This window comes from Pan paniscus, chromosome 7 (genome assembly GCF_029289425.2).
Source record: "Pan paniscus chromosome 7, NHGRI_mPanPan1-v2.0_pri, whole genome shotgun sequence".
NCBI classification, from domain to species: Eukaryota; Metazoa; Chordata; class Mammalia; order Primates; family Hominidae; genus Pan; species Pan paniscus.
The window spans coordinates 68,669,006-68,813,184 of NC_073256.2; positions in this window are offsets into that span (position 1 = coordinate 68,669,006).

Below are 144,179 nucleotides of genomic sequence, written 5' to 3' on the forward strand. Positions count from 1 at the left end.
TTCACACAACTACAAAATTGGCTAACAATGCTTTTTAAGAACATATCTTTGTGGTTAAGCAACATGTGACTATACATTTAAATAGTCCTTGAGGTTTGTCTGTTCTAATTCTCATTTTATTATTTGTTTTTCTTTTTAATTTGTGCTAAAAGTCACATTTAAATGTTGCAATCTCCTCTCTGTAATTTTAAGGCAAATTTGTCCTATACTTTGATGTAGCCTTATAAAAATTCATTTTGTGAGCTATTACAGTGGTTAAAAGGATCTTTTCCTGAGAATTCCTGGGAATAGCAGAAATATTAGAAATATGCAGGGTAATTGCTTTGTCACTTAATTAATACATTAAATTACTCTGAAATGACAGTTTGTAAAACTGATATTTATGTAAGCATTAGAACACAAGTGAGTTTGAAAGATTTATGTTTCTGGAGTTGGCTGTCCACCCAACCAAGGATGCTGTGAGGCTTTCTTCCAGATATGTTATTAAATTCATGTGGAGGGCAGAAGCTCCACAGTGTAATTTCAGTGTCAGGACATGCTGGTTGACATAGACTGAAACACTAAAATAAATGTGAAAGTAATAATAATGATCAAGATGTCAGTATTTTAGTCAATTAATATTTTCAGAATAGCACGAAAAATGACTGTCTTTCAAAACACACAAAATCTGCTTGATAAATATAATCAATGGTTTGATTTAAACATTAAAAAGAAAAATAATACTTAAAAAAAAGATTAAGCCAAATGGTGATTTTGCAAACTTGCAACTCAGAGGAAAAATTAATTCTTCAATGATTAGAATACATTTGAATTAAGTTGAAGCCTAATATTGACTCTAACTCTTACCCTTAGCCCAACATTAATCCTTACCCTATAAAATAATATTTACATATTATTATACTTCCTCTTGGTGCTTGCTTTTCTTTCTATTTCTCCTCAGAAGCGAAGAAACACTTCCATGTAGGGAGCCGCTTGAAATATTTACTATGTATATTTGCTCAATAAAATAACTTAAAAATAGCACTCCTTTACTATAATGTGTAGCTTATAAAATCTTTAGCATTACTCCCAAATGTTGCAACCACTCTTGTGATCAAGTACGCAGTTATTGGAAAGAGTTTTGATATTCTGGTCTGAAGAGCGGACATTTGGGGGAAGCTGCGAAATTCAGCAATGCTCCAAGGTTTCCTTTTATTTTGTCCCCCACTACCGCTGTCCCTAGGCACCATTCGTCTGTTTTTGAAATGCTACTGTAGCCAGTGCCTGTAATTTTAGTGGAACTTCAGAATGTAGGAAGGGTCCTCCAAAGCAAGAGGAATCCTGTTAGGCAGTTAGCGTCCTGCAGGGCTGCTGAAATTATGCCGCAGTAGCCAGCTTCCCATGGTCCCTATGAATAGAGTTTGCAAAATGAACACATTGCCTTTTGGAACCCACCATTTACCTCTCAAGAAGTGATTTGACAAGACAGTAACGATAGTTTTCTCTCTTGGCTGTTCATTGGAGGACTGCCATCTCAAAGTCCTGACCCACAGTTGCTAGAGTATTTTAAAGTAATGCTTTTACGTGCAATCAATAGAACTGCCTTTCCTTGGAGCCTAATCTTCAATGCCGCTTGACGGTCTGTGATTACGAGTCGCCTGGTGATGGCTGTTGGCCCCTGATCAGACACTCTGTCCGATGAGCAAGTGCACTTCACTCGTGCTGGAAGCCCCCAGCTAAGTGAAGTCAATTAGTTTCCCAACTAATTGGCCTGAAAAATGCTGCATTTTCATTCAGCATTGCATGTAATGGGAATAAATTACCCCTTTCTGTGCACCACAAAAATAACTTTTTAATCTCGATTTAGCACTTATGTTATCCTGTCTTGAATCATATCTAGTTATTTGTACACGTACCTTACGTTTTACCCCTCAATTTCTCGAAAATATTGATGTTCATTATTATGTCTCCGACACCTAGCTCATGGTGCCTGATATTTAGCAAACGTTGCTTAATTATTGCATACTATAGAAGAAATAACTTTTACTTTATAAAAAGGCAGACTAATTTAAGAGGCTTATGTGCATCTGGTGCTATATGGAGATATATTTAAAATTTCATGTGTTTTAAGAATTAAATTAAAAGATGTTCTTAATGCATATAGGTGAGGAGAAGGGTTGGAGTGAGATGAGCTACCAGGAGAAAGACTTGCCTGGTTATTCCATACACTGGAAATGAAGATGAGCTGGAAGCAATCCAGCACGACTAACTTGGTGGGCATCCCAAACAGAGGTACATTAGAAGTAAACAAAAAGTTTTCACTGTTAGGTTGACCTGTGCCTCCTTAAAGAGCTTCAGGTAGCAAGACCTCTAGGATCACTTCAACAATCCTTGTTCCCTAAAGCAGCTAGGGCAGATCCTAGATTATATAGGGACTTAGTCAAGCATCTCTGTAACTAGACACAGTCTTCACAACCTGCTAACTCAACAACAAAGGATAGGGGTTTGTGGTACCTCTTCCTCCAGACCATAGAGACTGTTAGGAGAAGGAAGGATTGAAAATTTAAAACAAGGTAGCTTCAAACTCAAGGAAGTTGAGATTTTGTAGTAAGTTCAGTGCATGGACTTTATTGTCTGACGAATCTTGGTTGAACATCATTCTACTACTTAGTAGATTTTGACCTAAAGCAAGTTTATTGTCTTCTTTTCTTCATCTAGAAAATAAAATGATGGCCGGGCGCAGTAGCTCACGCCTGTAATCCCAGCACATTGGGAGGCTGAGGTAGGTGGATCACCTGAGGTCAGGAGTTCAAGACCAGCCTGGCCAACATGGTCAAACCCCATTTCTACTAAAAAAAAAAAATACAAAAATTAGCTGGGTGTGGTGGCAGGCACCCATAATCCCAGCTACTTGGGGACGCTGAGGCAGGAGAATTGCTTGAACCCAGGAGGCGGAGGTTGCAGTGATCAAAGATCATGCCATTGCACTCTAGCTTGGGAGACAAGAGTGAAACTCTGTCTCAAAAAAAAGAAGAAAAAAGAAAAGAAAAGACATCTGGCACAAAGCATGAAATAGTGACTTTTTTTTCTTTTTTCTTTTTAATGGAGTCTCGCTCTGTCACCCAGGCTGGAATGCAGTAGCGCTGTCTCCCCTCACTGAAAGCTCCGCCTCCTGGGTTCTCGCCATTCTCCTGCCTCAGCCTCCTGAGTAGCTGGGATTACAGGAGCCCGCCACCACGCCTGGCTAATTTTTTTGTATTTTTTAGTAGAGACGGGGTTTCATCGTGTTAGCCAGGATGGTCTCGATCTCCTGACCTCGTGATCCGCCCGCCTTGGCCTCCCAAAGTGCTGGGATTACAGGCGTGAGCCACCGTGCCCGGCCGAAATAGTGACTTTAAGTAGCTGTCAACTCACACGCAAAGCCCCAATCAATTTAAATTGCAAGATAGGGCTCAGCTTAGCAGCCAGATGATATTGATGAACTGGGCCTGAATAAAGAGCTATCTGGAAGGAATGGGCTCCAAAAAAGGCAAGAGTGTCTTTTTCATTTCAGCCTGTTCTCTAAACCAGAGAGAAAGAATTGCTGAGAAAGACATATGGCCTAGGCAGTCCTGGCATGCTCTAGATGGTCCTGGGAGATTGCATATGCTAATCTTCTCATTAAAGGAAGTAAAACAACACCTAAGTATCCGTTTTAGCATTTATATCTTCATAGATGTTTTTAAATACAGTGCCAAAAAAAATACTTTGTCATATTATGTTTCCCAAAATTTTGCAAGCTTTAATTCCCTTACCTCATATTATAAACAAACAACATTGCGTTGTTAACTAGATTGCATTCCTGCAATCAGACTTTTCCAAGCAGTGATAATGATGATGATGATGACAATGGCAAAAACTTATTCTGTAGGCAATAAACTGAGTATGTTTTTATTATGAATCTGTAGTCTCTTGAGCCTAACCCTAACCCTAATTTCTGTTGAAGATAGTAACTTTCATCTTTGGGCACTTACTGTGTTTCAAGCATTGTAGTAGGCCCATTTTACATCTCTGTAATGAATCACATGCCATTAAGAAGCACACACAATTCAGCACTCAGATGAAAAGGAATTTTCTTCTTTGGGAAGTTTTATTTCAGAATATGACACTTTCTATGATATCCTCACATGTGAAGGATGAAAGAGAAGAATAGGTAGGAAGCTAGGTTCATATCCTAGAATTGCTAGCTAAAATATAAAACATCCCAATGAAATTTGAATTTCAAAAAAAATGAATGATTTTTAGTATAAGGATGTCCCAAATATTGCATGAGACATCCATAAACTAAAAAAGAAGTGTTGTTTATCTGAAATTCAAATTTAACTAGGTTATATTGTTTGCTTGTTTAAAAGCCATCAAATTATCTAATAAAACTAGCAAAACTAAAGGACAAAATACGGCAAAAATAGTCTTCCTCCAGCCTGTGTTTAGCTGAAGTGAGCTGTTTGTAGAAGGCATATGGCTGAGTCATTTTTTAAAATAAACTTTTTATTTTGGAACAGCTTTAGGGGAATTGGGAAGATGGTACAGAGAGTTTCTATATAGCCCACAGTGAGTTTTCCCCATTACTCTATGAATATGGCATCTTCGTTACAATTAATGCACCAATATCAATAAATTAGTATTATCTAAGGTCCATAATCTATTCAGATTTCCTTTGTTTTAACCTAAGGCTCCTTTTATGTTCCAGGATCCTATCTAGTACATCACACCATGTTACATTTAGTCATCTTGTGTAAGACTTCTCTTGCCTGTGGCAGTTTCACAGAGTTCCATCCTTTTGATGACTTTGAAATTGTTAAGGAATGTTGTTCAGATATTTTGTAAAATGTCACCTAATTAAGATTTGTATGATAGTTTTCTCATGATTAGACTGGGGTAATGTGTTTTAGGGAGGAAGACCCCAGAAGCAGAGTGCCGTTTTCATCCCATGATATTAAGGAGACATACTATCAAAATGACTTACCACTGGGTTTATTTTTTCTGTTCTTATTTTAACTTCTATTTTAGGCTCGAGGGTGCATGTGCAGGTTTGTTATACAGGTTAACTCGTGTCACAGGGGTTTGTTGTACAGATTATTTTATCACACAGGTATGAAGCCTAGGACCCAATAGTATTTTTTCTGCTCCTCTTCCTTCTCCCACCCTCCACCCTCAGGTAGACCCCAGTGTCTTTTGTTCCCTTCTTTGTGTTCATGAGTTCTCCTCATTCAGCTCCCACCTTATATGTGACAGCATTTGGTATTTGGTTTTCTGTGCCTGTGTTACTTTGCTAAGGATAATAACCTCCAGCTCCATCCATGTTCCTGCTAACAACATGATCTTGTTCTTTTTTAATGGCTGCATAATATGCCATGGTGTATATGTACCACATTTTCTTTACCTAATGTCATTGATTGGCATTTAGGTTGATTCCATGTCTTTGCTATCATGAATAGTGCTGCAATGAACATACACATGCATGTATCTTTATGGTAGAATGATTTATATTCCTTTGGGTATGTATCCAGTAATGGGATTGCTGGGTTGAATGGTAGTTCTGCTTTTAGCTCTGTGAAGAATCACCATACTGCTTCCACAATGGTTGAACTAATTTACACTCCCACTGTTAGTGGGAGTGTAAACTAGTTTCTCTGCACCCTCACCAGCATCTGTAAATTTCTTTAAGTTCCTTATAGATGCTGGATGTCAGATGCATTGTTTGTGAATATTTTCTCCCATTCTGTAGGTTGTCTGTTTACTCTGTTGGTAGTTTCTTTTGCTGTTCAGAAGCTCTTAAGTTTAATTAGATCCTATTTGTTGATTTTTGCTTTTGTTGTGTTTACTTTTGGATTTACCACTATTGATGTTAGCCTTGATCATCCGACTGAGTAGAATTTGTCAGTGTCTCCTACTATAAAATTATCCTTCCCCCCAACTCCTATAGATCTTGTTTTTTTCTTCTTCTTCTTCTTCTTTTAAATGCTCTGTCAATCTTTTAATTGTTTTATTTAGGTTATTTACTTTTGATGTAATTATTGATATTTAAGGCAAAGTCTGCCATTTTTTAAAAATTTTTGGTTCTGTTTTTCCTTTCCTGGTTTTCATTTTCCTGCCATCCTATGGACAACACAAGCAGTGTTTAGCATTTAATGTTAATTTATCTATAATTTTTAAGTGTATCTCTTTGTAAAGCAGTTGTACTGGTTACTCTAGGCGTTACATTATGAATAACTTATTGCAATCCACTGGTGCCAATATTTTACCAATTCGAGTGTGGAAAACTTCCTTCCTTTTATATCCTTTAGTATCCCCAATTTATAATATAATCCATTTTAAATATTTCCCCTACATACATCGACAACAACACTACATGGTTTTATAATTTTTACTTCAACCATCAAACATAACTTAGAAAGCTCAGGAGGAGAAGGACAACATATTGTGTTTACTCATATTTTTGTTCTTTCTTCTAAATTTGTATTTTTCCTTCTTTACGACATTCCAAGATTTCTTTTTAAAAAACTTTTATTTTAGGTTCAGGGGTATATATGCAGGTTTGTTATATAGGTGAATTGTGTCATGGGCGTTTGGAGTACAGATTATTTCATCACCCAGGTAAGAAGCATAAGTACCCGATGGATAGTTTTTCCATCCTTACCCCCCTCCCAACCTCCATCCTCGAGTAGGGTCTGGGATCTGTTTTTTCTTTCTTTGTGTTCATGTGTACTCAATGCTTAGCTCCCACTTAGGTTTTCTGTTCCTGTGTTAGTTTGCTTCAGATAATGGCCTCCAGCTGCATCAATGTTCCTGCAAAGGACATGATCTCATTTTTTTTTTATGGCTGCGTAGTATTTCGTGGTATATATGTACCACATTTTCTTTATCCATCCTACCATTGATGGGCAGAAAGGTGGATTCCATGTCTTTGCCACTGTGAATAGTGCTATGAACATACACATTTATGTTTCTTTATGGGAGAATTTCTATTCCTTTGGGTATATACCCAGTAATGGAACAGCTGGGTCAAATGGTGGTTCTGTTTTAAGATCTTTGAGAAATATTCAAATTGCTTCCCACAATGGCTGAACTAATTTACATTCCCACCAGCAGTGTATAAGTGTTCTCATTTCTCTACAACCTCATCAGCTTCTGTTATTTTTTGACTTTTTAATAATAGTCATTCTGACTGGTATAAGATGGTATCTCGTTGTGGTTTTGATTGGCATTTCTCTAATGATTAGTGATGTTGATAATTTTTATATGCTTGTTGGTCACATATATGTCTTCTCTTAAAAATATCTGTTCATGTCTTCTGCCGACTTTTTAATGGAGTTGTTTGTTGCTTTTTAATTTGTTTAAGTTCTTTATAGATTCTGGATATTAGATCTTTGTTGGATTCAGAGTTTGCAAATATTTTCTCCCATTCTGTAGATTGTCTGTTTATTCTGTTGATAGTTGATTTTGCTGTACAGAAGCTCCTTGGTTTAATTAGGTCTCATTTGTCAATTTTTGTTTTTGTTACACTTGCTTTTGGTGTCTTAATCATTAAATCTTTGCTGGGGCCTATGTCCAGAATGGTATTGCCTGTTATCTTCCAGGGTTTTTATAGTTTTGGATTTTATATTTAGGTCTTTAATTCATTTTGAGATGATTGTTGTATATGGTGTAAGGAAAAGGTCCAGTGTCAATATTTTGCATATGGCTAGCCAGTTTTCCCAGCACCATTTATTGAATAGGGAGTCTTTCTCCATTGCTTGTTTTTGTTGACTTTGTCAAAGATCAAATGGTTGTAGGTGTGCAGCATGATTTCTGGGCTCTCTATTCTGTACCATTGGTCTATATGTATGTTTTTGTACCAGTACCATGCTGTTTTAGTTACTGTAACCTTATAGTATAGATTGAAGTCAGGTAATGTGATGCCTCCATCTTTGTTCTTTTTGCTTAGGATTGCTTGGTTATTCTGGCTTTTTGTTGTTGTTGTTGTTGTTCCATATGAGTTTTTAAATAGTTTTTTCTAATTCTGGGAAGAATGTCATTGGTAGTTTGATAGGAATAACATTGAATCTGTGAATTGCTTTGGGCAGTATGGCCATTCTAACAATACTGATTCCTCCTATTCATTAACATGGAATATTTTCCCATTAGTTTGTGTCATCTCTGTTTTCTTTCAGCAAAGTTTTGTAATTCTCATTATAGAGATCTTTTACCTCCCTGGTTAGCTGTATTCCTAGGTATTTTATTTTTTGTGTGGCTATTGTGAATGGGATTGTTTTCTTGATTTGGCTCTCAGCTTGGGCATTGTTGGTGTATAGAAATGCTGCTATGTTTTGTAGATAAAAAGCAAGTGTAACAAAAACAAAAATTGACAAATGAGACCTAATTAAATCAAGGAGCTTCTGCACAGCAAAATCAACTATCAACAGAGTAAATCCCTCTCTTCCAATTTTGATGCCTTCTATTTTTTTCTTCTTTTGCCTGATTGCTCTACCTAGGACTTCCAGTCCTATGCTGAATAGGAATGGTAAGACAGGGCATCCTAGTCTTATTCCAGTTTTCAAGCAGAATGCTTTCAGCTTTTGCCCATCCAGTATGATGTTGGCTGTGGGTTTGTCAGAGATGGCGCTTATTATTTTGAAGTATGTTCCTTCAATGCTTACTTTGCAGCAGATTTTTAACATGAAGGAATGTTGAATTTTATCAAAAGTCTTTTCTGCATCTATTGAAATGATTATGTGGTTTTTATTTTTAGTTCTGTTTATGTAATGAATCACACTTACTGATTTGCATACGTTGAACCAACCTTGCATCCTAGGGATAAAGCCTACTTGATTGTGGTGGGTTAGCTTTTTGACATGCTACTGGATTTGGTTTGCTAGTATTTTGTAAGACAATTTTTGCATTAGTGTTCATTAATGATATTGGTCTGAAGTTTTCTTTCTTTTTTTTTTTTTGTGAGATAGAATTTCACTCTTGTTGCCCAGGCTGGAGTGCATTGGAGTGATCTCAGCTCACTGCAACCTAGGTTCCACCTCCCAGGTTCAAGTGATTCTCCTGCCTCAGGCTCCTGAGTAGCTGGGATTACAGGCCCACACCACCACGCCTGGCTAATTTTCATATTTTTAGTAGAGATGAGGTTTCACTATGTTGGCCAGGCTGGTCTCAAACTCCTGACCTCAGGTGATCTCTCACCTTGGCCTCCCAACGTGCTAGGATTATAGGTATGAGCTACTGTGCCTGGTGGCCTGAATTTTGTTGTTGTTGTTGTGTCTCTGCTGAGTTTTGGTTTCAGCAAAATGCTAGCCTCATAGAATGAGTTAGGAAGGATTCCCTCCTCCTCAAGTTTTTGGAATAGTTTCCATAAGAATGGTACCAGCTCTTCTTTATACATACAGTAAAATTCAGCTGTGAATCTGTCTAGTCCTAGGCTTTTTCTTGTTGGTAGGATTTTCATTACTGATTCAGTTTTGATACTCATTATTGTTTTGTTCAGGAATTCAATTTCTTTCTCATTTAATCTTGGGAGGTTGTATGTTTCCAGAAACTTATTGATTTCTTCTAGTTTTTCTAGTTTGTTTGCATAGAGATATTCATAGCAGACTCTGAGGGATTTTTGTATTTCTGTGGGGTCAGGGGTACTGTCCCCTTTGCCATTGTGTAATGCTCTTGTGTTCATTTAGATCTTTGTTTTTTTTCTTTGCAGTCTAGCTAGCTGTCTATCTTATTTAATCTTTGAAAGAAATAAGTCCTGGATTCATTGATCTTTTTTTATTATTATTATACTTTAAGTTCTAGGGTACATGCACACAATGTGCAGGCTTGTTACTTATGTATACATGCTCCATGTTGGTGTGCTGCACCCATTAACTCATCATTTACATTACCTATATCTCCTAATGCTATCCCTCCCCCCTCCCCCCACCCCACGACAGGCCCCTGTGTGTGATGTTCCCCTTCCTGTGTCCGAGTGTTCTCATTGTTCAATTCCCACCTGTGAGTGACAACATGCAGTGTTTGGTTTTTTGTCCTTGCAATAGTTTGCTGAGAATGATGGTTTCCAGCTTCATCCATGTCCCTACAAAGGACATGAACTCATCATTTTTTATGGCTGCATAGTATTCCATGGTATATATGTGCCACATTTTCTTAATCCAGTCTATCATTGTTGGACATTTGGGTTGGTTCCAAGTCTTTGCTATTGTGAATAGTGCCACAATAAACATATGTGTGCAAGTGTCTTTATAGCAGCATGATTTATAATCCTTTGGGTATATACCCAGTAATTGGATGGCTGGGTCAAATGGTATTTCTAGTTCTAGATCCTTGAGGAATGGCAACACTGTCTTCCACAATGGTTGAACTAGTTTACAGTCCCACCAACAGTGTAAAAGTGTTCCTATTTCTCCACATCCTCTCCAGCACCTGTTGTTTCCTGACTTTTCAATGATCGCCATTCTAACTGGTGTGAGATGGTATCTCACTGTGGCTTTGATTTGCATTTCTCTGATGGCCAGTGATGATGAGCATTTTTTCACATGTCTGTTGGCTGCATAAATGTCTTCTTTTGAGAAGTGTCTGTTCATATCCTTAGCCCACTTTTTGATGGGATTGTTTTTTTTTCTTGTAAATTTGTTTGAGTTCTTTGTAGATTCTGGATATTAGCCCTGTGTCAGATGAGTAGATTGCAAAAATTTTCTCCCATTCTATAGGTTGCTTGTTCACTCTGATGGTAGTTTCTTTTGCTGTGCAGAAGCTCTTTAGTTTAATTAGATCCCATTTGTCAATTTTGGCTTTCGTTGCCATTGCTTTTGGTGTTTTAGACATGAAGTTCTTGCCCATGCCTATGTCCTGAATGGTATTGCCTAGGTTTTCTTCTAGGGTTTTTACAGTTTTAGGTGTAATGTTTAAGTCTTTAATCCATCTTGAATTAATTTTTGTATAAGGTGTAAGGAAGGGGTCCAGTTTCAGCTTTCTACATATGGCTAGCCAGTTTTCCCAGCACCATTTATTAAATAGGGAATCCTTTCCCTGTTTCTTGTTTTTGTCAGGTTTGTCAAAGATCAGATGGTTGTAGATGTGTGGCATTATTTCTGAGGGCTTTGTTCCATTCCATTGTTCTATATATCTGTTTTGGTACCAGTACCATGCTGTTTTGGTTACTGTAGCCTTGTAGTATAGTTTGAAGTCAGGTAGCATGATGCCTCCAGCTTTGTTCTTTTGGCTTAGGATTGTCTTGGCAATGCAGGTCCTTTTTCTGGTTCTATATGAACTTTAAAGTAGTTTTTTCCAATTCTGTGAAGAAAGTCATTGGTAGCTTGATGGGGATAGCATTGAATCTATAAATTACCTTGGGCAGTATGGCCATTTTCACAACATTGATTCTTCCTATCCATGAGCATGGAATGTTCTTCCATTTGTTTTTGTCCTCTTTTATTTCGTTGAGCAGTGGTTTGTAGTTCTCCTTGAAGAGGTCCTTCACGTCCTTTGTAAGTTGGATTCCTAGGTTTTTTATTCTATTTGAAGCAACTGCGAATGGGAGTTCACTCATGATTTGGCTCTCTGTTTGTCTGTTATTGGTGTATAAGAATGCTTGTGATTTTTGCACACTGATTTTGTATCCTGAGACTTTGCTGAAGTTGCTTATCAGATAAGGAGATTTTGGGCTGAGACGATGGGGTTTTCTAGATATACAATCATGTCATCTGCAAACGTGGACAATTTGACTTCCTCTTTTCCTAAGTGAATACTCTTTATTTCTTTCTCCTGCCTGATTGCCAACACTATGTTGAATAGGAGTGGTGAGAGAGGGCATCCCTGTCTTGTGCCAGTTTTCAAAAGGAATGCTTCCAGTTTTTGCCCATTCAGTATGATATTGGCTTTGGGTTTGTCATAAATAGCTCTTATTATTTTCAGATACATCCCATCAATACCTAATTTATTGAGAGTTTTTAGCATGAAAAGCTGTTGAATTTTGTTGAAGGTCTTTTCTGCATCTATTGAGATAATCATGTGGTTTTTGTCTTTGGTTCTGTTTATATGCTGGATTACATTTATTGATTTGGGTATGTTGAACCAGCCTTGCATCCCAGGGATGAAGCCCACGTGTTCATGGTGGATAAGCTTTTTGATGTGCTGCTGGATTCGTTTTGCCAGTATTTTATTGAGGATTTTTGCATCAATGTTCATCAGGGATATTGGTCTAAAATTCTCTTTTTTTTGTTGTGTCTCTGTCAGGCTTTGGTATCAGGATGATGCTGTCCTCATAATGTGCGTTAGGGAGGATTCCCTCTTTTTCTATTCATTGAAATAGTTTCAGAAGGAACGGTACCAGCTCCTCCTTGTACCTCTGGTAGAATTTGGCTGTGAATTCATCTGGTCCTGGACTTTTTTTGGTTGGTAGGCTATTCATTATTGCCTCAATTCAGAGCCTGTCATTGGTCTATTCAAGGATTCACTTCTTCCTGGTTTAGTCTTGGGAGGGTGTATGTGTCCAGGAATTTATCCATTTCTTCTAGATTTTCTAGTTTATTTGCGTAGAGGTGTTTATAGTATTCTCTGATGGTAGTTTGTATTTCTGTGAGATCAGTGGTGATATCCCCTTTATCATTTATTATTGCATCTATTTTATTTTTCTCTCTTTTCTTCTTTATTAGTCTTGCTAGCAGTCTATCAATTTTGTTGATCTTTTCAAAAAACCAGCTCCTGGATTCATTGATTTTTGGAAGAGTTTTTTGTGTCTCTATCTCCTTCAGTTCTGCTTTGATTTGAGTTATTTCTTGCCTTCTGCTAGCTTTTGAATGTGTTTGCTCTTGCTTCTCCACTTCTTTTAATTGTGATGTTAGGGTGTCAACTTTAGATCGTTCCTGCTTTCTCTTGTGGGCATTTAGTGCTACAAATTTCCCTCTACACACTGCTTTAAATGTGTCCAGAGATTCTGGTATGTTGTGTCTTTGTTCTCATTGGTTTCAAAGAACATCTTTATTTCTGCCTTCATTTTGTTATGTACCCAGTAGTCATTCAGGAGCAGGTTGTTCAGTTTCCATGTAGTTGAGTGGCTTTGAGTGAGTTTCTTAATCTTGAGTTCTAGTTTGATTGCACTGTGGTCTGAGAGACAGTTTGTTATAATTCCTGTTCTTTTACATTTGTTGAGGAGTGCTTTACTTCCAACTATGTAGTCAACTTTGGAATAAGTGTGATGTGGTGATGAGAAGAATGTATGTTCTGTTGATCTGGGATGGAGAATTATGTAGATGTCTATTAGGTCCGCTTGGTGCAGAGCTGAGTTCAATTCCTGGATATCCTTTTTAACTTTCTGTCTCATTGATCTGTCTAATGTTGACAGTGGGGTGTTAATGTCTCCTACTATTATTGTGTGGGAGTTTAAGTCTCTTTGTAGGTCTCTAAGGACTTGCTTTGTGAATCTGGGTGCTCCTGTATTTGGTGCATGTATGTTTAGGATAGTTAGCTCTTCTTGTTGAATTGGTCCCTTTACCATTATGTAATGGCCTTCTTTGTCTCTTTTGATCTTTGTTGGTTTAAGGTCTGTTTTATCAGAGACTAGGATTGCAACTCCTGCTTTTTTTTTTTTTTGCTTTCCATTTGCTTGGTAGATCTTCCTCCATCCCTTTATTTTGAGCCTATGTGTGTCTCTGCATGTGAGATGGGTCTCCTGAATACAGCACACTGATGGGTCTTGACTCTTTATCTAATTTGCCATTCTGTGTCTTTTAATTGGAGCATTTAGTCCATTTCCATTTAAGGTTAATATTGTTATGTGTGAATTTGATGCTGTCCTTATGATGTTAGCTGGTTATTTTGCTCGTTAGTTGATGCAGTTTCTTCCTAGCATTGATGGTCTTTACAATTTGGCATGTTTTTGCAGTGGCTGGTACTGGTTGTTCCTTTCCATGTTTAGTGCTTCCTTCAGGAGCTCTTGTAGGGCAGGCCTGGTGGTGACAAAATCTCTCATCATTTGTTTGCCTGTAAAGGATTTTATTTCTCCTTCACTTATGAAGCTTAGTTTGGCTGGATATGAAATTCTGGGTTGAATATTCTTTTCTTTAAGAACGTTGAATATCGGCCCCCACTCTCTTCTGGCTTGTAGAGTTTCTACCGAGAGATCAGCTGTTATTCTGATGGGCTTCCCTTTGTGAGTAAGCCAACCTTTCTCTCTGGCTGCCCTTAACATTTTTTCCTTCATTTCAACTTTGGTGAATCTGACAATTATGTTTCTTGGAGTTGCTCTTCTCAAGGAGTATCTTTGTGGCATTCTGTGTATTTCCTGAATTTGAATGTTTGCCTGGCTTGCTAGGTTGGGGAATTTCTCCTGGATAATATCCTGCAGAGTGTTTTCCAACTTGGTTCCATCCTCCCTGTCACTTTCAGGTACACCAATCAGACGTAGACTTGGTCTTTTCACATAGTCCCATATTTCTTGGAGGCTTTGTTCATTTCTTTTTATTCTTTTTTCTCTAAACTTCTCTTATTTGTTCATTTCATTCATTTGATCTTCAATCACTGATACCCTTTCTTCCAGTTGATCGAATCAGCTACTGAAGCTTGTGCATTCGTCACATGTTCTTGTGCCACGTTTTTCAGCTCCATCGGTCACTTAGGGACTTCCCTACATTGGTTATTCTAGTTAGCCATTCATCTAATCTTTTTTCAAGGTTTTTAGCTTGTTTGTGATGGGTTTGAACTTCCTCCTTTAGCTTGGAGAAGTTTGATCTTCTGAAACCTTCTTCTCTCAACTCATCAGAGTCATTCTCCATCCAGCTTTGTTCTATTGTTGGCGAGGAACTGCATTCCTTTGGAGGGGGAGAAGTGCTCTGATTTTTAGAATTTTCAGCTTTTCTGCTCTGTTTTTTCCCCATCGTTGTGGTTTTATCTACCTTTGGTCTTTGATGATGGTGATGTACAGATGGGGTTTTGGTGTGGATGTCCTTTCTGTTTGTTAGTTTTCCTTCTAACAGTCTGGACCCTCAGCTGCACGTCTGTTGGAGTTTGCTGGAGGTCCACTCCAGACAGTTTGTCTAGGTATCAGCAGTGGAGGCTGCAGAATAGCAAATATTGATGAACAGCAAATGTTGCTGCCTGATTGTTCCTCTGGAAGCTTTGTCTCGGAGGGGTACCTGGCCGTGTGAGTTGTCAGTCTGCTCCTACTGTAGGATGCCTCCCAGTTAGGCTACTCGGGGTTCAGGGACCCACTTGAGGAGGCAGTGTGTCCATTCTCAGATCTCAAACTCCATGCTGGGAGAACCACTACTCACTTCAAAGCTGTCAGACAGGGACATTTAAGTCTGCAGAGGTTTCTGTTGCCTTTTGTTTGGCTATGCCCTGCCACCAGAGGTGGAGTCTACAGAGGTAGGCAGGCCTCCTTGAGCTGAGGTGGGCTCCACTCAGTGAGAGCTTCCTGGCTGCTTTGTTTAGCTACTCAAGTCTCAGCAATGGTGGGCGCCCCTTCCCCAGCCTTGCCGCCATCTTGCAGTTCGATCTCAGTTTGCTGTGCTAGCAATGAGCGAGGCTCCATGGGCATGGGACCTCTGAGCCATGCATGGGATATAATCTCCTGGTGTGCCGGTTTCTAAGACCATTGGAAAAGTGCAGTATTGGGGTGGGAGTGGCCTGATTTTCCAGGTGCTGTCCATCTCCACTTTCCTTGGCTAGGAAAGGGAATTCCCTGACCCCTTCACTTCCTGAGTGAGGCGATGCCTCGCCCTGCTTTGGCTCATGCTCGGTGGGCTTCACCCACTGTCTTGCCCCCACTGTCCGACAAGTGAGTTGAACCTGGTACCTCAGTTGGAAATGCAGAAATCACCCGTCTTCTGTGTCACTCACACTGGGAGCTGTAGACTGGAGCTGTTCCTATTCGGCCATCTTGGAACTGCCCCCTCTTATTGTTCTTTTGTATGGTTTTTCAGGTCTTAGTTTCATTTAGTTCAGCTCTGATTTTGGTTATTTCTCATCTTCTGCTAGCTTTGGGGTTGGTTTGCTCTTGTTTTTCTAGTTCCTCTAGGTGTAATGTTAGGTTGTTAATTTGAGATTTTTCTAACTTTTTGAGGTGGATGTTTAGTGCTGTAAACTTCTCTGTTAACACTGCTTTAGCTGAGTCCCAGAGATTCTGTTGTGGTTTATCTTTGTTTTCATTAGTGTCAAAGAATTTCTTGATTTCTGCTTCCATTTAATTGTTTACTCTAAATAATTTAGTAATATAGTGTTTTGTTTCCTTGTAATTGTATGATTTTAAGCCATCTTTTTGGTATTGATTTCTATTTTTATTGTGCTGTGGTTCAAGATTGTGGTTGGTGTGATTTCCTTTTTTTTTTTTGCTTTTGCTGAGAATTGTTTTATGGCTGGTTGTGTGGTTAATTTTAGAGTAAGTGTCATGTGTATATGAGAAGAATGTATATTCTGTTGTTTTGTGGTGGAGAGTTCTGTAGGTGTCTGTTAGGTCCATTTGTTCAAGTGTCGAGTTCATGTCCTGATTATCTTTGTTAGTTTTCTGCCTTGATGATCTGTCTAATACAGTCAGTGGGATGTTGAAATCTCCCATTGTTATTGTGTAGTTATCTAAGTCTCTTTATAGGTCTTTAAGAACTTGTTTTATAAACTTGGGTGCTCTTGTGTTGGGTGCATACATATTTAGGATAGTTAGGTCTTCTAGTTGAATTGAACCCTTTGCCATTGTGTAATGCCTTTCTTTATCTTTTTTGATCTTTGTTGATTTAAAGTGTGTTTCATATGAAATGAGAATAGCAACCCCTGATTTTACTGTGTTTCCATTTGCTTGTATTTTTCTTCATTCTCTTACTTTGTGCCTAGGGGTGTCATTGCATGTGAGATGGGTCTCTTGAAGACAACATACAGTTGGATCTTGCTTCTTTATCCAGCTTGCCACTCTGTGTCTTTTAATTGGGGCATTTAGCCTGTTTACATTCAAGGTTAATATTTATATGTGCAGATTTGATCTTGTCATTGTGTTGTTAGCTGGTTATTATGCAGACTTAATTATGTGGTTGCTCCATAGTGTCAACCACATAGTTTATGTACTTGTTTGTTTTTGTGATGGTTGGTAACGATCTTTCCTTTCCATATTTAGCACTCCCTTCAGGACCTCTTGTAAGGTAGCTCTGGTAGTAACAAATTCCTTTAGCATTTGCTTGTCTGAAAAGGATCTTATTTCTCCTCTGCTTATGAAGCTTAGTTTGATAAGAAATCCTTGGTTGGACTTTCTTTTCTTTAAGAATGCTGTATATAGGCCCCCAATCTCTTCTGGCTTGTAGAATTTCTGTTGAATATTCCACTGTTGGCCTGATGAGGTTCCCTTTATAGGTCAGCTGGCCCTTCTCTGTAGTTCCTTTAATATTTTTTCTTTCATTTTGACCTTGGAGAATCTGATGCCTTGTGTCTTGGGGAAGATCATCTTGTACAGCATCTTGCAGGATTTCTCTGTATTTCTTGAATTTTAATCTTGGACTCTCTGACAAAGTTGGGGAAATTTTCATGGATTATATCCCGAAATTTGTTTTACAAATTGTATTTTTCTCTCTGTCTCTTTTAGGAACACCAGTGAGACATAGATTTGGTTTCTTTACATAATCCCATATTTCTTGGAAGTTTTGTTCACTCTTTTTAAATATTTTTTTTTATTTTTTATTCATTTTTGTCTAACTGAGTTATTTCAGAGAACTGGTCTTCAAGCTCTGAGATTCTTTCCTCAATTTGGTCTATTCTGCTGTTAATACTTGTGATTGTATTATGAAATTCTTTTGGTGAGGTTTTCAGCTCTTTTAAATCAGTCTGGTTCTTTCTTAAAATGGTCATTTCATCTTACAGCTCCTGTATGATTTTATTATATTCCTTAGATTCCTTGGACTGGGTTTCTATTTTCTCCTGAATCTTGATGATCTTCATTTTAATCTATATTCTGTATTCTGTATCTGTTATGTTAGCCATTTCAGCCTGTTTAAGAACCATTCCTGGATATTAGTGCAGTCATTTAGAGGTAAGAAGACACCCTGGCTTTAAGAGTTACCAGAGTTCTAGTGCTGGTTCTTCTTCATCTGTGTGGGCTGGTGTTTCTTCAGTGTTTGAAGTTGCTGTCCTGTGGATGGGTTTTTTTTGCTTTTATCTTCTTTGATGACCTTGGGGTTTGATTGTGACATAAAATGGGTTCAGTTAGCTAGCTTCATCTCTGGAAGATTTTAGGTGGCCAACACTTGGCTCAGCACTCCTGGGCTGGGTGCTGTAGCTCTGGCAGGCTTGTACCAGGCCTCTGGCTTTGCTATCTAGCCCCTTGGCATTAAAAACTTATTGTGCTGGAAGGGCCAAAGTGTTCCCAGTCCACTAGCTATGATACTCTGATGGGTGGTGCCAATGTGGTTTGTTGGGATGGTGGTAGCAGGATCCATTCCTGCTCGTGTCAAGGTCCAACAGTCACCCTAAAGCTAAAGTCTCTTAGGAGAGCATGGTGAGTGTTGGGGGCTTGGTGTCCCTGTTTGTGCTCCACTGCAGACACTCCTATACCAAACCCTCTGGGCCTCCACACCCTGCCCCTTCCACCACTCTAAGCAGCTCTCCTTGCCAAGTCAAGTGTCCATGGCAGTCATGGGGCCTTTTGCCACTAGGATTCCAGAGGTCGATGGTGAGCACAGGCCACTCCTTGTCTATTCAACTCACCCATGATTTGCTGGGGGCTAGAAACCAGTCCTGGTGATCAGTAGCACAGTATAGGGTTCTCAGTTTTCTTCCCTTTCAGCCTAGCACCTGTGTCTTCCCTCTGCTTACTCTCAATGCCATCCCTCTGCAGATCTGCTCAGAGTGTGTCAGTCTTCCCAATGTCCCAGTCTCTTGGCAGAAGATGTTCCTCCTGGCCGCATCTAGTTGGCCCTCTTGGGTCCCTCTCCTCTCCCAAGATTTCTTCTTTTATCACTTTTTTTCTGTTTAGAGTTTCCATGAATCATTCACTTAAGGTAGGTCAGTTGGCAACGAATTTTCTTAGCTTTCTTTCATTTCAGATTGTCTTGAGAGCCCTACAATCCTGAAGGATATATTTTGGAAATTATTTTTAAGCACTTGAAAAATGTTCTGCTACTTCCTCTGACCTCCATGATTTCTGATGAGAAATTCACTGTCCCTAGAATTGATTTTCTTCTTAGGTAATGTGTTGTTTCTCTCTGAATTGATTTAGAAAAAAAAAAATTTGGTCTTAATCTTCTGAAGTTTGACTACAAGATGTCTTGGCACAGATTTCTTTAGATTTATACTATTTGGGGCTCAGTAAGCTTCTTGACACTATAGGTTTATGTCTTTTTTTTTTTTTTAGAAGGAGTCTCACTCTGCTGCCTAGGCTGGAGTGCAGTGGCATGATCTCAGCTCACTGCAACCCTCAGCCTCCTGAGTAGCTGGGATTACATTTGTGTGCCACAGGGCCTGGCTAATTTTTTGTATTTTTAGTAGAGATAGGGTTTTGCCATGTAGGTCAGGCTAGTCTCGAACTCCTGACCTCAGGTGGTACACCTGCCTCAGCCTCCCAAAGTGCTGGAATTACAGGCATGGGCCACCACACCTGGCCAGGTTTATGTCTTTTGTCGAATTTGGAAACTTGCATCTATTATTTATTCTAATTCTTTTTAACTCCATCTTCTCTGTTGTTTCTCTGTTTTTCACATATTTTAATTGTTACTGTTCTATCTTTAATTTCACTGAATTTTTTCCTTCTGTCTATTCTGCTATTGAATCCATCTAGTGGATTTTGCATTTCAATTATTGTATTCTTCTTTCTAAAATTTAAATTTGGTTCTTTTTATCTTCTTTTTTGCTGAGACTTTCTATTTTTTCATTTGTTTGAAGCATTTTCATAATTTCTCATTGGAACATTTTTATGATGGCTGCTTTTAAATCTTTGATCACCTAATGGCAGCGTTGTTTTGGTTTTGCTATTTGTTGATTATCTTTTTTCATTCAGCTTAAGATCTTCCTGTTTGTATGATGAGTGATTGTCTGTTGAAACCTGGATATACTGAGTATAATGTTGAAGACAGAATCATATTTTGATCTAGTGTTTTATTACGCTTCCTCTGACACCACTCCAGTGAGTGAAGTGGGCTGCTCCCCATTACTAATAGGTAGGGGCTGAAAGTCTATGTTTTCCACTTAGCCTCTAGCATCTGTGATGGGGAATGCCTCATTGCTACTCCCAGGCTGGATTGGAGCTTAGTCTCCCCACTAGGCCTTTGCTGATATGACTCTTTCAGGGAAGGGAAGGAATGCCTTGTTCCTGCTCTCCACCTGGCCTCCATGACACCATGGTGTTAGGGGTGCCCTCAGTACCATTAAGTGGTGGGGAAAACCTCTGCTAACACCACCCCAGTGAGGAGAGGCAGAGCACCTCATTACTGCTGGATCACAGTGAAACCAGCTCCCCACTGGCACCATGGCAGAAAGAGGGCTTGTTACTGCTCAAAAGGGGTGAAAGTCCTGGCTCCCCATTCAGCCTTTTCTGACACCACTCTGTGGGAGGCCAGAATGCCTCATTGCAGCCTTAGGAGGATGGAAGTGTAGGTTCCCCACAAGGCGTTTGCTGGTATGAGTATGGAGGGGCCGTACTTTTTTTGTTGTGTGTGGCTGGAGTAGAATAGATATTGCCTAAAAGTTTTCTGTCTTGCTAGGTGGTCACTTTCCTGTTCCTTTGACTAGAGGGACGAGGATTTTGAGGAAACTTTAAAAAAAATCTATCCCTATTGCCATTTCAGGGCTACTGGCTTCCCCAGTCTAGGATATATGAGGCCAAAAGAAAAGAAGCTCAGGGAACTCACTAAAGCATTATTTTTAAAGTCCCAAGGTCCCTAGCTGATCTGCCTTCTTCTCTCTGCCTTTTGGGGTCTCTTTATACCTATTTACTTGTTTATTTTTTTAATTTAATTTTTTAATTGACAAAATTGTATATATTTACCATATGCAATCTGTTATTTTGAAATATGTATACATTGTAGAATGGCTATTGAGCTAATTAACATATATTATCTCACATAGTTATTTTTTGGGTGAGAACACTTAAAATCTACTTATTTCACTATTTTCAAGAGTACATTTTTATGAACTATTGTCGATATGGTCTACAATATAGCTCTTGAGCTTCCTCCTCTTATCTAACTAAAATTTTGTGTCCTTTAACCAACATCTCTCCATTTCCTTCACTCCCAGGGCCTGGTAACCACCATTCTACTTTCTGCTTTTGTGAGTTTGATTGTTTTGATTCCACATGTGAGTGAAATCATGTGGTATTTGTCTTTCTGTGCCTGGCTTATTTCACTTAACATAATGTCTTCCAGGGTCATTCTTGTCGTTCGGAATGACAGAATTTCCCCCATTTTAAAGGCTGAATATAGTATTCCACTAAGTGTATTACCACATTTTCTTTATTCATACATCTGATGGAGGGCATGTAAGTTGCTTCTGTGTCTTAGCTGTGGTGAATAATGCTGCAGTAAACATGGGAGTGCAGATCTCTCTTCGACATATTGATTATATTTTCTTTGGATATATATACCCAGTAGTGGGACTTTTGGATCTTCTTATGTTTATTTTATATATAATGCCCAGGGATTTTAGTTGTACTGAGTGGGAAGGAGAGGGAATAGTAGTATGTCTACTCTATCATCTCCAGGGTCTTGTATTTGTATTTGCTAATTCTAGCAATCCTATCAAGTTGTAATGGAACTCTAGACTGTTCATATCCAGAATTCTTATTTTTAAAAAAACTCTGATAAGTTCAGGCCACTATTTTAAGAGTGTCTATTATTCCTAATTGAATACCTTTCATAACTCATATATATGAGATATATATAACTCATATATATGCAAATATTGCCTAAATGTTACATATGTGAGTTGTGAAGTGTACTAAATTAGTAATAACAGACACTCATATATTTATTTATTTATTTATTTATTTATTTTTTATTATTATACTTTAAGTTTTAGGGTACATGTGCACAATGTGCAGGTTAGTTACGTATGTATACATGTGCCATGCTGATGCGCTGCATCCACTAACTGACACTCATATATTTATACAAATATTGCATAACACTTCAATAGAAGATTTTAAAGAAATTTATCTTTTTTGGCATGTCAACAAGCTCTTTTAGAATCCACATTAGGATATTGTAGTGAAAACGTTTGAAAAGCACTGCATTAAGAGTTCCTTAAAACATTTATTTTCATTTTTAAACCCTAGCAAATATTGAAAAAGGTATATTATTTTATGTTTGACCCTTTGTAAATCAACATTAACTATTCCTAACATTTATGTTCACGTCTACTTTATTGAATTCTTTCTAAACAAGAGCCAGATATGGAGGGATGTGCTTTTGCATTTTAGTTCATTTAATCCTTATAATTCTACCAGGTAGTTATCCTCACTGTATGGGTGAAGTGTCTGAGATGTGAAGTGACTTGCTGGAGTGTTACAGCTAGAGTTAGAACTCAGATCTCTCTGATATCAACCTGTGCCACATGCTTGACTACATTCTATTTCCTTCTGTGGGCAGAGACAAGCTCACATGTACTCGCTTCACCTTTTTTCACTAGCCCACCCTTTTTACCATGCTTGCTTATTCTGATGTTTTTATCCAATGTCCCCTATGAACTCTTTTCATGGAGCTTCTATTCTCTTGTACTTCTGGGCCACTGCATTCAATGAGAAGCTTTCTCCCTTATTAAGTTGTTCTCCTACTCAGTTAAAGCTTTGTGGCAGTATTAATTAAATAGGCTTTAAATAATAAGTTATTTTGCGTTTGGGATTTCATATTGAAAAATAAAATACTTTCTTTTGTTCTTCATAAGAAAGTACCAACTCCTGACTGTCAGGCTCAGACTCTCATGCATTTAATGCCTTTCCATAAGTGACTGAATATTGTTTATGAGAAAAAAGTAAAGAATGTCTAGTGGGTTATTTATAATCTAATTCAACTTAAGTGGCAGTTTCAATGATATCTGGGATACATCTAACCTAGCTTAGTTGTAAATTTGCTGCTCTATTTAAATAATTTGAAATTCAGGATATTCTTTTCTCTTCTAATAATTGAGAGCAAGGAAAAGTGGAAATGAGCAGCATGAAGTGGAGCTGGATGAAAAATTTCTAATTCCAAAATCACTGTCTTACCCAGTGAAAACTAACTTAGGTTTATACAGGAAGTAAGATTTGTTGAGCAGTGGGGTGAACTGATTTGGGCTCTGAGATCTTTTACCAGAAATATGGTGTTTGGCAGGAATAAGCAGGCAGCTGTGCTCTGCTTTGAACCAGTCAAACCCAGGCTGAATCTGCCTGCCCTAACACTCTCTAGCTCCTACAAGTTTCAGAAAGTCTCATTTTCCCCAACTAAACTGTGGATAGCAGTACTTAACTTGTGCTTGTGCAGATTAAATAAGATAAAATCTGTGAAGTATTTGCCACATTATTGTTATGCGAAAAATGCAATTATTATTATGAAGCTAAATTTACCTGGATTATTTCCAGATTTCTGCCAAACTAGATTTTAGGTTCTCACTTTTTACATTGCATGCGTTTGTATCCCATCTATATGTTATCTGTAATAGTCTTGTGCTTAGTCAGTGGACTCACCTACTTTTGCATTGATTAGGTCAAAGGCTGGTGAAAACTGGGCACACAGCATTGTGCTGAGGCACTTTTGTACAAATCGTCTGGGTTATACTCTATCCCTATACTTTTAGAATTGCCCAAAGAAAGGCACATTTAGTTAACTGAGGAAGTTGGGCCAAAATTTGAAAGTCTGGAAGGAGTAAAAGATTCTTTTTTTATGATTATTTACTTTCTTTTATGTGTAATTATTAAGAACCCTGGCCTCCTTAGTTACCATCTGCAGGCCCTTGATCAAGATTTTTAAATTCTCCATTTCTAGGGTTTTCATAAAGAAAATGGAAACAATAATGGTCCAAACAGAGTAGAGCTGTCAGAAAGAAATCATGCATCAAAAATGCAGCTCAGTCCTTTAAACAGATTAGATGCTGATTTTCACAGTGTTGAAAATAGCTCTTATATATTTTTAATTTTTTTATTATACTTTAAGTTCTGGGATGCATGTGCAGAACATGCAGGTTTGTTACATAGGTATACATGTGCCATGGTGGTTTGCTGCACCCATCAACCCATCATCTACATTAGGTATTTCTCCTAATGCTATCCCTCCCCTAGCCCCCCACTCCCTGACAGGCCCCAGTGTGTGATGTTCCCCTCCCTCTGTCCATGTGTTCTCTCACCACTCCTATTCAACATAGTATTGGAAGTTCTGGCCAGGGCAATCAGGCAAGACAAAGAAATAAAGGGTATTCAAACAGAAAGAGAGGAAGTCAAATTGTCTCTGTTTGCAGATAACATGATTGTATACTTAGATAACTTCATCGTCATAGCCCAAAAATTCCTTAACTGATAAGCAACGTCAGCAAAGTCTCAGGATACAAAATCAATGTGCAAAAATCACAAGCATTCCTATACACCAGTGAGAGCCAAATCATGAGAGAACTCCCATTCACAATTGCTACAAAGAGAATAAAATACCTAGGAATACAACTTACAAGGGATGTGAAGGACCTCTTCAAGGAGAACTACAAACCACTGCTCAAGCAAACAAGAGCGGACACAAACAAATGGAAAAACATTCCATCCTCATGGATAGGAAGAATCAATACATGGCCATACTGCCCGGAGTAATGTATAAATTCATTGATATTCCCATCAAGCTACCATTGACTTTCTTCACAGAATTGGAAAAAACTACTTTAAATTTCATATGGAACCAAAAAAGAGCCCATATAGCCAAAAAAATCCTAAGTAAAAAGAAGGAAGCTGGAGGCATCACACTACCTGAATTCAAACTACACTGCGAGGCTACAGTAATCAAAACGGCAAGGTACTGGTACCAAAACAGATATATAGACCAATAGAACAGAACAGAGACCTCAGAAATAACATACACATCTACAGATGTCTGATCTTCAACAAACCTAACAAAAACAAGCAATGGGGAAAGGATTCCCTGTTTAATAAATGGTGTTGGGAAAACTGGCTAGCCATATGCAGAAAACTGAAACAGGACCCCTTCCTTACACATTATACAAAAATTAGCTCAATATGGATTAAAGACTTAAACCTAAGACCTAAAACCATAAAAACCCTAGAAGAAAACCTAGGCAGTAGCATTCAGGACATAGGCATGGGCAAAGATTTCATGACTAAAATATCAAAAGCAGTTGCGACAAAAGCCAAAACAGACAAAAGGGATCTAATTAAACTAAAGAGCTTCTGCTCAGCAAAAGAAACAATCATCAGAGTGAACAGGCAACCTATAGAATGGGAGAAAATTTTTGCAATCTTTCCATCTGACAAAGGGCTAATATCCAGAATCTACAGGGACCTTAAACAAATTTACATGAAAAAAACAAACAACTCCATCAAAAAGTGGGTGAAGTATATGAATAAACACTTCTCAAAAGAAGACATTTATGTGGCCAACAAACATACGAAAAAAAGCTCATCATCACTGGTCATTAGAGAAATGCAAATCAAAACCACAATGAGATACCATCTCATGCCAGTTAGAATGGTGATCACTAAAATCATACTACGATAAAGACACATCCACACGTATGTTTATTGCAGCCCTATTCACAATAGCAAAGACTGGAACCAACCCAAATGTCCATCAATGATAGACTACATTAAGAAAATGTGGCACATATACACCATGGAATACTATGCAGCCATAAAAAAGGATGAGTTCATGTCCTTTGCAGGGACATAGTTGAAGCTGGAAACCATCATTCTCAGCAAACTATCACAAGATCAGAAAACCAAACACCACATGTTCTCACTCATAAGTGATAGTTGAACAATGAGAACACAGGGACACAGGGATGGGAACATCACACACTGGGGCCTGTCGTGGGGTGGAGGGCAAGGGGAAAGATTACATTAGGAGAAATACTTAATGTATGTGATGAGTTGATGGGTGCAGCAAACCACCATGACACGTGTATACCTATGTAACAAAACTGCAAGTTCTGCACATGTAACCCAGAACTTAAAGTATAATAATAACAAAAAAAATTCTGCTTAAAAGATGAGCCACAATGACACACACACACACAAAAGTCACGAAACAACAGATGCTGGAGAGGATATGGAGAATTAGGAATGCTTTTATAGTATTGGTGGGAGTGTAAATTAGTTCAACCATTGTAGGAGATAGTGTGGCAATTCCTCAAGGATCTGGAACCAGAAATACCATTTGACCCAGCAATCCCATTACTGGGTATATACCCAAAGGATTATAAATCATTCTACTATAAAGACACATGCACACGTATGTTTATTGCAGTGCTATTCACAATAGCAAAGACTTGGAACTAACCCAAATGCCCATCAATGGTAGACTGGATAAAGAAAATGTGGCACGTATACAACATGGAATACTATGCAGCCATAAAAAAGAAGGAGTTCAGGTCCTTTGCAGGGACATGGATGAAGCTAGAAACCATCATTCTCAGCAAACTAACACAGGAACAACATAGTTCTAACTCTCTGAGATAAAATAATAAAGAAATAGAGGAGACACAGGAGAAGGGGTCTGCTGAAGTTTTGCAAATTGGAAACAGAGAGATCCGGAACAGTGAGTTCAGCCAGTTCTTCCAGCAGGACATTAGCTGTTGCTGAATCCCATGGTCTGGGGCCCAGCTCTGAAGACTCAGCAACTAGTTTTTGTCAGAACATTGGGTTTGATGAGACTCAGGAAGACTGACTCTCCTTCTAACCACCGATTTCTATCAGATGGTGCTGACTTAAGGTCCCAATTTCTATTCTATTCAAGGAAGTGAGAAAACTGGCTGTTTTAAAAAGAGTATTTAGTTATTTCTCTATTAGTTTCAGTTTTCTTGTAACACTGAAATTAGAAATATACATCTTCTCATATCATTATCCTTTTCTAATTTATCTAGCTATGATTTCAGAAATTCATTCTTATTATATCATTTTTTTCTCACTCAAGCCCTATATCCCTATCTTCTCAACCCTTACTGTAGACTTAATCTTATTCTAAGTTATATCTAAGTATACTGAAATAGAAGCCTGAGTCCAATTTGCCCCTCTGCAAATATAGGCCACATTGGTGCTAGATTAATTTTCTCTAAACATTCCTTTATCATGTCATCTCCATACATATTCCTGCCTGTATTCTCTTCATCACATATAATCTCTTTATCTTGGTTTTTGATGTCTCCCATAAAATGACCCCATATGCACAGTCAAACTTATTATTCAATACTTTATAGTTTCTCAATAAATATTTATTGAATACTTTGTATATACTTGGATCTAGGGATAAAATGATGAAAAATTTAGACATGTTTCCCTCCCTCAGGAAGCTCACAGTTTACGGGAAAGGCAGGTGATTAGAATCACACTGAAATGGGATCACTGCTGGATTAGTGACACACAAAATAATCAGCAGGGCAGGTAACTTAGTTGAGTTCAGGAAAGACCACTAAGTTGAAATGAGCTCTGAGATGGTGTTATAAGGGGAATATTTGTGGCTGCTTGAATATTTGTGGCTGCTTGAAGAGGGGACCAGACTGTTCCAGGCAGAGGAACAGCACATGTGAAGGCCCTGGGGCGAACCTTCCCAGTGACCTGAAAGACTAGGGGTGTAAGCAGCACTAGATTGCATAGGGCAGTATTTTCACTGTCTGGGATGGCATTCTATTCATCTATCAGCACCACAGTATTTTCTCTCTCTCATACCATAGATCCCTTACACATTTAGCATATGAAAGAGGAGAGGTTTCAAATGTTTGGTTGTATTTGACAAGGCTTTTTAGAAACTTTAAATGTTAATTTAAATCCAATTTTTTAACACTCTTTTCCCATTTTCATAATATCTCACTTCATTCCTGACAAGTGAGATCATTTTCTACATTTCCTTGGGACTAAAAACTTGGCTTAAAAATCTCATGGAAATGCTATTTTCTTGAAATGGCCAAGTTCAAGAAGATGGTGAAATGGTGTTTTCCTCTCTAATTACGTTGTTTTTATCTGTCCAAAAACTGGTCCCAAAGACCTTGTACAGGTTCTCCTTCTTCTTCTCCTCAATAGGAAGATTGTTTGCAAATGGCATTTGATTTGCAAACTGGCTACAGAAACCGTATGGGTAAATGCTTCCAAACCAAAACTGAATCTTTTTCAGGGTTGAATTTAGATTTTTATTTTTATATTTTGCTCCTGAAATCTAATAAACTGGAAACAGCTAGCACAAGAAGATTACCCTGTTTAACAAAGCTTTTGATGGGGAAGGTTTCATGTCTTCTGGTTACAGAAGAGTCCTCTCTGGTGCTCACAGGTGTTAGTTAAAGTAATGAAAACAGATTTTATTCAGTAATGGTAACCATAAGGGAAAGAGCTGAGCTCCATTTCAATCTGTAAATTGCCCAAAGGGAACTGGGCTTTTTAAAGAGAGAATGAGAGAGTAGGGCAGGGCTCTGCAGAGTCATGGAGGTGAAAAAGTACAAAGGCTGGGTCCGTGGAAATGCTATTGAGATGTGAGGCTGGGCTTCTAGGTCAGGTGGGGACTTGGAGAACTTTTCTGTCTAGCTAAAGGATTCTAAATGCACAAATCAGTGCTCCGTGTTTAGCTAAAGGTTTGTAAATGCACCAATCAGCACTTGGTAAAAACAGACCAATCAGCACTCTGTAAAATGGACTAATCAGCTCTCTGTAAAATGGACCAATGTGGGTGGGGCCAATCAGCAGGATGTGGGTGGGGATAAAAGCAGGCCACCCAGGCCAGCGGGGCAACCCACTTGGGTCCCCTTCCAGGATGTGGAAGATTTGTTCTTTAGCTCTTCCTCAATAAATCTTGCTGCTGCTCACTCTTTGGGTCTGCACTACCTTTATGAGCTGTCACACTTACAACGAAGGTCTGCAGCTTCACTCCTGATGCCAGGGAGACCACAAACCCACTGGGAGGAATGGACAACTCTGGATGCGCCACCTTTAAGAGCTGTAACACTGTGAAGGTCTGTGGCTTCACTCCTGAAGCCAGCGAGACCACGAACCCACCAGAAGGAAGAAACTCCAAACACTGCCGAACATCTGAAGGAATAAACTCCCGACACACCATCTTTAAGAACTGTAACATTCACAGCGAGGGTCCGTGGCTTCATTCAGCAAGACCAAGAACCCACCAGAAGGAACCAATTCCGACACACCATTAGACCAGCTGTGTCTGCTAGCTGGCAGTATGGAAGTTAGGATTTATCCTCCTGCAGACTGGGAGACCTAGGCCCTATCTGCCCTGATGATTACATCTTAAAGGAATGACTTCCAGGTCCTTGAGAAAGACACTGCTGAGGTGTGGGGGATGCATACTCACAACTGTAATCCCCTTTTGGTAAACACTCTAAGAAGAGCTGTCAGATGTCTATGTCAGGTGTTGGCTGGAACAAAGAGTAAATTCTTTGGACAGTGCTGAGCTTTTCTAGACCGGAACTCAAAAGGGAGCTGGGTCATCCCAGTGACATGACCTCATACTACTAGAAGCCATACTAGGGTTGGTTAAGTATCTTATTTGGATAAGTTGCTACATCAGTTCTCAATTTCTCCTGCAAGAACTCAACATTTAGCATAGATGTATGTAAAAGAAATCATTTTACAGAACTATAAATCTGAGATCCTTAGTTTTGAATTGCGTGAATATCCTTTAGTTACTTTGATATTGTAAACAGTATTAAAATAAGCACAATTTGTAGTTTCCTGGCATATGTTTATTTGAATATTTTTATAAAGTTTTAGAAGCACTTTGGCCTCTGAACTCTGGGGGAAAATAGAATTAAAAAGTATGTTTCGCTCAACAAGTTTGGACTAAATTCAGTTATATCTGCTATCAGTGATCAGAGTATTGACTTAAAACGTAAGGGTTTATCTTTTTTCACAATTTTGTCAATGTCCAAAATTGAACTGATTCACTATTGCTTCATTATACTCTTTAAAACTATTCTTTGAAATCATTCTTCTGTCTTGTAATTTACATAAACTCAATAGATTTGTAAACTCTCTTTGATTAATTTTGTAGAAAATCAATCACCTCTGGACTTGGACCAGCCCTTAGCCTGATACCTCAAAATTATTTATTACTCAATTAAAAGATTCTGAAACAAATGTAAATGGCTCCAGAATTTTAAAATATGTTGATGATGATTATGACTCCCCATGAGACAAGCTGTCAAAAGAATGACTGCCACCTAAAATAACTTCTTCCTCAGGGGCATTTCAAATCACCAGGCTGAGATGCTGCATTTCACACACAGACTATTCCAAAGTGCATTGTTTGGAAAAGTGTTTCATTTTTAGACAGCCAGAGGTTCTACATCACTTTCAGAAGAGCCATGTTTTAGGGCACTGTTAATGATCTTTAAAAGCCCATTTGCAATCACAGAAGACAACAAATGACATTTATTTTGTAAATTAACAAGATGCTTTTACTGCTCAAGCATGCATGAATGTGCCTCTCTCTCTCTCTCTCTCTCTCTGTGTGTGTGTGTGTGAGAGAGAGAGAGAGCGAGAGATAAAGGCAGAGAGACAGAAAGACATAAGAAGGAGGAGGGGAAGCAGAGGAAATATGTGTCAATACAAATCCTTCCCTCTTCAGGATATTCTCCACCTCTGGTCCCTGCAGATCCTTTCCACCTTCTCCATGTCACTCTATAACCCTGGCATTAACCCGACTTGCCTCCTCTGGCTTTTGGCTGGGTCAGCTCATGTGACCCATGACAGATTACAGGCTGCTAGGAGAGAGGTGTCAGAGTCTTCATGCCCTGATTCCCTCCCTGCTTGGATATAGATTAGCAGAGTACTTGGCGAAGGCCACAGGAAAGCCATGAAGAAAGGCTTGGGTTACCTCACAAACTAAAGAATTCCTTTCAGCTCAGGTCCTGGCAGAGGGTAATGGGAAGATGCAGTGGAGGAAAACAGCAATCATGATGACACACATCAGTCTCATGATGAACTACAAAATCAGGGACAAGGTGGTAAAACCTTACATTAATTGTGTTCTCCTTTGCCACCTTATTTCATGAGTATCATGGGTGATTGTTAAAGTTTCAGGTTTCAGGAGAAAATATATTTGAATAGACATCAGCCCATGACAGTACATCAGATAATGCTGAGATTTGTGTGGCCCCTGCATTCGGGACTCAATATTTTCACCCATTTAAAGGCCTTTGACATCCCCGTCAAAAGACAGGAGCAGACACTGAGGCGCAAAGGAGGAACTGTCCTGTTTGGCCTCTGATTGCCCTCACTTGTTTGCTGACTTTCTCTATCCTTCTCTTTCAGCTTCTGCCTGAGCTCCTCACTGGGATCCTTGACTTCTGGCTTCTAGGTTTTGTCAGTAGGAGGCCCCAGCAGTCAAGAGTCAGCAGTGATGGGACTGTAAACTAGTTCAACCATTGTGGAAGTCAGTGTGGCGATTCCTCAGGGATCTAGAACTAGAAATACCATTTGACCCAGCCATCCCATTACTGGGTATATACCCAAAGGACTATAAATCTGCTGCTATAAAGACACATACACACGTTTGTTTATTGCGGCATTATTCACAACAGCAAAGACTTGGAACCAACCCAAATGTCCAACAATGATAGACTGGATTAAGAAAATGTGGCACATATACACCATGGAATACTATGCAGCCATAAAAAATGACGAGTTCACGTCCTTTGTAGGGACATGGATGAAATTGGAAATCATCATTCTCAGTAAACTATCGCAAGAACAAAAAACCATACACCGCATATTCTCACTCATAGGTGGGAATTGAACAATGACAACACACGGACACAGGAAGGGGAACATCACACTCTGGGGACTGTTGTGGGGTCGGGGGAGGAAGGAGGGATAGCATTGGGAGATATACCTAATGCTAGATGACGAGTTAGTGGGTGCAGCACACCAGCATGGCACATGTATACATATGTAACTAACCTGCACAATGTGCACATGTACCCTAAAACTTAAAGTATAATAATAATAAATTAAAAAAAAAAGAGTCAGCAGTGAGAATGCCAAGGTGCTGACTCCCGGCTCCACCCCGGCGGCCCTGCGGTTTGACAGCAGCTGCTGCCTCCTTGACCAAGGCCCAGAGCGGCAATCAGGCCGGTCAGGGCTCCAGCCACAGCCACCGCTCTTCCATCCACCGCTTGCCCCTTCCCACCCAAGCCAAGCCTGAGGGCTCCAGACTCCTGTGTGCTGTCCTCAAGCTGCCCACACCCTGTGGGTGGGCCGCACAGCCAGCCTGTGTGTCTGCTGCTTATTTCCAGCGAATACATTCCTAGTCCACAGAGTCCCTGTAGTGGAAAGACACACGTGTAAGAGGAAAATAAGTCTATTTTAAAGATCTCCAAATTGACTTTCTCCAATATAAGAGAAAAAAAATTTCCAAGAACTAGACTTATAGTGAGGAAAATATCTGTGAAAGTCACTTAAACATTTCAGACTCTTATCAATCAATAGGATGTGACCTTTCCTATCCACAAAGTCTCGTGTTTGCTCCTTCTCCAGGTGTCATGAATCGTATTAGAAAAATCCGTTTGTGTTTCAAGTATTCACTCATGCAGGCAAGTGTAGAGAATACAGAAGTAATGAGATCATTCCATCTAGTGTCATCCAATGTTGCAGTTCCTGGGAATCTTCAAAGTTAACCATGTCAGTCAACTACAAACGCTTTTTAAAGTGCGACATAAACCATCATTTGCCATGGGAAGTCATGTGGCAACATACAGAGGACATTTTAAAACACAAAATTTACTTCTGAATTTTTTTTTAAGATGTGACTTACAATACCTCATGAATGAATATAATTATGAAAGCACTTCAGGGTGTATTATTGTAATGCCCTATTACAAATATCATTTTTTTACCATATATTTTATCTTAAAAAATCTTGTATCCCTTAGTTTTAAGTAGACTGTTACTAATCTCCAAGAAAAAAGGCTTATTAATCTTTGTTAGGTAGAGACACTATCTATATAGCATGAAATGGATTGCTTTGATTAAATTATCCAAAAACCTAGAGCTAATTGACAGTAATACCTGATTTATTTAGATTCCTAAAATGCAGTATTGAAATCTAAATTAGCTGTTTTTATCAAACTGGTCTACCTACTTTTGCCACCAAAGCTACTGTCTCGGTAACTGCTAAGAAAAACTGCCCTTTCCTTTGAAATCCCATCCCCACCCTCAGCTTCTCCCATCTCCCTATGCTCCATTCCCCTGTGTGTTTGTTGTTACTGTTGTTTGTTTGTCAGCCTGTGTCACCCAGGCTGGAGTGTGGTGGCACGATCTCAGCTCACTGCAACCTCAACTTCCCAGGTTCAGGTGATCCTCCTACCTCAGCCTCCCGAGTATCTGGGATGACAGGTCCCAGCTAATTTTTGTGTTTTTTGTAGGGACGGGGACTTGCCATGTTGCCCAGGCTGGTCTTGAGCTCCTGGGTTTAAGTGATCCTCCTGCCTCTGCCTCCCAAAGTACTGGGATTATAGGCATGAGACACTGTGCCTAGCCCTGTTCCCCTTAATGGTATCTTAGAGTTCACTTCCTCCAACACAGCTGATCCCTGTCTGGGGTCTTCCTTATATATCAGTGCCTCTGTTATTGCACTTCTCTTCTGACACTTAGCATAATCACTTACTGAGTAAGTGATCTTGTTTGATGGACTCTTTATCAGACTAAGTGACAAGTTCTCTATAAGCAGAAAGTCTCTTCTAATTCACATGTAGGATGCAGTAAGAACTCCCCTATAGAAAATGTTCAATAAATGTTTGTGATAACTGAGGGACAAGTAAACAGCTTCATTTGCAATTTTTCTTTACTTTTTGTCCTTGTAAGCCTGCATAAGAACAAGCTACACTGGGCAGTATCACTTCTGCTGAGTGTATCTTTTTTTGTTTTCTTTAACTTTATTTTAAGTTCTGGGGTACATGTGCAGGATGTGCAGGTTTCTTATGTAGGTAAATGTGTGCCATGGTGATTGCTGCACGGATCAACCCATCACCTAGGTATTAAGCCCAGCATCGATCAGCTATTCTTCCTGATGCTCTCCATCCTCCAACAACCCCTCTCCGACAGGCCCCAGTGTGTTTTGTTTCCCACCATGTATCCATGTGTTCTCATCATTCAGCTCCCACTTGCAAGTGAGAACATGTGGCATTTTGTTTTCTGTTCCTGCATTAGTTTGTTGATGGCTTCCAGCTTTATCCATGTCCTTAGAAAGGTTATGATCTCATTCCTTTTTATGACTGCATAGTATTCCATGGTGTATATGTACCACATTTTCTTTATCCAGTCTATCATTGATGGGCATTCGGGTTGATTCCATGTCTTTGCTATTGTGAATAGTGCCGCAATGAACATACATGTGCATTTATCTTTATAATAGAATGATCTATATTCCTTTGGGCATATACCAAGTAATGGGATTGCTGGGTCAAATGGCATTTCTGCCTCTAGGTTTTTGAGGAATCACCACACTGTCTTCCACAATGGTTGAACTAATTTACACTCCCACCAACAGTGTAAAAGTGTTTCATTTTCTCTACGATCTTGCCAGCATCTGTTGTTTTTTGACTTCTTATTAGTAGTCATTCTGACTGGTGTGAGATGGCATCGCATTTTGGTATGGGTTTGCATTTCTCTAATGATCAGTGATGTTGAGCTTTTTTCATATGTTTGTTGGTGACATGTATGTATGTCTTCTTTTGAAAAGTATCTGTTCATGTCTTTTGCCCACTTTTTAGTGGGTTTTTTTCTTATACATTTGTTTAAGTTCCTTGTAGACTCTGGATATTAGATAGATAGATTGCAAAAATTTTCTCCCATTCTGTAGGTTGTCTGTTTATTCTGATGATAGTTTCTTTTGCTGTGCAGAAGCTCTTTAGTTTAATTAGATCCCATTTGTTGCTTTTTGCTTTTGTTGCCATTGCTTTTGGTGTTTTCATCATGAAACCTTTGCCTGTGCATATGTTCTAAATGGTATTGCCTAGATTTTCTTCTAGGGTTTTTATAGTTTTGGGTTTTATAATACCTTTAAGTATTTAATCCATCTTGAGTTGATTTTTATATATCGTATAAAGAAGGAGTCCAGTTTCAATTTTCTGCATATGGCTAGCAGGACTACGAGCACCATTTATTAAATAGGGAGTCCTTTCCCCATTGCTTTTTTCAAGTTTGTCAAAGATCAGATGGTTGTAGATGGATGGTCTTATTTCTGAGTTCTCTAGTCTGTTCCATTGGTCTATGTGTCTGTTCTTGTACTAGTACTATGCTGTTTTGGTTACTGTAACCTGTATCTTTAATTGGGTACTGAATGTTCATATATGTAGGACAGCCCTAACCTAACATTGAAGAGACCCAGAATCTCGTCCTGATGTAGTCACTAGCACAATGTGAAAACTGGCTATTGTCTCTGCGTATTTCCTTTTCTGCATCATAGGAATTGAGATAACTTCCCAGCCACAGAGAACTGTGTTGAGAGTTAAATTATATAATAGATAGGTAACTGCCAAAAAAAAAAAAAAGAGGACCATTAGTTAGAGTTGGAGTTAGGTCTCTCCTCTGGGGAGCTGTACCTCCAATCTATTGTGGTACAACTAGAAAGAATGAATTTTATATCCAGCAACTTATTCCCAAATTGACTGCTCTTGTCACTTCCAACCCTTAGTCTGTGTAACTCTCTTTCAAAGGCTGTTCACCGATTAGATGTTCTGATTGCAGTTATTTAAACTCAACCTGACTTTAGTCTACGTTAAAATGATTGGCAGGTAATCAAGAGGCCAGAGATTCATAGAGGCAATATTTTCTTTGTAATCTGAGGCTAATAAAATCATCAGATACAGCAGCAATTGTGTGTTTAAGCCTTCATGACTAGAGAGACAGTTGTGTCTTATCATTAGAAAAATGACTGTAGTATCTTCTAATCACACAGTGAACTGACTAACACTAACAAAATAAAAAATCATTTTTGTTTTGGTTTATTTTTCTATAAAGGCTGGGATGTTCTTCATACCTGAAATACATGAGGCTGTGAAACTTACACTAAAAAATCCAGAACAGAAAAGAAACTAGGGGCTGTGTTCCCCTCCAAATTGGCTGGGCTCCAGCCTGTGCTTTGCAAACATTTCCACATCTTTCCATTTGTGGAATTTTATTCTTTTTTTTTTTTTTTTTTTTTTGCTTACATTTTAAGAAGTTTCCTTCTGGAAAATCCTAATCTCATGGGAACATGAGGACTAGAGAAATTTTAAAACGCAGAAAATGGCAGAGCTGAACAGAGAAAGTGGGCTCCAAGTGAGGGCAGAGACAGATGTTATTTCTCCCTCAGCCTGCTCTTGAAACTACAGAGAAACATTTTTTTTACTCTCCTTTTAGAGTTGTCATCTTGCTTTGCTGCTCATATTGAAGTGCAGTGGTCTCTAGAGTGTTATTTGTCATGTAAAATTGTTTTTCTCTGTTTTGTCTACATTTGCATGCCTCCTCTGCTCAGCAACTGGCCTAAGAACTTAGGATAGATGAAAAGAGATCTTGGCCACGTGTAGCACCCCAGACACATGCCCATGCTGCACATCTCTCACCTACTGCCTGGGATCTCTTTCTTAGGAGATGTTTATTGATCTAGTATCTGTTTAGTACCCATGTATACACAATCTGGAAGTCTAGGTAAGTTAACATTCCTTAGAGTAAATACTTGGCTAGTGGGAGGTGGAGACTGGCAGATGAATTTTTCTCCCTTCCTGCCATGGTGCAGCTGTTGTCAGACACAGTAGCTCAGATGGCTGTAGGGAAACAGGTGCACCTGGTCCCACTGTATCTAGAATTGGTGGGTTCTTGGTCTCACTGACTTCAAGAATGAAGCCGCGGACCCTCGTGGTGAGTGTTACAGCTCCTAAAGATTGTGTGTCCAGAGTTTGTTCCTTCTGATGTTCAGATGTGTCCGGAGTTTCTTCCTTCTGGTGGGTTTGTGGTCTCGCTGGCTTCAGGAGTGAAGCTGCAGACCTTTGCGGTGAGTGTTACAGCTCTTAAGGCGGTGCATCTGGAGTTGTTCATTCCTCCCGTCTGGAGTTGTTCATTCCTCCCAGTGGGTTCATGGTCTCACTGACCTCAGGAGTGAAGCTGCAGACCTTCTGGTGTTACAGCTCATAAAGGCAGTGCAGACCCAAAGAGTGAGCAGCAGCAAGATTTATTGCAAAGAGCAAAAGAACAAAGCTTCCACAGTGTGGAAGGGGACCCAAGCGTGTTGCCGCTGCTGGCTCAGGTAGCCTGCTTTTATTCCCTTATCTCACCCCACCCACATCCTGCTGATTGGCCCATTTTACAGAGAGCTGCTTGGTCTGTTTTGATGGGGTGCTGATTGGTGCATTTACAATGCGTGAGCTAGACACAGAGTGCTGATTGGTGTATTTACAGTCCTCTAGCTAGATGTAAAAGTTCTCCAAGTCCGCATTAGATTAGCTAGATACAGAGCACTGACTGGTGCATTTACAAACCTTGAGCTAGACAAAGAGTGCTGATTGGTGCATTTACAAACCTTGAGCTAGACACAGAGTGCTGATTGATGCATATACAATCCTCCAGCTAGACATAAAAGTTCTCCAAGTCCCCACCCAACTCAATAGCCCAGCTGGCTTCACCTAGTGGATCCTGTGCTGGGGCCGCAGGCAAGCTGCCTGCCAGTCCCACACCGCACACCTGCACTCCTCAGCCCTTGGGCAGTCGATGGGACTGGGTGCCGGGGAGCAGGGGGCGGCACCCAATGGGGAGGCTGGGGCCACATGGGAGCCCACCGCAAGGGTCTTGGGCATGGCAGGCTGCAGGTCCCAAGCCCTGCCCTGTGGCTAGGCAGCTGAGGCCTGGTGAGAATTCGAGCATGGTGTGGGCAGGCCGGCAGTGCTGGAGGACCCGGCGCCCCCACTGCAGCTGCTGGCCCCGTTGCTAAGCCCCTCACTGCCCAGGGCTGGCAGTGTTGGCCGGCCGCTCCAAGTGCAGGGCCCACCAAGCCTGCACTCACCTGGAACTCATGCTAGCCCATGAGCACCGCATGCAGTCCTGGTTCCCACCCGTGCCTCTCCCTCCACACCTCCCCACAAGCAGAGGAAGCTGGCTCCAGCCTCAGCCAGCCCAGAGAGGGATTCTCACAGTGCAGTGGCAGGCTAAAGGGCTCTCAAACGTGGCCAGAGTGGACGCTGAGGCCAAGGAGGCACTGAGAGTGAGCGAGGGCTGCTAGCACATTGTCACCTCTCAATCCTCACTCTAAACAGGACACCCCACCTGATATTGGGAATGTGGCCGATGACTGCTGTAGCTACTTCCTGCTAGATAAGGGTGAAGAAGGGGCCCTGCAGTTGTAGTGTCCTCCAGAGGGGAATTCTTTAGGACAGTGGAAGGGCCAGTGGGTCAGTCCAGGGATCCTTGGTAGAAGTTGTTAGTTGAGCTCATTTGGGGTTTCATTGGTAAGGCCATCTGTAGCTTGATGGCCTCAATTCTAGAGGAAAGAAATTTGACAAGAAGGTTAAAAATACAGGTCCCAAAGGTGAGTAACAGCAAGATGGCTCCCAAGGGACCTAGAAAGGGGAGAAGCCATGTTGTCCACCTCCAGAGGTTGGTATAAGAGTGGGAAAGGCGTTGTCTGATCTCAGAAGCCTTTTCCTGTAAACACCGGGCAGCATCTCGTATTATCTCTGCTAAGAGATCATCTCGGGCAGCATAAGTCTGGACTGTAATTTGTTGGCAGTCATGCTCAATTGTTTCCCCATCCTCCGGGAGACAAGTGACAGAGTTGAGGGCCATGCACATGCATATTTGAAGCACTGGTCCCTCAAGGAGTAGCACCTGGTATCTAAGCAGGCAGTTGTCTGATAGCCATAAACTTCCTTTGGCACCTAGTATGCCATTTACATCATGAATAGTCCAGACAGTGAGATCCTTTCCTTGTGTTATCTTGATAGCCTCTGACACTAAGATGGCCACTGCCAAACTACCCATAAACACTGAAACATTAATTTCCTTACTTAGGTATGCCACTGTTGTGATGTTGTCCCACGAGTCTGAGTAAGGACTCCAAGAGCTATCCCTACTCTCTCTGTGATGTATAAAGAGAAGTTTTGTCCTGTCAGAAGGCTTAAACCTGGAGCTTGTACTAGGGCAAGCTTTAAGGTTTTGAAGGCTGTTTCCGCCTCTGGTTCCCATTCTACTAGATGAGTATTTGCCCTCTTGGTTTCCTTGATTAGAGTATAGGGGGGCCTGGATATCTCTCTGTATTCGGGGATCCATAGTCAGCAAAAGCTGGTAATTCCAAGGAACTCCCTCAGCTGTTTTAATGTCTTAGGGTGAGGATAAGCCAGTATAGGCTGTATTCATTCCTTGCTGATGGACCTGGTCCCGCTGGCTAAGATTAGGCCTAGATATTTGACCTGCTGTAGGCAAAGCTAAGCCTTTGACCTAGACACCTTGTACCCTTGATTAGCTAGAAAGTTCAAGAGATCTAGAGTAGCCTGCTGGCAGGAGGCTTCCAAACTGGTAGCCAAAAGTAAATCATCCACATACTGAAGGATCAGAGTGCCTGGACTTGAGAAGTGGCCTAGATCTTGGGCCAGTGCCTGACCAAAGAGATGAGGGCTATCCCTAAACCCTTGGGGCAAGACTGTCCACATAAGTTGGGACATGTGGTCTGTGGGATCCTCAAAGGCAAAGAGAAACTGGGAGTCAGAGTGCAGGGGAATACAGAAGACATCTTTGAGGTCAAGAACACTGAACCATTCTGCTTCCTCTGGAATTTGAGAGAGCAGGGTATAGGGGTTGGGTACAACTGGATATAGAGGAATTATTGCCTCATTAATGAGTCTAAGATCTTGCACTAGTTTCCAGTGACCATTCGATTTTTGTACTCCAAGAATTGGAGTGTTGTGGGGACTGCTGCATTTCCTTACTAAGCCTTGAGCTTTTAAATTTTTAACAATATCCTGTAATCCTTTATGAGATTCAGCCTTAAGGGATATTGCCTTTGATAAGGAAAAGTGGTGGGATCTTTTAACCTGATTTGGACTGGGTGGGCATTTTTTGCCCTTCCAAATTGTCCTTCCAATGACCAGACTTCAGGGTGGATTCCCTCCTCAAGTAAGGGACAACAATTGGCTAACTTGTTCCCCATATTCATGTAGATAATAGCTCCAGCCTTGGCTAATATATCCCTCCCTAATAAGGGTGTGGGACTTTCAGGCATAACAAGAAAGGCATATGAAAAGAGCAAAGTCTCCCAGTTACAACTGAGAAGGTGTGAGGAATACCTGGTTACAGGCTGTCCTGGGATTCCTCAGATGGTAACAGACCTTGAGGACAGGTGTCCAGGACAGGAGATTAACACTGAGAAGGCCATGCCAGTGTCCAGGAGGAGGTCAATTTCTTGGCCTTCAATGGTTAAACGTACCCGGGGCTCAGTGAGGGTGATGACATGAACTGGCGCTTGCCCTGGGCACCCTCAGTCCTGTTGTTGGATCATCTGGTTGGGGACTTCTCACCCAGAGAACCCTCGTCCTCTGGGGCAGTGCACCTTCCAGTGATTGCCTTGGCACAGTGGATATGGATGAGGGGGCAGCTTATTTCTCATTGGACAATCTTTTTTAAAGTGTCCTAGTAAACCACACTGATAACAAGCCCTACTGGGTGATTGGCCTGCTCCATTTTCTGTCCTCTCTGAACCACCAATGTTTGTTTTTCTAAGGGCCATGACTAAGGCTGTGGCCTTTCTCTGATCTTGCTTTTCCTTTTGGGCCTATTCCTCTTGGTCCCTATTATAGAACACTGAGGTTGCCAGGTTTAATAATGCCTCCAAATTTTGTTCAGGGCCCAGGGCTTGCTTTTGGAGCTTTCTCCTGATATCTGTGGTTGATTGGGTCATAAACCTATGTTTTAGAATCAATTGACCTTTGAGTGATTCAGGTGACATGGGGTGTATTTTCTTAAGGCCTGCTATAGCCGCTCAAGGAAGGCAGAAGGATTTTCTTCCTTTCCCTGAGTTATGGTGGACATCACTGAATAATTCATGGGCTTTTTTCTAATTTATCTCAGTCCTTCTAGAACACAGGTCAACAGATGTTTATGACTCCAGTCCCCATGATCTGAGTTGAGGTCCCAGTGGGGATCCATACTGGGGATGGCTTGTTGACCAGTATGGAATTTGTCCTTTTCTTCAGCTGTCATTCTATCATTTACTTGACTAAGATACCAGGTATCTCTAAACTCTTGGGCTGCAGCTAAAGCCACATTCTTTTCATTAAGGGCCAGGGTTTGATCTAACAGTAGCATGACATCACTCCAAGTGAGGTTGAAGGTTTGCCTTAGACCCTGTAAGACATCTATGTTCCTATCAGGATTATCTGAAAAATTCCCCAGGTCTGCCTTGATCTGCTTTAAATCAGAGAGGGAGAAGGGGACATGTACCCGGATTGGGCCAAATTTCTTTCCCCCTACAGCTTGAAGGGAACATAACCAATAGCCTGGGGGTTTTTGTGGTCCTTTAGAGATTTGTTTGCTTATTTCCTTCTGGGCAGGAGAGATTAAAGGAGGATTATCATTAATAGGAAGGGGAGCTATAGGGAGGCTAGGATATGGGGGTAAGCTGAGAGGTCCTCCTGTGGGATGTAAATTGCAAGCTTTGAATAGTTGTGTATTCTCCTTCAATGAAAAGAAAGCTTGGACATAAGGTATTTCACTCCATTTGCCTTCCCTCTTACAGAAAAGGTCAAGTTTCAAAATAGTATAGTAATTTATACTTCCCTCAGGTGGCCATTTTTCCCCATCAGGGAGAGAATATTGGGGCCAACCTGTAGTGCAGAAAAAAATGAGCCACGTCTTTTTCAGGGTTCGTGGGTCAAATTGGTCCCAATGGCTTAGGATGCATTTCAAGGGTGAGCCTGTTGATGCCTGAGTGTTTCCCATCTGAGAGACAAAACTGCCCGTGGTTTTGGTTTGTTTTGTTTCTCCCCCTGCCCAAGAACCATCAAGAGTCCCTGGACCCTGCTGATTGGAATAGTTGCACTCACTAATGCAGCAGCAGAAACAACCCATGCCCAAGAACCTGCAATGGTCCCTGGACCCAGCTGATTGGAATAGTTGTGCCCATCGACACAGCAGCAGAAACACTAGTTTTCCTCCCAGACCACAAGGAGGACCAAGGAAGGTTGGATTTAGTGGTCCTTACCAATGCATTCTTGAAAACTTGCACCCTTGCCTGTCCTCCTAGACCACAAGGAGGACCAAGAAATATCAGATTTAATGGCCCTTACCGACACATTCTCGAAAACCTGGTAGAGTCCTAAGCATTCTCATGTTAGTACTGGGAACTTACCTGTGTCCTATAAAGATGTTATGCCCCAAAAATGAAGTGGAGGGCCATACCCTGAGGGAGGGAAGGGATCTCCAGAGTTGGAAGAGTGATGTCTGTTTTCCCCACTTATGTGAATAGGAAGGATACAATTTCTGAGGCTCCCCATATCCTAGCTTCAGGAATAACTTTTGTTAGGCCTGCTAGTCTGAGGAGGGATCCTAAAATTCCAAATAGTGCCCCCTACAATGGGGCTTTGGGCAAAAATTATGTCTTTCTGATTGTTGAGCCCAGGTGTCTAAAGAAGGTAACAGAGTCCTGGAGTTTATACTAGAAATCATTCTTATAGGAGAAACTAGAAAAGCACCAGAGACAGGGAGCGATTTTTAGAAGTGGGACTAGCCTCAGAGAAGAGAGGCGAGAGGAAGTTTGTCTGGAAGGCATTAGGACCTGGGGGCAAGGGTCAGGATAGATAGGATAGATGGGCAATTCTAGCTTGGACGACATGCCTTTGAGAGTTCTGCTCGTGGCTGCAGAGTCAACCAACTTGTTGTCGGGACCCCGGATCTGAATGGCTTTCCTCTATCAACCCTCAGCTCAGCCCAGAAGTACAGGAAAAGTGGAAGCTGGTTCCAGGCAAATCAACGTGCCCAACTCTGAAGAGTCAGGTGTTGTTAGAGAGCCCTTTCCCAGAAAGCCTGACACCTGTGTCTTTAGTCCGGCAGCTAAACTGGCCAACAGGTGCCCAGTATTTGCTTTTAATTGGCCAACAGGTTCCCAGTATTTAGCCCCTGAATTCTAAGGAAAAATAGGACAGAATAGCAAGCAAAAGCGGTCCAATGGTACTCACTGCTTGCCGATAGACAACAGTCTCACCACTTGGCGATAGGCGATTTTCTCACCACTTGGCGATAGTCTCACTGCTTGGTGATAGGTGATAGCCCCTTCATGGTAGCCAAAATGTGTCCAGAATTGGTGGATTCTTAGTCTTACTGACTTCAAGAAAGAAGCCGCGGACACTCGCAGTGAGTGTTACAGTTCTTAAAGCTGGTGTTTCCAGAGTTTGTTCCTTCTGATGTTCGGATGTGTTCAGAGTTTCTTCCTTCTGGTGGGTCTTGCTGGCTTCAGGAGTGAAGCTGCAGATCTTCATGGTGAGCATTACAGCTCTTAAGGCAGTGCGTCTGGAGTTGTTCGTTCCTCCCATCCAGAGTTGTTCATTCCTCCTGGTGGGTTTGTTGTCTCGCTGGCCTCAGAATTGAAGCTGCAGACCTTCGCAGTGAGTGTTAACAGCTCATAAAGGCAGTGCAGACCCAAAGAGTGAGCAGCAGCAAGATTTATTGCGAAGAGCAAAAGAACAAATCTTCCATAGTGTGGAAGGGGACCCGAGTGGGTTGCCGCTGCTGGCTCAGGCAGCCCACTTTTATTCCCTTATCTGACCCCACCCACATCCTGCTGATTGGCCCATTCTACAGGGAGCTGATAGGTCTGTTTTACAGAAAGCTGATTGGTCTGTTTTGACAGGGTGCTGATTGGTGTGTTTACAATCCCTGAGCTAGACACAGAGTGCTGGTTGGTGTATTTACAATCCTGTAGCTAGACGTAAAATTTCTCCAAGTCCCCAGTAGATTAGCTAGACACAGAGCACTGATTGGTGCATTTACAAACCTTGAGCTAGACATGGATTGCTGATTTGTGCATTTACAAACCTTGAGCTAGACACAGAGTGCTGATTGGTGCATATACAATCCTCCAGCTAGACACAAAAGTTCTCCAAGTCCCCACCTGACTCAGGAGCCCAGCTGGCTTTGTCTAATGGATCCCATGCTGGGGCCACGGGTGGAGCTGCCCACCAGTCCCGTGACGCACACCTGCACTCCTCAGCCCTTGGGTGGTTGATGGGACTGCGTGCCACAGAGAAGGGAGCAGTGCCCATTGGGGAGGCTTGGGCTGTGCAGGAGCCCACCCTGGGGGTGCTTGGGCATGGTGGGCTGCAGGTCCCGAGCCTTGCCCCTCAGGAAGGCAGCTGAGGCCCAGTGGGAATTCAAGTGCGGCAAGGGTGGGTCGGCAGTGCTGGGGGAACTGGCGCCCCCTCTGCAGCTGCTGGTCCAGGCGCTAAGCCCCTCACTGCCTGGGGCTGGGGGTGCCAGCCAGCTGCTCCAAGTGTGGGGCCTGCCGAGCCTGCGCCCACCCGGAACTCACGCTGGCCAGCAAGTGCCATGTGCAGTCCTGGTTCCCTTCTGCGCCTCTCCCTCCGCACCTCCCCGTAAGCAGAGGGAGCTGGCTCCAGCCTCGACCAGCCCAGAGAGGGGCTCCCACAGTGCAGCAGTGGGCTGAAGTCCTGCTCAAGCATGGCCAGAGTGGATGCCAAGGCCAAGGAAGTGCCAAGAGCAAGGAGGGGCTGCTAGCACGTTGTCACCTCTTGCCACACCACACCAGCCCATCACCTACCTCTTCTCTTGCCTTCCTTGCCTCCCCTCGGGGCTCACTCCTACTTTTCTGGATTTGCACACCCTAATTACAAATAAGCACATGAATTTTTGCCTCAAGCTTTGTTTTTAAAAAATCTGAGTTCAGACAACAATAGGAGTGTGGATAAATGTAAAGTGAAAGTTAGGAAGTGACTAAGAAAGATTTTTAAGTTAGCACGATAAGGAAGTATGCATACTGTGAACATTGTCAGAATCAAGATGGAGTCGCTAATGTTAAAAACAAACTAACAAACAACAAAAAACCTGTCAAAGAGAGCTGGGGGAGGCCAGGAGAAAATGCTTGCATATCTGATAACAAAACTGTCAGAAAAGACTCTGCAACATTACGCCTCAGGCAAAGGTCATCGGAATACAAGCTTCTGCAAAAACATACTTCTGCAAGAACATCTGCCCAGCAACTGACTGTCCAACCTTGAACTGGCATTATCCTCATTGCTGATATTCGTAGCCAAGGATAATCATTTCAAAACAATTATGTAATCTTTTTCATTTTTTCTTTAAAAGCCTTTGTCTTCCTTTTCCTTTAAAAGCCTATATGCATATATGCCTATATTTTTTCTTTAAAAGCCTATATGCATATTCCTCCTTGAATATGCATATAGTTTACTATGGCACATATATTCCCATGGCAATGTTCTATTCCCAAATAAATATCTTTTTCTTTTAGAGAGCCTCCTCTGTCATTTAGGTTGACAATATTGACACTAAATTTGATTTAAAAAAATTATGTAGGAAAACAGCCAGTTGCATGTCAAGAACAATACCATCTTGATGTAAAACCGCCATAGTGACTAATGTTTGACTCCTGCATACCAAGGTGTTCCTGCAGCAAGGTCAAGAAACAGGCTGGCTGCAGTGGCTTATGGCTGTAATCCCAGCATTATGGGAGGCCGAGGTGGGTGGATCACTTGAGGTCAGGAGTTGATTCCAGGTCTCTGTAGGACCTTTCAGGACTTCCTAGTGTGTTCTCTGTAGAATTGCTCTGATTACATCAGCTTAATTACATTACTTTAGACACAGCTCTGTAAAGGAAAACCTGGCTTCTTGACTGGCTGATTGGGTTTTTTCTTCATACAGCTTCACTACAAGTCACCTGCACAGTGACTAAAAACAGCCTTTCAGAGAGTCACACCACCTAATTCACTCAATAATGTAGAAATTGTGTCCAAGAAGTCAGTCAACTTTTTTTACTTTTATAACCTCATTTGCATAGAACACGAGAGCATTTTACAGTGATCTTGTTTCTGATATGCCTTTGTTGTACAACAATAATTCTGATAGAGGTTTTCATGGTTTGTTGGTTTTCAAAAATTATTTTTATTATTGTTTACACAGCTGATATGTTTTGGCTTTGTGTCCCCACCCAAATCCCATCTTGTAGCTCCCATAATTTCCACATGCTGTGGGAGGGACCTGGTGGGAGATGATTGAATCATGGGGGTGGGTCTTTCCCATACTGATCTCATGATAGTAAATGGGTCTCATGAGAGCTGATGGTTTTAAAAATAAAAGTTTCCCTGCACAAGCTCTCCCTTTGCCTGCTGCCATCCACATAAGATGTGACTTGCCTTCTGCCATGATTGTGAGGCCTCCACAGCCAAGTGGAACTGCAAGTCCAATAAGCATTTTTTTTTGGAAATTGCCCAGTCTTTGGTATGTCTTTATCAGCAGCATGAAAATAGGCTAATACAGTAAATTGGTACCAGTAGAGTGGGGTGCTGCTAAAAAGATACCCAAAAATGTGGAAGCAGCTTTGGAACTGGGTTAACAGGCAGGGGTTGCAACAATCTGTAGGGCTCAGAAGGAAACAGGAAAATGTGGGACAATTTGGAGCTCCCTAGAGACTTGTTGAATGGCTTTGACCTAAAGCCTGATAGCAATATGTGCAATAATGTCCAGGCTGAAGTGGTCTCAGATGGAAATAAGGGACTTGTTGGGAATTGGAGCAAAGGTGGATCTTGTTATGTTTTAGCAAAGAAACTGGCTATTGGTGGCATTTTGCCCCTGCCCTAGAGATCTGTGGAATTTTGAACTTGAGAGAGATGTTTAGGGTATCTGGCAGAAGAAATTTCTAAGCAGTAAAGCATTCAAGAAGTGACTCAGGTGCTGTTAAAGGCATTCAGTTTTATAAGGGAAGCAGAAAATAAAAGTTCTGAAAATTTGCAGCCTGACAATGTGATAGAAAAGGAAATCTCCTTTTTTTTATTTTTTTATTTTATTTTTATTATACTTTAAGTTTTAGGGTGCATGTGCACAATGTGCAGGTTAGTTACATATGTATACATGTGCCATGCTGGTGTGCTGCACCCATTAACTCGTCATTTAGCATTAGGTATATCTCCTAAAGCTATCCCTCCCCCCTCCCCCCACCCCACAACATTCCCCAGAGTGTGATGTTCCCCTTCCTGTGTCCATGTGTTCTCATTGTTCAATTCCCACCTATGAGTGAGAATATACGGTGTTTGGTTTTTTGTTCTTGCGATAGTTTACTGAGAATGATGATTTCCAATTTCATCCATGCCCCTACAAAGGACATGAACTCATCATTTTTTATGGCTGCATAGTATTACATGGCGTATATGTGCCACATTTTCTTAATCCAGTCTATCATTGGTACTGGTACCAAAACAGAGATATAGATTAATGGAACAGAACAGAGCCCTCAGAAATAATGCTGCATATCTACAACTATCTGATCTTTGACAAACCTGACAAAAACAAGCAATAGGGAAAGGATTCCCTATTTAATAAATGGTGCTGGGAAAACTGGCTAGCCATATGTAGAAAGCTGAAAGTGGATCCCTTCCTTACACCTTATACAAAAATTAATTCAAGATGGATTAAAGACCTAAATGTTAGACCTAAAACCATAAAAACCCTAGAAGAAAACCTAGGCATTACCATTCAGGACATAGGCATGGGCAAGGACTTCATGTCTAAAACACCAAAAGCAATAGCAACAAAAGCCAAAATTGACAAATGGGATCTAATTAAACTAAAGAGCTTCTGCACAGCAAAAGAAACTACCATCAGAGTGAACAGGCAACCTACAAAAATGGGAGAAAATTTTCACAACCTACTCATCTGACAAAGGGCTAATATCCAGAATCTACAATGAACTCAAACAAATTTACAAGAAAAAAACAAACAACCCCATCAAAAAGTGAGTGAAGGATATGAACAGACACTTCTCAACAGAAGACATTTATGCAGCCAAAAAGCACATGAAAAAATGCTTACCATCACTGGCCATCAGAGAAATGCAAATCAAAACCACAATGAGATGCCATCTCACACCAGTTAGAATGGCGATCATTAAAAAGTCAGGAAACAACAGGTGCTGGAGAGGATGTGGAGAAATTGGAACACTTTTACACTGCTGTTGGGACTGTAAACTAGTTCAACCATTGTGGAAGTCAGTGTGGCGATTCCTCAGGGATCTAGAACTAGAAATACCATTTGACCCAGCCATCCCATTACTGGGTATATACCCAAAGGACTATAAATCATGCTGCTATAAAGACACATGCACATGTATGTTTATTGCGGCACTATTCACAATAGCAAAGACTTGGAACCAACCCAAATGTCCAACAATGATAGACTGGATTAAGAAAATCCCATTTTCTGAGGAGAAATTCAAGACAGCTGTAGAAATTTGTATAAGTAACAAGGAGCTGAATGTCAATCCCCAAGACAATGGGGGGAATATCTCCAGGGCATGTCAGAGGTCTTCAGAGTGGTTCCCCCATCACAGGCCTGGAGGTCTAGGAGGAAAAAGTGGTTTCGTGGGCTGGACCCAGAGTCACCGTGCTGTGTGCTGTGTAGGGACTTGGTGCCCTGCATCCCATCCACTCCAACCATGGCTGAAAGGGGCCAATGTAGAGCTCAGACTGTGGCTTCAGAGGGTGCAAGCCTCAAGTCTTGGCGGCTTCCACATGGTGTTGAGACTGCGAGTGCACAGAAGTCAAGAATTGAGGTTTAGGAACCTCTGCCTAGATTTCAGATGTATGGAAATTCCCGGATGCCCAGGCAGAATTTTGCTGTAGGGGCAGGGTCCTCATTGGAAAACCTCTGCTAGAGCAGTGCAGAAAGGGTCCAGAGCCCCCACACAGAATCTCTACTGGGGCACCACCTAGTGGAGCTGTGAGAAGATGGCCACCGTCCTCCAGACCCTAGAATGATAGATCCACTGACAGCTTGCACTGTGCACCTGGAAAACCACAGAGGCTCACTGCCAGCCCATGAAAGCAGCCAGGAAGGAGGCTGAACACTGCAAAGCCATAGGGATGGAGTTTCCCAAGACCATGGGAACCCACCTCTCACATCATAGTGACCTGGATGTGAGACATGCAGTCAAAGGGGATCATTGTGGAACTTTAAGATTTGACTGCCATGCTGGATTTCAAACTTGCATAGGGCCTGTAGCTTCTTCATTTTGGCCATTTTCTTTCTTCATCTGGAAAGGCTGTATTTACCCAATGCTTGTACCCCCATCATATCTAGGAAGTAACTAATTGCTTTTGATTTTACTGGCTTGCAGGTGAAAGGTGCTTGCCTTGTCTTAGATGAGACTTTTGACTGTGGACTTTTGAGTTAATGCTGAAATGAGTTGAGACTTTGGGGGACTGTTGGGAAGGCATGATTAGCTTTGAAATGTGAAGATATGAGATTTGGGAGGGGCCGAGGGAAAATGATATGGTTTGGCTCTGTGTCCCCACCCATATCTCATCTTGTAGCTCCCACAATTCCCATGTGTTGTGGGAAGGACCTGGTGGGAGATGATTGAATCACAGGGGCGGGTCTTTCCCATGTTGTTCTCATGATAGTGAATGGGTCTCATAAGATCTGATGGTTTTAAAAATGGGAGTTTCCTAGCAGAAGGTCTCCCTTTGCCTCTTGCCATCCATGTAAGATGTGACTTGCTCCTCCTTGCCTTCTGCCATGATTGTGAGGCCTTCCCAGCCATGTGGAATTGTAAGTCCAATAAACCTCCTTCTTTTGTAAATTTCCCAGTCTTGAGTAAGTCTTTATCAGCTGTGTGAAAATGGACTGAATACAATGACTCATCATCATTTTAGAAAATCACATTATTGTCCAGCTTGGAGGGTCCAAATCACATTGACAATCTGAGTTGTAGGAACTGGCTTGTCCATCCCTTTGATCAGGCACACCAGAATCTGGAAGACTTTATAAGTGCCATGCTGTGCACTTGGCACTCAAAGTTAGTCTAGGCCAAGGAGAAAACAGAAATAGGTCTGCTGGCTGCTATATTAGTGACAGAAGACCAGCCTTTCACTGGAAAATGGAGGTGCAAAATCAAAGTCTTTAACTGGAGAACATAGGGAGTAAAACACACTTCCAAAGTCACCTTCTAGAGGGTGGCCAGATCCAGAGGCCTGACAGCAGGATTCTAGACTATTGGGTGAAAGACAAGCTTCAAAACTGGCTGCTGACTGATGGGATTGAACGATCAGTATTCACCTTTTTAATCTTGCATGCTTTGTATTTTTCATGACTTTTAGAAAAAAGTAAAAATTATCATGAGTGCTCACCACCCCATAGAAACTCTTTCCAGTATTTCTACCACTGTTCTCTATAGGGAATAAATAATCAGGATAAAAAACTCTAAGCTAAGCTACTAAAACTGCTCTGGCTTCTTTGAGTCGGTATGTAGACCACTTGGGGTTCCTAACATGTTGCGTTTTCTACTCCACTTTTTGTTTATCTTTGCAATTAGACATTAATCACAAAAATATGGGGCAGAGACACAGAAAAATAAAAGAAGAAAGCCAAGTTTTTTGAGTATCAAAAGTAGTTTGAATGAAAAGTAGTTTTGTTTTATTTTATAATTTTACTTGCACAATTAATTTTTATTTTTCAGGGTTGAGCTTTTCAAAGGGGTGAATGTGAATGTATTTATATTCCACATATCTGAAAATCACACACACAAAGACTCTTGGAAAAGCCGACCACTTTCTTCTGGCAATGACATGGTGTCCCAGAAAGGATCCAGGTGGAAGTGGGGCCCATGAGGATGTCAATGGGCAGCCCTCCAATCTCAATGTCACAGGGTTCCAGTGGAGATGAAAAAGGCTCCTGACTCATTGAGGATCTGACATCAAATTGGATTACTATAAGGCAATCCTATTTAAAAGAAAACCCAATTTGTATATAGCTTTTCTCACAGGTTCTAGCCTCTCATTTGTTTAGAAAATGCAAAATCAAATTAGAAGATTCTGCCTTGTATCTTATTATTTGAATCAACATTGATAATTGCTTTATTTTCTTAAAGGAAATGATGGTAGGTTTGTTTATAGAAGAGAATAGATTGGAGGTCTCTAAGGGTCCTTCACAGGGCCCTGGGGAGACCACAAGAAAGAATTACAGTGGTGGCCATGCAGGATCATGGTCATTTAAGAACATCTCAGTAGGAAGGGGTGTAGCACGGAGAGTAATGAAGAATCTGGAAATGTGAAGTGGCCGTACTTTAGGTAGGGGTGAAATCGACTTGAATTAGGTAAACATTCATTTAGTACTTTGTTTAAACAAATATTTATAGACCGCATTTTCACTGCTTGGAACTGTGCCAGAAGTTGGTATTATAACTTGTATGACACCATTCCTATCCTTGTCCATTTTACAGCCTAATGGGATGGGGTTGAGGCAACAATAAGCAAACAATCATTGCACTGGAGGGTGGTAAGTGTTCAGACAAAATTAGGTTCAAAGCATAAGGGGGCACAAGAACTGGAATATTCAAAAAAGTAGAAAACATAGTGATTGATGTTGGTAGTATTTGAGGTGGGGCAATCTCAGATAAGGATTGTGAAAAATTTATCACGGGATTCTTTTTTTGTTGTTTTTTTTTCATCAAGGGACAATTTCCCTTCTTTCTGTGCTTTTCCCCGTAGAGATGTTTAGACTCTGCTGCTTGGATCCATCCCACAGGAAAGCAATCTTAAAAACTCATAAGGTTTGATGCTTCAGTGTCTTACTGTTCTCATAAGTATTTGCTTCATATACTTCAACCAAAACAACATATTGCAGCAGATAGAATGCAGAGTAATAAGCCAGGTGTTAAAGGGATTTGCACGAATGTGAAACTGTGCTACTCTTCCCACTGTTTTGTTTTATTTTGGAAAACAGATTTTTAAAAATATATGATTTATGTTCTCATGCAGTGGATTTATAATTGTTATTTTTAAACAAATTAACAAATGTCTTCAGAAGCCTCAGTTTCTTTTTCTAATGTGGTAAATATAGGTAAATGTAACCCACAGAAGCAAAAGCTCTTAGGAATCTTCAATATTTTTTAATAGTGTAAAGAGGTCTTGAGACAAAAAGTTTGAGAACCACTGTTTTTAAAACAGCAGGATTTGAATTTTTTCTAACCATCTAATAGGAATGTGGCCTCGGGCCAATTATTTAACATCCCAGAATCTCAGTTTGCTCATCTGTAACTTGGGCTTTTGAACATAGCTATCTCACAGCCTCGTTGTGAAGATTAAAAGCAATATCTTTGTAAATTATGCAGATAATGTTTAGTATATATTATCTTCAGGAAGAATCCATACCTGGGAAGCATGAGCCTTCTGGTCACAAGTTTCTTCTGTGAAAAGTGTCATTCTCCACAGTTTTGTCATGTCCTCATGGAGAAATCCTTAGAACAATCCCATTCATTTTGATCTCTGTGCAGGCTCATTTAGCTACTTTCAGATTATGATTTCAGTCTCCCAGCTATTCAAGGGAAGAAGGTTTCTTGGACAGTGGAGAAGAGCAAATATATATAACAGTTGTAAATTAATAGCAGTAGTTCTTATTTCTACATCAATCTTTTATGAATTTATGTGCCTTAAAATAAAACCTGCAACTGAGCAGTACTCTCTGGCAGAGCCTGTGCTAAACCTATGGACATAAGCCCCAGAGTCCCAAAGCATTTTAATAGTGATCAAATTGAGTCTAGGAGCTGGAAATTTAGGCAAAAAAGTAGCAACAAAAAATATGGTGTGCTTCCAGCACATCCAAAGTACTGCTACCACATGAAAAAGGCCCCTTCCCTCCCTCTAGGGTGTTTTTAACTATTACTTTTAATGCCAAAAACCACAACTAGTTTTGCAGCAGCCTAATACTTCTCTCTACCTATTACTTGTGAGTATGTTGGACACTTCTAGAAACATCCTACTATAAACACATGCTATTGCTATTAATGTTTCAAAAATTCTTTTTATTCAGTTAACTTTCTCTTGTAAGTAGAATTATACCCATAAATTTTAAAATTTTAAAGTATACTACATTATTTGCAACAGATGTTATGCATACATAGTACTTTCTAGAAAAGTATTACTGCCAGTTGAAAAATATTTATTCCTCAAAACAACAAATTAGAAATCATGGACTATCAAACCACCACCTCATACCTTCTTTTTATGGTAGTTAAGAAATTAGGATTTTATGAAGCATCAACTTTTCCATCCTGTGCTGGAGTTACTGTCCTTTGGGGACTAAATTTATGTGGAAAAAGCAAGCCAAGAATTTTGCCTTAGGATTTTTAATGTAATCACCAAGGCTGTTCTATTTTTCCCAAATAGTGCTCAATGTAGCAACATAACCCTTTAGTATCAAATAAAGGGAGAGAATTAGTCCAATAAAAATTTTAGAATGATTCCTTGAGTGAGTATATTCAAGAGTTGAATAATTTACTTTAAAAACTCCAGGAAATTTTCTTCTTTTATATAAACCATTGAAGTTCCAAGCTTGCCTGCAATGTACTCCTCACATTTCTATCCCATATGGAAATACTAGAAATTGAATCATTTATACCTATCCTCTAAAAAATAATTTTTTTACCCAATATTTTTGGAGATTTATCCAAGTTATATTTGTAGTTTGTTTTTATTTTTCATTTAAATTTTGGATTAGTATTTCAGTGAATGAATATATCACATGTTGTCTGTTCATTCTGTTCATGGACATTCAGGTCGGTTTGGATGTTACAAATAATGCTATGGTGCACCCTTTTGTACCTGTCTCCTTAACACATGTGCTAGCGTTTCTCTTAAACATGAGGCCAGAATTCGAATATGTGGGTCTTAGGACATATACACACCCCTGGAACATACTTATGATCTCTCCTAAGTATTCCCTAAGAGTTCCCACTCTTAAGATTCTCCTAAGAGTTCCCACTTCTTCTTTACATGCTCCTCCATGTTTGATGTTAAAAATATATTATTAATAAAATGTATGTGAATTGTTATTTTCATTGAGGTTCTCTTTTCTTTCTTTCTTTCTTCCTTTTTTTTTTTTTTTTTTTGAGATGGAGTTTCACTCTTGTTGCTCAGGTTGGAGTGCAATGGTGCAATCTCAGCTCCCTGCAACCTCCGCCTCCTGGGTTCAAGTGATTCTCCTGCCTTGGCCTCCCAAGTAACTGGGATTACAGGCACCCGCCACCACACCCTGCTAGCTAATTTCTTGTATTTAGTAGAGACGGGGTTTCACCATGTTGGTCAGGCTGGTCTCAAACTCCTGACCTCAGGTGACCCATCCGCCTAGGCCTCCCAAAGTGCTGGGATTCCAGGCATGAGCCACTGCACCCCACCTTCATTGAGATTTAAGTTTATATTTCCCTAATAGTTAAGATGAATATTGTTTCCCATGTGTTTAATGGCTGAGTGTATTCTTTTTTTAAACTTTATTTTTACATTAATTTGCACAAGTTCTTCAGATACATGCAAGAACCATTGCATTTGTTGACAATATTTCTCTGTATGGGCTTGGTTTTTCACTCTCATTATAAAATCTTTTGTTGTACAGGAATTCAAAATGTTGATAATCTAATTCATTCATCTTTTTTTTATTTTTTGTTTTGTGGTGTGTGTCTTGCTTAAGAAATCCTTCCCTAATCTAACTTCATAAAGGTATACTCCATATTTTCTTCTAAAAGTTTTACTTTTCACATTTATAACTTTAACCTACTTTAGAATTATTTTATGTATGTATGGTACACTGACTTGCAATGCCTCCTCCAGCATATATCAAGTTTTCTAATATACGTGAGTCTTTCTGGTTGTATGGTTTGTAGCACTGATGTATTTGTGTATCCCTGCATAAATATTGTACTATCCCAACAGCTTTCACAACATTAGTATAATTTTGCTGTCTTGTAAGGCGGCCCTTTGCTGTGGTTATTGTTACTGTTGTTTTTCAATACTCTATTGACTTTTTTTGACCCTTTGTCTATATTGTTTTCTAACCACTTGTTACAAAAATCACAAGAAATTCTGTTGATAGGTTAAGAAGTATCATATGGGATGTATACAATAATTTTGGAAAAACTGACATTTTTAAAATTTTATTTTAAGTTCAGAAGTACATGTGCAGATTTGTTAAAACTCATGCCACCCAGGTATTAAGTCTAGTACCCATTAGTTATTTTTCCTGATCCTCTCCCACCTCCCATCCTCCACCTTCCAGTAGGCCTCCATCACTCTTGTGCCCCTCTATGTGTCCATATGTTCTCATCATTTCGTTCAGCCTTATAAGTGTGAATATGTGGTATTTGGTTTTCTGTTCCTGCATTAGTTTGCTAAGGATAATGGGCTCCAGCTTCATCCATGTTGCTGCAAAGGGCATGATCATTTTCTTTTTAAGGCTGCATAGTATTCCATGGTGTATATGTATCACATTTTCTTTATTGAGTCTATCATTGATTGGCATTTAGGTTAATTTTATGTCTTTGCTATTGTGAATAGTGCTGCAATGAACATACACATGCGTCTTTATGGTAGAATAATTTCTATGTCTTTGGGTCTATACCCAGAAATGGGATTGCTGGGTCAGATGGTAGTTCTATTTTTATGTCTTTGAGACATCACAAAACTGTTTTACACAATGGTTGAACTAATTTACAGTCCCACCAACAGTGTATAAGCATTCCTTTTTCTCTGCAACCTCACCAGCATCTGTTATTTTTTTACTTTTTAGTAGTAACCATTCTGACTAGTGTGAGATGGTATCTCATTGTGGTTTTGATTTGCATTTCTCTAATGATCAATAATGTTGAGCTTTTTTTTTTCATACACTTGTTGGCTACATGTATGTCTTCTTTTGAAAAGTGTCTGTTTTTGCCCACTTTTTAATGGGGTTGTTTGTTTTTTTCTTGTAAATGTGTTTAAGTTCCTTATAGATGTTCGGTGTTAGACCTTTGTCAATGCATAGTTTGCAAAAATGTTCTTCCATTCTGTAGGTTGTCTGTTTACTGTGTTAATAGTTTCCTTTGCTGTGCAGAAGCTCTTTAGTTTAATTAGACCCCATTTGTCAATTTGTGCTTTTGTTACAATTGCTTTTGGCATCTTTGTCATGAAATCTTTGCCTGTTCCTGTGTCTAGAATGATATTGCCTAGGTTGTCTTCCAAGGTTTTCATAGTTTTGGGTTTTACATTTAAGTATTTTATCCATCTTTAGTTGATTTTTGTATGTGGTGTAAGAAAGTTGTCCAGTTTAAATCTTCTGCATATGGCTAGCTAGTTATCCCAGGACCATTTATTGAATATGGTGTTGACTTTGTCAAAGATCGGATAACTGTGGGTGTGCAACCTTATTTCTGGGCTCTCTATTCTGCTCCATTGGTCTGTGTGCCTGTTTTTGTACCAGCATTGTTTTGGTTACTGTAGCCTTGCAGTATAGTTTGACGTCGGGTAGTGTGATGCCTCTAGCTTTATTCTTTTTGCTTAGGCTTGCCTTGGCTATTTGGGCTCTTTTTTGGTTCCAGATGAATTTTATTTTATTTATTTTTTCTGTCAGGGTGATTTTTATTTTTTTATTTTTTTGCTGTTTTTAAATTTTTTTTTTTAATTTCAGTAGGCTTTTGGAAAACAGGTGAGGTTTGGTTGTATGAATAAGTTCTTTAGTGTTGATTTCTAAGATTTTGGTGCACCCATCACACAAGTAGTGTACACTGTACCCAATGTGTAGTCTTTTATCCCTCATCCTCCTCCCACCCTTTCCCTCAGGTCCCCAAAGTCCATCGTATCACCCTTATGTCTTTGTTTCCTTATAGCTTAGCTCCCACTTATAAGTGAGAACATACAATGGTTTTCCATTCTTGAGTTACTTCACTTGGAATAATGGTCTCCAATTCCATCCAGGTTGCTGTGAATGCCATTATTTAATTCCTTTTTATGGCTGAATAATATACCACAGTGTATATATATTCCACATTTTTGTTATCCACTCGTTGACTGATTGGCATTTGGGCTGGTTCCATATTTTTGCAATTGTGAATTGTCCTGCTATAAACAGGCATGTGCAGGCATCTTTTTCATATGATGACTTCTTTTCCTCTGGGCAGATACCCAGGAATGGGATTGCTGGATCAAATGGTAGAACTACTTATACTTCTTTAAGAAATCTCCACACTGTTTTCCATAGTGGTTGTACTAGTTTACATTCCCATCAACAGTGTAAAAGTTTTCCCTTTTCATCACATCCATGCCAACATCTATTATTTTTTTCATTTTTGATTATGGCTATTCTTTTAGGAGTGAGGTGGTATCACATGGTGGTTGTGATTGGCATTTCCCTGATCATTAGTGATGTTGAGAAGTTTTTCCATATGTTTGTTGGTCATTTGTTTATCTTCTTTTGAGAATTGTCTATTCATATCCTGAGCTCACTTTTTGGTGGGATTGTTTGTTGTCTTTTTCTTGATGATTTATTTGAGTTCCTTGTAGATTCTGGATATTAGTCCTTTGTTGGATGTATAGATTGTGAAGATTTTCTCCCACTCTGTGGGTTTTCTATTTACTCTGCTGATTATTTCTTTTGCTCTGCAGAAGTTTTTAGTTTAAGTCCCATCTATTTATCTTTGTTTTTGGTGCATTTGCTTTGGGGCTCTTTGTCATGAAGTCTTTGCCTAAACCAGTGTCTAGAAGGGTTTCTCCAATGTTATGATCTAGAATCTTTATGGTTTCAAGTCTTAGATTTAAGTGTTTGATGGATCTTGAGTTGATTTTTGTATAGGGTGACAGATGAGGGTCCAGTTTCATTCTTTTACATGTAGCTTGTTAATTATCCCAGCTACATTTGTTGAATAGGGTGTCTTTCCCCACTTTATGTTTTTGTTTCCTTTGTCAAAGATCAGTTAGCTGCAAGTATTTGGCTTTATTTCTTGGTTCTCTATTCTGTTTTATTGGTCTACTAGCCTATTTTTATACCAGTATAATGCTGTTTTGGTGACTGTGGCCTTATAGTATCATTTGAAGTCAGGTAATGTAATGCCTCCAGATTTGTTCTTTTTGCATAGTCTTTCTTTGGCTATGTGGGCTCTTTTTTAGTTCCATATGAATTTTAGGATGGTTTTTCCTAGTTCTGTGAAGAATGATGGTGATGTTTTCACAGGAACTTCGTTGAATTTGTAGACTGCTTTTGGCAATATGGTCATTTTCACAATGTTGATTCTACCCATCCATGAACATGGGATATGTTTCCATTTGTTTGTGTTGTCTATGATTTCTTTCAGTAGTGTTTTGTAATTTTCCTTGTAGAGGTCTTTCACCTACTTGGTTAAGTATATTCCTAAGTATTTTATTTTATTTTTTTGAAGCTATTGTGAAAGGGGTTGTTTTTTATTTGACTCTCAATTTGAACACTATTGCTGTATAGCAGAACTACTGATTTGTATGCATTAATTTCGTATCCTGAAACTTTGCTGAATTCATTTACCAGTTCAATGAACTTTTTCAAGGTGTCTTTGGGGTTTTCTAGGTATACAATCATGTCATCACCAAACAGCAACAGTTTGACTTCCTCATTACCAAATTGGATGTCCTGTATTTCTTTCTCTTGTCTAATTGCTCTGGCTAGGACTTCCAATACTGTGTTGAATAAAAGTGGTGAAAGTGAGCATCCTTGTCTTGTTCCAGTTCTCAGGAGGACTGCTTTCAACTTTTCCTTGTTTAGTATAATGTTGGCTGTGGGTTTGTCATAGATGGCTTTTATTACCTTAAGGTATGTCCATTCTATGCTGATTTTGCTAAGGATTTTAATCATAAAGGGATGCTGGATTTTGTCAAATGCTTTTTCTGTGTTTATTGAGATGATAATGTAATTTTTGTTTTTAATTGTGTTTATATGGTGTATCACATATGTTGACTTGTGGATTTAAACCATCCCTGCACCACTGGCATGAAACCCACTTGATCATTGTGGATTATCTTTATGAGATGCTGTTAGATTCTGTTAGCTATTATTTTGTTGAGGATTTTTGCATCTACATTCATCAGGGATATTAGTCTGTAGATTTCTTTTTTTGTTACGTCCATTCCTGGTTTTGGTATTAGGGTGATAATGACTTCATAGAATGATTTAGGGAGGACTTTGTCTTTCTGTGTCTTTTGAAATAGTGTCAATAGGATTGGTACCATTTCTTCTTTGAATGTCTGATAGAATTCAACTGTGAATCTATCCGGTCCTTGATTTTTTTTTTTTTTTTTTTTTAAATAGAGTCTTGCTTTGTCACCCAGTCTGGAGTGCAGAGCTGTGATCTCGGCTTATTGCAACCTCCACCTCCCAGGTTTAAGCAATTCTCCTGCCTCAGCCTCCCAAGTAGTGGAATTACAGGTGCTATTACATTAGCGATGCCTACCTAATTTTTGTGTTTTTAGTAGAGATGGGGTTTTACCATGTTGGCCAGGCTGGTCTTGAACTCCTGACCTCAAGTGATCTGCTTGTCTTGGCCTCCCAAAGTGCTGGGATTACAGGTGTGAGCCACAGTGCCCGGCCTGTGGATGGGGGTGTGGTTTCCAGGCCAACGGGGTTATGTTCCCGAGGGATTATGGCTGTCTCTGCTGTGTCACACAGGTCACCAGGAAAGTGGGGGATAGCTGGCAGCCACAGGCCTCACTCAGCTTCCACAAAGGCTGCAGCCTAAAAGGCTAATCTCACTCCTGCTGTGCCCCTCCAACAGTACCAAGTTTATTTCTAGGCAGCTGGTAAGCAGGACTGAGAACTTGCCCCGGGCTATAAGCCTCGCAGGTGAGAAAGCAAGCAAACTCACAGCTTCTTGGCTGTCTTATGGAGCCTGCAGCAGCAATCCACCTCCTTCAGAGCATCTGTGGATTCTCTTGTTTTTCCTGCTATGTTCCTATGGTAGTTCTTGGAGCAAAAGTTTATGATGTGGGTCTCCACACACTGCTCTGTTTGTCTGAATGGGAGCTGCAAGTTAGTCCTGCCTCCTATCTGCCATTTTCCTGCTGTGTTTTCCCATATGAATTTTAAAATATTTTTTCTAGTTGTGTGAGGAGTGTCATTTGTAGTTTGATAGGAATAACATTATGAGAATTTAGTAAAGAGATTTTTAAAAAAGGGACAGGGAGCTTATTGGAAGAAAGAATAGGTCAGGTGCAGTGGCTCACGCCTGTAATCCCAGCACTTTGGGAGGCCGAGGCAGGCGGATCACCTGAGCTTGTGAGTTTGAGACCAGCCCAACCAACATAGAGAAACCCCGTCTCTATTAAAAATACAAAATTATCTGGGCATGGTGGTGCATGCCTGTAATCCCAGCTGCTCGGGAGGCTGAGGCCGGAGAATTGCTTGAACCTGGGAGGCAGAGGTTGCAGTGAGCCAAGATCACACCATTGCACTCCAGCCTGGGCAATAAGAGTGAAACTCCATAAAAAAAAAAAAAAAAAAAAGAGAAAGAAATAAAGGAAGAAAGGAAGAAAGAAAGAAAGAAAAAAGAAACAAAGAAAGAAACAAAGAAAGAAAGAAAGAAAGAAAGAAGGAAGGAAAGAAAGAGAAAGAAAGAAAGAAAAAGAGAAAAGAACATCCCAAATCTGAGAAACAAAATGGACATCCAAATTCAAGAAGCTCAAAGGACTGCAACTAGGATGAACCCAAAGAGGACCATGCTGAGACACATTATAAATAGACTATTAAAAATCAAAGACAAAGAGAAAATCTTGACAGTAGCAAAAGAAAAGCAACTTGTCATGCGCAACAGAGCTACCATAAGATAATTAGCAGATTTCTTAGTAGAAACCTTACAGGCCAGAAGAGAATGAGATCACATATTGAAAATCCTAAAAGAAAAAACCTTGCCAACCAAAAATATATATCTGACAAAACTGACAAAACTGTTCTTCAAAATGAAGCTGAAATAAAGATTTTGTCAGACACACAAAAGCTTAAGGAGTTCATCACCACTAGATGTGCATTACAAGAAATGCTAAAAGGCGTCCTGCAAGTTGAAACCAAAGAACAATAGACAGCAACCTGAAGGCATAAGAAAATAGAAAGCTTGCTGTAAAGGTAGATATTTAGGTAAAAACAATGCTGTAATACTGTAATAATGTTGTGCAAAGCATTTTAAATTCTAGTATAGAATTTAAAAGACAAAATCATAAAAAATAACTATATCCAATTACACTAAAGAATTCACAATTTATAAAGATGTAATTTGTGACATCAAAAAGATAAAGGAGGGCTGGGGAAATGTACACAAATAGGGTTTTCATAAATGATTAAAGTTAAGTTGTTACCAACTTAAAATCAATCACTATGTTTTATGTAAGCCCCATAGCAACCACAAAAATATACCTATAGAAGGTACACAAAAGAAAAATAGAAATAAATCAAAGCATGCCAATCCAAAAAAAAATTTAGTGAAACACAAAATAAATCTGCAAGAGAGGAAAAGAGGGATGGAATAGTTATGAGACAAAGTGAAAAGAATTAACAAAATGGCAATAGTAAATCTCTTCCTAACAGTAGCTATTTTAAATCTAACTGGGTTGAACTCCCCAGTCAAAAGACAGAATGGCTGAATGGATTTTTAAAAACAAAGATGCAACTATATGCTGTCTACAACATAAAAACAAAGATGCAACTATATGCTTACCTTGGAGGTGGACAACACATAAAGGCTGAAAGTGAAAGGATGGAAGAAGATGTTTCACATAAGTGGTAACCAAAAGAGAGCAAGGGTGCTCATTCTTATATTAGACAAAATAGACTTTAATTTATAAACTGTCACAAGAGACAAAGAAGGACTTTACATAATAATGAAAGAGTCAATTTATCAGAAAGATATAATAGTTGCAAATGCATATGCACCTAACATCAGAGCACTGAAATACATAAATCAAATATTGATTAATTAAAGGAAGAAATAAATAGTAACACAAAAATAGTAGAAGGTTTCAGTAACCTACTTTCAATAAGGAATAGAACAAACAAACAGAAGATCAATAAGGACTTAAGGCACTTGAATGAATAATATAGATGAATTAAACCTAACAAACTTGTACAGAACCTTCTAGCCAAAAGTAATATTACACACATTCTTCTCAAGCATACATGAAACATTATTCAGAATAGATCATGTGTTAGGCCACAAAACAAGTCTTAACAAATTTAAGAAGACTGAAATCATACCAAATGTCTCTTCCAACCACAGTGGAATAAAACTAGAAATCCCTAGCATTAGAAAAACTGGAAAACTCACAAATATGTGGAAATTTAACAGCACACTCTTGAACAACCAATGGGTCAAAGAAGAAATCCCAAGAGATATTAGAACATTTCTTGAGACAAATGAAAACAGCAACATAGCACAACTTAGAAGAAATCCCAAGAGATATTAGAACACATCTTGAGACAAATGAAAACAGCAATATAGCACAACTTACAGGGTATAACCAAAGCAGTACTAAGAAGAAAGTTTATAGTGATAAATGTCCACCAAAAAAAAAGAGAAGAAGAAGAAGGAGGAGGAGGAGGAGGAAGAAGAAGAAGAAGAAGAAGAGGAAGAGGAAGAAGAAGAAGGAGAAAGAGGAGGAGGAGGAGGAAGAGGAGGAGGAGGATCTCAAATCAACAACGTATGTTTATACCTGAATGAACTGGAAAAATAAAAAAAGATTAAAACTAAACAGAAGAAAGAAAAATATAAGATTGAAGCATAAATACACACAATAGAGAAAAAATGGGAGAAATGACTACTGATGACACAGAAGTAAAAAGGAGTATAAGAGACAACTCTGAATAATTATACATTGTTATGCACTGAATGTATCCCCTCAAATTATATGATGACATACTTACCCCCAACGTGATAGTATTAGAAGGTGGGGGCTTTGGAAGGTAGTCAGGTCATAAGGATTGAGCCCTCATAAATTAGTGCCCTTATGAAAGTGATGCTACTTTCATAATAATGAAAGAGAGCTTTGTTTCTCTATTATGTGAGCATACAATGAGAAATTGGCAGTCTATGACCCAGAAGAGGGTCCTCACCAGAACCTGATCATGCTGACACCATGATTTCAGACTTACAGCCTCCATAACTATGAGAAATACATTTCTGTTGTCAATAAGCCATTAATTCTATAATATTTTGTTATAGCAGCCTGAAATAACTAAGTCATCCACCAAAAACTTGGATAACCTAAAGGAAATGGACAAATTCCCAGAAACATAAAACCTATAAAGATTAAATTATGAAGAAACAGAAAAATTTGAATAGCCCTATAAATAGTAAGGAGATTGAATTGGTAATCAAAACTTTCCAGCAAAGAAAAGCCGAGGACCAGATGGCGTCAATGAAGAATTCTACAGAACATGTGCAGAAGAATTAATGTCAATCTTTCTCAAATTCTTCTAAAAAATTGAAGAGAAGGAGACACTCCCAAACTTCTCTTATAAGGCAAGCATTATCCCGATAACAAAGCTAGACAAAGATACCACAAGAAAACTACAGACCAATATCCCTGGTGGATATTGATGGAAAAAAAATCCTCAACAAAATACCAGCAAAACAAATTCAACAGCATATTAAAAAGACTAAACAGCATGACCAAATGGGAGTGCACCAAATGTGGTGCAAGGATGGTTCAATATACAAAAACTAATAAATGTAATATACAACATTAATAGAATGAAAGACAAAAATCACATGATCATGTCAACTGGAGCTAAAAAAAACATTTGGCAAAATTCAAAAACCTTCCATGATAAAAACACTCAACTTACTAGGAATACAAGGAAATTACCTTAACATAATAAAGGTCATGTATGAAAAGCCCATAGTTAATATCATACATATATAACATTAATAGAGTGGTGAAAAACTGAATATTTTTCCTCTAAAATCAGAAACAAGACAAAAATTCCCACACTTACCACTTCTATTCAACATAGTACTATGAGTTCTAGCCAGAGCAATTAGGCAAAAAATAAAATAAAATGAAAGTCATCCAAATGGGAAAGGAAGAAGTAAAATTATCTTTGTTTCCAGATGACATAATCTTATATGCAGAAAAGCCAAAAGATTACAAATGTTAAAACAAACAAATTCAGCAAAGTTGCAGAATACAAAATCAACACTCAAAAATTAGTTATGTTTCTATAACCTAACAAAAAACAACCAAAAAAGAAAATCAACAAAATAGTCCATTTATAGTAGAATAAAAATACTTAGGAATTAATCTATCCAAAAAAGCAAAAGACTTCACTAAAAATTACAAAACATTGCTGAAAGAAACTAAATAAGGCACAAATAAATGGAAAGACATCCCATTTTCATAAATTGGAAGACTTAATATTGTTAAAATATTCCAATAGCATTTTTTACAGAAGTAGAAAAAATTCCTAAAATTCATATGGAATCTCAATAAACTATGAATCACCAAAACAATGTTGAAAAAGAAGAACAAAGCTGGTGGCCTTAGACTTCCTGATTTCAAAATATATTACAAAACAATGGTAATCAAAATAGCATGGTACTGGCACAAAGACAGACATATAGACCAATAGAACAGAATAGAGAGCCCAGAAATAAACTCTTGTGTATATGGTTAAGTGATCTTCATCAAGAGTGTGAAGAGTACACAGTGGAGAAAAGATACTCTCTTCAACAAAAAACATTGAGACAACTGGATATCCATTTGCAAAAGAAAGATAATGGGCCCTTCTCTTACACCATATATACAATTAACTCAAAATGAATTAAAGACCTAAATGTACTACCTGAAACTATAAAACTCCTATAAGAAAATGGAAAAATGTTCATGACATTGGAATGGGCAATGATTTCTTGGCTATAACCTCCAAAGCACAAACAAGAAAAGTAATAGACAAATAGGACTACCTCTAAGTGTAAGCCTTCTGTACATTAAAGGAAAAAACAGAATGCAAAGACAGTCTACATAAAGGGAGAAAATATTTGCAAGCCACATATCATATAAGGGGTGAATACCCAGAATTTTTTAAAAAGTCCTACAAGTCAACAACAATAACAAAGCCTTAAAAAATATGCAAAGAGGTTGAATAGCCATTTCTGCAAAGAAGGTGCATCAGTGACCAACAAGCTTATGAACAAATGCTCTATATCACTAATCATTAGAGAAATGCAAATCAAATCAACAATAACCCGTCACCTCACATCCACTGGAATAACCACTATAAAAACAAACAAACAGAAGGTTTGTGTGTGGTAAGGGTATGGGAAAATTGAAACACTTGCACTCTGTTGGTGGGATTATAAAATGGTGCAGATACTATTGGAAACCATATGGAGGTTTCTGAAAAAGTTCAAAATAAGACTACCATATGATCCAGCAATCCCACTTCTGGTTATGTTATACTCAAAAGAATTAAAAACAGGATCTTGAAGTGATATGTGCATCTTCATCTTCATTGCAGCTTTATTCCCAATAGCCAAGATGTAGAAGCAGCCTACATGTGCATGCATACACGAATGGATAAAGAAAATGTGGCATATGCACACAATGGTATATCATTCAGCCTTAAACAGGAAGGACATCCTGACACACGCTGCAGCATGGATGAACCTTGAGAACATGAGGCTAAGTGAAATAAATCAATCACAAAAACACAAATATTTCATTATTTCACTTACACGTGGTATATAAAGTAACCACAAATGGAAGCTGTTCGGTACAGAGTTTCAGTCATACAACATGAAAAAAGTTCTAGAGGTCTATTGTACAACAAAGTGCATGTAGTCGAGCCTGTAGTCCCAGCTACTCGGGAGGCTGAGGCAGGAGAATCGCTTGAACCCGGGAGGCGGAGGTTGCAGTAAGCCGAGATTGCGCCACTGTACTCCAGCCTTGGCGACAGAGCAAGACTCTGTCTCAAAAAAAGAAAAAAAGCTATACTATATACCTTAAGTTGTTAGGAGGGTAAATTTATGCTGTGTGTTTTTACCACAATAAAATATATATTAATATAATTGTTCTGGAAAGGCTATGTACTATATTATTCCAACTATATAGGACTCTGGAAAAGGCAAAGCTATGGAGACAATAAAAAGATCTGTGATTCCCAGGAGATTCCAGGGGAGGGAGGGATAAATAGAGAATTTTCAGGGCAGTGAATCTACTCTGTATGATACTATAATAATGGCTACACTTGCCAAAACCATAGAACTTACAACACCAAGAGAAAACCCTAATGTAAACACTAAGCTTTGGGTGATAATGATGTGGCAATGTGGTTTCACCAATTGCAGCAAATGTACCACTTTGGTGCAGGTTGTTGACAGCGGAGGAGGCTGTGTATTTGTGGGGCAAGAAGGATAGAGGAAATCTCTGTAGCTTCTACCTCATTTTGCTGTGAACCTAAAAATATTCTAAAAAAAAGTCTATTTAAAATGTAAAAACAATAGCAAAATTTAGCCAGAATTAAGTCTGTTTTCCTGAAGCCCCTTCTCTGCCAAGTTGTCAGTCACCCTGAGGGTGTGACAAACTAGCTGGCTTGGGGTTGCTCTTAAGAGAAAGAATGGTACATCATGCCCAGGAACGATAAGGGAGAATCCCCAGTTTTTGAAATTTTCCAGATAAGTCCATATCACATTCTACACCATCCATCCTTACAGTGACCCAGTAAACAGCCTGGATGACATAATTCCCATTTGGGAACAGCTCTTGTAATAGTCAGGTGTGTGGACCAGCAGAAAATGAGGGAAGCAGAGTCAGATGAGCAGGTCAGTACTGAGTATCTTCTGCAATGAAGGCAAGTCATTAACACACTGATTGGGAAAGCCAAGCACATCACCGAAGTCAAAGGAAACCAAATTCATTCTTGGGTAAAGGAGATTTCATTCAATATGTAAGGGGACTATTGCAAAAGAGGAAATGAAGACCTGCAAGCATCTCAAAGGCCAGGTGGAAGATGGCTTTTTTTTTTTTCGTGGGGCAGAGTAATCACGGCTAGAAAGAACTAGCAGTGGCAGGTGGGATTAGCAGTGGCAGGTGGGATGAGCCCGTGGCCTGAGGGGACAGTTTGTCTGGGAATGTTTTTGGGTTGTTCTGTGTTCATTGCTCAATGGTGGGACAGAGTTCAGCGCTGGGGGAAGGAGAGAAGCCTGACCACAGATGAAGCCAGTCAAGTTCACCAGTACTCTGTTCATCCAGATTGTCAGCAGGACAAACAGTGCAGCTAATCATGCCCAACAGATGGACACGGGAAGGGGCTCTGTCTAGCCTTGTCATAGGTACACAAGGGGGGCATTGAGTCTTATCTGAGTCACATGGGAAGGGGGGCATTTTATAGTAAACTGTTTCTCTCAACACAAAAGGGTGGGCAGAGTGGGGGTGGGTTCTTTCCAAAGGCACAGGGTTCAGGTAAAGCTCAACATTGTCACAGATTAGTTTCAAAAGCCACATCAGCATGGCTGAGCCTTCTAACCAGCAACCAGGGTCCGCAGTTGTCACAGAGCTCTGAAAGCATGTGGGCAGGACATACCCTCCACGCCATGTGGATTTCCCCAGCTGGAGGCAAGCAGTGATTGTCTCAGTCTGGCATGCAGTGATAGCCTCTGTGTCAAAAACTCCAAGCCTTCCTTTGTGCCTGTGTCCAGAGCAGGGACAAATCCAGGAGTGATGGCAGCAATTAGTAGTAGTGCAGATCTTTCCAGGTGTGATTCCAACCAGTCCCCTATAGCATGAGCCTGAGGGCAGCTATGTGAGTGATCCAGACAGTGATTGGTAGTCACAATCCAGTTCCACAGTCTATGGCCCAGAAAGTGGTATTGTTAACCTGCAGCAGTCAATCCAAAAGTCTGAGCTCTGCCCACTGAGCAAAGCAAATATGTCTTCTTTCAGCTTGATGTTGCTAGACAACTGGAGCATTCACATGGCATTTCAGCTTAGCCAAATGTCATTATACTGGGCCTACTCATTTAGGGGACCTCTGTGAATTGAGGATCCCATTGAGTCAGAAGCTTTGCTTCAGGCAAAGGAGTAGAAGATTGTTTCCCCACAGGAAAAGCTATGCCTCTCTAATGAAAAGCTGAGATGCCACTGGGGACAGGCCAGCAGATTCTTAACTGTACCATGCCCAATTGACAGGTAGGGTTCTTTGAACCCTTTCCACCTATCAGAAGTAGAGTCCAAAAAGAGCCATCTCAAAAATGGCATGGCAGGCCAGAGACACCCGATCTCTGAGTTAGGCATCCATTTTCCCATGAGCTCTGAGTCAAGGCCATGGCTGCTTTCCAAGAGTGAATCTAGTGGCTGTGTTGGATCCCTAAGTCCAGAACTCCAATGAAGTTCCTCCACCTGGAGACTGCCTGCTTTTGCACGCTGCCCACTTTGTCCAAAGACTCAGATCAACAAAGATCCTCATCAGTTACAGACTTGTTCTGTTTCCAGTACTCATGGTCCAAGAAGGTGAGATGGATAAGGTAGACTTGACCATCTACTATGGCAAATGGCTGAAAGGCCATCACTCAAACCCTATAGGTTACATTCAGCATTTCTGGGGTTACAACCACAGTTTCCAGAGGTCTGGTTGTCTCTCAGCAGGAGGTGAGGGAATGGGTGGCTGGGATTTCTGGAGCAGCCACTGAGACTCTGTTCTTTATGCCTCCTCATCTGTGTACTTCCAAGTGTCTAGAGAATACCTGGGCCCACAGACTCTTCCATGGACCCCTTTACATCCCTCCCAGTCCCATCCTATATTCCTCCACCTCTCTACCCACCGTATCTTTTATTTTTTGGATGCCTGTATTCAACATAGCTATAAACATCCTAGTCTCTCCACTTCCCGCAGTTCAACAGCATTCAAGGATGGGTATATTGGTCTTCTTGGGGTTAGGAGACCTTGACCAGACTTAGCCCTAATCTTTCCAGCAGCAGAGATCAGGGTGGAGGAAGACCACAGTTCTTGGGGGATGGGAGAGTGTCTCTCCACACCATTGACCTGTGGAGCAAGATGCAGCCCTGTTGTGGGAACTCCTGGACCCTTCTTCACGACTCCTGAGTGATAGGCAACAAGCAAAGGGATTCCATTGTTTTCGGTCCACTCAGAACTCAACTCTGGGGACTCTTGGACCCATCCTCCTCTTGCCTGGAAGAGAGAGCAAAAACAAAAAAGGACCATTTTTGGTCCCAGGAACTGGGAGCTGTTTCAACCCTGCTCCCAGTTCCTGGGCAATCACCTTATAACAGGCATCTTTTCATATCATGGTAGGTGGGAGGGAGACAGCAAGGAAAAAGTGGGATTCTGGGATTCTACTGATGAAAAATAAGAATTCAATGAATGCAATTTTATTCCATCAAGGTTCATTAGTGCCCAGAATGTATAATAGTGCTGTCTGGAGTTTTCCATCCTCTTAAAGTGGATGGAGACAGATGTTGCAGCAGGAAAGCAGACGAAAGTTAGTGGAGGCTTGGGTAACCCGCAGGGCTCATGTTTTCCTTGGGCCTAAGATAGCTTTGAAAGACTTTGATTCTATTTCTTCACAAGCAGCACAAGCTCTTTGCAGGGTGCTGGCAAGGAGGAGGATAGTGGGTGAAGAAGAAGAGCAGAGTTAACACAGCATAGCTTTCAGAGGAAGAAATTTTATTTGAAGATTTAAAAGGTAAAGTGTTCATTTAACTAGAAAGCAATGCAATGTTAGTTTTTTTTTAATTGATTATTTTAAACACTCCTAGAAGAAATGGGTATGCACTTTTGGGATTAGACATGAACTGTCTAAGGAATTTCCTGCTTGCAGGAAGCTTTCTATTATTCTTGGACCTGCTTGGATACTTTTAGCTGATGTTACAAACAAACTATTAGAAGATTTGAGACTCTCAGCTTTAAAACGGCTCATTTATTCACTCAAGAAATATTTCATGTGACAAATCCACATGAAACAACCATGTACATTAAATATTAAGGTACAGACTGTGATTTTTTTAAAGATACAAACAGTAAATCATCTTATTGTGTGCCAAATCCTGTTTCTAGGAAGGCCATGTGGAATTTGTACTTGTAGAGTAACTTTATATTCAATACCTCCTCCTACCAGTGGAATATAGGCACAACAAGGTGAGACTAATCACCCATAAACAAGTCTTTCCCTGAGTCGCTATCCTATTAAAAAAAACCCAAAATGTCTGGGTGCTGTGGCTCATGCCTGTAATCCCAGCACTTTGGGTGGCTGAGGCAAGAGGATCCCTTTAACTCAAGAGTTTGAGACCAGCCTGGGCAATATAGCAAGACTCTGTCTCTAAAAAAAATTAAAAATTATCTAGACATGGTGGTGCATGCCTGTAGTCCCAGCTACTTAAGAGGCTGAGGCAAGAGGATCACTTGATCCCAGGAGGTGAAGGCTGCAGTGATTGTGCCACTGCTCAGTGAGATCCTGTCTCTAAAACAAAAACAAAAACAAAAAACAAAACAAAGCAAAAAATCCAAATGACTCTTTTCCTTTCTTTTCATGTATTAAATTCCAAACTTTTCTGCCTATTTTTCAGGCAACCATCTAAAATCTAGTCTGTGCGATCTTTTACCAAACCATGTATTTTATTCTGCCTCTGGGCTGGACAAAGTAAAATCCTTGTTGCTCCACAACTGGTATATTAATGACTACCTACAGTCATATGGGGGTCCTCTGTCTCCTCTTAAACACAATTGCCTACTAGATTTGGGTGAAATCCTAACTGTTTAATGTTTATTTCAACCCATGTATTATCTCTCACTCCTCTGAACAAAGATATGGCTTACAGTTTGTATCTTTAAAAAATTGCAGTCTGTTATTAAAATTTAATATACCTGGTTGTTTCGCATGTATTTGTCTTGCCTTTCCTGAGAACAACCACAGATCACAGATCATGTATGAACTTTTCTTTAGAGCTTACAAATAATCAGGTGATTTAGGTAGATCACTCTCCACTGATCATAGGCACAGAAAATTTAAACACTATTTCACAGTTTAAGGAGGGCAGCCCTGGTCTTTTTAGTCCTTTTATCACATTATGACTTTCTGTTACTCGCATCCAATAACAGTGACCATAGTTTCTAATTCAAAAATTAAAGCTCCTGGCTTGATAAATGGCTTATGTGCCACAATGGGGACTGAGAGGCAATTGAGTCATAAAATAGTGGAAATTCTAGTACATCTAGTACATATTTATGTCTTATGGGGACAATACAGTAACACATTTCAACTTGAAACTGCTCCCAATACAAAACTTGCACTTGGTAATTGCTAAATATATTTGAATGGAATTGATGAAATCAAAATAGATAAAGACAATCTGGGCTGTGGCCTCTGGTTTTCCACAGTCACCATAACTCTGTTGCCTCCAACATCAGCACCCAGATTAGAGTGCAGTCCCCTAACAGTGGGTAGGAAGGAAAACACAGTCGGCTATGACTTACACACCCAAGATTAGATTTTTCCAGTACAACTCGATGGTTCCAGCATTCTCTGCTCACTTGTCTTTATGATTCTTATTTCAACGTTTCCTCCCAGGGACTCTAGTTTCTGCTAACATCCTGGGCACTGAGCTATGAGGATTCCACAGATAGAATCCCACAGAAGCCAAGTGCTCTAACATGCAGAGATCACTGGGACAGGAGAGTTGGAATGTTAAGAAAATCTCTCATGAGGCATCTGGGAGCTGAGTATGGTGGTAATTGTGCACAAAGACCAGGTCTAACTGCCTCCCAGCAGTGACTGAAGCTTCTCAAATGGGAGACTGGAGGGTCCAGCCCAAGGCTGAAGCACCAGAGTTCTTCTAAGGATAATAAACTCATTCACTGAAGCACCAGAGTTCTGCTAAGGATAATGAACTCACTCACTTAGTCTCACTGGGGAGGAGGTTTGTGATTATGAACAATTTCCCCTGACGTTTGGCCACAAAATGATGTCCAAATATTTATGAAGGTTGTGTTTCCCACTACATAGTTCCTATCACAAAAATGTACTCTAACAATATGCCCAGGAATACCTGTAAGTCTGCAGAAAGATCTAACAATGTTTTCTATTCATGCAGCCTCAATAAAGGGGAGACTTAAGGTCAACAATCTGATTTCAGTCTGTTGAAATTCTTTGCATTACAAACTTTAAAATTCTCTTTTTATTTTCTGTTCTTTTTCCATTTTTTTTCTTTTGTAAGAAAGTAATCATGATTTGAGTATGACAACTTAACTTTATGCTTTTTGAGTACTATTCATCAAGGCTGAATTCCAGATATAATATGCTTGCAGGAAAACATCCTTTAAATCCTTCTATGAGTCATCTTATAATTTAAAAGTATTGATAATCTTTATTGTAATTCATTTACTGTTTTATGCCTTGTCATATGATGATAGAACATTCAGGCCAGCAGGCTAAACTATGGCAGAGATTATTCAAAATGCAAGGGTTTCCAGATAATAATTAACTAACCATGCCAATGCTAAATTACTTTTTCTTTTAAGGTTTTACCAGTTTGGCCACATATGAGGAATGAGTGAGCATAGTTATGAGGATGATAGATCAAATCACCTAAGCATATGGAAAGCTTATTATGTTTGGCACCAGCTGATTCACTAGTGTATAAATTTCAGTCTTCACTCCGTTTCATAATGGAGGGTGATATGTCCTGGAGAGATAGTCATCACAAATCATCTTTTCTTGACCTACAAAAATTAACTTGATTTTAGAAAAATTTAAGAGGGCTAAATCTGTAAATATTACAATTTTGCCTTCCCTGTATATTCTGTATGTTCACATCAATACAAAGCATTTGACTCTGTGGCTTGTGCTGTTGTAATGTTCTTGACCATGCTAATGCACTTATGGCAGTCTGAAACCACAGCTTCCATGTTGAAATTTCACAGTGTATTTTGGGGAGCAGATAAATGTAACATGGTCCCCTGAACCGAGTTTATACGATGCCATAATTAATTGATCCTTTCAGACACTGAGAAAACTTAATAAACAAAAACTATTACATTGCTACTAAAGGACTATAAAGTCAAATGAGATGGTAATCACTGGATAGTGAATTACTTAATTTCTTTTTTTTATTATAATACTTTAAGTTCTGGGGTACATGTGCACAACGTGCAGGTTTGTTACATAGGTATACATGTGCCATGGTGGTTTGCTGCATCCATCAACCCGTCATCTGCATTAGGTATTTCTCCTAATTCTATCCCTCCCCTAGCCCCCTACCCCCTGACATATCCCGGTGTGTGATGTTCCCCTTCCTGTGTCCATGTATTCACATTGTTCAACTCCTGCTTATGAGTGAGAACATGTGGTGTTTGGTTTTCTGTTCCTGTGTTAGTCTACTGAGAATGATGGTTTCCAGCTTCAACCATGTCCCTGCAAAGGATATGAATTCATCCTTTTTTATGGCTGCATAGTATTCCATGGTGTATATGCTTCACATTTGCTTTATCCAGTTTATCACTGATGGGCATTTGGGTTGGTTCCAAGTCTTTGCTATTGTGAATAGTGCTGCAATAAACATACATGTGCATGTGTCTTTATAGTAGAATGATTTATAATCCTTTGGGTATATACCCAGTAGTGCAATTGCTGGGTCAAATGGTATTTCTGGTTCTAGATACTTGAGGAGTCACCATGCTGTCTTCTACAATGGTTGAACTAATTTACACTCCCATCAACAGTGTAAAGCATTTCTATTTCTCCACATCCTCTCCAGCATCTGTTGTTTCCCGACTTTTTAATGATCGCCACTCTAACTGGAGTGAGATGGTATCTCATTGTGATTTTGATTTGCATTTCTCTAATGACCAGTGATGATGAGCTTTTTTTCATACATTTGTTGGCTGCATAAATGTCTTATTTTGAGAAGTGTCTATTCATATACTTTGCCCACTTTTTGATGAGGTTTTTTGTTTTTTTCTTGTAAATTTGTTTAAGCTTCTTGTAGATTCTGGATATTAGCGCTTTGTCAGATGGATAGATTGCAAAAATTTTCTCCCATTCTGTAGGTTGCCTGTTCACTCTGATGATTGTTTCTTTTGCTGAGCAGAAGCTCTTTAGTTTAATTAGATACATTTTGTCTATTTTGGCTTCTGTTGTAACTGCTTTTAGTGTTTTAGTCGTGAAGTCTTTGCCCATGCCTATGTCCTGAATGGTATCGCCTAGGTTTTCTTCTAGGGTTTTTATGGTTTTAGGTCTTATGTTTAAGTCTTTAATCCATCTTGAGTTAATTTTTGTATAAGGTGTAAAGAAAGGGTCCAGTTTCAGTTTTCTGCATATGGCTAGCCAGTTTTCCCAACACCATTTATTAAATAGGGAATCCTTTCACCACTGGTTGTTTTTGTTAGGTTGGTCAAAGATCAGATGGTTGTAGATGTGTAGTGTTATTTCTGAGGCCTCTGTTCTGTTCCAATGGTCTATGTATCTGTTTTGGTACCAGTACCATGCTGTTTTGGTTACTGTAGCTTTGTAGTACAGTTTGAAGTCAGGTAGCGTGATGCCTCCAGCTTTGTTCCTTTTGCTTAGGATTGTCTTGGCTATACAGTCTCTTTTTTGGTTCCATATGAAATTTAAAGTAGTTTTTTCCAATTCTATGAAGAAAGTCAATGGTAGCTTGATGGGAATAGCATTGAATCTATATATTACTTTAGGAAGTATGGCCATTTTCATGATATTGATTCTTCCTATCCATGAGCATGAAATGATTTTCCACTTATTTGTGTCCTCTCTTATTTCCTTGAGCAGTGTTTTATAGTTCTCCTTGAAGAGGTCCTTCACGTCCCTTGTAAGTTGTATTCCTAGGTATTTTATTCTCTTTGTAGCAATTGTGAATGGGACTTCACTCATGATTTGGCTCTCTGTTTGTCTGTTACTTGTGTATAGGAATGCTTGTGAGTTTTGCACATTGATTTTGTATCCTGAGACTTTGCTGAAGTTGCTTATCACCTTAAGGAGATTTCGGGCTGAGACGATGGAGTTTTCTAAATATACAATCATGTCATCTGCAAACAGACAATTTGACTTCCTCTCTTCCTATTTGAATACCCTTTATTTCTTTCTCTTGCCTGATTGCCCTGGCCAGAACTTCAAATACTATGTTGAATAGGAGTGGTGAGAGAGGACATCCTTGTCTTGTGCTGGTTTTCAAAGGGAATGCTTCCAGTTTTTGCCCTTTCAGTATGGTATTGGCTGTGGGATTGTCATAAATAGCTCCTATTATTTTGAGATACGTTCCATCAATGCCTAGTTTATTGAGAGTTTTTAGCATGAAGGACTGTCGAATTTTGTCGAAGGCCTTTTTGTCATCTATTGAGATAATCATGTGGTTTTTATCATTGGTTCTATTTATGTGATGGATTATGTTTATTGATTTGCATATATTGAACCAGCCTTGCATCCCAGGGATGAAGCCGACTTGATCGTGGTGGATAAGCTTTTTCATGTGCTGCTGGATTCAGTTTGCCAGTATTTTATTGAGGATTTTCGCATTGATGTTCAACAGGAATATTGCGCTGAAATTTTCTTTTTTTTCTGCCAGGTTTTGGTGTCAGGATGGTGCTGGCATCATAAAATGAGTTAGGTAGGATTCCCTCTTTTTCTATTGTTTGGAATAGTTTCAGAAGGAATGGTACCAGCTCCTCCTTGTACATCTGGTAGAATTCAGCTGTGAATCCTTCTGGTCCTGGACTTTTTTTGGTTGGCAGGCTATTAATTACTGCCTCAATTTCAGAATTTGTTATTGGTCTATTCAGTGATTTGATTTCTTCCTGGTTTAGTCTTGGGAGGGAGTATGTGTCCAAGAATTTATCCATTTCTTCTAGATTTTCTAGTTTATTTGTGTAGAAGGGTTTATAGTATTCTCTGAAGGTAGTTTGGATTTCTCTGGGACGGGTAGTGATATCCCCTTTATCATTTTTTATTGCGTCTATTTGATTCTTTGCTCTTTTTTTCTTTATTAGTCTGGTTAGTGGCCTATGTATTTTGTTGATTTTTTTCAAAAAACAAGCTTCTGGATTCATTGATTTTTCGAAGGGTTTTTCGTGTCTCTATCTCCTTCATTTCTGCTCTGATCTTAGTTATTTCTTGTCTTCTGCTAGTTTTGAATTTGTTTGCTCTTGCTTCTCTAGTTCTTTCAATTGTGGTATTAGGGTGTCGATTTTGGATCTTTTCTGCTTTCTCTTGTGGGCATTGAGTGCTATAAATTTCCCTCTACACAATGCTTTAAATGTGTCCCAGACATTCTGGTACGTAGTGTCTTTGTTCTCATTAGTTTCAAAGAGCATCTTTATTTCTGCCTTAATTTCGTTACTTACCCAGGAGTCATCCAAGAGCAGGTTGTTCAGTTTCCACGTAGTTGTGTGGTTTTGAGTGAGTTTTTCAATCCTGAATTCTAATTTGATTGCACTGTGGTCTGAGAGGCTGTTATGATTTCCATTCTTTTGCATTTGCTGAGGAGTGTTTTACTTCCAATTATGTGGTCAGTTTTCGAATAAGTGCGATGGGGAGCTGAGAAGAATATATATTCTGTTGATTTGGGGTGGAGAGTTCTGCAGATGTCTATTAGGTCTGCTTGGTCCAGAGCTGAGTTCAAGTCCTGAATATCCTTGTTAATTTTCTGTCTCATTGATCTGTCTAATGTTGATTGTGGGGTGTTAAAGTCTTCCACTATTATTGTATGGGAGTCTAAGTCTCTTCGTAGGCCTCTAAGAACTTGCCTCATGAATCTGTGTGATCCTGTATTGGGTGCGTATATATTTAGGATAGTTAGCTCTTGTTGTTGCATTGATTCCTTTACTATTATGTAATGCCCTTCTTTGTTTATTTTGATCTTTGTTGGTTTAAAGTCTGTTTTATCAGAGACTAGGATTGCAACCCCTGCTTTTTCTTGCTTTCCATTTGCTTGGTAAATATTCCTCTATACCTTTATTTTGAGCCTATGTGTGTCTTTGCACATGAGATGGGTCTCCTAAATAAAGCACACTGATGCTGACTTGACTCTTTATCCAATTTGCCAGTCTGTGTCTTTTAATTGGGGCATTTAGCCCATTTACATTTAAGATTAATATTGTTATCTGTGAATTTGATCCTGTCATTATGACGCTAGCTGATTATTTTGCCTGTTAGTTGATGCAGTTTCTTCATAGTATCAATGGTCTTTACAATTTGGTATGTTTTTGCAGTGGCTGATACCAGTTGCTCCTTTACATGTTTAGTGCTTCCTTTAGGAGCTCTTGTAGGGCAGGCCTGTTGATGACAAAATCTCTCAACCTTTGCTTGTCTCTAAAGGATTTTATTTCTCCTTTGCTTATGAAACTTAGCTTGGCTGGATATTAAATTCTGGGCTGAAAATTCTTTTCTTTAAGAATGTTGAATATTGGCCACTACTCTCTTCTTGCTTGTAGGGTTTCTGCAGAGAGATCCACTGTTAGCCTGATGGGCTTCCCTTTGTTGGTAAGCCGACCTTTCTCTCTGACTGCCCTTAACATTTTCTCCTTCATTTCAACCTTGGTGATTTTGACAGTTATGTGTCTTGGGGTTGCTTTTCTCAAGGAGTATCTTTGTGGTGTTCCCTGTATTTCCTGATTTGAATGTTGGCCTGTCTTGCTAGGTTGTGGAAGTTCTCCTGGATAATATCCTGAAGAGTGTTTTCCAACTTGGTTCCATTCTCCCTGTCACTTTCAGGTACACCAATTAAACGTAGATTTGTATTTTTCACATAGTCCCATATTTCTTGGAGGCTTTGTTCATTCCTTTTGATTCTTTTTTCTCTAATGTGTTCATGGTTTATTTCATTCTGTTGATCTTCAATCTCTGATATCCTTTTTTCTGGTTGATTGATTTGGCTATTGATACTTGCATATGCTTCACAAAGTTCTCATGCTGTGTTTTTCAGCTCCATCACATAATTTATGCTCTTATCTAAACCGGTTATTCTAGTTAGCAATTCATCTAATCTTTTTTCAAGGTTCTTAACTTCCTTGCATTGAGTTAGAACATGTCCTTTGCTCAGAGGAGTTTGCTATTACCCACCTTCTGAATCCTATTTCTGTCAATTTGTCCAACTTATTCTCTGTCCAGTTTTGTTCCCTTACTGGTGAGGAGTTGTTATCCTTTGATGGAGTAGAGGCCTTCTGTTTTTTGGAATTTTCAGCTTTTTGGGGCTAGTTTCTCATCATCTTTGTGAATTTATCTACTTTTGGTCTTTGATGTTGGTGACCTTTGTATGGGGTCTCTGAGTGGACTGCCTTTTTGTTGATATTGATGCTATATCTTTCTGTTTGTTCGTTTTCCTTCCAACAGTCTGGCCCTCTGCTGCTGGTCTGCTGGAGTTTGTTAGAGGTCCACTCCACACCCTATTTGCCTGGGTATTACCAGTGGAGCCTGCAGAACAGCAAACATTTTACAGCCTGTTTCTTCCTCTGGAAGCTTCGTCCCAGAGGGGCACCCACCAGATGCCAGCCAGAGCTCTTCTGTATGAAGTGTCTGTCGGCCCCTACTGGGAGTTGTGTCCCAGTCAGGATACATGGGTGTCAGAGACCCACTTGAGGAGGCATTCTGACCCTTAACAGAACTCAAATGCTGTGCTGGGAGATCCGCTGCTCTCTTCAGAGCTGGCAGGCAGGGACGTTTAAGTCTGTGGAAGCTGTGCCCACAGCCGCTCCTTCCTCCAGGTGCTCTGTCCCAGGGAGATGGGGGTTTTATCTGTAAGCCCCTGACTGAGGCTGCTTCCTTTTTTTCAGAGATGCCCTACCCAGAGAGGAGGAATCTAGACAGACAGTCTGACCACAGCAGCCTTGCTGAGCTATGGTGGTCTTCACACAGTTCAAACTTCCTGGCGGCTTTGTTTACACTGTGAGGGTAAAACTGCCTACTCAAGCCTCAGCAATGGTGGAAGACCCTCCCCAACCAAGCTCAAGCATCCCGGGTCGACCTCAGACTGCTGTGCTGGCAGTGAGAATTTCAAGCCAGTGGATCCTTAGCTTGCTGGGCTCTGTGGGGGTGGGACCTGGTGAGCCAGACTACTTGGCTCCCTGCCTTCAGCCCCCTTTCCAAGGGAGTAAATGGTTCTGTCTTGCTGACATTCCAGGAGCCACTGGGATATGGCAAAAAAAACAAAAACAAAAACAAAAAAAACTCCTGCAGCTAGCTCAGTGTCTGCCCAAATGGCCACCCAGTTTTGTTCTTGAAACCCAGGGCCCTGGTGGCATAGACACTGGAGGGAATCTCCTGGTCTGCAGGTTGTGAAGACTGGGAAAAGCACAGTATCTGGGCTGGAGTGCACCATGCCTCACGATACAGTTCCTCATGGCTTCCCTTAGGTAGGGGAGAGAATTCCCCATCCCCTTGCACTTCCTGTGTGAAGTGATGCCCCATCCTGCTTCAGCTCACCCTCCATGGGCTTCACCCAGTGTCCAACCAGTCCCAGTAAGATGAACTGGGTACCTCAGTTGGAAATGCAGAAATCACCCACCTTCTGGGTTGATCTCGCTGGGAGCTACAGACTGGAGCTGTTCCTATTCGGCTATTTTCTACTTAATTTCAATCTTTGTAATTGGTTTTATTTTAGATCTTTGTAAGTAGGTGGTACCATAGGAGACTCTTAATGGCTTGAGAAAAGAAAGGAAGCATGGAGATAAAACTACAGCTCTCCAGCTACCATTAAAGACTGTAGTCCACATGACTTTCCTTCACTAGATAATAGCTCTGAGATCTGGGACTGTGAACTATTTATGACAGAGGTGCGTGTGTTGTGTGGTGATCCCCAAGTGTGCATGCTCGGTCACCTGAAGACTGTACATGCTGAAAAATTATAGAGTCCCACCCCTTAACCTGCTATGTAAGATGATACAGGGCTTGTAACACAACAAGAAATATGTATATTTGGTCTTTGCCCTGTTGTTGACACACAGCTTCTAAAACCCTTGGTATCTCGTAAGTGATTAGAATGTGTTTTACATGCTAATGAGATAACTGATGGTTGGGTCTCCTAGATAGCTTCAGGATGAGGGCTGGTTGCCAAAGGAACCAACCCTTGGAGAGGAGAAGGGCTGTAGATACAGTCATTCACCAATGGCCAATGACTTAACCAGTCATATTTACACAATAAAATCACACACACAAAAAAAACCCTATACAACAAGGTTCAAAGCAATTCTGGGCTGGTGAACACGTGAAGGTGCTGGGAGGGTGTTGTGCCAGGAGAGAACACGGCAGCTCTGCACCCCTCTCCCTCCCATAGCTGGTCCTATGCATCTCTTCCATTTGGCTGGTTCTGAGTTGTACTTTTTGAATAATAAATCAGTAATAACAAGTGCACTGTTTTCCTGAGTTCTGTGAGCCATTCTAGCAAATTATTGAACCTAGGGAGGGTGTCATGGGATTGATAGCCAAGATTTTACCCAATTTATAATTAGTTGGTCAGAAATAGGAGAGGTCCAGAACTAGCTATTGGTATCTGAAGCAGGGGCAGCCTTGCAGGGCCTTTAATTTGTGGGATGTGATGTTAACTCCAGGTAGACTGTGTCAGAACTGGATTGAATTGTAGGACACCAGCTGGTGTCTGTAGAATCGGTGAATTGATTGGTGTAAGAAAAACCCCACACATTGGGTGTGAGAGGTGTGGTGATGAAAAACAGTCATGGGGTGGAGTGGGGAATCTGCACTTTAAGATCTCCCTTTCTGAGCCCCCTGAGAACCCCAGATTTATGGAACAACCATACAAAATCAATCTGAGTTTGTTTAAATCCTGCCTTGTCTTTTGCTATGTGTCCCCGGACTCATCACTTACATGCCCCATGACCAGAACGTGCAGAGAGACTTTGCACGGCTACATAAAATAGAACCAGGTCCTTATTTATTAATGATTTAGGGCTTCATATTTTGTCATTCCTTTGGATCTGCAAACACACTTTTCTCCTGGAAGTTCCTGGATGAATGCTGGAAGCCTATTTAATTGATAATGTGGCATTGCATGGCCTAGTGCTGAAAGTTGGGGCTGCTGAAGACACAGCTGACCCTCTGAATGCTCCCAGGTGCCAGCAGGGCTCTGCCCACGACTGTGCTGGCTGCCTCCACTGCACAGGGCATCCAGCCCCCAGCCCACTGCCCACACAGACCCTCCTAGCATGGACCAGCTCTGCCTGGGGAACAGAAAGTGCTCTCTTTCTTTCCTCACCCCAAACAGTGGGTTACCAAATATTTGATCTTTGCAATTTGATATGTTAGAAAGAGTATCTCAGTATAGTTTTCACATGCATTCATCTTATAGTCAACAAAATTGAGCATTTTTTCATATGTTGAAGAGCTATTTTTGCTTCCTTGCCCATTACTATTGTAAACAAAAAAGTGACTGAGGCAGGTCTCAATTGATTTGAGATTTATTTAGTCAAGGTTGAGGAGGAACCCAGGAAAAACACAAAGCACAGGAGCATCCGTGTTCTCTGCTTTCTCCAAAGATGGTTTGGGGAACTTCAGTATTTAAAGAGGAAAGAGCAAGCAGGAGGGTAAATCTTTTTTTTTTTTTTTTTTTTTTTTGTGAAGGAGTGTTGCTCTGTCGCCCAGGCTGGAGTGCAATGGTGTGATCTCAACTCACTGCAACCTCTGCCTCCTGGGTTCAAGCGATTCTCCTGCCTCAGCCTCCCGAATAGCTGGGATTACAGGTGCCCACCACCATGCCTGGCTAACTTTTTGTATTTTTAGTAGAGACGGGGTTTCACCATGTTAGCCAGGATGGACTCGATCTCCTGACCTCGTGATCCGCCCGCCTCAGCCTCCCAAAGTGCTGGGATTACAGGCGTGAGCCACCGCCCCCGGCCAGCAATTCTTGAAAAGGAGGGAGGGTAGGCAATGAGGCAGGTAGTTACATTCTTGTGAGGCTCTGATTAGTGCTTAGTGAATCTACATTTTACAAGTGAAAGGAAAGGGTAGAGGAAAAAGTCAGTTATGTGTTCGTCTTGAGGTAGGTACAGGAATAATTTCTGTTCTTGCCCTTCTCCTGTACCTGAGAAAATAAGCTGGTAATTGGCATTGTCAGGGTGAGATTTAACAGAACTCGGTTTTAGGGCTAATTTGTAGGAGGTCTAGTGCTGAAACCTGGGGGTGCTGAAGACACTGCTGACCCTCTGAATGCTCCCAGGTGCCAGCAGGGCTCTGCCCATGACTGTGCCGGCTGCCCCCACTGCACAGGACATCCAGCCCCCCAGCCCACTGTCCACCCAGAAACAGCTCTGCCTGGGGAAGGAAAAGTGCTTTCTTCCTTTCCTCACCCAAACAGTGGGTTATATATCCTGAAAGAGGTAGAGCCCACTAGGGAAAAATGCAACCTTCTTTCCTTGCGGGAATCTGGCTTATGGATAAGGCTATGACACAGGGTTGTGAAATTTCAGCTGTCTCCTTGGGAGCAAAAGGAAGGCAGCTTTGCATGACTCAGTTCCCACCTTTGGCACAGTGAGTTTGGGGTACTGAGAGTCTATTTTTTTCACACTATCCGTTACTTTTGCCTATTTTCTGTTGGCTTATTGATCTCTATTGATTTTTAGGAACACTACATGGAGCTGTTTAAAATATAGTTCTTTGAGAGACAAGCTTAAAATATTTTCCACAGTTTCACATTTCTCATTCCAACAATTTTGTGTTTCTCAAGTCTTCTCAATCTTCTTGTGGGGTGTGTGTGTGTGTGTGTGTGTGTGTTTGTGTGTGTGTTTGTGTGTGTGTGTGTGTTGCTTTGTTTTTCTCCTTAGAATAGTTTTCTTGTTTTCTGGATCTGTCTTGTTTTCTGTTTTGTTTTGTTTGCAGTTTCTGGAGTTGTCATATTTTAGAAGAGTTATTTTCTTCTGTGGGTTATCAAGCTCAGGTCTGGTGCTGGGAGGAGCTGAATTTCACTGGTTCTGAAAGGCAAAGGAGCCTTTTGCTGTTCATCTGCAGCTTTGTGTTTCTCAGCAATCCTTCAGCCTGGGAATGATTTAGCCCACCCGTGCTCCTCCCTCCTGATCCTTTGAAGGTCAGGTGGATTTAGCATAATCACACTGGTCAACACCAAACTTCTTCCTGCCGGGGTCCTGGGAGCATGAAACATCAAGCATTTTCTGGGATTTACTAGCATCACACCCTTGTCCTGGGCTCCTTGCTAAGTCTCTCAGCAGAGCTTGAGGCCTTCAAGTCAGTAGCCACCTGCCTAGGAAAGGCTGGTAGCTGGTAGCCAGAAGTTGAGATGGAGGGATCCGGAGTCAGGCTCCATGATAAATTCATAGATTAATCAAGCAGAATAACAGCTTTATATATTAAATCTTTCTTTCCAAGAACATAGTCTTTCATTTGTTTAAATCTTCACTTTTTTCTGTTGGGCACATTTAGAGTTTTCTCCTATAGTTCTTGCACATCTATTGTTAATGTCTAAGTATTTTATTTATTCCTCTGTATCTCTAAGCAAGTTGACCCCTAAGTATTTTATTATCTTTGTAGATATTGTAAGAATTATTTGCTTCTAGTATGTTGTTTTATTATTACTTCAATTGTTATTTGTAAAGGGCTTTCAGTTATTTGAGGAGATTTCAAGGGACATTATCAATTTATTTGCAAATGATATGCAAAGTTGAGTAATATCAAATGACAGTATATATGCTTGTCTTGATTCTGGTGTTAATGGGACTGCTTCCAGTTTTTTCATTGTGCACAATGGTTAATAGGTAGGTATTATCAACTTTTAAGTGTTCTTAATATTCATGTGTTAAGATTTTTTTTTATTATACTTTAAGTTTTAGGGTACGTGTGCACATTGTGCAGGTCAGTTACATATGTATACATGTGCCATGCTGGTGCGCTGCACCCACTAACTCGTCATCTAGCATTAGGTATATCTCCCAGTGCTATCCCTCCCCCCTCCCCCCACCCCACAACAGTCCCCAGAGTGTGATATTCCCCTTCCTGTGTCCATGTGATCTCATTGTTCAATTCCCACCTATGAGTGAGAATATGCATGTGTTAAGATTTTTTTATTAAAATGGATGTTGAATTTTTCAAAAATATTTAACATGAAACTCTACAAATCATTTTTCTTTTTAATTTAATATGAATCTATGGTAAATCTTATTCATACGTTTAAAAATGGAAATATCTTGATATCCTACAAATAAAGCCTACTTATTCTTGGTATGTTATTTTAAAAATATGTTTTAGGATTCTGCTTTTTGTGTTTCATTTGGGATTTTTAATCTGTAATTTTATGTGTGTGTGTGTTTTCTTATTGGATGTACAGTTTATTATTTTCCCCACTTCATGAGGAATTTAAAGAATATACTTTTAAATATTCTGAAACAATTTAAATAGCATTAGAATCATTAGTTTTCTAAAGATTTTGGTAGCATCTCACTCTGAACCTTTATCTGTTATGACATAGAAATGATATTTCAGGGGTGTGTGTGTGTGTGTGTGTGTGTGTGTATGTATGGTAGGGAGAAGGGTTGGTTAGATTAATGACAATCATCTTGTCTCTTGTAAGTATCTAATCATGCAATTTATATTTTCCTGTTATCATTTCTTTCTTTGTGCTGTTCAGAATATATTCTGTGCTGCTAAATATTCCTTTACTTCTATTATTCATCTTATGAGCTTTAAACAATATAGATGGACTGCAATTTTTTTTAAATGAAATTAGCATATTTTCATCACCTCCCACATTTCCTTCCTCTACTTCTTCAAAATATTGATTTGGAACATTTATATTTACCTGATAGTCTCTAATCCTTGCATTTGTTTTTGTCTGGTGTATTCAATTAATTCAATTCGGGGCTTATTTTTCCATTTGTAGGTGGGCTGATATTCACGCTATGCTCTTTCAAGATGAATGCATGATGGCAATATTATCTATCTCTTTTTAATATTATCAAATGTTTTGTCTCTTGCTTTTACACTTGAATGAGAGTTCAGATGGGTATAGAAATAGGGGAATCTTGTCTTGTTTCTCAAACACTTTGCTCAGCTCTGCTCATGTTCCACTGAATGCTTCTGTGGAGACTATTTTTTCCCTTTTGAGCATCTTAATGTTTTTGTCTTGTTGCCCCAAAATCTCTTCCTTATTTTTGATGTCCAGAAACATTACCACAATATGTCTTGCTGTAGAATTCTTGGTGTAATTTTTCCTGGAATCAAATATTTTCTTTAAATCTGCATATTCATGTCTGTTTCTTGAAAGTTTTATTGCTTTATAAACTTTTGATAACTTTCTTAAGTTTTATTTACATTGGACTTATTTTAAATGAGGATGTGGGGAATTCATTACATTGGACTTATTTTGGATGAGGATGTGGGGGGATTCAATTATGCATGTTTTGAGTCTTATTTGCTCCTCTTCTTTCTATTTATTTTTCTGTATTTAGTTACTTATTTCTGTTCTATTTGGTTCACTTTAATCATCTTCATCTTCTTTGTTTTTTGTGATGTTTATACTCTAGTGTTCACAGCTTTCAATTTTGCCTTCATTTCTATGATCCACTTTTGCTTCAAATTTTTCCCGTTTATGCTTCTAATTTTTCTGCCAACTCTTATTTCACTGTCTTTTGTAGTTTTGCAATTTCTTCTCTGACTTTTTACATCTTGTCTTTTTGATATCATTTTTTATAAATGGGGATTACTTCAGATTTTAAAAAATTCATTGCAAAAAGCCGATTGAATCCTTATCTGCTTCAATCACCATATTAAGCTTTTTTTTTTTTTTCTGCTGAGTGCTCCCTGTCATTCCTATGTTCTAGGTTCTTTTCTCTTTTCTTTATCCTCAAAACTTTTATAGGTCTTGTGGTGGCCTTTTTTTGAGAAATCATATTTGAATAAGTCATGCTCAAAAGGGAGAAAACAGCCTCCATAGCAGCATGAAACAGAACATGAGAAGAGAGCAGAGTAAAGTGCTCGAGAAACGAGACAAGGTTCCCAGACTATATACCCATTTAAACTTTCTTTCAAATATGAAAGCAAACACTGTAGAAACCGCGAAATCATGGGCAAGCTAATCACCGAATACACATAAAAGGTGGAGGTCAGACACTTGTTCCAAGGTACCATTGATTTTTTTATGATGCAAATATAGATGTTCTCTTTTAATCTTTCTTTACTTCTGCATAGCCAATTAAGATAAACAGCCACATAGTGTCCAGAGTGAACATCTCTCTCCTCTCACATCAGGCCCAACGGGTAGATGTTTCCAGCAAATACAGCTTGACTATGGGATTTTTCATGCAGCTGAATCTTTCTCTACTTCTTGGAGCCATAAGTGTGTCCAAAAGAATATCCTATTCTCATTTTTGCATCCAAGAGACTTTGGATTCTCACCTCGCATATAGCCCTACTCTAGGGTGTCAACATTGCCGGTTTGTTCTGGGATCTATGACACACTTGTGCTATTGTGAAATCTTGTCATACTTCTAAAACATCTTCACACTTTTTCCATTATTTTTCAGGGATTCAAACATTTTCTAGTTTTTCAAAGGAAGTTTCTTCTTTTATTTTTGCGGAATAACACAACTCATGAGCATGCCTTAAGCAACATTGGAGTATATAATTAATTCTTCGGTACTATCAAATTTTAAAATCTATGTGTAGAAAATAAGGATAAATTTCATTGCTATAAGAGACAGGAAAACTTATAATTAAGTTCCACAGGGGACAGCTAATTAAAATGTTATCTTGAGACTAGCTGTTTCACATTCTGTCACCTGTCTCTCTTCTCAGCAAAAGGTACATTTTTAAGTAAGTTCACTTTTCTCAAAGGCCTCATTAAGTGAGCTGATTTCTGGACACAAAGATAAGCCCAAATATTTGGTTGTGATGTTCTGTGTCCTGACACCAATACATTTAACCTAAATTCCCAGAGATGTTGCCAAGGTAATTTCCTATTACCATCCTTATGAGAATAGTTGATGGCTCCCAGGAAAATGAGATGATTTTGAAATATGAATCTTTTTATTGATATACTGAGACTTTATCATTGGGAAAACGCATTCAGGGACTTATAAATACAACTACTAATAAGTCTAATCTTTGTTTTGATGTTTGATGGGAGGTTGATGAAAAGACAATGGATGTGGAATAAGGATATCCAACTAAAGTTGTATTGAATGTTAAGAAGGACAATCTCTCCACCACAAAATGTTATACTCTTATTTAAGAGGTAATAAACATTACTTATTAAATCTTGCTCTAAAAGTTAACTACTACCTTTAACCAGTGTGGAAATAATTCTTGACTTTCTTGGCCATTAACCTTTGAGACTTAAACCTTATTATAATATGCACAACTTGATAAATAATTTTATAATTCATTTATTTTCAAGCAAAAGGGGCACTGCTGAAAGAAAATTTATCTAATTCATAAATTATGCAGATAAAATGCAAATAGACATAGTATGGTCCCATCAATTGACTTACTGCTGAACACTCTGACATCTGAAAAATAAATGGCTAGAAAATGTACAGGTAGGACATACAGAAAGAGCAAATTGGTAGAGGGCTGTGCCCTGGCACTCCATCTAAGTGCTTCTTTATTGAACCATGGCCCTCTACAGGTAAGGGGTGTTATGCTATTAATCTGGTGTTTACAGAGTCCATCAGAACATTGTTTTTTTAATAGGTGGTTTCATCACTTGTTTGCTTGTTTTTTGGTTTTTGCTTTGTCTGAATTTATTTAAGCCATGTGAAATGCAAATTTGGCTAATTAATTAGCTTCTTTGGTCCAAATAGCTAAGTAGTAACTTCAGATCTCAACCATTTCAATGTAGTCAATAAATCTTTCCTTTTTGGGCAAAAAGAAGCATATATCTGTATCTATCTCTATATCTGTATCTGTATGTTTAGGGTCTTGAAGGGCCAATTTGACTGGATTTATAAGTTGAGATAATTCACATAAGTTCTCAGTATTCAGGCCCTTAATCTGTATTTAAGTTTCTATTGTACGGTTTGCTCCTGAAGAAGTTCTGGGTCATGGTATGCTGGCTTTGCTCCACTGCTGTTGTGTTCTTCACATGTGTTTTGGGCCTTGTGCATTTTCTCACTCTATATTTAGATAACAAATTCTAGGAATTAAGGTAGGTATTGAGCAAATTCTGTTACTCTTTCTTTCATTCTTTCATTCAACAAATCCTTCTTTAAAGCTGGGCCCTGCAGTAGGACCTGGTGATCCATCAGGAAGCCAGAATGGAGAAGGGCCTGCTTTTTGTCATTCTGCTGTGAAGAATTTACTGCAGGGGGTCTGATCATTTTGGTCCTTAAGGGAATGAAGGTAATGAGGCAAATTTTATGATATATACAGGAATCACTCCCATTCTCCTGATTTTTGACTAAGTTCTTTTGAAGATATTCTGGCTTACAAAGTTGCTGCTGCTCAGAATTAAATATCTTTTAAGATAAAACCTGTCATGAATCCCACCCATTTTTTGCTCCTAGGAAACACCCAAGGAGGATATCTAACAGCTTAGCCAAATGTTTTTCTGAAAGTATATTCTTGAATAAAAAATAAACACAATTTTTTTTCTTAGAAGGAAGGAGGAAAAATATAATTTCCAGAAAATGGATTGAAGTAGAGACAAAAATTACCAAGAAAAGTGGCTTTTTAAAAAAATCAAAGTAAGAAAAAGCAGATTTTAGATCATCTACATGGTTAAATGGGTAAAGTATCCTCTTTTGGAATGTATGACATATTTAATCTTCAGGTAGTTACAATTTAACTTATTTGCTTTTTATTAACTTGTTTGTTTAATTGAAATAGTAGAATGATATGGTAAAAGTTTCAAACACTGTACAAATGTCTATGTCAGCATGCTTTTCTCCCTCCCACATCAGACCAGCAACTTCTCAGGCTCCCTCCTCAGATGTGGACAATGTCTTCAGCTTTTTGTATTTATTTTTGAAGGCTCTCTAGGTATACACATGTCCAGATCCACCTTTTTACATTCATTTGGGGGAATACAAATACATATTAATCTTCACCTTGCTTTTTCCACTTGACAATATTTCTTGGAGATTATGTCATATAATGTAAAGATACAGACTGATCAAATTTTTTATAGCTCTTTTGTTTTTTTCAAATGCAATGTCAAATAATATTTGCTTCCCACTCCAACTGAAAGGTAGGTCTGCAATGAGCTAAGTTTCCCTGAGCCCTACCAATGGCCTGTTCATTCAGCAGCGGATGGGACAGGGTCTTCTTGTCTTATGGCTAAGCAACTAAGGAACCACTAGGCGACAGAGTTGTTGGGGCTTTTCATTACTATCTTCAGAGAGCCACCATGGGTCTGGGTGACATCCAATCAAAACTTTCTTTTCCTTGTTTAGAAGACAAAGAGGCAATTTTTTTTTCTAATATGTGCATTGAGACGACACTATCAAAAAGAGTAAGCAGATAGAATTTCTCAACAGAGCAAGGAATTAGCAATTAGCAAATGTTTCATATTCTTTGGTAGTACAGAAGTACAGAATAATTTTTGAAAGTGGTGCAGAGACCTCTTTGTATAGCCAATGGTCATAATCTTTTAGTCTCCATACTCCCAAGAGAAGAGAGAACTCTTTCTGATGGTGCCCAGACTTTCAGACTCCTTTCGAGGAATTCCCAAGAGCCTTTGAGAGCAAAGTTAAATTGCTGGATCCAAGTGTATTTGGAATTTAGTTTTGAAAGATACTTATAAATTTCTCTCCTAAAATGTTGTAGTGATTTACATTCCAACTGAAAAGTTTCTCTGCTCTGGGGATCAGAGTGTATATTTTTAAAGTGTTTTCATTTTTTTTTCAGCTTTATTGAGGTATAAATGAAATACAAAAGCCTATATATGTTTAATGTATACAGTTAGTTGAGTTTGGACATCTGTATTCACCTGTGACACCATTACTACAATCAAAGTAATGAATATATCCATCACCTCTAAAAGTTTTCTTTTTTTAACTTTTTCATTTTTTTTTTCTGTGGTAAGAATACTCAATATGAGATCTTCCCTTTTAACCAATGTTTTAGTGCACTGCATGGTAATGTTAACTATAGGCACCATGTTGTAAAGCAAATCTCTGTAACTTATTCACCTTGATAACTGTAACTTTATTATTTACTTTTTAATGATATAGATGCAGTTTTAATATGGAAAGATGACTGTGATATAAGTAAACATACATTTTAATGTCTGCCATTATCTGGTTTTATGTCTTTTAAAATTTTCTTTTAACTGACAAAAATTTTATATATATATATATATATACACACACACATATATTTTTATTGTGTACAACATCTTGTGAAATATGTATACACTATGGAATGGCTAAATTGAACTAATTAACATATGCATTATCTCACATACTTGTCATCTTTTTGTGGTGAGAGCACTCAAAATCTACTGTCTTAGCAGTTTTCAAGAATGCAATACTGTGTTTATAACTGGAACTTTATATACACTGAACAGCAGCTCCCCATTTCCCCCTCCCCATCCTTGGTGACCACCATGCTATTTTCTGCTATAGGTTTGACTACTGCAGGTCCCTCATATAACAGGAAATCATGCCGTATTTGTTCTTCTCTGACTGACTTATTTCACTTAGCATAATGTCTTCCAGGTCTGTTTAGTTTTTATTTTTATTTTTTAGATTTCTTACTTTTGATTATTGAGATACATAATAGCTGTACATATTCAGATCTATTGGCATTGCTGCAAATGGTAGGATTTATTTCTTTTCTAAGGCTGAATAATATTTCATTGTATGTATATATTACACTTTATCCATTCATCTGTTGATAGATATTTGGATTATTTCTATGTCTTGGCTATTGTGAATAACAATGCATGAACATTTATGCCAACCTTATAGTTAAATTGATAACTCAGAGTTGTTTAATTTGTCTTTCCTAAATGGCCTCTTCAAATGCTTTTGGGCCATTTGTATTTATTTTTTGTCTAAACTCTTGCCTACTTTTTAAATTGAATTATTGATTTTTTTCTTCATCATTTGTAAGTTCTATGTATTAAAAAAATATGTCTTCGGATATATTGCAAACATTTTTTCTTTTTTTCTTTTTGAGACAGGGTCTTGCTCTATTGCCCAGGCTGGAGTGCAGTGACACAATCATGGCTCACTGGAGCCTCAACCTCTCAGGCTCAATTAATCCTCCTACCTCAGCTTCCTGAGTAGGTGGGATTACAGGCATGTGCCACCACATCCTGCTAAATATATATATATTTTTTTTTGTAGGGAAGGGTCTTGCTATGTTGCCAGGCTGGTGTTGAACTCCTGGGCTCAAGCAATCTTCCTGTCTTGGTCTCCCAAAGTGCTGAGATTATAGGCATGAGCCACTGTGCCCAGCTTGCACAGTTTTTCTGTTGATTGTTTTACTTTTTATGCTAAAATTTCTGTACTCAAAATTATCAATTGCTTTATATATGGTTTCTGAATTTTATTCTTGGCATAGAAGTGTCTTCCTGTCTCCAAGTTCATGAAAATAATTTTGCCTCATTATCTCACAGGTTTTTTTCAGTTTTTCTTTTTTCTTTTTTCCTTTTCTTTTCTTTTCTTTTTTTTTTTTGAGACGGAGTCTTGCTCTGTCACCCAGGCTGGAGTGCAGTGGCGCAATCTCAGCTCACTGCAAGCTCCGCCTCCCGCTTCAAGTCATTCTCCTGCCTCAGCCTCCCGAGTAGCTGGGACTACAGGCACCCGCCACCACGTAGGCTAATTTTTTTTTGTATTTTTAGTAGAGACAGAGTTTCATCTGTTAGCCAGGATGGTCTCAATCTCCTGACCTCATGATCCACCCGCCTCGACCTCCCAAAGTGCTGGGATTACAGGCTTGAGCTACCGCGCCCGGCTTCACATATCTTTAATTTAAATCATTGATTGATTTGGAATTGATTTTGGTGGATTTTTCCTTTAGCATTATACCCTAAATTCCCGCATGGTTTTAGTACATTTCTAGTCTCTGTATTTATTCCATTGATCTATTTATTAATATATAAGGATCAGAATGGTTTGTGTGTTAGAGAGAATAACGTCCCCAGTCTCCAGAACCTGTGGATCTGTTAGCTGCACATAGATGATTCACATAAGGGTTCTGACACAAGGAGAATGCCCTGGAGGACCCAAGTGAGCCCAATGTCATCAAGGGCAGGAGAGTCAGAGTCAGGGAAGGAGATGAGGAAGCAACAGGCAGAGAGGAGGGAGCGAAAGGAGCCTCACTGCTGGTTTTGGGATGGAGGAAGGGCCGGGAGCCGAGGAATGCAGGCAGCCTCTGGAAGCTGGAAAAGGAAGAAATGGATTCTCCCATGAGCCTTTAGAAGGAGCCAGGGCTGCTGACCCACGTTGGGCTTCTGACCTCTAGAGCTGTAAGAGAATACACTTGTGTTGTTTAAAGCCACTTAGTTTGTGGTAATTTGTTACCGCAGCCATAGGAAATATATTTTACTCTAACTTGAAAATAAAAAGCTGTTACACTTGTTGGCCTTTTCCCCCTTGTAGCACTTCTATTTCAAGATTTTCCTACCTCTTTTTATATGTCTGTTTTTCCAAATAAACTTTCCACATAGCTTGTTCTGTTTCAAAACTATTCTGTCACCATTTTTATTGCCATTACATTAAATTTTTCAGTTCGATTAGGAAAAATTGATGTTTTTTACAAAATCACGTATCAAAGTCTTAACCAACTTTTGGACAGGTTAGTCAGTGACAGGTCATTCAGGACTTGGAAGTTATCAGGGAAAATAGTCAGGCACCCGCATTGTCCTAAGGTGGAAACTGATCCCTTGACAAAGCAGAGGCAGTCACCACGGAAAGGATTAGAGAATGTTGCCTGAGACAGGAGGCCTGACAGAGACTCCTGAATGACCTACTGCTGAATCCTCTTTGCTTGTTGAAATAATCTACCCAGATTTCAGACAGGATTGGTAAATTGGAGCCTCGGGCAAGCCTGTTCCATGGCGTAAAGTAGAGCCAGCTACGAAAAGGAAACCCAATTCAGTCCTGATCCCGCTTTCCTCCATGGGACCCCTTCACTAAGGCATAGGGAAGATACAGCTCTAGGGGCCCTCTACACCTTTATTAGGGAGAATCCTCAAAGAATGTTAGCAAACCTAACTTTAAAAGGAATACCATTAGCGCTCTTTGTGAACAGTTTATTTAAAATAGGGTTGCATGATTTTAGTGTATTAAGATGGTATATTTAACTTAAAACATGTTTTGATCACTGAATCAAAGTGTATAATACATATACAAGCCAAAAGCAGTGCTTGCTGGAGGTAAGGTGCTGTGTCCTTCACTGCAATTGTCTCTCTTACATTACAATGTTTTAAAGACTGAAGAGAGAGCTTTGGAAGAACAAGAAAATAGAGGGCAAGTAAAGAAGTATTCATGTATGAAACGTGTGTTTAGTCATTGAGAAAGCACAAATTAGATATCAGGTGTTAAACATGCATAATCCAGATTTGTTCTTTTTGCTTCATATTGCTTCAGCTACACAGGGTCTTTTTTGGTTCCATATGAATTTTAGGATTGTTTTTTCTAGTTCTTTGAAGAATGATGATGGTACTTTGATGGGAATTGCTTTGAATCTATAGATTGCTTTTGGCAGTATGGTCATTTTTACAATATTGATTCTTTCCATCCATGAGCATGAGATGTGTTTTCATTTGTTCGTGTCATCTATGATTCCTTTCAGCAGTGTTTTGTAGTTTTCCTCATAGACATCTTTCACCTCCTTGGTTAAGTATATTCCCAGGTATTTTATTTAATTTTATTTTATTTTACTTTATTATTTTGCAGCTGTTGTAAAAGGAATTGAATTCTTGATTTGATTCTCAGCTTGGTGGTTGTTGGTATATAGCCATTATTCTAAATCTCCATAAATGAGTCATTATATCACACTGAGGCCCATGAATTTTGTCATAAAGTCTTTAATAACATTGTTTATATAGTTAGGAGCCTACCAAAAATATTTGCTCGGAAACTTGCCACTCTAGAAGCAGTGCTGTGTATGACCATGAGAGAGTTACTTAACTAGAAATTCCTCAATTTTCTTATCTCCAGAATGGACTGAAAAATAATGCCATGATAGGTTGATTACAAAAAAAAATTGCTGAAATCTCCACCCCTTCCTGTATCCATACCTTTTGCCGTGTGAATTTGAAACTTCTCCTGTCAAGAGGTAAAGTCTTTCCCTACCTTCCCACGCCTCCTTGAGCTCCTTGAATATAAGCTAGACTTACGACTTGCATTGGCCAATGTGATGTGAAGGATGAGAGTATGTCAGTTCTGAGACTAGGCTTCAAGAAGCCTTGTACACTTTGCTTTCTCAGTTGGACCCCTACCAATACTATGAAGCAAGTCCAAGATAGCCTGCTGGAACATGAGAGACCATTGACTATAGTAAAATACTCATCTTCTAGCTGAGCCACCAGCTAACATCAGACACAGAGTAAGCATGCCCAAGATAAACCAAGCCTGGGCCAGGTCAGAGACCCTTCCAGCCAACTACAGACTTATGAGAAGTGAAAAATATTTATTTTTTAAGCCACTGCATTTGGCAGGTTTTTTTGTTTTTTGTTTTTTTGTTTTTTTTGTCTTTTTTTGAGACGGAGTCTTGCTCTGTCACCCAGGCTGGAGTGCAGCAGCACGATCTCGGCTCACTGCAACTTCCACTTCCAGGATTCAAGTGATTCTTCTGCCTCAGCCTCCCGAGTAGCTGAGACTACAGGTGCATGCCACCATGCCTGGCTAATTCTTTGTATTTTTGGTAGAGACGGAGTTTCACCATATTGGCCAGGCTGGTGGATTTAGTAGATTGAACCCCTGACCTCGAGTGATCGGCCCACCTCAGCCTCACAAAGTGCTAGGATTACAGGCATGAGTCACTGTGCCGGGCCTTCATTTGGCAGTTTAAGCCACTGTGTTATTACACAGCATTAGCTAACTGATACAAGAAGTTGTGAATATTAGACTAAGTTAATTAAATTAAAAGAATTGAATGAATGAAAACACATAAGGCATTTAGAATGATGCCTCCTACAAAATAAATGCTTTTTCTTATTGTCATTCTTATTATTATCAACAATTATTTCAACAACTCTGTAACTTACCAAGATCTATGAGAACAGGGATTTCAGCAGAATTTCTCGCATATCTGTGAGTTTTTATGTGGGCGTTCACTGTGCTTGGGCCAGGGCAGCAGATGTTTGCCATAAAGTTTTATTAATAACCTAACTTTCTCAGTTTTTCCATGCCAGCTATGCCACTTGGGTTGGGTTGTTATAACTTCTCTGCCTGGTGTGCGGAGATTGAGTATCAAGGCAGGAATATTTTAGTAGTCTGTGAACACAGGTCCTGTCAGCATTTTGTGCCTAAGGCTGAAGTGTACTACATAGAGAAACCACAACACTTTAAAACTGTGTTACCTTTTTGTGTTACATAACATAGAGGTTTTAGGAGTTGATATCTCTGAATTTGATAGAATTCAGTCATTCTACAAAATGACCAAAACTTGGGCCTTGTGATAATATCACTTCTCTTATGTAAAACTGTGCTGATATCCACGAGAGTATAAGAAATTAAAAACTGGAGGTGAAGGTGAGGAGAGGGTATATATTCCTGCTCAGACTAAAGCTTTCCGGACACTGGAGGTCCTAGAATGCCAGATAGAATGAAGAGGCTGTACACACTGAAACTTCAAAAGGCCTATGAAACTCTTGGGCTTTCAACCAATATAATGTATTTTGTGTTAAACATCATTTGTACTGCCTGAGAACACAGTTGTTTTTAAATGGGTGTATTGAAAATATTTTCCTACATAAAAGTTTCTTTAAAGTAGGGCACAGTAGTTAGAAAACTTGTTCTTACTTAATTCTATGCTATAATTTTCTACAGATTCATGATCTTGGGTAATGTTAGGTATCTCTAATACATAACACAGGAAGCAAGTGACCCAATTTTTAAAATATTGCACATTCTAGTTGGCAAATATTATTAGAACCATACTGCCAAGGATTGGCATAGCTGGTTCATGATTACAGCTTTGGCTTGGGTAAACACAGAGAAGAGAAGAAGCTAGCAACTTCAGAACAATCAGAACATGTACCCTTTAATCAAGTATTATAAAAATTCTTGAAATAAAGTCATAAGGGAAGGTTGCAGAAAAACTAAAGTATTTGCTTTCATTTACTAGAGATTTTAACAGAATGGCTTTTGAGGAGATGCAAGAATGTCACCAAGATTTCAACTGAAGTGGTAAAGGAAACCTATCTCTAGATGAATAAGGAGAACAGCTGGTTGGATTTGGTAGGCTGAGACATCAAAGGCTGCAAGACAGGTGGCTGCAGGGGTGTCAGCTGAGATGCCACTCCAGCTTGAAAGGTAAGAGGCTCTTGGGAAAATTAAGGGGCCACATATATTATATTTTTCTTGTTCATCTTTTCTGGTCAGGCTTTTTTTAAATTTAATTTTATTTTAAGTTCAGTTTTTTTTTGTTTATTTAACTATTTATTGATTTTTTTTATTTCAATAGCTTCTGGAGTATGAATCATTATTAGTTACATGAATAAATTGTATAGCTGAAGTCTGAGATCTTAGTGCACCCATCACCTGACTAGTGTGCATAGTACCCAACATGTAGTTTTTTATTTCTCACCCCTCTTATACCCTCCTGTTTCTGAGTCTCCAAAGTCCATTACACCACTCTGTATACCTTTGTGTACCCATAGCTTAGCTCCCACTTATAAGTGAGAACATATGATATTTGGTTTTCCATTCTTGAGTTACTTCACTTAGAATAATGGCCTTCAGCTCCATCCAAGTTGCTGCAAAAGACATTATTTTGTTATTTTTATGGCAGATTAGTATTCCATAATGTGTATATAACACAGTTTTTTTATTCCCTCATTGGTTGATGGGCACTTAGGTTGGTCCTATATCTTTGCAATTGTGAATTGTGCTGCAATAAATATGTGCATACAAGTGTCTGTTTGATATAATGACTTCTTTTCCTTTGGGAAGAGACCTAGTACTACTACTAGGTCTTGTTGGATCAAATGGTAGATCTACTTTTAGTTCTTTAAGGAATCTCCATACTGTTTCTCCATAGTGGTTATACTAATTTACATTCCCACCAGCAGTGTAAAAGCATTCCACTTTCACTGCATCCATGCCAACATCTATTGTTTTTTGACCCTTTAATAGTGGCCATTGTTGCAGGAGTTAGGTGATATCTCACTGTGTAATTTGCATTTCTCTGATGATTAATGATGTTGAGCATTTTTTCTTATGTTTATTTGTATAGCCTCCTTTGAGAAATATCTATTCATGTCATTTGTTCACTTTTTGATGGGATCATTTGTGCTTTTTTCTTGCTGATTTGTTTGAGAATCTCAATATTATTTCTTTGATGTATACATAGTTTGCAAATATTTTCTCGCATTCTGTGGGTAGTCTGTTTACTCTGCTGATTATTTCTTTTGCTGTGCAGAAGCTTTTTGCTTAATTAGGTCCAATTTAATTTAGTTTTGGTTTTATTGCATTTGCTTTTGGCATCTTAGTCATAAGTTATTGCCTAGACCAATGTGCAGAAGAGTTTTTCACAGGTTCTTTCTAGAATCTGTGTAGTTTCAGGTCTTAGATTTAAGTCTTTGATCCATCTTGAGTTGATTTTTGCAAAAGGTGAGAGATAGGAGCCCAATTTCATTGTTCTACATTTGGCTAGCCTGTTTTCCCAGCACTGTTTATTAAGTAGGTCATCCTTTCTTAGATTCAGGTTTAAGAGCAAGATTTTAACTCTTAGTTTTCTTTCCAGAGCTGTAACAAATTACATCTCATATTATAAAGGAACATACTCTGTGCAAAAAGATAACTTTGTAAACTTCCCTGAAAATATTTTGTTAAATAAAAGGGACCCAAAGTAATCAATGCCATCAACTCCAAATTCTATCTAAATGAACTGTAGTAGAGACATAGAGACAATTGGGAAGATATTTACCGCAAATATATTAAGTCCAGGGGCTGCAGCACTGAGACGCTGGGAATGGTAGCAGGAGAGGTCCCAAACTTCAGTACTGCTCCGGGGTATGTCATTGGCTCTCAGCCCTATGCCAAACGTCCTGTGCTCTTGTCTTGTTTCCAAGACTCTTCCCTAGCCCTACGTTTGATTCTAATTCTGTAAACGACACAATATTCTTCCAGTGCATTCTGAAGTTAGCCAGAATCCATTGCTGGGTCTTGAAAACAAAAATGCTGACTTTTACAACCTTCCAATCAGTCTTTAATTTCTCTGTTTTTCTTTCATCCACAAATTTCTAGATATATTCTTTTTTAAAATAAAAATAGTTAAGAATGGTCATTCAGGTAGTTACATAGGCTTTTGTGGGTTTTATAGATACATAACCATTATTAGTACAGGATAAGAAATCAACATACAAAAATGAGTAGCATTATATATGCCAACAGCAAGCAATCTGAAAAAGAAATCAAGGAAGAATAGCTATAAAAAATTAAAATACCTAGCAATAAATTTAACCAAGGAGGTGAAAGAGCTTTACAATGAAAACTATAAAATATTAAGAAAAGAACTAGAAGAAGACACAAATAAATAGAAAGATATTCTGTGTTCATAAATTAGAAGAATTAATATTGTTAAAATACCCATACTATAAGCAATTTACAGCTTCAATGCAATTCTTATCAAACCGCCAATGACATTCTTCACAGCAATAGAAAAAATAATCCTAAAATTTATATGGGACCACAAAAGACCATGAATAGCCAAAGCAATCTTAAGCAAAAAGAACAACCCTGGAAGCATTACATTACCTGACTTCAAAATACATTACAAAGCAACAGTAACCCAAACAATATGATACTGGCATGAAAACAGACACGTGCACGAATGGAACAGAATAGAGAATCCAGAAGTAAATCCATGAATTTACAGCCAGGTCATTTTTGGCAGAAGTGTCAAGAACACACAATGGGGGAAGGACAGTCTCTTCAACAAATGGTTCTAGGAAAACTGGATATCCACATACAGAAGAACGAATAGACCCCTATCTCTCACCACTTACAAAAATCAACTCAAAATGGATTAAGTGCTTAATTGTAAAACCTGAAACCATGAAACTACTAGAAGAAAACATGGGGGAAACACTTCATGACATTGGTCTGGGCAAGGATTTTTTAATGATAAGGACCCAAAGCACAGGCAACAAAAGCAAATTGGGATTACATCAAACTAAAAAGCTTCTGCACAGTGAAAGAAAGCAAAGGAAACAATCAACAGAGTGAAGAGACAACCTATAGAATGGGAGAAAATATTTGCAAACTATGCATCTCACAGGACATTAATATCCAGAATATATAAAGAACTTAATTCAATAGCAAAATAATAATAATTTGATTAAAGAATGGTCAAAAGACCTGAATAGACATTTCTCAAAAGAAGACATACAAATGGCCAACATGTGTATGAAAACAATGCTCAACATTGCTAATCATCAGGAAAATTCAAATAAAAATGACAATGAGACATCATCTCACTCCAGTTAGAATAACTATTGTCAAAAAGACAAAAATAAATGCTGGATGTAGAGAAAGGAGAACTCACACACTACATGTAAATTAATACAGCCATTTTGGAAAACAATCTGAAGTTTCCTCAGAAAACTAAAATTAAAACTATCAAGTTATTCATCAATCTTCCTTCTGGGTATATATTCAAAGGAAAAAAAATCAGTATGTTGAAGAGATATCAGCAGCACTCCCATGTTTATTGCAGCACTATTCACAATAGCCAAGATATGAAATCAACCAAAGCGTCCATCAATGGAGGAATGAATGAAGAAAACCTAATATATTTACACAACGGAATACTATTTTGCTCTATAAGAGAATAAAATCCAGTCATTTTTGACCACATAGATAAGCCCAGAGGACAGTATGTTAGGTAAAATAACTCATGCACTGAAAGATAAACACCCCCATGATTTCACTCATATGTGGAATCTAAAAAAACATGATGTCATAGAAGTAGAGAGTAAAATAGTGGTTACCAGAGGCTGGGAAAAGGAGAAGAAGAGGGGTTGGAGAGATGTTGGTCAATGATTACAAAGTTACAGTAAAATAGGGGGAGAAATGGGTTCTAGTGTTCCGTTGCAGAGTAGGGTGACTATAGTTAACAACAAAGTGTGTATTTCAAAATAACTAGAAGAGAAAATTTTGGATGCCCTTACCACTAAGAAATGATAATATTTTAGGTGACGAATATGCTAATTACCCTAATTTGATCATTGCATAATGTATACATATGTCAAAATATCACACTGTACCCCATAGATATGTACAAGTGTTATATGTCAATTAAAAATATAATAAAACTGAAAAAGACATGAAAAATTTGTACATTTTCTATGAGAAGTTGTGTTGCACATCCCAAAGGGACTTTTTAAAAACTTTTCCAAATAATAGTTATATATTAGTTAGAAGTTTCTAAATCATGTTAGGAGGCAGATTTTTTTCAAAGAAAGTTAATTGTACAAAAATAATTTCTTTCACAGTTAAGTTTCCTAACTATCAAGCTTCCCAGCTAAGCTTTCTTCTTAAAATGTCTGTTATTATCCCAGTTAAGGAACTATATATAGGAGTTCAAATTTTCATCAGATTGATGAAATGTCAGCTCCTTCAGAGAATGGACTTTCAGTAATCCATCTGTTAAATGGTTGGATTTTTTTAAGTATGAGATTTCACAATAAAAGAGAAGGGGAAAATATTTAGATCCTTCAGCCATATTATTTTGACATAATGGCATATTTACTCAATAGAAGTTCTTCACAAATAGTTATAGTTTCCATCAAGGCCATTTCTTATGCTCAACTGTAATTACTTTGGATTTGCTGTAGTTCACATCTCATTCTGTAGCTTACTTACAAAGAAAATTGTGATTAAAATTTAGAATTTTAAAAATTGTCCTTGAAACTCTTTGCCTCTTCCTAAGAGAAGAAATTTAAATCTCTTTAAAACTGATTCAACTAGAAGCCTAACATGAATGCAAAGTTGGTGAGAGAGCATATCAAAGTCACATAGCTAATCAGTGGCAAAATCAGGACTTTAATATAGGTCTTTTACTCCAAGGATGTGTTCTACTTACAGCAAAATATTGTATTTTTTTAAGTATCACTATTTTAGAACACTTTTTGAAAACAAACTGAAACGCTCTTTTGCAGATAAATGTAAATGTCTCAATTGCATTCTTTTTCTACTTTAAAATGCACTTAGTAATTTTAGTTCCTTCAATGTTCACATATCAAGCAGCTTATGTTAGTGGATTTTAAGGTTGAATTTTAAAATATTAATGTTTAAACCAATTAAAGATGCAATAATTCAACTTGTTCTAACACTTTTTCAATAAGATTTGGGTTTCTTAAGAGCATTCTAACAGTAATAACTGATTCTTATTGTCTTTAATTTATTGAATAAATATTATTGAGAACCAACCATGGGCCAGGAACTGTTCTGGGAATGTGGGATGCCTCAGGTAACTAAAAAACCCCACAATCTCTGCTCTCATCAAACTAATGTTTTTAAAAATTATGAACAGACAATAAACAAAATGGAAATCCTTTGGAAAGTTTGAATAGAAAAGCAACATAACCCAGCTTATGTTCTAAAAAGATAGCCATAAGTGCTGTATGGAAATCATCCTAAGAGGGTGGGAGGAGATGAGGGTAGAAACATGAACACTACTTGGAAACATATTACAATAGTCTACTGAGAGATGCTGGTGGTGTGGAAAAGGTGATAGCCATAAAGATCATAAGCAGGTTAGACTCAGGAAATATTTTGAGGGTAGATCCAAGAGGATTTCCTGGCAGATAGAATGAGATGAAGGCAGGATTTAAAAATGCATCCAAGGATTTGGAGTAAACAACAGGAAGGATGAGCTGCTTTCAACAGAGATGGGAAAGAATTTGAGAAGAGCAAATGTGGGGAGAAATCTTTGTGTACAAAAGACTAAAAAGTGATTAAGAGCTCAGATGGGACCAATGACATATGTCTGTCTCCAGGTATTTCATAAATGAGGCCACATGCTTTTTGGGGGTGTCTCTTTGCAGTGAGTTGAAACGAGAATGATGAGTTGTCTTGAAATGCATTCCTGGGGTCGGCCAGGCATGGTGTCTCATGCCTGTAATCCCAGTGCATTGGGAGGCTGAGGTGGGCAGATCATCTGAGGTTGGGAGTTTGAGACAAGCCTGACCAACATGGAGAAACCCCGTCTCTACAAAAATACAAAAGTGGCCAGGCGTGGTGGCACATGCCTGTAATCCCAGCTACTCGGGAAGGCTGAAGCAGGAGAATTGCTCGAACCTGGGAGGTAGAGTTGCAGTGAGTAAAGATCGTGCCACTGCACTCCAGCCTGGTCAAAAAGAGTGAAACTTGGTCTCAAAAAAAGAAAGAAAGAAAGAGAAAGAAGGAAAGAAAGAAGGAAAGAAAGAAGGAAAGAAAGAAAAGAAAGAAAGAAAGAAAGAAAGAAAGGGAAATAAATGAATACCTAGGGTCTAGTAAGGAGGGTCAAAGTCCTAGGAGCTAGAAGACATTTGGCTTTCAGAGACTTTTATTCAGTACCATGGACAGCTTCAAACCAAAGCTATAGACCAGGGATGTTCAATCTTTTGGCTTCCCTGAGCCACATTGGAAGAAGAATCTTCTTGGGCCACACATAAAATACACTAACACTAACGATAGCTGATGAGCTTTAAACAAGTCACAAAAAAGCCTCATAATGTTTTAAGAAAGTTTATGAATTTCTGTTGGGCCACATTCAAAGTCATCCTGAGCTGCATGTAGCCTGCAGGCTGCAGATTGGACACACTTGTTCTAGACTGTCAATAAACTAAACCAGAGGTTCAGTAATACTATTGTGGAAATTATTCATTTGTTTACTCCCACATTCACCAGTTCTCTTATTTACTCAATTGCACATTCTGAGGGCAACAAAAACAAAGCACAGTCTTTTTTCTCAAGGAAGGGAAATATAGAAAAGCAAACAAATAAAAATTTCTCTGTTTTATTAATTGGACCTTATGACGTATAACAGTTTTTTCTTCCAAAACTTTATTTATATAAAGTTTTTATATACTTAAGAAATACATAAATTACCTACAAATTTCTTAATGTTTATAATTAAAAAGTTTTTGTAATCTTTAAAATTTCAATTCAAACATGTTATGAATTTGGTGGATCTCCCCTAAAACAAACAACTGTGCCCAGAGTTTGTTCCTTCTGGTGGATTTGTGGTCTCATTGACTTCAGGAATGAAGCTGCAGACCTTTGCAGTGAGTGTTACAGCTCTTAAAGGTGGTGCAGACCCAAAGAGTGAGCAGCAGCAAGATTTATTGTGAAGAGCGAAAGAACAAAGCTTCCAAAGCGTGGAAGGGGACCCGAGCGGGTTGCCACTGCTGGCTGGGCCAGCTTTTATTCCCTTATTTGTCCCCACCCACATCCTGCTGATTGGTCCACTTTACAGAGTGCCGATTGGTCCATTTTACAGAGTGCTGATTGGTCTATTTTACAAACCTCTAGCTAGCCACAGAACGCCAATTAGTGTGTTTTACAGAGCACTGATTCATGCATTTTACAAACCTCTAGCTAGCCACAGAGTGCTGATTGGTACATTTTACAATCCTAGCTACAGAGTGCTGATTGGTGCATTTTGCAATCCTCTTGTAAGACAGAAAAGTTCTCCAAGTCCCCACCTGACCCAGAAGTCCAGCTGTCTTCATCTCAAATCCCCCCTCTAAACAGGACACCCCAGCTGCTGTTGGGAATTGGGCGATGACCACTCTAGCTACTTCCTACTGGATAGGGGTGAAGAAGGGGCTCTGCAGTGTAGTTTCCTCCAGAGGGGAACTTTCTAGGCCAGTCAAAGAGCCAGTGGGTCGATCCAGGGGTCCTCAGCAGAAGTTGTTAGTTGAGCTCATTTGGAGTTCCATTTGTAAGGCCATCTGTAGCTTGATGGCCTTGATCCTGGAGGAAGCAAATTTGACAAGGAGTTTAAAAATACAAGGTCCAAAGGTGAGTAATAGCAAGATGGCTGTCATGGGACCTAGAAAGTGGTGAAGCCAAGCTGCCCAATTCCAGAGGTTGGTATAAGAGTTTGAAAGGCATTGTCTGATTTCAGAAGCCTTTTCCTGTAAATGCTGTGTGGAGTCACATACTATCCCTGACTGGTTAGTGTAAAAGCAACATTCTTCCCCTAAGAAGGTGCAGAGTCCTCTTTTCTCAGTAGTGAGGAGGTCTAGGCCTCGGCATTTTTGGAGAGTCACTGCTGCCAGAGTCTATTTGGGATTGAAGAGTAAGGATAGATTTTGTTATTTCTTGCAAACTGTCTAAGAAATCCTTTGAGAGTGTGCGGTAGTAGGACAATGAAGTAGATAAACCTGCTATTCTGGTTCCTGTAGCAGTGGTATTCCTAACTCTATAAGTAGGGGTATTAGTTGAATGGCCCTGTGCTGATGGACTTGATCTTTAAGGGGCACTGATAGGGTCTGATTTCCTGGGGCAATGTTAATGTTGGGACTTAGGAAGACTAAGGTGTGGGTGCCTGTCCAGTTGGTGGGGAGGCAGATATAGGTTGAAGCTCCACATAAGAAGAATATGCCTTGGCTGGGTAGACAGAAATGTACCCTGGCTTCTCTTTCTTTCTCTCTCTTTGTCTCTCTGTCTCTTCCTTTGTCTCTCTTTCCTCTCTGTCTCTGACTTTCTGTGTCTTTCTCTCTTTCTGACTCCTTCCTTATCTCTCTGTCTTTTCCTCGCTCTCTCTTTCTCTTTGACTTTCTGTCTTTCCCTTCCCTCTCTCTTTCTGTCGGACTCCCTCTTTGTCTCTCTGTCATTAACCATCCTGAGGGGAGAAAACTATGCCCCCATGAAAGTCCCCATTCTGTTTCAGTTGGGGAATACTGGGGCTTAATCTCTTGGAGGGGGTTGTTTCATACCAAGGATCCTTCCATAAGTATTTCTAATGAGAGGTTCCACCTGGCAGCAATTTTGGCCTCAGCATCTGCCTGATGGTTTCCTTCTGCCTTTTCTCCTTCACCTTTTTGATGGCTTTGGCAGTGTAAGATTGCCACCTCCTTGGATTTTTGCACTGCATGCAATAACTCCATGATTTCCTTGTGGTATTTAATGGGGGTTCCCTCAGAGATTAGGAACACCCTTTCTTTCCTTATTGCAGCATGGACACGTAGGATTAGATAAGCATACTTGCTATCTGTATACACATTTATTATTTTTCCCTTTCCCAGTTCTAAGTCTCAGGTAAGTGCCTCTGGTTCTGCTAACTGGGCACTGGTCCCTGGGGGAAAAGGCTTACTTTCAAGTGCTGTTACATCACTAACTATGGCATGGCATAACCTGCCCTTTGTATCCCATTCTCCACAAATGAACTTCCATTGGTATATAGATTAAGGTCAGGATTAGCTAAGGGGACTTCTAAGAGATCCTCTCAGGTGGCATAAGTCTGGACTATAACTTGTTGGCAGTCATGTTCAATTGGTTCCCCATCCTCTGGGAGAAAAGTGGCAGGGATGAGGGCTGCACACATGTGTATTTGCAGCACCAGTCCCTCAAGCAGCAGCATCTAAGCAGACAGTTGTCTGATAGCCATAAACTTCCTTTGGCACCTAGTATGCCATTTACATCATGAGTAGTCCAGACGGTGAGATCCTTTCTTTGTATTATTTTGATAGCCTCTGATACTAAGACAGCCACCACCACAACTACCCATAAACAGTGAGGCCAGGCTTTTGCTATATCAATTTCCTTACTTAGGTATGCCACTGGTTGTGGGGTTGTCCCACAAGTCTGAGTAAGGACTCCAAGAGCTATTCCTGCTCTCTCTGTGATGTATAAAGAGAAGTTTCGTCCTGTGGGAAGGCTTAAGCCTGGAGCTTGTACTAGGGCCTATTTTAAGGTTTTGAAGGCTGTTTCTGCCTCTGGTTCCCATTCTACTAGATGAGTATTTGCCCTCTGGGTCTCCTTGATTAGAATATAGAGAGGCCTGGCTATCTCACTGTATCTAGTGATCCATAGTTGGCAAAAGCCTGTGATTCCAAGGAACCCCTGCAACAGTTTTAATGTCTTAGGGTGAGGATAAGCCAGCCCAGGCTGTATTTGTTCCTTGCTGAGGGTCTTGGTTCCTCTGGCTAAAATTAGGCCTAGATATTTGACTTGTTGTAGGCAGAGTTGGGCCTTCAATTTAGATGCCTTGTATCCTTGATTAGCTAGAAAGTTTAAGAGATCTAGAGTAGCCTGCTGGCATGAGGCGTCGAAACTGGTAGCCAAAAGTAAATCATCCACATACTGAAGGACCAGAGTACCTCGACTTGAGAAGTGGTCTAGATCTTGGGCCAGTGCCTGACCAAACAAATGAGGGCTATCCCTAAACCCTTGGGGCAAGACCATCCATGTAAGTTGGGACGTGTGGTCTGTGGAATCCTCAAAGGCAAAGACAAACTGGGAGTCAGAGTGCAGGGGAATACAGAAGAAGGCATCCTTGAGGTCCAGAACAGTGAACCATTCTGCTTCCTCTGGTATTTGAGAGAGCAGGGTATAGGGGTTGGGTACAATTGGATATAGAGGAATTACTGCCTCATTGATGAGTCTAAGATCTTGCACTAGTCTCCACTGACCATTCGATTTTTGTACTCCTAGAATCGGGGTGTTGCAGGGACTGCTGCATTTTCTTACTAAGCCTTGAACTTTTAAATATCTAACTATATCCTGTAATCCTTTATGAGCTTAGGCCTTAAGGGATATTCCCTTTGATAAGGAAAACTGGTGGGGTCTTTTAGCTTGATTTGGACTTGGTGGGCATTTTTTGCCCTTCTGAATTGTCCTTCCATTGCCCAGACTTCAGGGGTGATTTCCTCCTCAAGCAGGGGACAACAAATGGGTAACTTGTTCCCCATATCCATGTAGATAATAGCTCCAGCTTTGGCTAATATGTCCATCCCTATAAGGGTGTGGGACTTTCAGACAAAACAAGAAAGGCATGTGAAAAGAGCAAAGTCTCTGAATTACAACTGAGAAGGTGGGAGAAATACCTGGTTACAGGCTGTCCTGGGATTCCTCGGATGGTAATGGACTTTGAGGACAGCTGTCCAGGACAGGAGGTTAACACTGAGAAGGCTGTGCCAGTGTCCAGGAGGAAGTCAATTTCCTGGCCCTCAATAGTTACACATACCCGGGGCTCAGGGAGGTGATGACATGAGCTGATTCTTGCCCCAGGCACCCTCAGTCTTATTGTTGGATCATCTGGTTGGGGGCTTCTGCCTCAGAGAACTTTTGTCCTCTGGGGCAGTGTGCTTTCCAGTGATTGCCTTGGCATAGAGGACATGGATGAGGGGGTGGCTTGTTTGTCACTGGACAATCTTTTTTAAAGTGTCCTTGTAAACCACACTGATAACAAGCCCTACTGGGTGATTGACCTGCTCCATTTTCTGTCCTCTCTGAACCACCAAAGTTTGTTTCTCTAATTGCCATGACAAAGGCTGCAGCCTTTCTCTGATCTCGCTTTTCCCTTTGGGCCTGTTCCTCTTGGTCCTTATTATAGAACACTGAGGTTGCCAGGTTTAATAACACCTCCAGATTTTGATCAGGGCCCAGGGCTTGCTTTTGGAGCTTTCTCCTGATATCTGCAGCTGATTGGGTAATAAACTTGTCTTTGAGGATCAATTGACCCTTGATGGAGCTGGGTGACAGGGGAGTATATTTTCTTAAGGCCTCCTATAGCCACTTGAGGAAGGCAGAAGGATTTTCTTCCTTTCCCTGAGTTATGGTGGACATCACTGAATAATTCATGGGCTTTTTCCTAATTCTCCTTAGCCCTTCTAGAACACAGATTAGCAGATGTTTATGACTCTGGTCCCTATGATCTTAGTCTAGGTCCCAGTGGGGATCCATACTGGGGATGGCCTGCTGACTGGTAGGGAATTTGTCCCTTTCTTTGGCTGTCATTCTATCATTTACTTGACTAAGCTAGCTGCAGCTAAAACCACATTTTTCATTAAATGCCAGGGTTTGGTCTAAAAATAGCATGACATCTGTCCAAGTGAGGTTGAAGGCTTGCCCTAGACCCTGTAGGACATCTATGTACCTATCAGGATGATCTGAAAACTTCCCCAAGTCTACTTTGATCTGCTTTAAATCAGAGAGGGAGAAGGGGACATGTACCCGGGTTGGGCCAAATTCCCCTCCCCCTAAGCTTGAAGGGGACATAGCCAATAGCCAGGGGTTTTTTGTGGTCCTTTGGAGATTTCTTTGCTTGTTTCCTTCTGGGGAGGGGAGAATAGAGGAGGCTTATCATTAATAGGAAGGGGAGCTATAGGGAGGCTAGGATATGGAGGTAAGCTGAGAGGTCCTCCTGTGGGATGTAAATTGCAAGCTTTGCTTAGTTGTGGATTATCCTTCATTGAAAAGAAAGCTTGGACATAATGTATTTCACTCCATTTGCTTTCCCTCTTACAGAAAAGGTCAAGCTGCAGGATAGTATTATAATTTATACTTCCCTCAGGTGGCCATTTTTCCCCATCAGAGAGAGAATACTGGGGCCAGGCCATAGTGCAGAAAAAAATGAGCCACCTATTTTTCAGGGTTTGTGGGTCAAATTGGTCCCAATGGCTTAGGATGCATTTAAAGAGTGAGCCTGTTGATGCTTGAGTGTTTCCCATCTGAAAGAAAAAACTGCCCACGTTTTTGGTTTGTTTCCCCCCTACCCCACCCCACTCCCCACCCAAGAACTCACAATGGTCCGCGGACCCTGCTGATCGGAATAGTTGCGCTCACTGACACAGAAGCAGAAACACTAGTTTTCCTCCTAGACCACAAGGAGGACTGAGGAAGGTTGGATTTAATGGCCCTTACCGATGCATTCTCAAAAACCTGCACCCTTGCCTTTCCTCTTAGACCACAAAGAGGACCGAGAAAAATCAGAGTTAGTGGCCCTTACTGATGCATTCTCAAAAACCTGTTAGAGTTCTAAATGTTTTCTCCTGTTAGTATTGGGACTTTACCCCTGTCCTATAAAGATGATATGCCTAAAAATGGAGTGGAGGGCCATACCCTGAGGGAGGGAAGGGATCTCTAGCATTGGAAGAGTGACACCTTTTGTCCTCACTTCTCATCATATGGATAGGAAGGATATCATTTCTGAAGCTCCCTATATCCTAGCTTCAGGAATAGCTTTTGTTAGGCCTGCTAGTCTGAGGAGGGCTTCTAAAATTCCAGATAGTAACCCCCCAAGTGGGGTTTTGGGCAGAAATGATGTCTTTCTGATTGGTTAGCCTGGGTGCCTAAGGAAAGAAATAGAGTTCCAAAATTTATACTGGAAATCATTCTTACAGGAAAAACTAGAAAAGCACCAGAATCGGGGAGTGGTTTTTAGAAGCGGGACTAGCCTCAGAGAAGAGAGGCAGGAGGAAGTTTATCTGATAGGCGTTAGGACCCAGGAGGCAAGCATCAGGATAGATAGGATAGATGGGTGAGTCTCGCTTGGGCAATGTGACTTTCAGAGTTTCTCTCATGGCTACAGGGTCAACCAACTTTTTGTCGGATCCCAGAGCTGAATGGCTTTCCTCTCTGTCAACCCTCAGCTCAGCCCGGAAGTACAGGAAAAGCAGAAGCTGGTTCCAGGAAAACCAATGCTATCAACTCCAAAGAGTCAGGGGTTGTTAGAGAGTCCTTTCCCAGAAAGCCTGACACTCGTGTCTTTAGTCGGGTGGCCATGCTAGTCACTTTTAACTGGCTGACAAGTGCCCAGTGTTTAACCCCCAAATTCCAAGGAAAAATAGGACAGAATAGCAAGTGAAAGGGGTCCAGTGGTACTCACCAGTTGGCAATAGTCCCTTTGTAATCACGAAGATGTATCCAGAGTTTGTTCCTTCCAGTGGGTTGGTGGTCTCGCTGACTTCAGGAATGAAGCCATGGACTTTCGCAGTGAGTGTTACAGCTCTTAAAGGTGGTGTGGACCCAGTGAGTGAGCAGCAGCAAGATTTATTGTGAAGAGCAAAAGAACAAAGCTTCCACAGCATGGAAGGGCACCCGAGGAGGTTGCTGTTGCTGGCTGGGGTGGCCAGCTTTTATTCCCTTATTTGTCCCCACCCACATCCTGCTGATTGGTCCATTTTACAGAGTGCTGATTGGTCCATTTTACAGAGTGCTGACTGGTCCATTTTACAGAGTGCTGATTGGTCTATTTTAGAAACCTATAGCTAGCCACAGAGCACTGATTGGTGCATTTTTGCAAAGCATGGATTGGTGCATTTTACAAGCCTCTAGTTAGCTCTAGAGCACTGATTGGTGCGTTTTACAATCCTAGCTACAGAGTGCTGATTGGTGCATTTTACAATCCTCTTGTAAGACAGAAAAGTTGTCCAAGTCTCCACCCAACCCAGAAGTCCAGGTGGCTTCACCTCTTAGAACTACAGGTTGAGCATACCTAATCCCAAAATCTAAAATTTGAAATGCTCCAAAATCCGAAAGGTTTTGAGTGCTGACATGATGCCACAAGTGGAAAATTTCACATATGACCTTGTAACAGTTCATAGCCAGAACTTTATTTTATGCACAAATATTATTTTAAATATTTCAGAAAATCCTACCTTCAACCTATATATAAGGTGTATATGAGACATAAATAATTGTATGATTAAACTTGGATCCCATTTCCAAGGCATCTAATTATGTATATGCAATTATTCTAAAATAAAACAATAGAAATTTGAAACATTTCTGGCCCAAGCATTTTGGATAAGGTATACTCAACCTGTATTATGTAATTTCTTTGCCTCGCTTTGCATTTGAGTTCTGTATTAATTTTCTGAGGATTCCATAGCAAAATAGCATAAATTGCATGGCTTAGAACAAAAAAAATATTATCCCACAGTTATGAAGGTCAGAAGTCCAAAATCAAGGTGTTGGAAAGTTTATCCTCCTTCTGAAGGTGTAGGGAAGGACATTTTTCAGGTCTCTCTCCTAGCTTCTAGTAGTTCTGGGCCCATGGCTGCATAGTTCCAATCTTCACATGGTATTCTGTCTGCATGTGAATCTGCGCCCAAATTTCCTTCTTATTTAGAATAGAGACATCAGTCATATGGATTAGGAGCCCACCCTACTCCAGTATGACTTTATCTTAACTAATTACATCTGCACTTACCTTATTTCCAAACAAGGTTACATTCTGGGGTGCTTGGGCTTAAGATTTCAACATATGAATTTTGGAGAAACACAGTTCTACCTATAACAAGATCACAGTATTGTTGGTGTCAAGTGATGACTGAAATTTACAGTGTTTCTTTATTGAGGTCCATGGACTCCTGTGTCAGCAGATTTCTTTCCATGTCCACAGGTCCCAAGTTATAAAAATATGGGTGTACAGAGACTTCCACTTTAGACACAGGCTCTAGGAGGGTGACGTTAGAAGAAATTGAGCTCTTTTATTGAGCTATGATAGCTGTATTAATTGTGGCTCAGAACAAGCTCAAGGATGCCAAAATCAAGTGTCACATTAATCAAGCTCCCCCCAGGTTGGTCATGGAAGATAGTATCTGGTGGTAAACTGAGGTGGTAAATAAGAATTGAGGCTAGGCACTCAGCAATGTCATTCTGCTAAACCCAGTCAAACACCCAGGAAATGGTGTTGGAGTGGGGTGAAGCCAGATGATAAGTGAAGCTGTAGTGCCAGAGAGTAGAGATGCTGGGGTGATATTTAAACCTAGGTAACACTGAATGAATTCTTCCCTACCTGAGGTTATCTTACATGCCAAATCCTGAGCCTTTAACTCCACACATTTCTCTAATATTTGGAACCATGTGGGATCTCTAAGGAGTCTGTGCAAGAGCCTTGAGGGCTTTTGAGCACCCTATGTACAGTTTTCTCCCAATGTGGTAGAGTTTCATGGTCTCTGTTTCAGAACATGACCCTCACTTGGGGAAGGACATGGGGGCTAGCAATGGTTCTTTCACTGTTAGGATTTCACGTTTAAAAATTGTTGAACCTAACGAGAGGACAAGTGTTATGGCTCATTCCATTTTTCATAAAGCCATTTGAACAAATATTTCTTTAGATTGGTTAAAAGTCCAAGGTAAGACTGAAATGTAACAGTTACAGCACTAAAAATGTGATACAATCTTTCATTTGCAAGTAAAGATAGTAATACATGATAAAGAAGAGCAAAAAGAAAAATCCAACTCTGAGCTGTTAAAAGAAACCCAGTATAAAAATAAGTTGTCACAGAGGATAAAGAGAATGGCTGAGTAAAGGCACTGTTCTTTATTACAGAGCAACATTGTTTTCTTCTGTAATAAAGAAATATTAAAGTTTTAAAAAAGTTCCTTATCAATCAATATTGGTTACATAAATATTAAATTTAGAGCAGAACAATTTATTTGCCTGCCTTTTGTTAAAGGACATTGGCTGGTCAGTGTTAGCTGATATTTACATAATCCTAGTTAAAAATATAAAATTCTGAGCTGGAGAATACTTTATTATTTTTTAAGTTGAAAAATAAGTTTTCATATTCTGTGAGGAACATTTTGTACCTAAAAATCCATTTGCCATTGCTGTTAGAAACTACGAAAATGTTAACAAGGTTTTCAGAGTATGCTAATGATGTGCTGTCTCTTGAAGAGGAACGTAATGTGACTGACCTGAGGTGCAAGCTTTGAGTGGCTAAAACAATTACATTTTTCTGGCAATAGCACGTATAACATGGGTGTTTGGGGTTTTCTTTTTGAGAGGCCCCTTAGTGGGATCCAAGTGGAGTTCATACCCAGACAGTTGACTGCTCAGAGGTAGACATCCACAGGTATAAATGAGTGGAATGTGTTCTGATGTAATTGATTGAAGTGAACATGTGCCTCACACATTCCAGATGAGTGTAAAGGGCAACTACACAGCCTGGAGAGCCCTTAGGGCCCAGGGATGGGGGCTATTCTGCTGTCAAATATTTTTCCAAGTTCTATCCCTGTGCCTTTATACTTGTACTCTTCAAGGACACATTTTGGTAAACCACGGGCCTTCGTATACCCATACGTGTTTGGTCTTATTTTTTTGCCTGCACTCTTATAAAACCAGACATCCACAACAAAGGCCAAGCTACTTCACCTGAAATTGGATGCACTATTTTGACCTCAGTTGCACGGGGCTCTCATCAGTTGATAATACATTCAGTGAGGCCTAAGGTCATGTGTACCAACCTGCACCAAGGGAAACCTGTGCCAGCAGTTCTCAAAGTATGATCTGTGGAACCCCCATGGATTCCACAAAGTCAAAACTACTTTTGTAATAATATTCAGATTTTATTTACCTTTTTAACTGTGTTGACATTTGCACTAATGGTGCAAGAACAATAGTGGGTAAAACTGCTGATGCCTTCACATGAGTCAAAGCAGTTGCAATAAACTCTGCAAGTCAGCATTGAGTTCTTCACCACACACTGTCAGTAAAAACTATATGCCAGTGTCACATAAAAATCACCTTGACAAAGAAAAATTAATACTTTTATTAAATATTATCCTTTAAATATGTCTTTTAATACTCGGTGTGATGAAATGATAAATAAGCATAAGGCATTTCCACTGGATACTAAAATACGGTGGTAAAGCTGAAGGAAATTCACATGTGGGATTGTGTGGGCTGCAAGCTGAACAAGCCACTTATTTTTACGAACACCATTTTTACTTGAGAGAATTACTGACAAACCATGGATATTTAGACTCGAGTATTTGGCAGGCACTTTCTCAAAAATGAACAGAGTAAGCCAGTCACTTCAAAAAAGGCAACAACTCAGTGCTCACTGCCAATGACAAAACACGAGCTTGCAAGTGAATATCAGAACCTTGGAAAGCTTGTAAAAGCCAGTGCAAGCTTAAGAGTTTCCTGTTAGTTAAAGACTTTTCTGATGTAACTCATGGTAATATTAAGTGTCAACATTTGGAAGATCTATATAACTCAGTGAACTAGTATGTTGCCAAAATCTAATGCATAATGCTACAATATCATGTTTGGTAAAAGAACTACTCAAAATGCAATGGATTTTAATGTTAGACAGTATGAAAAATTCACTAAAATGATTTCAAATTCCACATTGGTGAACAACGTGAAGAAACTACCACTTGTCTGATTTTGCTGTAGTAGCAAAGAAGATTCACAATGGGCTAAAGTGGCTATTAAAATACTCCTTCCTTTTCCAACTACCTGTATGAAATTGGATTTTCTTCATATATTTCAACAAAACAATATATTGCAACAACTTAAATGGAGAACCAAATATGAGAATTGCTGTCCTCTCTTAGGCCAGACAGTAAAGGGGTTTATAAAAATGTAAAACAATGCTACTCTTCTCTCTATTTTTTGTTTCCTTGTTTTGCAAAATCTAATTTTGTTTTATAAAAATATATTATTTATAATTATACTTAATGGATTTGTTGTTATCATTTCAAATGAATTAATAAATGAAAGGTTTAGCCGGGGGTGGTGGCTCACGCCTGTAATCCCAGCACTTTGGGAGGCAGAGGCGGGCAGATCACGAGGTCAGGAGTTTGAGACCAGCCTGTCCAATATGGTGAAACCTTGTCTCTACTAAAAAATACAAAAATTAGCTGGGCATGGTGGTGCGTGCCTGTAGTTCCAGCTACTCTGGAGGGTGAGACAGGAGAATCACTTGAACCTGGGAGGTGGCGGTTGCAGTCAGCCAAGATTGCGCCATTGCACTCCAACCTGGGCGACAGAGCGAGACTCCATCTCAAAATAAATAAATAAATAAATAAATAGTTTAAAATGCAGTGGCTTCATTTTCTAATATGGCAAATATTAGTATATATAATCTATATAAATGAAGGCTTTCAGGGGTTCTTAATAATTTTTAAAAGAAAAAAAAGAAAAAGATGGCACTGACCTACATAATATATACAAACTGTATCTTCCTATATAAGATAAAGAAGAATTATGGACTAGTGAAATAACTGAGACATAGAATCAAGAACATTTCAAATAAAAATAAATTTTCCCTCATTTGACTAGCTCTTTCAGCTACAATAGATTTTATATCCTGAGTCATCTAAAAATAATTGTCTTTACTTAATATTAACTTTCTGCTTAGAATAAGCACCCAGGCATAACATTTTATCCATTAAAATACATTGAGTAGCTCTATCAAAATCTGGCCAGACAACTTTGGGGCATGGCTTGAGCCAATGTTTAATGAAAAACTCACTGGCCGAGGGCCCCATTATCCATTTTGCAGCTAGAATGAACTTTAACAAACACACATCTGATCTTTGTCCTGCTCTCTATGACAAGACAAGATTAGAGAGCTTTCATGGAATATCCATGCAGTTTAGGATATAGCCCAGACTTCGCATTACTTCTAAGAAGTAAGACAAGGCATCTGCTCACCTCTTGTCTTACCATTTTTCCTTTTCCATTCTATATGTATAATTTCCTTAATGTTCCATACTCTCAGAGAGTGAGGTTTTTTTAAAATAGTATCTTCCGAATCTAAACCCAATGCTTTAATATATGGATATTACTGCCATCATAATATTTATTGCATACAAAATGCTTTCCTAAGTGTTATCTCTTTTCATTCTCACAAGAGCACAATATGTGATATTATCCTATTACAACTTACAATATAAGGGATTGAGATCCACAGGGGTTAAGTAGCATCCTCGAGATCACAGTTGTTAAGTGAAAAGGGCTGGCACTTAAGCTCCAGTCTTCTGATCTAACTTCCCTGATAGTTCACTGCACTAATGTGGTCAGAAAAGTGCCTACATGTATCTAATATGTACAGCTCTGTTACTCTTCTGGTAATATCAAAATTTTGAGATTTTTTTTTAGCCAGCTCCAAATGATTCATCTGACTTGAATGGTTCTATATCACCCATTATTTACACCAGAATACCATAAAGATCTTCCAGAACCCAATCAACCATTATAAATGAAGTTCAGTGTCAATTCTTTCAACGTGAATTATTACTTCTGTAGAGTAAGAACTTTACTAATATATGCATATAATATCTAATTTACTTGAAAATTCTACTGCCTAGACTGCACAAAGAAGTTATGTTTCATAGTGTTAGTTTTAATCCACAACTTGGTGATGAGTAAACAGCATTTGAAGAACCATAATGGGATAAACCCTCAGGGATAGCTTGCATTTAAACACCCAGGTCAAAAGTCCACATTCTGCTGTGTTGACCACAAGACTTCCAGCTTCTTTCCACACATTCAGTACCAGAGGTTTACCAGCTGGCATAATGGATGCTAGGAATGACTTCACCAGCAAAATGAACGGTGTGCATGAACAGAACATAAGCACTTACACAAATTATAGGGAATGGTGCATTTTTTTCAGCTGAAAATTCCCAACTGGATTAGGTCAATTTTCAACAGCTCCTGGGTTCAGGGATCATCAGAAGATTTTGTCCCTGGATTCTGGCTGGAGCATTAGCCAAACTGAAAAATAGACTATTATCTCATCTGCCTTAAATGGGCCTTTCCTGAATGGGGTTACAACCTACCTGGATACCCTTTAAGGTTCCTTAATGTCAGTATGCATGGCAAGATTAAGCATAAAACATTATATATTTCTGTGTTTTGAAATTGTTTAGAGGAAATCTATTACACTGACCCACTTCTAACTATTAGAAGCTATGAATATTAACCCCCCAAAATCTGATCATTGTAAATGACCAAATTTACATAGTTCAATTTTCAAAAGCTTCTATTATAAAGCAGTATAAGGAACTTAGAATGTTGCTACTTCATAAGTAATATTAAATCAAATAATGTTGAGTTACTTGCTAGTTTTCCTATTTAAAGACTACAGAAAATAGGATTGCCTTTCACTTTGTACTTTGTGTTCTTCTGTATTATTCAAATTACATAATTATTAATATTCTATATTACTCACATTATACAATAAACATGTATTACTTTTTAATAAAAACCCCTAAATAATAGAAAAAACTAAATTGATTTGATGCTAAGATTGATGTAGAACTGCAACTTCTTGTACAACTCCCTAATTTCAGGTTTTTGGGCTTATAAAAATATCATCACTATTTTCTTAATAAATTACTATAGAAATGTTATTTACTTAAGTTCATATTAATTTTATGTGTGAATTTTTAAGGACGGAATGACCCAGTTCTTTTATAAAACTCTGACAAGCTCAATCAGGATCCTTTATTATCTTCACATTCCATAAAGCTGAGTCCTCATTGTCGAACTGTGGTCAACATGCCAACAGTAATCTTGAGTATAACAAAAGATTTAAAAATTTTAAAAGCTATCATGTAGTAAATTATTTTGTTTTGTTTTGTGGATGAAAACTGGAAGTTAGGGACTGTATATTATAATCTTTAAAACATCTCCATTGCTTGTGTATAATGCTGTGTATATATGCCTGATTTATGGAATGAACACATGGTTTTCATCTCACTTAGTGCCTATGTGTTTGAAAATCAGTTTAAAAATAGAGTACCTATATGAATGTTAATTTTTTAAGATGCCCAACCCTCTTGCTAGTTTTGGCATTTTCCGTAAGAATTAGAAGTGAAAGATAATGGTATATATAGTGTACCCACCAAGATATTTCTCAGTACCTAGGTTTATTACAATCTGGGGGAGAGAGCAAGCTACACTGTAAAAATAACTTCAGAATCAATTAAAATATGGGATAAACACTGCTAGCTGTGAAAGACCAGACTGTCAGAGAGCAGCCTCCTGGGCCAATATCATCACAGGATATATTTTGACCCGAGAAAACCTGTATCCTTCCCACCTCTCAGAAGAGAGAAACGTAAGACAGGATAAATTTCAAAAGCAGAATGAATGTGAGAAATCACTGTTCATTCTACCGGCTTTCATTATTGGTAAAAGAAAGTTTCCATTTCTAATATCAAAACACATCCCTTCTGCTTATCTTTTCTTTATTTCATCTACCCTATGAATATTTAGTAGCTCAAGAGCCTGGCTTCCTGAAAAGTCAACTTTCTTACCACCTGCTTACAGTTCTCTTCATGTAGACTTCCAGGCTCATATCCTTTCTAAAAGAACAGGAGGTTAAAAAAAAACTTTGGCTTTAAATTATCAACTTTTTTCCATTTAAAATGAAGGGATATCTCTTCTAGACTCCAAGTGAATGGAAAAACAATAGCCCTAAATATCCTCCACTTCCACATAACTGCTCCCACAAACAGTTATGTCATAAAAACAAATGCCTTCAAAACAAATGTTGAGAAGGACCAATGCTTCTCAGTTTGAATGTAGGTTGTATATTGACATGTCAGGTAAATTTGAAAATGCATATTTATAAATTATATAAGTTTTTCAGGCTAATGGTTTTATATTTGGTTAAATTTATTGTCTAAGCAGCATGTGCACTCATAGAAAACTACAAAAATGATTTTCCCAAGGAGATGTATATTTAAAATTCTACTAGTTCTGCTCCACATTTGGAATGAATCAGAGTAAGCCTTGGCAGCTTCTCGCCATGCACCCACGGGGCATTAACAATGGCTTCTAGGTTCTCATATGAAGCCTGCATAACGTTTTAGGTGACTAGGATGGGATGTAGTTTGGGAGACCTGCCAAAGAGAAAGGGATACTTCCAGCTGAATTTGCTCATGGATGGACATTTGGGACGGCTGATTTGAGGCATATAAGAAAGTCTTTCTTTCACTCCAATAATACTTTGAGCACTAGCTTCATGACCGGAGATCCTACCGTAAAATATTTTTTTTCATGCTAGTCTTTCTTCCTTAATTGAAAGGTAAACACACTTAGGGGCAACCACTAGTGATGGAAGGAAGTTCAGCCAAATACTCAGAATTCTTGGTGTCAATCATAGGCCAACCAAGTTCTGAGTCTGTTCCTTCTATCAGAGATGTCCTTGCAGTAGTGAGAGGTGTTGGGATATCCAGGCACAAGCACTATGCCAAGGCTCAAGTGGGCATGTGGCTTTGAGGTGGTCTGATTTAGTCACCACAATGACAGAGGCTCATGTGTTGAAACCAGCTTATGAAATCAGAACAGAAAGCTACCTCTTAGTTGCATAAGCTACAGAAACCAACACTTGGAGCAGGATTGCTCCTATGCCTGAAGTAGGAATGTGCCTACAGTGGGGGTGAAGTTGCCTAGTCCCTCACAGTGAGGAAGCAGAGCAGAGCAGAAAGTGAAGGTTATCACTGCAAAATGTTTACATAGCATACAGAGCTCAATGTACCTTTAGTAGCTCACATACAGAATTATACATAAAAACATGAAGTTATTAATGTCACAAATTTGTTGAAAAAGAAGGTGCTGATAATTTGACAACCTAACAATATTCTTCATTTGTTCAGTAATAGTAACTATTGTAATGATTTTATCTTATTTTAATGCTCAAATGAGCTTTGTCAAGATAATTTGGATGAGTTAGTACTTATTTTATATTTTCTTTCAATTTGTGATTTTTTTTTTCTGTCAATGTATTTTCCTAAAGCTTGGAAAATATTGCATTGATTTCAATAGTCTAAATAGCACATCTAGTATAACCCTAATCTTAAGTTAGGCTTTTTGCAAGGACATTCATAATCTTGATTTAAATAATAGGTCAACTGTGCCTGTAAGTGTAGGTGATATGGTTTGGCTGTGTCCCCACCCAAATCTCATCTTGAACCATAGTTTCCATAATCCCCACCTGTTGTGGGAGGGTTTGGATCATGGGGGAAGTAATTGGATTATGGAGGCAGTTACCTCTATGCTGTTCTCATGATAGTGAGTGAGTTCTCATGAGATCTGATGGTTTTATAAGGGGCTTTCTGGCACTTCATTCTAAACTTCTCCTTGCTGCCACCATGTGAAGAAGGACATGCTTTCTTCCCCTTCAACCATGAGTGTATGCTTCCTGGGGCCTGCCCAGCCATGCTGTACTGTGAGTCAATTAAACCTCTTTCCTTTATAAATTACCCTGTCTCAAAAATGCCTTCAGTAGCAGCATGAGTATGGACTAACACGGTAGACTGGTGCAATATATTGCTCGTTCCCCTTCCCATTACCTCTGATTATTTAAAGTTGCAAAGTAGTGTTTTATATCAGCCAAAATAAGCTCATTTTGATGACAAAAGTGCCATTAAATTATTCTCATCCTTCTTGCTTAGCTATTGGTTTGTAGACTGCAATTAGAACACTTCACACTCAATTAGAAAGCTGAGAAAAATAGGTTTTAAAAAAGAAGTTGGGGTTGCTATGACTTCCTTGAAAATAACCCTAGACCATCCATTACAACATGGGAGAAACGGCTTACAGAACCAAGCATCATGAGGTCTGAGGACAGATGTTTGTTAGGTTGTTTTCACCATGGCAGCTTACTTTCTTCTCTGAAGTCCCTGGTCTCCTATTAGTGGTGTCTGTGGTGGTGGGTGAGGACTCAGATGGGGGACAAGAGAGCCCTTCCTTCTTCCTTGTCTGAAAAAAGTTAAGGATGCTTAAATTTGGAACAAAAACTTGTTGAGACCATAAGGCTATTCTGCTTTTTTGCTAACGTTTCATTGAACAAACATAAATGGTTTCCATCCTACACTACACTCTGTCCACCTACAATGGTATGTCTGTCTTTCTTTGATCAGTTGAATAATACTTCATCAGAAGGCTCGTAATGAAGGACTTTCCCCATAATTAGAGCTCAAACTCTAGCATCTTCTCCTATATCTTCTAGCAGGGCTCTCTACACCTCTGTTTTCTAATTTTTAAAAAGGCAATAACAATATTAAGAACAGCAATATTTACATCACTATGGCTTTGGAGATAAAGTATTTTGCATAAAACACCTAAATCTAACTAAGGACTATTAATCTCTTATTCCACCAAAATCACCTTTCTGTGACACACATTTCTAAACACCTAATTTATGTAAGTCATGTGCTCTAAAATAACTTTCATTCTATGAAACATATAACATTTTCAGGTGGGGATTAGTAATGGAGTTTCCCTTAGATATAATTAATCAAGGATTACTAGAATACTACCCCACAATTTTTGTTCTATTGTGCTACCTTTCATGTTGAATGAGCACCCTTCCTGGTAAAAGGGTATTTCATTACTTAAAAAGAATAAAGAACTGCTGAAAAGGAGTGGGGAGAGCCAGGGAGCAGGGGGACTGCAGGCTGGTATGTGTCAGCTGGCAAGAAAGTCAAGAAATAGTGACCAGAGAAATGTATATTCTGCATGCCTGGTGTTTTTATTACTGCTTTTGGATTATCACAAATAATCCTTTTAGAACAAGAATGTCTCACAATAATTTTTGGAAATAGCAAATGATTGATTTAAAGAAGTGGTTCCCTCCACTGCAGTGAATTTTTATGGATGAAGGATATAAAATCATAGAGGAAAGGTGATCATTCAGAAAAGGGAAGCAATGGAATTCACCCTGGGAGCCCAGAATGGAGAGACTTCAGGAGGCAGCCCAGGGCCAGGAATGAGTCACCAGTAAGCCTCTGACACACGCTCAAGCCTTTTTTTTTTTTGTCCACACAGCCTTGCTCAGGGCACAGCAGACACGATGTGAACAGGCAGAAGATGGAGTCTTAGAACATAGATTTGAGTCCCAACATTCACTGGGTTGTTAACTAAACACTTGGAACTTAGGTCTCCTCAGATTTTAAATAACAACAATATAGTACCTACTTCACATTGTTTTTTGCTGTCATTTTTTCTGTAAAGAATAAGAGATATAATGAGAAAAGACATTTTGTAAAGCAGACTATCGCCACAAATGTTAAAGAGTTAACACTCAGAAAGTACTTGAGTGATTTTGTAGAAGGTGGGGGGAGATGAAGGGAGAGGACGGTTGACAACACAAACCCACATATGTCTACCTACAATTACTTTATTGCCAAAAGCCAGAAGCATCTCCAGAGTATTAGTCCCTCAGCCTGAAGTTCCCTTCTCCCTAAGTTTATCATGGTTGCTGATATTCTATGCTAGGAACATTTTCTCAATTTAAACTTGCAGAAAATATTCAGCATACGTTCTGTGCATTCTATTCATGGGTTTTTATTTCCATGAATTTTAAGTGAATGCCATCATTCTGTTGTCTGCTAGGTTACTTCAAAAGTGATTGTCCTATTAAGCAAAAAATTTCCTCTTTTCTCTTCCTACATTCCCTCCCATTGTTACAAGGCATTTTCCTTATGGGTTGGCCACACAAGAAATATGCAAGGAGATAAAAATTGTCACAGACTTTTTAGTGTGTATTTTCATTTCTCTTGCTACACATCAGAGTGATCATGAAGAACAATTTTCTGGCATCCATATTGGGTGTTTTTCACTGAGACATGTTGAGAACTAAATGCACCACTAGTTTCTCCATCTGACTGGCAGGCACATGATCACTTACTGTCACATCAGGGAAGATGTAGAATGGAAAAAAACTGGAATAAAAAACAGAACTTTAAGCCCAGCAGCAGGGTGTTCAGGTTTGTCCAAGTGCTCAATTCAAGACCCAGGAAGCCTTCTTGCTCACTTGCAGAAAAAAACATCTTGATGGTCCTCACTGCTAATTACCTGACAAAGAACTTGGTGCTGAATGGCATAGCTGAATGCCAGTTACCAGTGGGAGAGTGTCAATGAGGCAGACTGGATCAATATAGCATAAATAACTCAACCCAGAATTTAAAACCAAGACTTGGCAGCATTTCTGATCATCCTTGGAAACTTAAAAACACTAGACATCTACTTTTCAGAAAAATTAGACATATAGACAAAATTTCATTTTACAGTTTTAGAGATACATAGCTCCCAGGCTCATTACTCTTAATTTAGAAAAATTAACCTGTGGCATAATTTATACTGCGTGACTAGTACTTCCATGATGATAAAATAAGAAAAATGAGTTGTTTGGTAAATGAACCTGATTTTTTGAAATTGAGTTTCAAAACAGTACATACTTCAAGCAGTTCTACAAAAAATATCAATCATTTAGTCAACCTATCCAACTATTCTTTGCATATCCACGGTTCTAGGCGAAGGTACAACAGAATTGATTAACACATGATCCCTGGTTGTTCCAGAAAAGGAGGAGGGCCACCTGGACCTGAAGGATGAGGGAATCTCCAGGGTAGAGATGTGTGTGAAGTACAGAGAAAACATTCCAGTTACCAGACAGATCCGGCAGTGAACCATGTCTGCCTCTCACTTGGAACTACTTGCCCCTCCTGTTGTTCCCCATGCAGTTTGCTCATCTGATTGATAAGCTCAATCTCTTTGAACATAGCTTAATAAGAGTTACGGGTTTTCAAATTCCACACATTCTAGCACAGTACTCAGGTGTGTGAAAGGAACAATATATGCTGGTAGAATGAATAAGTAATGGAATGAGGCACATAAGCCCAACCTCTAATTCTGCTCGGAAGTCATTTAAGGGCAACCTTCAAGTGACCAGTAATTTTAGTAAGAAAGAGTTCCTGCAAAACTCTCCGTTTATGGAAAAGTGACACAGTATTCAGTTTTAGGCCAGAGTCTCTTTGAGAGAAACTGGGTCATGGTCTCGAGGAAGTGGTTATAGATCTTGATGATAGGTAGCCTGTAAGTGCTCTGAGGACAGCATCTGTGCCTAATATATCTGCTCATTGTAGGTGCCACTCTGTTGGCTGTACTGAATTTAGGATCATGATAGGGGGTGATCCAGTTCTCCGTGGCAGAACCCTTACACAGTGCAAACCTTAAAAAAAGAAGAAAAATGAACTCTGGGGAAACTCAAATAAAGCAAAAGAAGTGACATAAAACAATGACACCGAGGAGCCATGTTTTAGCAGAACACACTCTTTAAAAACAGGAAAACCAAAAATAATTATTATGGAAAACTTCACACATAAAAAATTAGAAAGACTAGTGTAATGAACTCTCAGGAGCCCTGACAGCTATTGGTCCACTTACGGCCAATATTGTTTTACGTATAACCCCTCCCCACCAACAACATATCTTTAAAAAAGTTTTATTGATATATAATAGTTGCACATATTTTGAGGGTACATGGGATATTTTGATACATGTATACAATGCATAATGATCGAATCAGAGTGATTAGGATAGCCATCACTTCAAACATTTATTTTTTCTTTGTGCCGGGAACATTACAATTCTTCTCTTCTAGCTATTTTGAAATACACAATACATTCTTATTAACAATCATTTCCCCACCATACTGTCTAGTACTAAATGTATTCCTTCTATCTGACTGTGAGTTTTGTTGTTGTTGTTGTTGTTTTATTTTGTTTTTGTAGAGACAGGATCTCACTATGTTGCTCAGGCTGGTCTTGAGCTCCAGGCCTCAAGTGGTCCTCCCACGTCGACCTCCCAAAGTGTTGAGATTACAGACGTGAGCCACCATGCCTGGCCCTAACTGTATTTTTATACCTTGTAACCAACTTCTCATCACTGCCCCCCTCATTTTTCACCCTCTGGTAACCACCATTCTACTCTCTACCTCCATGAGATCCAGTTTTTTTTTAGCTCCCATGGATGAGTGAGAACATGTGTTATTTGTCTTTCTGTTTCTGGCTTATTTCAGTTAACACAGTGACTCCAGTTCCATTCATATTGCTGCAAATGGTGGGTTTTATTCTTTTAATGGTTAAATAATATTCCATTGTGTATATGTACCACATTTTCTTTATCTATTCATCTGTTGATGGACATGTAGCTTGACTCCATATCTTAGCTATTGTGAATAATGCCATAATAAATATAGGAGGGCTGATATCTCTTTGATATACTGATGTTCTGCCTTTTTAATGTATAAACAGCAGTGGGATTACTGAGTCAATGGCAATTCTATTTTTAGTTTTTTCAAGAAACTCCATACCATTTTCCATAATGGCTATATTAATTTACATTTCTACCAACAGTGAATAAGAGTTCACTTTTTTACATATCCTCACCAACATGTGTTATGTTTGTATTTTTAATAGCAGTCATTCTAACTGAAGTGAGATAATATCTCCTTGTTGTTTTGATTTGCATTTCCCTGATGATTCATGATGTTGAACATTATTTTTTACATACTTGGCCATTTGTACATCTTCTTTTGAGAAATGTCTATTCAAGTCTTTCACCCATTTTAAAATTTGATTATTATGATAATTATTTTGCTATTGAGTTTTGAGTTCCTTTTATACTCTGGTTCTTAATCCCTGGTTGGATTAATGGTTGGTAACTTTTTTCTCCCATTCTTAAATTGTCTCTTCACTTTGTTTGCTTGTTTGTTTGTTTGTTTGAGTCAAGGTCTCACTCTGTTGCCCGGGCTGGGGTGCAGCGGTGCAGTCACAGGTCACTGCAGCCTCAGCCCCCCCAGACTCAACTGATCCTCCCACCACGGCCTCCTGAGTAGCTGAGACTACAGGCTTGCACCACCATGCCTGGCTATTTTTTGGAGAGACGAGGTTTTGCCATGTTGCTCAGGCTGGTCTCGAACTCCTAGGCTCCAGCAATCCACCTGCCTCAGCCTCCTAAAGTGTTGGGATTACAGGTGTGAGCCACTGCACCTCACCTTCTTAATTTTGTGGATTGTTTCTTTTGCTATGCAGAAGATTTTTAACTTAATGTAATTCTGTTTATCTATTTTTGCTGTTGTTGCTTGTGCTTTTGAAGTCTTATCCATAAAATCTTTGCCCAGACCAGTGTCCTGAAGCATTTCCCCTATGTTTTCTTGTAGTTTCATTATTTCAGGTCTCACATTGAAGTTTTTTTATTCATTTTGACTTGATTTTTGTATATGGTGAAAGATGGGGCCTAGTTTTATTCTTCTGCATATGGATAACCAGTTTCCCCAGCACCATTTATTAAAGAGACCATCCTTTCCCCATTCTGTTTTCTTGGCACCTTTGTGGAAAATTAGTTGGCTGTAAGTGTTTGAATTTATTCCTGAGTTTTCTATTCTGTCCCATTTGTTTATGTGTTTGTTTTTATGCCAGTACCATGCTGTTTTGGTTACTATAGCTTTATATCATACTATGAGCTCAGGTTGTATGATGCCTCCAGCTTTGTTCTTTTTGCTTAGGATTGTTTTAGCTATTTGGTGTCTTTTGTGGTTTCACACAAATTGTAGGATTTTTTGTTGTTGTTATTTCTGTGAAGAATGTCATTGGTATTTTTACAGGGGTTGCATTGAATCAGCAGATTGTTTTGGTATATAGATATTTTAATAATATTATTTCTTCCAATCCATGAGCTGGAATAGCTTTTCTTTTCTTTTTTATTTTTGGTACCCTCTTTAATTTATTTCATCAGTGTTTTATCATTTTCTTTGTAGAAATTGCAAATAAAAAGATATGTTGACTTCAGTTTTTGAAACAGTTTGAGTAGAATTAGTTAGTTTTAGCTCTTTCTTAAATTTATGGTAGAATTCAGCAGAGAATCCATCAGATCCTGTGCTTTCCTTTGAGGGGAGACTTTTTATTACTGTATCAATTTTGTTATTCATTATTAGACTCTTCAGGTTTTCTGTTTCTCCATGGTTTAATCTTGGTAGGTTGTATGTGTCCAGAAACATCCATTTCTTCTGGGTTTTCCAATTTATTGGTGTATAGTTGTTCACAGTAGTCAACATATCTTTTTATTTGCAAATATTTCAGTAGAGATCTATAAAATATAACTCATACTATGATCACAATAATGTAATAAATAATATTTTCAGTTAATGCTAATTCTTTATCATGTAAGATATAGTCAGTATTCAAATTTTTCCAATGGTCTCATAATTTATTTTTAGTTTTTTTACATAGGATCTCAATAAAGTACATACATTGCAATTGGTTGATATGTCACTGAAACATCCTTTAATTTATAGATTCCTCTTCATCTTTTCCCCTGCGATGTATTTGTTGACAAAGTGAATTCACTTCTTTTGGCCTGATTTTGATGATTGACTTCCAAAATGTTACTTGGTATGTTCCTTCACCTCCTTTATTTACTGTGAGTCAGCATTTAAATCTAGAGATTGAGCAGATTTAGTAAGAATACTTCATGCCACGGTATACTTCCATTGGGAGGCACATATGCCTAGTCATTTCTTTTTTTGTGGCTAGTGGCCCTTGATAAACATTGCTTAGATTTATTAATTAATCAAAGCAGACTCTTCACTAGGGGTAGTGATATGATTTGGCTGTGTCCCCACCCAAATCTCACCTTGAATTGTAATAATCCCCACGTGTCAAGGTCAGGGCCAGGTGGAGATAATTGAATCATGGGGGCAGTTTCCCCTATACTATTCTTGTGGTAGTGAATAAGTCTCACAAGATCTGATGGTTTTATAAATGGGAGTTCCCGTGCACAAGCTGTCTTGCCTGCCACCATGTAAGATGTGCCTTTGCTTCTCCTTTGCCTTTCATCATGATTGTGAGGCCTCCCTAGTCATGTGGAACTGTGAGTCCATTAAACTTCTTTCCTTTATAAATTACCCAGTCTTAGGTGTGGATTTATTAGCAGTGTGGGAACAGACTAATACAGGTAGACTATGGCCTTTCAAGACAAAGAAAGATGTAGCTCTGAGGCAGAGGTGAAGGAATTTGAGCTCCCTCTTCATTAAAGCCTTTCTTGTCTTTCCTGGGAAATCCCTTTCCCATGCTGTTTCCTGAGATGTCTGCCACATAACCTGAGGGAGCTTCAGCCTGTCTGGTTAATTAAGAATGGCTCTTCTCTTTTTTAGATTTAATATTTGAATCCAAGGAAACGAATGATAGAAATATAACATTATTTGTAATCATATACTTAAGATTTACATACACATTTATGTATGTATGTAAATATTACTTATTTACATATTTATAATTTTATACCTTAGCTCTATTGTAACCTTCCAGAATACATTCAATAATGTTTTGACTCAGTAAATGGCACATGTGGTACAAAACTAAAACTGGCTGATATAGTATTCTCTCAGACACCAAATGTTTCTGTCCAGGAGCAATCATTGTCCAAGATTTTCTATTCTTTCAGACATAGTCTTTGGTTAAACAAGAACTTATGACTATAGTGATTCACTATATATATATATATATATATATATACACACACACACACACACACATATATAGTGTGTGTGTGTGTGCCTGTATAATTTATTATCCTCAATTAACAATTATTACTATATTTTATACTCCTGAAATTTTCCTTTGCATACGTGGTTACAGTTATATTTCTTTTTTTAAATTTCAACTTTTATTTTAGATTCAAGGGTACATGTACAGGTTTGTTATATGGGTATACTGATTGATGCTGAGGTTTGGGGTACAATGAAACCCATCACTCAGCATAGCACCCAATAGGTAGTTTTTTAACCCTTGCCCCTCATGTCCCCCCTCTCTAGTAGTCCCCAATGTCTATTGTTCCTATCTTTATGTTTATGTGTGCTCAGTGCTTAGCAGTTCTCACTTATAAGTGAGAACATGCTGTATTTGGTTTTAAGTTCCTGTGTTAATTTGCTTAGTATAATGGCCTTCAGCTACATCCATGTTGCTGCAATGGTCATGATTTCATTCTTTTTTATGGCTGCATAGTATTCCATGGTGCATATATACCACATTTTCTTTAACCAGTTGACCGTTGGTGAGCACCTGGGTTGATTCCATGTCTTTGCTATTGTGACTAGAGCTACAATAAACATATGAGTGCATGTGTCTTTTTGGTAGAACGATTTATTTTCCTTTGTGTATATACCCAGTAATGGGATTGCTGCGTCAAATGGTAGTTCTGCTTTTAGTTCTTTGAGAAATCTCTAAACTGCTTTCCAGTGGCTGGACTAATTTACATTCCCCCAAGCATGTATAAGTGTTCCCTTTTGTCTGCAGTGTCACCAACATCTGTTCTGTTTTGACTTTTTATAATAGCCATTCTGACTATTCTTAGATATGAGATAGTATCTCATCACAATTTTGATTTACATTTCTCTGATTATTGATTTTTATTATTAATTTTTTAACATTAGAGTTGCTTCAGTTTTCTTATAAAAATAATACTTGATCACTATAAAAATTTAAATAGTATAGAAAAGTGTGAAGAAAAACTGAAAACCACATGTATTTATATTAATACTACCTAGATACTTTTTGTGAGTAGAATTACATAGATAAACTAATGCAATAATTCAATGAAGATATGGTAATAGAGGTACAATAGAAGTTCAAAATAAATAAGAAACATGTTAGACAGGTTTGTGAAATTCTTCAACTATGGTATCTGATATGAGTGATGCTGAACAAGGCAGATGTTACCGACTACATGTTAAAAGAAGATTAATTGGCCAGGTGTGGTGGCTCACACCTGTAATACCAGCACTTTGGGAGGCTGAGGTGGGTGGATCACTTGACATCAGGAGTTTGAAATCAACCTGTCCAACATGGCAAAACCCCGTCTCTACTAAAAATACAAAAATTAGCCAGGTGTGGTGGCATGTGCCTGTAATCTCAGCTACTCAGGAGGCTGAGGCAGGAGAATCACTGGAACCTGGGTGGCGGAGGTTGTGGTGAGCCAAGATTGTGCCACTACATTCCAGCCTGGATGAGAGTGAGACTCTGTCTCAAAAAAAAAAAGATTAATTAACCTGTGTAAGAAAGAGCCTAGGGAAAATGTAAAATGAGAAAATGTCTTAGACTAGAAAAACTGATGAATTCGATGAACCAAAGAGAAATAAGCACGCAACATGAACAGCCAGAAGAAAGTTTTCAGGAACTAGTGGAAGATTACTGATGTGTTATTGAAGGACTCATTCAAGAGTAAAGATTATATTACTCTGCACAAGAAGTTTCCAAGTGTCTGTACATCATCCTGTGAAAAATCTGATCATAACTTTAATTTCAAAATCTTGTACCATTTTACATACCTTAAAAGTTATCTAGCTTATCTTTAGTTGAATATTTTCTTTTGGAGAGATTGTATATTTTAAAAAACTGTTTAGAATTTGTGAGCATATATTACACGTTTTAAAAGTTATAGTTTCTGAAATATCCAAAGAAAAGCAGTTGCTTTTCTTCTTAAGCAGTATAGTAAATGATTAGTTGTGATATGTTTAAAAACTTCTCTGCCTATAGTTTCATGTGCTCATGAAACACTAGTCCTCATTTTATAAACACTGAGGGTTTATCGTGGGCAAGATACCATACAGAGTATTAGAGACAGTGGAGTGATAGATTCAGTTCCTCAGTCAGGAAAGCCTAGAAAGTGTTTGTAGACCGCCCGTCCTGGCTCTGTATCCTCAGTGGAGCCTTTGGATGGGCATGTGCTCATCCTCAGACATATGCTCCTTCATCTTTGGCCAGGGAGGAGCAGCAGCCATGATCTAGATGACGGCCACAGCAGGCAGCTTCAGACTTGGTCCTTGGTGACCTTTGGTTACATCAGCAAGGGGTATATTTTAAAACTTTAACCCCCAATTTCCACTTTTAGATAGCAATTGTCTTTTGAAGGTATCGTTAAAAAATCACACTAAACTTTTTTTTTTTTTTTTTTTTGAGGCGGAGTCTCGCTCCGTCGCCCAGGCTGGAGTGCAGTGGCGCGATCTCGGCTCACTGCAAGCTCCACCTCCCGGGTTCACGCCATTCTCCTGCCTCAGCTTCCCGAGTATCTGGGACTACAGGCATCCGCCAACACGCCCGGCTAATTTTTTTGTATTTTTAGTAGAGATGGGGTTTCACCGTTTTAGCCAGGATGGTCTCGATCTCCTGACCTCGTGATCCGCCCCTCTCGGTCTCCCAAAGTACTGGGATTACAGGCGTCAGCCACCGCTCCTGGCCCACACTAAACTTTTATTATGAGAGAAAGTCTTCCAAGATTTGGTTTTGTTTTCTTTAACAATTGCAATCACCAGATTTTGGAGAAGTCCCTGAGAACAAGCTCTGTCTTAATCCATTTAGTGTTGCTATTACAGAATACCTGAGTCTGTGTTTATAAAGAAATGAGGTTTATTTGTCTCATGATTCTCGTGGCTGGAAGGACACCTCTTGGTGTTTACACCTTTGTGTAATCACTCCCTACTGGGTATGGGAGGAACCTAGTGACTTGCTTCTACTAATAAAATATGATGGAAAGTACTGGCATATTTATACAAAGTAGACAGAATATTCATTCCAAAATTAGTTTGCAGAAACTTTTAACTATTGCCTTGCTGGCAGTCTCTCTATCATCTTCTCCACTTGCACACTTTGATGAAGCAAGTTTCTACCTGGGAGAAACATGCATGGCAAGGAACTGAAAGCAGCCTCTGGTCCACAACCAGTGAGAACAGATGCCCTTATGGAACTGAATCCTTCAAACAATGATGTGAGTTTGCAAGTGAACCCTTTTTCAGTTTAGCCATCAGGTAAGACCACAGACTCCAAACTCAAGTTTGATTGCAGCCAGACCCAGCTAAGCCATGCTCAAACTCCTGCCGCAAAGAAACTGTGAGAAAATAAATATACGTTGGTTTAGGCTGCTAAGTTTTGTGGTAATTTTACATGCAGCAATAAATAATTAATACAGGACTGAAGAGCTCCATCCATATTCATTTGGACCTTGCTATGGTCTGAAAATGGTTTGTTTCCACCAAAACTCATGTTGAGGCTTGGTTCCCCAATGTGGTGGTGTTGGGAGGTGGATCTTTAAGAGGTGATTAGATCATTAAGATGGATTACTCTCTTCTCAGGAAACTGGGTTAGTTCTTAAGAGAACAGTGTATCCCTGTGAGAGCAAGGTGTCGTCAGGTGAGATTGTGTCCAGTGTCTGCTCTTTTCCACACGTGCACACTTCCCCTTCCCCTTCACCATGCTGTGACACTGAGCAGATGTTGACATCATGCTTCCTGGACTTTCCAGCCACCAGAATCATGAGATCATGAGCCAAATAAATCTCTTTTCTTTATAAATTACCCAGCCTTGGGTATTCTGTTATAGCAACACTAAATGGAATAAGACAGACCTTGTTCTCAGGAACTTCTCCAAACTGTGATTGCAAGTAGAAGCAGAGCCTGGAACTGTTAAAGAAAGCAGAACCAAAGCCTGGGAGACTTTAATCTCATAATAAAAGTTTAGTGTGATTTTTAATGGTATTTTCAAAAGACATTGCTGTCTAAAAGCAGAAATTAAGGGTTAAAGTTTCAAAATATGCCCTTTGCAGAGGAAATTCTTTGTTAGAGTTATTTGAGCTTAAGAAAAAAGCAATAGAAATTTAACAACTGGATGTATAGCCTCAAGACATAGTCAATTGTTACCTAACTGAAACCTTTTTTTCCCCTTCTAGCAACTCTCCATCAGTTAAATAAAATTAAAAAAAGAAGAAAGTTTAGAGAAATAGTTAACCGCTTTTAGAGTGGTTTGGGAAAACATTTATTTTCTGTAATACCTCTATAGGACCTCTGATAAAGTTCTTAATCTTTTATGTTTGTTTGTTTTACACAAGATGAATTTTAACAATGAAATAACATATTCCCCTGTTGAATGTCCAAAAGAACAAACCTCAAAATGTATTTAATTGTTTATTTCTCTACTTCCCTATTTTTTCAATTTTTTTCTGTCTGATGAAGTGATTTGTACACCATCTATTTATTAAAGATATTTGATATGTTTACAATAGTAAAACACAAATAAAAGGGGTCATACATGGTAGAAAGAGGAAAACTAGTGTATATCCATTTACCTTAGATCAATTAGAATTAAATTTAGGTATACATTTTCTGATACCCAGGCAAACGGGTGACCATTGAATCACCTCTGCTTACTGGGAATTCCTTAAGAATAGGGAGCATGTTTTATTCATTGCTTTAACCCAGTGTCTGATCCAGCCAGGCACATAGCTTGTATTTGTTGAACAAGGGAATGAGTGAATGAATACATAAATAAAATGCATCTCTGATTCCTGTTTCTAAGGCTGTCTCCAAGTTTTGACTTCTCCTAAGCTTTTAAAAACTCAGCAGACTGGATAACCAAACTCTAATTTTTGAGACATGAAAAATCAAAGGTGAATTGCAAGCTATCCAAAATTTAAAGAAAGAAATTTCTACCATGGCATGGTGTTAGAACTCTTTAGTTGATGTCAAGGTTACTTTGGGAAGTAACATTTATCTTCATAATCTCACCAATTCAGTCACATATATTTTAGACTCAGCAAAACAGGAAGATGAGCCTCTGTTCAATGGGAAAGTGTTTAATTTGCTGCAATTATACAGCTTTAAGATGGAGATATTTAAAATAATAAGGAATACCATTTACTAAGCTCCATCTATTTATGAGACACAGAGAAAAAAAGTTTATACTAATGGATTTATTTCATCCATATAGCAAACTTGAAAGTAGATATTATTATACCCATTTTAAAGATGAGGAAACTGAAGTCAAACAACTAGTAAGAACTTGAACTCAGGTCTATTTTAGTGCAAAGTGTGTTTAGAGCCAAAACTAATGACACAGTTTCCTTGATTGAAAAATGTCATTGACCAAATAAAACTTGATGCACAGATTAAAAAACAAACAATGAACAAATGAAAACTAGTTTTTTGTTAGTACAGCTAAGACTGTCAAGCCTTAGTCTAGTTGCTGTCTCAGCCAGTTCCCTTGCTGTTTAGTTGGTCCTATGGATGTGCCTATCATTTATTATTTGTATTAAGTAATCACTGTACTAAAGAGGATTATGAATACTAAAGAAAAGAAAGGAAAAATGCTATTGACTCTGGGATTAATTGAATATCAGCATTTAGGAAAAAATAATCAAAATATTAAATGTATACACAAATAATGTTATTAATTCATAATAATATGCATTTAATCTTACAGTTAAGTAACTTCTCCTACAGAATCAGACAAATCGATGTCTAAACTTCCTTCACATTTAAAATGTAAAGGTCCTTTTGAATCAATTTTGGCCACTGGCAGTTAAACACAGCATTGCTATGATGTACTGATTTTCGTAACTTTTACTATTGGCCTTTTTGGCACTATTAAAGTTATCAATATAATTTCTAGGCATATTTCAGATCACAAGGTTTTTATCTATAGTGTCTACTTTGTCAGACTCATAGTCATTTATAGAGTTGAGAGCATTAACTTTGGATTCATGAAAACTTGTATTTGAATCCAACATCTGTCATTGTGTGAGTTTGATCAACTTTCTTTTCAGTTATGATAGCTTACACTGTGCTTTGGTATCAAATTACACTTACATTTCAGTGGCTCACACAGCAGGGCTTTATTTTTTCCTCCAGCTGCATGTCCATTCCATGTTCACCACAGTGGTTTTGCCCATTTTGGGGGTTGGGAAGGCTTCTCAGAGCAACTGACACCCAAACCAAGACTGGAGGTGGAGTGGAGGATTGGGATGTGATGGGAGAAAAGCGTTTCAGGTAGAAAAACAATGTGAGCAAAGGTCTCAAAAGTTAGAGTTTGGAAATTGTGAAAACTAGTTTTGGAGGCTATAGAGTGACAAAGGCTGTATTAAGTTCTTGATTTATCAAATATTTCTGTGACCTCAACAAATTTACTTCAAACTCTCTGGGTCTCGGTTTCCTCATCAAATGGAGAGAATGATAGCAACATTTTAACATCAAATATCCAATGATTAATGAAGGCAATGCATGTGAGAATTCCTAACTCATTGCTTGGAACATATTAAATGACAGTTTTTGTGTATTTTGCTTGCCAGAATGTGAAATTGTGCAGTCTATCAAATGTAAACATAATGAAAAATTCCGTGAACATTTCTCAACACCAACACTCTTGGGCCTCAAAAGGAGATTAAAAATGGGATCTAAATGCTTTGTGTTTCCACATAAACAGTTGTAATTCAAAATGTTTTTGCTTTCCTTAATTTCACATTTTATTTTTTCAACTAGGCAAACTTTTTCAGTATCTATACATGAACACTTCTCTGGGTCCTGCAGGAATATCAAACCAAGTAAGACAGTCTCTCAAGATCTGTAGATCTGACAGCATCTACAGCCTAATGGGAGAGATAATCCAAACCATACTGAATTTGCTAGCTATCTATTTGCTAAGTGGTTTCATCTATACACAGCTGTCCTGAAATAAATTCAGGGTTTTTTTTAGCCATCATAATGAATGTCTATTTGTAATCAATTGTTCTTGACCCATAAAGACAGCCAATAAAAATAGATATATCCTAATTATTTTGTGTATTTCTCATTTTTTGATTTGCTGTTATAATTGAAATAAAATTTGATTGATTCAATTAAGATACTATGATGTCAATAAAACCATAATTAAATCAAATGGCTGATTTAATGACATCATATTCTTGGATTGACACAACCTTTCTATAAAATGAAAGTAGAGAGAGAAGACAGAATGGAAAATTTAAAATGCTGGGCATTTATATCAAATAAAAGTTCTTTTAATTTCAGGATATCGGTTACAGTTGGCAGCTGCAATAAATTACAACATCTGATAAAGAATGATAATGAGCTTTTTTCCCTTCTGTGTTCAGCTTTACAGAATAAGAAATGAAAGTCTTTTCATTAAAATGATTTTATTTTTTCTATATAATGCCCTTCCATTACTGTGTTGAAGAGATTTTTTTTATTCAACAGTAAGTGGAAGAGCATGTGTTTTTGAATGTACATTTTGGGCACTTTTGTGACATACTAGACTTGGGATATCAATTAGTGAGGAGTTCTTTATGATTCTTATTTTAATTGTGAGGTATCACCTATAGAGTGATGTTTTCCACTCAGCAATTTAAAATAGGAATGGGGACCAGTCATAGTGGCTCATGCCGGTAACACTAACACTTTGGGAGGCCCCAGGGCAGGATGATTACTTAAGCCCAGGAGTTTGAAACCAGTCTGGGCAATATAGTGAGACCTTGTCTCTACAAAAAAATGAAAAAAATTAGCCAGGAGTGGTGGCCTGCCTTTACTCCCAGCTACTTGGGAGGTTGAGGTGGGAGAATGGCTTGAACCTGAGATGTTGAGCTGCAGTGAGCCATGATTATACCACTGCACTCCAGCCTGGGAGACAGACAAGACCTTGTCTCCAAAAATCTACATAAATTTAAAAAATTAAATAGGAATTGGAGGAATAATTTTCAACTTGAAGATAACCTACAAGAAATGAACTTTCATGTTTTGCCTCCTTTGCCCACAATTCTAAAATGTAGCACTAGGTAATGTAAAAGAGACCACTGGTGCTCACCTAATGGCCCAGTGCTCCTCTCCATTTTCCAGCCCTGGCACTGGGTGGAGTCATATCACTCATTCTTACCAGTGGAAAATGCTCATGGATGTCAAGAACAGTTATGCTTTCTTCTCTCTCTCCCTCTCTTTCTCTCAATCACATTTATAGAAATGAAGTTTTCTGGGTTTGGGAAAATGAAATATGGAGCTGCATGGGACCCTTAACCATTGCTTGGAGAAGAGCCACACAAGAGATCCACCAGAACTGCACCTGCCAGTGATGCAAGCAAGGAAAGCACTGCTCCAGCAGTGGGTCCCAAGGCTGGGTTTATTTGTAGCAGCTGGCTCGTCTTGTGTCTTCCAATCCCTTTTGGCTAAGCACACAGCAAGCACACAGCATGCCTTCCCCCTGAAGTTAGGCTGGGGACAGCAGCTGGTCTCTGCCAGTCCACGCAGGACAGATGTGTGGGCCACGTGGTCTAAGGACATTTTCCCTGGAGAATGTTGAAACCATTCCTATAAACTTTTTAAAATTAACCAGGAAACAGGGATGAGGAGAAATAAAAATAAACCCAGGTTGCAGCACATCAGCATTCGTCATGGGGTCAGCTGCTCTCTGACCCCTTCCTCACAGTTGTTTGGTCCCTGTTGCCCCAGAGTCATACAGACCCAGTCACAAGATTATAGCTCCCTTAACTGCTCTAGTTGTTATCTAACAACTTTGAGCATGGTCAAGTGTTAAGTTTTCCATTTGAGATTGTTCCTTCAGGTCCTGCATACTGATGAAGCTACAGACTCAGCCGATGTGAGGGAACCCACTGATGCCAGCTGGTCTCACAAGGAGCTGACTCACCAAAGAATGCAGTTTCCATAAGATGATGATTTCATCCCCCTGCCCCAACCAATCAAAGACCCCAATTTTCCAGTACCTCTCCATCCATGACCCCCTTAAAAATCCCTTCCCAGAACTCCTTGGTTAGATGGATTTGAAGATCTCCTCCCATGTCCCCACTTGACCAACCTGCGATTATTAAGCTCTTTCTCTGCTGCAAACCCTGATGGTCTGTTCCTGCACAGCAGGCATTTGAACCTGGTGGTCCTGTAACAATGTGAGTTGGTGAGGAGCTCTGTAATAGCTTCACTGCCACAATCAAGTACCAACCATTCTTCCCCTACAGTGCAACTCAGGATCATTGGAGACATTTCAAATAGGATAAGAGTGCATCGTGTAATATAGATGGGTTACATGTGGAACATCTCTATCTGAGAACTAATTTCCATTAGATCATGTGACCTTCTGTGATAGTTAATTTTATGTGTCAATTTGACTGGGCCATGGGCTGCTCAGATCCCTGGTTAAACAGAATGTATGGATGTGTCTGTGAGCATGTTTCTGGAAGAGATTAGCATTTGAATTGGTGGACTGAGTAAAGCAGATGGCCCTCCTCAGTGTCAGCAGACATCATCCCATCCATGGAGGACCCCAATGGAACAAAAATCTAGAGGAGGGTTGAACTCTCTCTCTGCCTGACTGCTTGAGCTGAGATGGCATCACTCTTCTCCTGCCCTTGGACTGACACTTACATTATCACACTTACAGTTGTCAGGCCTTTGGACTGGGATTGGAACCACACCACCACCTTTCCTTGGTCTCCAGTTTGTAGACCACAGATTGTGGAACTTTTCAGCCTCTGTAATTGCATGAGCCAATACCTTATAATAAATATCATTCTATGTATTTTCTATTGTTTCTGTTTCTCTGGAGAACCCTGACTAATACAACTTAAGAAAATAATTTCACTGTATTCTCAAAATAGTTAGAATCCTGAAACAATGCAGATACAGTCTCTAACCTGTACTCTTATGAGAAATAATATAGGGCATATGGGTAAACATAGATTTTGTTGAGAGTAATAAAATCAATATAGTATAATCATATCTGATTAATATTGTAGCCATGTATGCAGGGTACTATGTGATGCTGCTCTATGGGGCAATACAAAAATCATAGGTGAAAGTAATATTGTAGAAGCAAATAAAACTTTTAATGGTATAGATGTTGATGATCAAATACATTGGTAAATCAATCACAGTTCCCTCAAGGTGTTAGCTCTCTGCAGGAGAATTCTGAAGAAGTTTTAGACTTGATTAATGATAAATTAATTATGGTTCTCAATCACTGCATAGATGTGTATCATCAAGTCCAGATAGCTATAGATCACAGAGGTAAAAGAAGTGCAAAGTGAGTACAGAAACCTGAGAAAGTTTGCATTGCTATTATTGGATGCTGCAGCTGCCTGTCTAGAAGTCTAGACCAACCCCTCACTGCTTACTTAAAATGCTTAGAATGTGTGCATTTTGATTGTTTATCTGATTATACATTATTGCAAGGCCAATAATGGCCATCAAACTATGAGTGATTGTTTTGCATAAGCAGGCCTTGACCACAAGTCGGGGTGGTGAGCTATGCAGGGGGGTTTACTCCAGCAGGCCTGGGCTTGGCTTGAGCTGTTTTGCTGAAGTGAGAGAATTGTCTTTACACACTGACCCCTTGTCAAGAAATGAAATCTGCCAGTCAGCAGTGTGGCCATGGGTCCAAGACAAGTCTCTGGTGGTTTACGCCAGACTGTCAACATTGTTGATTGAGTAAAGTGAGTCTAGGTCACTTTCCTCAAAGAATCTGCCATTGGGGCTTGGCTGCATAGCAAGAATATGCCTACAAGACCAGCTGGGGATAAGAAGCTCTGCTCAAGACTCTTATTTTGGGGTCCCTTGTTCTGCAGTGTTCTGGGTACACGTTGGTATATGTTGGTTTTTGATCTGAGAGAAGAGGCCTGTGCTGGTGTGACTCTTTAGAGAGAGGGCACTGAGGACTTGCCCTCTCTGCTCCCCAGACCCCTTGCTGTACAGCAGGCAGCCTCTGGCTGCGGTGCATGTCCTCACTTTAATGGTATTCCTGTGTTGAATCATTTGCCAACAATAATTGAATATTTTGTAAGCGTGGCCATTGTGGATCCTGTGAATATTCTTTCGTGGTTGAATCCTGTCTAACTGCCACCGTTAGTGCAGTTTCTGTTTCCCCACAGAGACAGAAACAGTGCCTGACCAGTGAGACGCATCCACTAAATGTGAAATGACTGAAATACCTATGTACCCTTCCTTGGTGGGGAAAGAAGCCAGAGTGATTTAAATAAATAGTGACCAATATAATTAAGTTACATTAGTTACCCAATAAAATCAAGTTTTTCATCTCCAAAGACAAATCTAACCACTAATAGAGAGAAAAACTGGAAGTTCTGTTTGTAGATCTTGGTTCATCATTAGACCTTAATAGCTGATACTTACGGAACTGATATTTACTGAGCACCTACTCTGTGCCAGGCACAGGGCCAAATGCTTAATATTTATTTGTTCATTCATCCATTCATTTATTCAACAGATATTTGTTGAGCATTTCCCTGATGGCAGTAATGTTTTAGATGCTGGGGATTCACCTGATCTATTTATCTCAGCTACCCTGTGGGTTGGGTTCACATTCTCATTTTACAGATAAAAAACTGAGATTTATTGAAGTTAACTTGAATCAGATTGGTATCATAGAACAATTTCAGGAATCTAGTCCTATCCCTGAGTCTCTTAGACTTTCAAACTATGCTTGCTTTCCATAAGACACAGAGCCCTCCCCTGTGAAATAGAATAATGTTCTCCCACCTACCTCAACAGGGATGCAGCTTAAGACCAAATGGGATGACGCAGACCACAGTGCTTTTCAAGCCATCAAGTGCCATATAAATTTATTGTTATTATGTGCCTAAGGAGTATCTTTGCAACACAAAATTAGTAACATATTTAAAAATTTTTCTCATTGTTTGCTTTTTCTGTTTAAGAATCAGAGGTAGTTTGTTTGAAGAAAGTAGCACAAAGATGCTTTTTTAAGAGTAGTTTCAAGCCCCATAGCCAAAGACTTTATTCCTTCACAGTGGATGGTGGCACAGCCACAGAGACATGTCAAGGGCAGCTTTTCTCCCAACACACAGAAGATCACAGCTCTTGAATCAGACTTTGTTCATTACCCATGCAGTTTGATTTTGCATTTTGACCTTAAAAATCATGAGTCGTGGTGATAGGTTTTAACCAGTATGACTCTGCCCGAAGGCAGAAAAATGGATTAATGACCTTCTGAATCCTACCCTCTTAGACTGAGAATTATGTTTTCTGTAAACGCTTTCAGAACTAATTATAGAAGAACATCCACCAAGACTAAAAATTTGTTTCAAAATGAAAAATAACTGCACCCACAGTTTAGGTACTAAAAGATTTCTTTTGACTGTTTCTGCAAAATACTGACTTTAGGCAAGAAATGGTAAACAATTTTTTTAATTTAAAATAAAATTTCCAAGTTACACAGCAGCTTGAAGTCTATACAATAGCAATTACCGTGTAATTAAAAGTCAGATGGTCTCTGGTTATAAATGTCATGAAAAAGACTGCCTGTCTGATGGATTGTTTTTAGGAGCTATCACTAAGCACTGGATATGGATAAACAGCCTTGAGTTACAAAAAAAAAAAAAAATCCTCTCATCAGGACACCACTTAATTAAAGAAGCAGAATGCATTGTTTTCAAAATATTCCAGGCCTTTGCATGAAGTTTCAGAAATCTGGCTACAGAAGAAAGGAATAAAATATTTAGAAGAGAGCTGTTAGTCATCCATGAGATGGAGGTTCTGCAGGCCCATTTTTTTGCACTGGATTTTTCAAACTCTTGCCACCAATGAGCTGTTGAGAAAGTGGGCATTCTTTGTGCACCTAGTAGGGATTCAGACACAGTAGCAGGGATTACCTGCTATACCTGATCGTATGGGTTGACTTGTTCTCTCCCAAAAACAACTTAAAGCCTGTCATCCAGAAGACCACTAGGATGGCTAAACAGTAGGAAGGAGAGCTTTTATTGGTCATATCAGTTTGCAAGTGGGAAAAGAAAGTCTCCAGCATGGACCAAAGGTGCTCTCTCTTTGAAGAGAGGGAGGACAGATTGCGTTTTTATGCCTCACAAAGTCCATATGACACAACAGAGTTCTACATATTCAGCAGGTTTTGGGGAAATGCTAGACATAGTTTTGAGGGGAGCCAAGCCCATGTACAATGGGCAAACATGTATGTAACATACATTCCATGTTCACTTTGGGGTGGGCATTGAAATGAGATGGATTTTTCCTGTTTACATCAAAAGGTGAACTACAGGACACAGAGACAGTTTATGCACAGCCTCTGTGAGCTGCTAAAGCTGCAGTAGCTTATCAGGAAAGAAAGCATGTTGGTAAGGCAAGTCCTCTGTCCAGTCCCCATTGAGGTGGTCTGGATTATAAGTCAGAGTTAGGATAATTTGCCTGATAGCTCCTATTGTTAGGGAGTTTAGCAAAATGTGTTTTTTTCTGGTAGGAATTTGCCATGTCAGCCAGGCCCGAACCCTTGACTCATGGGTAACTTTGTTTCCTTAACATTTTGGTTCATCTTAGTTGGTAAAAGGCATCTATTTTCATCTCTCAGATCACATGTCCTAACGCCTAGATGACTAAGGTTCACTCAGAATGTGACCTTATTTGGAAATAGGGTCTTTACAGAGGTAATCAAGTAAAATGAGGTCATTAGGTCAGGTCCTAATCTAATATGACTGTGACCTTAAGAAAAAGGGGGGTACTGAGACACAGAGACAGTCATGCACAGAAGGAAGACAGTATGAAGAGACACAGGAGGATGCCATGGGAAGACGGGAGCCACGCTGCAGAGACACAGAAGGATGTCACGATGGGGCCAGAATCATGCTGCTGTAGTCTGATGAAGATCTGAGGCTTCCAAAGCTGGAAGAGGCAAGGAAGAGTCCTTCTCTTACAGGTTTCAGAGGTAGCGTGACCTTGCTGACACCCAGAGCCTCCAGAACCATGAAGCAATACATTTCTGCTTTTTTAAGACACACAGTTGATGGTACTTTGTGATGGCAGCCCTAACAAATGAATATAATAATCTTTCTAAAGGAATCAATTTTGTTTAGTCATTAAGAGGATGGGCTTCCAAGTCAGTCAGTCAGCCAGTCATTCAGCCAATATTTTCTGAGCTCTCTGCCTTAGGCACTGAGACTACAGACAATGAAGACAGGCTGGGTCCACTTTTCACGCAGCTCACATCAAGCAGAGGAAGGCAGATAATGAGCAAGCAGAACAGAATATAAAGTGAGTTCAGAATTGGTAAGTGATACCAAGAAACAAAAGTGGGACACTAGTTAAAAAGAGTTATAGTTGAGATTTTAAAGGGTGTCATGAAATGCCTCTCTGAAAAGGTAATTTGAGCAGAGATGCAAAAGGTAAAAAAGGAAATAGTCATGTGAATACCTGGCAAAAGAAAATTCTGTGTAGCAGGAACACATCTGCTATATTCCAGCAATGGACAGAGGAAGAATCTAGCAGGAGAGTCCTGAATTCAGGAGACCATGATACGAGATGATGTTTGAATGGCTTGTGAAACCAGGTGAGTCATGGTGGAGAATCTGGATTTTAGACTATAGCTAAAAGAAAATCACTGGAGTCTTTTAAGTACAGAGTCCATGTGACCTGTTTACATTAAAACATTTCTAATTGAAGTATTATTTTTATACTTCAATTTTATTCCCATTTATTTTTAATGGGAATGAAGATTGGAAGCAGGACAAGCAGCAACTTAGATGAGAGAGAGGATTGGCTCTGGCTAGTGTGGTAGTGAGGAGGGGTAATCAATTTATTTCCAATTTTTTTTGTCTTTTTTTTTCCTTTTTGTGGCAACAAGGTCTCTATTGCCCTGGCTGGTCTAGAACTCCTGGGATCAAGCTAGTCTCCCACTTCTGCCTTCCTAAGTGCTGGGATTACACAGGCATGAGACACCATGCCTGGCCACTGTGATCAATTTAGGATTGAGTTTGGATGCAGGATTGGCTGATAAATTCAATTCAGTGCAGCTGGTGAGGGTAAATAAAAGAAGGAATCGAAGATGATTCTTTATGTTCTGATGTGCAACTCAGTGGTGATGCCATTAAAGGGGATGAGAAGGAGGAGGGTTGATGGTAGAGAGAGATAGTGGAGTCAAGATTTTCATTTTGCACATGTTTAATTTATGAAGTCTGTTAACACATTTGTACAGAACTGTGGAGTATGCAGTTGTCAGAAACTTATGGGAGAGATTAGTGCTGAAGATATGACTTTGGAAATGATCTACAAATAGAAAAAGGAAAGAAAGGGAAGGGTTAAAGATTATGTCATGGACTATGCCGTCACATAGAGGTTGCAGAAGAGGAGAAACAAGTAAAAGAAGATGTAGTGAGCTTGGGGATTTAGTGGCTGACTAAGGAAAAAAGAAGAACATGACAGCAGTATTGCACAGAAAGCTTTCTTGGTGCAACATGGACAGATTTACAAGAGAGGGGAAGTCCCTTCCAGCAGGAAATAGCGTAAGACACCACACGGAGTGGGAGAGGAGTGTCGGAGAGACTTACAAGACCAGGTGATGTAGCTCAACAGCAAGATGGGGACCCTGTGTCAGGGAGCTGAGAAGGACAGCAGAGGCTTCAGGTCTTTTATAGCCACAGAGTTTGTCTTACCTATGATGAGCAGATATTGAGTGCAATTTTGTAGAGTATGCCAAGCAAGCAGGCTCTAAATCATAAAAAATATACTTATTTGAGCAATTGGATGTGTAAGAATTTGAGTTTGGCATCAGTGGTCCTTGAGCCAAAGGTCCTTGCCTGCTGTGAGGAAGTAAACATAGAGAACAGCACAGGGGGATGTTAGGTACAGTAAGTTCCTCTTCAAAGAGTCAGCTTGTT